Source organism: Ahaetulla prasina, chromosome 2 (assembly GCF_028640845.1).
Source record: "Ahaetulla prasina isolate Xishuangbanna chromosome 2, ASM2864084v1, whole genome shotgun sequence".
In the NCBI taxonomy this organism is placed as follows: Eukaryota; Metazoa; Chordata; class Lepidosauria; order Squamata; family Colubridae; genus Ahaetulla; species Ahaetulla prasina.
In genome coordinates, this window is record NC_080540.1 from 161,049,366 (window position 1) to 161,156,437 (window position 107,072).

At 41.7% G+C, this 107,072-nt stretch overlaps 1 protein-coding gene across 1 annotated transcript; it reads right to left on the minus strand.

Annotated features, from left to right (window-relative positions):
• Window positions 1-9,231: 9,231 nt before the first annotated feature.
• Window positions 9,232-66,202, minus strand: SP7 (Sp7 transcription factor). The gene is made up of 2 exons (XM_058169874.1): window positions 66,091-66,202; window positions 9,232-12,857 (listed from the first exon to the last, which is right to left on the minus strand). Exon 2 carries the CDS (start codon window positions 12,822-12,824, stop codon window positions 11,577-11,579), a length of 1,248 nt encoding a protein of 415 aa, XP_058025857.1. The 5' UTR covers window positions 12,825-12,857; window positions 66,091-66,202; the 3' UTR covers window positions 9,232-11,576.
• Window positions 66,203-107,072: the final 40,870 nt, after the last annotated feature.

Genomic DNA, 107,072 nt, shown 5'->3' on the forward strand with positions numbered 1-107,072 from the left:
AGGATTTGGGCAATATACAGGAGTTTCCGTTCTTGCACAACACCCCTGTGATTCTCAGCTGATAGGTATATGTGTGGAGGGTGTGTTTTTTGCGGGGGGAAGGTTGCATGCTATGATGAGAAGACTTGTTCTTCAACACATTGTAGAGCAGGGGTCTCCAACCTTGGTCCCTTTAAGACTTGTGGACTTCAACTCCCAGAGAAGTTTTGAACTTTGCTGGCTGAGGGACTCTGGGAGTTGAAGTCCACAAGTCTTAAAGGGACCAAGGTTGGAGACCCCTGCTGTAGAGGATGGAGTTCTATGGTTCAGTCTGGATCAACAGGCTACAAACCAGAATTTCTTGGACAGACCTGGAAAGACAGTAACCTTGATCACAGCAGAAAAACACAAAGAGACTTAAACAGCTCCCTCCCACAATGTGTGTGATATCTGTGCTCTGTTAATGTTAAAGCCAGCAGATCTGACCTTTTGTCTACTAAAAGTTGCCCTCTTCTAAATTAAACATTGTTAACTTCAAGTAGACAAGGGACAAGTAATTTTTGAATAGGTGATGCATGACAAATCTCTAGATCAGTGATGAGAAATCTAAGACACGCGTTTCGGGTGACACACCAGCATTCACCAACGTCTGACCATAACTATTTTTGAAAGTACGACCTGTTCTTGCACGATTTTTTTTTAAGGCTGCGGAGGCTGCAGAAGACTATTCTCTGAAGCTGCTTCAAGAACAAAAGGTGTGGTTGAATCTGGCACTGAATTTACAAGAAGGACTGGATTAGATCTTAAATTTGTATTGGTTTTAAATGGGTTTTATTATTTATATTGTTTTTTAATAATTCGGCCTTCTAGAATAAGTTTTTTAATTGTTATTTTAGTCTGTATTTATATGTGCTTTTTACTTGCCTGTGAACCGCCCTGAGTCCCTTGGGAGATAGGGCGGTATATAAATGTGATTAATAAATAATAAATAAATAAGAAGAAGAAGGAGAAATAAAGACAAACATCAGACTTGAATTCTTGCTATACAAGAAGCAGCCCAGAAAGGAACTTCTCTAATTTCTGAAAAATTCTTGCATTTTTCAGATACTTATACAGAGCGTGCTTTAATCTGGCAAGATTTTGTCCAGTGGTGGGATTCAGCCAGTTCGCACCCCTTCTAGAGAACCGGTTGTTAACTTTCTGAAGAGTTTGGTGAACTAGTTGTTGGAAGAAATCATTAGAGCAGAGAACCAGTTGCTAAATTATTTGAATCCCACCACTGATTTTGTCTATGGATGAACATACAATAAGAAACTTCTTTTTGCTCTTACTCGGGTCATTCTTGGCTTCCTGTGCCTGACAGAAGGCCTCCTGCGACCTGGAGCAGCCTGGTAAGCCTCAGGGGACTGTCAGCAGAAAGATAACACTGCCTGACAGTAAGCGGTGTGTGGCAGATCCTGAAAAGCGCTGGGCCGAAGGGACAATCATGCTGTTCCTCAGGCTTGCACGCATTGGGAGATGGCGTGAGGCGGACTTTTTGATAGCAGTGATGGGAGCACGATGAAGTCAAGGCCTGGTTCTCTATTTCAGGCTCAGGCTCAGTGCTGTTGCCAAGTGCCACCGTTAAGGGCGGCCTAGAAGGGGAGGTAGAGATTTGTTTCTCTTTTGTTTTGTTAGGGTGTAAGTGACACACCTGGAGAATCAAGTTACGCAGCTTCCAAATTTGACATGTTTAACTTGGAAAGGTTCACCATCCTGGAATGAGCTTCCTCTGGGGTTACGATTACTCCCCGACCTCCGGACCTTCCGACACGAGCTCAAGATTTTTTTATTCCACCAAGCAGGGTTGGCCTAAGATACTATTGTTTTAAGTGGGGTTTTATCATTGTTCTTTGAATAATTTTTAATAGGTACTAGCCAAATTGAATTAGATTTTTATATTGTCTTTTAATTCTGTTTATAAATATTGTTTTTTATGTTGGCTGTAAACCGCCCTGAGTCCTTCGGGAGAAGGGCGGTATAGAAATTTAATAAATACTAAATACTAATACTAAATCCGTGCTCTGGATTCTTTGGCAGCAAATCAAAAGTGGCTGAGTATCACCGAATAATGGTTTGAAAGTAGGGGGTGCAACATGTGTTAAGTTAACTAGTACATATATAACATCTTTTATTAATTAGCAGAGTAACATTTCAGCTTGTATTCCCTTGAGTCACAGGTCTTTTTGAAGAAATTTCAAAAATCCTCTCAAAATAATAAGACTATCCATATTTATTAACACATAAACTGATACAGCCGAGGAAACTGCTGTAAGAAAATAGGAGGAGGAAGTAGTATTATGTATGTTCCTTACTTAGAGTTATTTATAAAAAAATAATACAGTGAAGGTATATGATTCCTGTTACTAGCTGTTACATATCTTATTTGCAAACAATGGAAAATTAAAAGTACATGTAATGTTGGTTGAGTGGTATTTTAAAGTGTGGGAAGCTGCTTTGGCTAAAAAAAAATAAAAAATGGGAAAACCACACAAATTAGGGATACGATGATTTAGATATGAATATCATTAAGATACATTAACAATGGTTCTATAATATTGTTCTGGATAGAAATCAAACAATGATTGTTTTTTTTAAAAAAATCTGTGTTTATTTCCTTACCTGTTGCATGAATCTTTGTAGTATATGTATGCGCCAAAGGTTTTTTTTTCTTTTTGCATTTTTCTTGATTTTTTAACCCAACCAACTCTGTATTCTATTTTTTTTTTATCTTGATGCACAATTAAAAAGAAAAAAGAAGAAGGAAAAGCAGAAAAAATGATATCTGGAAGGAGGATATCCTTTTCCTATGTTTTGATTATACTTAGCTGGGGTGGTTAATCATTAGACCCAAAATATACCTCTACCTTTTCTTTTCTTTTTTGAGGCTCTTGAAGTCCTCTGGCCCCAATTGTGGAAAACGAGGCACATCTTCTGCCCTTCTAAGGTGGAAAGATCATAAAAACCATAGTGTAACTTCTAATATAGACATGTCACAGTTAAAAAGCAGAAAACCTCTAAATTTCTCCCCCTTAAATCTTGTCCCACCCACGTGTATGATGTGGCCTTGTCACTTTGTGGTAATTGCCTCCCTGAATATTAAAATAGCCCTTGGTCACTGAAAGATTGCCCACATAGCTATGTCTAGTATTGCCAGCTTTTTAATCAATCCCTGCTCTTCCTGTATTCAAGAAACAAAGTGAGGTCAGTGTGCTTTCAATGGGGAAAAAAAAAGACATATTTGATCTAGAGCTGATGCAACATAATATTTAAGATTGGGTGCCTCCATATATGGCATTGCAATGACAAAGGCTGAGTTCATATATCATACTAAGCCAATAATGTGGTTTGGGCTTGGCTTAACAAACTTGAGTATACATTGATGTGGCCATTATGGCATATTCAACAAAGAATAAAACAAATCAATTGTTGTTAGTTGTGAAGTCATGTCCGACCCATTGTGACCCCATGGACAACTTTCCTCCAGGCCTTCCTGTCCTCTACCATCCTCTGGAGTCCATTTAGGCTCACGCCTACTGCTTCAGTGACTCCATCCAGCCACCTCGTTCTCTGTCATCCCTTTCTTCTTTTGCCCTCAATCTTTCCCAGCATTAGGCTCTTCTCCAGTGAGTCCTTCTTTCTCATTAGGTGGCCAAAGTATTTCAGTTTCATCTTCAGGATCTGGTCTTCCAAAGAGCAGTCAGGGTTGATCTCCTCTAGGACTGACCGGTTTGATCGCCTTGCAGTCCAAGGGACTCGCAGGAGTCTTCTCCAGCACCAGAGTTCAAAGGCCTCAATTCTTTGGCGCTCAGCCTTTCTTATGGTCCAGCTTTCACAGCCATACATTGCAACTGGGAAAACCATAGCCTTGACTATACGCACTTTTGTTGGCAGGGTGATGTCTCTGCTTTTTAGTAAGCTATCTAGATTTGCCATAGCTTTCCTTCCCAGGAGCAAGCAAATAAATCAATATAGATATAATATATAATATAATATAAATCAATATAAGGAACAAATCAATATAGGAATGTAATTGTGCTTTACTCATCCCCCCCTTTTAGAGGAGTTCTCAAGAGTTGTCATTGCTCTATCATTGCTTTCCTTTTTCTACCATTTTTCAGAGAAATAGAGCACTCCTGGTGTACTCAATCGCAAGATACTGTGCTGTTACCAACAGGATTCACGCTAAGCTATTATGTATGAATAAACCACCGTTGGCTGGATTTGTACAATATAGTGAGCTCAACCCAAACAAGCCATATTAAGATTTAGTGCAATGTGTGAAGTTAGCCACCTTGTATTTTCCTGTTTACCTGAGTTTCTGCAGAAAGGAGAAAAAAAAATCCCTGACATAAAGTCTGGGAAAACATGGGATAACTCAAGAGATCCTTAAGCTGAACATCTGTCTGCATAACATTTTAGCGAATGAGGTTGGGCACTTGTACAATAAAAGCCTCGCCTGGAAGCACTAGGCACTGCCAATACAACAGAAGCAAAAGAAAACAAACAACACCTCGGCTTTTTTCAACCTAATCCGCAAACCTAATTGCCTTTGCAATATAAAAAGACTTTTAACTTTTGAGTTGGGCAGTGATGCATCCGGAGGAACTTACTGTTTTGGTAGATGCCTTTTCATCTGCAGCATTTAATCTTTACAAACAATCTGGGACAGAGCACTAAACTTGTTTTTCCTCTCTGTATTTTTCAGCACATATGCTTCTGGAACGACCATATCTGTTTCCAAGTATTAAAACTATTTTGGAGTTATTACACAATGCTAAGAAACACACACGTTTCAGGGCTAATTTTAAAATGCTTTTAAAAACTTGTTTACTTTTTACTGGGCATCCAGTAAACTATCTGCAAAATAGCTTTTAAATTCTTCAATCTGTCATAAACATTTCTTCTGAGTACAATAATAGTCAACTGTAATTTGACTATAACTGTAAGCCGCCCTGAGTCTTCGGAAAAGGGCGGGATATAAATGTAAATAAATAAATAAATAAAAAAACTTCGCATATGCAATAGATAAAAAAAGTGTTGTTTTAAAAGAAAAAAGTGGCAATATAGACTGTCCTCTTGAATTAGATCATTGCCATCTATACGGCTGTATCTTGCTTGGTAGAGTGGATGCGGTATATTAGGATCATATCCGTGCAAGAGCATTTTGCTCTCAAACTACGGAAAGTTAATTTTAGTTCAGTTGGTTTCTTTTAATAAACATGTGTTATGTAGCTTTAGAAGTTGCAAATTTAGAAGCTACTTTTGCAAGTGATTATTTATTTAGAGGCCTTCTTCTGGTCACCAATCTCATTATAAAGGACTCTAGGAGGTTCACAACAACCCCTTAAAAACATGGCTAAAAACAAAAGTATCCCTTTTATAATTTCAGTTGGTCATTCATCTACTATTGCCAGCTTGGTCAAACAGAGGAATATTGATGTAATGAAGTCTTGTCAGCATTCTCTTGCCACAGGGGGTCATGGAATATTATGCAGGATTGAAAAAACTAAGCAGGGATGCTTAGATGCTTTCTAAAATGGTGGCCCATGACCATTCGGCTCTGCAGTGCTTCTGTTAAAGAGAGACTGTCCCATTTGGGAGGGGTGGTCAAGCAGGGGATCAGTCTAGAATCCTTACGTAGACACACACACACACACACACACACACACACACACACACACACACACCTCTTGAATGCCATTTGAACCTTATCTAGTCTTCCCAGGGGCAAGTTGCCAGTCTGAGAAGACTGATGTAAAATAGGCTTGAGCGATAAAGTAGCTAGTTTATGGTTTACATGTGTGAATTTGATTTTTGTGCCTGACAATTTCAGACTCAAACAGAAGAAAGTGCTTTGGAATACATCAGGGTCTTTTATATTACCAGTTGACAATTCCTGAAATCAAACATAGCTTTCCCCAAGATTGTGCTTCAGATGTGATTAACCGTGTAATTTTGAGAAAAGATGTAGCTGGTTTAAGGAGTAGCTGAGAGTTGTTAAATTAGCTCGCTCAGTGCTTTTCCTCCGAGTCCAGTGCCGAGGAGCCTTATTATGTGCTGCAAGAACCAACAAGTCAGAATTATGCCTAGTTAGTGGCCGACTAAATTAAGCAACTTTTAGACTGCAGCTCTGTATAAGTAGGTGGTCATGGGTCCCCATTAGCTGGGGTACTAGTCTGGAGATTCTCAGATTTATTCCTAGGAAATCTTGGAACAATGTCACTCTGGAGAAAGGAAGCAGGAATTACTACAGAATTCTTTGTATAAAGTCCAAACTAGTTTCCCAGATGTAATTCATGAAACCATGATGATGCTCACACTGGTGTTATACTCTTATTAAATTTTCATCCTGCATTTCCTCTCCAAGAGACTTTTACATGCCTGTATAGCAGATGCATTCTACTTGATTACAGCTTCACAGTGTGTATATATATATATATATATATATATATATATATATATATATATATATATATATATATATATATATATATATATATATATATATATATATATGAAACATTCCTAGTCTCATATACAGGGTAGTCCTTGACTTACAACCACAGTTGAGCCCAAAATTTCTGTTGTTAAGTGAGACATTTGTTAAGTGAATTTTGCCCCATCCTGTGACCTGTCTTGTTAAAGGAATCCCTGCAATTGTGATGTTAGTGACACAGTTGTTAAGTGAAACTGACTTTCCCATCGATTTTGCTCATCGGAAGGTGGCAAAAATGATCACATGACCCCAGGACACTGCAACCATCATAAAGATGAACCAATTATCAAGTGTCTGGATTTTTATCACATGACCTCAGGGACACAATGGTCGTGTGAAAAAGAGACGTCATTTTTTCAATGTTGTTGTAAGTTTGAACAGTCACTAAACAAACTGTTGTAAGTCGAGGGCTAGCTGTAAATGGTATTTTATTATTTTGTAAGTCATGAAAACATACCAAATAGTTGAAACAGCTTTAAATGATGTGGGTCGGTTACTCAGTATCCTGCCGGTCAAGGCCAACAATCGGTTTAGCTATGTATTCACTTTGCTAACTGTGACGTGTCAGGTTTTGAAAATCTGACAGGCAGGAAGTGAAGGCTACCTTACTGTTTGTTCCCAGAATTTTATATTTCAAAAAAATGTCCTGTTTGAAAACAGATTTTTCCATTGCACTTACTTACCCAGAGACATTCAGCTGCCCTCCTATGCGAGATTCCACTCCCCACTTCCAATATTCCAATACTCCTTTTTGTACTGCTAGAACAGGGGTCGGCAACCTTAAACACTCAAAGAGCCACAAAGGTCCTAACCAGAAGCCTCCGTTCAATTCTGGAGCCGACCGGAAGTCCAGTTCCCCCATCATCGTCTCCTCCTAGCGCGGTGTCCTTTTTTCTCTGCTGACCAGAAGTTTGGTTCCCCCACCAAAGAGTGTCCTCCTAGCGCAGCATCCTTTTTCCTCTACCTTTTTCCTCTAACCGAAAGCCCTATCAATTGTGGAGCTGACCAGCAACAAGGAGCCGCAGCAGAAGGATGAAAGAGCCACATGCGGCTCCAGAGCCGCAGGTTGCTGACCCTTGTGCTAGAAAAACAACCTTCCACCAACATGTTGGGTGTTTATTAGCCAGAGAGGCTTAATACTTAATAGAAAGTAACCAAGGGTTGTGACAAGATGAAGTAGCCTACCTCAGACAGTGGAACAGGTGTATGTGCACAGTGACTGGGATTTCTTAAAAGTGGGTGGAGGGGCCATTTTGTGACCTGCCTTAGACTGGTATTGAGCTTATGAGCAAGCCTAGGCAGGAAGAAAGCCTCCAAGGGTCATCTCATTCTCAAATATGAACTATGGCAATATAGTGAACCTCAAGGAATTAAAGTCCAGCCTGGCTGGTGTTGCCTGTAATTGCCCTTCCTTCTGATGAGAGTTTGTCTCCTCACAAAAGTCTATTGTGCTGTTGTGAAAGCCCGGCTGACAGAAGGTCTTTGTTCCAAAGGGGTGATCTTGGGAGGGAGGCTGGGAGCTGCAGTAGTCACCATTTCCCGAAGGACAGCTTTTGTGGCAATTGTCCTGGGGAGTGCAATTCCTCCTTGGCCATGGGAACTAAAAGCAGGGGACTCCCTGTCAGCCTCTCGGTGACCCCTAGAGGCAATGCCTGCCTCCTTAGCCACTTCTAAGATGCTACCACTACAAGGACAAGACAAAACTGCCTCATCCCACAGTTCAGTCAGCTCATTCTTTAAAAGGGTCATCCAGGTTTGCCTTTCTCAAGTAGGTAAGGACACTCTAAGAGATCAGCATATCTCAATCTTGGAGAACTTTTAAGTCCGGGCTGGAGAATTCTGGGAGTCGAAGTCCACACAGACTTAAAAGTTGTGGAGTTTGAGAAACCCTGCTCCAGATGGATGGACTGGGCATTGCAGAAGGAGGAGGATATGCAGAAGAAGGAGGGTAGAGGGGGGTTGATATAGATCCAGGGGTGAAATGCTCACGGTTCGGACCAGATTGGGCGATCCGGTAGCAATGGGGGCAGGTAGTTCAGAGAACCGGTAGCAAAAATCCCTGCCCCCCCTCACTGCCCACGCCTCGCTGTTCCTCTTCTCTGTCTCTGAAGCTCTCGGTGGTGATATAGCTGCAAACGGCCTTAAATGACTGCCGTGGCGCTTCAAAGGGCCGCACTACAGCTGATCAGCGCTGTAGGAGGCTAGTAGACAGATGCCTCTATTTTTAAAGAAGGTAGACCGGTGCCTCCCAAAAAAGGGCACTTACTAGACCAGTGCCTCTTTTTTTAAAGAAGGTAGACTGGTGCGCTCCCAAGTTTTGTATACTTTATTATTTTTATTATTTATTATTATTGGCCATGCCCATTCAGTCACCTGACCACCAAGCCACGCCCACCAATTAAGCCACGCCCACAGAACCAGTAGGGAAAATTTTTAGGTTTCACCTCTGTATAGACCCCAGGTTGCCCCCAGCTTCCATGCTTGTGAGCAGCTACAAAGGCTCCAGAAAAGCAGTAACTTTGCAGGCAGTAAAAGTGCCACTTTATTAGAAATGTGGTACAGTAGCACCAGATTGGATTGTACTTCCATACATAAGGATCCAGTTTCTTTCAGCATTCTTTCCGCCCCCCCCTCCAACATAGCTTATATTTTTATTTTTATTTTTAAATTAAAAATAAGCAAAATCCAAAGCAAAAATGAGCTTTCGTGTGAGCTGCTTGAGCAGGCAAACAACAGAGAGTGATGATTTGCACTTCTGAAGCAATATACCGGACTACATTTTGTATTAACTAGCTAATAATAACTCCCCTCTCTCAAAAACTTTAGAGTTTCTCCACGTTGTGAGTTAAATCACATTTGAGGTTCCCTTTGAGAAGCCAATTAATGATGTTGGAAGCAGGGGCAGCGCACAGAAACTCAGTGGAAATAGTGTGCCTAAATACTGCAAAATGGACGGGGAGAACTTGACACAAGAATATTGTTTTTCTAGCAATGACCTCTTGTTGGTAATTAACTATGTGAGCTTCTTCTATCCAGTGGCCTTGACCTGAGCTCCAAACCAAGCAGATCAAAGCAACCTGGGAAGCATTTAACCACATAGGTCCACAGACATTAGACTTTTGAAAAGGAATAATTCCCCAAAACAATAGAGGATGTTGTGCCAGGGATTTCCTTCTCTAAGGCTTAAGCTGTTGATAGTTGGTTTGCTAAACCGAGTAGATCCCTACCAAAAAATGAGAACACTCAAATATTGAGAATTTGCTTCTCAAAATATCCAGTATTAACAAGCTTCCAGATCCACCTGAATCTTTTTTTTTTAATCAAAAATGAATAGAAGTTAAAACAAAAAGCATTTTAGATTATAAATATTTCATTTCTCCCCCAAAATATGAAGCTACAACTAAAAAGAACAAAGCAAGTTGCAGGTGGCACTGTTTTGCACAAGGAAAGCTCTTTCCCAATGAACAGAGAGACCGTTCTGATCTCTCAGAAAATAAATGCCTTTGGTTAGAGGCTTTTTGGAGAATCCAGCCACCTCCTCACCTCTATTTATTTTTCATCATAATTTAAGGATAAATATATTTCTAGATTAAATATATGGGAAGAGAAAGGTTCAAAACAGCCTTGTAGCACCTATATGGGACATCTTGTGAGCTATTCTTCTTATTTCTCTTATGAAATTACTGGTTTTCCTCTTCAACTTCCTTTACCTTGGTAAAATAAAGAACATTAGAATTTCTCTATTTCTGCACTTCAGTGGAACAGTCCATTTGTACTTTATAAGGTCATGTCCCTAATATTCAAAATAAGGCCCAAATTAGCTCTTGGCATAATAAGTGACATTCATAGAAAACCAGGGGAAACCAGGCAGAAATTCTACCTGCGAAATGCCAAAATCTTCTTCGGAGTGATCACTGCATGACCCAATCAACTACACAATACTTGCTGATCTGGCAGCAAAAAATATATGGACAGAAATCAAGGGAGAACAGAATCCCCATTTATACTGGTGGAAGAGTGATGGCTGTATAATTGGCTGCTAATTTGTCCTTCCGAATTATTACCTAAGGCCTCCAGAACCACGACTTTTGATTTTAAATAGGATGGGATTTTTAATAGCAAAAGTTCCTTTTATATTTACTGAAGCAACAATTTCGAACCAGTAGCTTCCAAGTTTATTTAAAGAAAGGGTGGAGGCTTAGTAATAAAATTCCATATCTGGATCCTGCCAGGGCTTATAAATCTTGAAGAGCTTGACAAATAGGCACAGTTTTACCAGCTGTGGCTTTTCCCATCAATGCTATCAGTCACCTGGAGAGCCATTCCTTGTAAAACTTTTTTTTTCTTGCAGCTCTTAAAACTCTAATAAGCACTCTTTCAGCATCTGAAGCTAACCAACTTATTAATTCATATACTTATCAAATTTGTTTGCTGCCCATTTCACTGCGAGATGACTATTTGACTATTATCTTCTGAGTATTGCACTAGAGTCTGGGAAGAAGGGCACGCTCAATGGTGCAGATACACTGTTCTAATCTCAAAGAAGGCCATTGTTTTTATCCGTCACCTACGGGTGCCAGAAGTTAGGAGAGGTGCTCAGAATCATATGCTCAGCGGGTTTACATGAGATGGAAAGTGATTCCTATACATACCCTGAGAAAAATTTATTTCAGTCCTGCCCAGCCTGCTACTTGGCTAGTCCTACACATGATATTACGAGTTCAATGTTTTGGCCATTATCCAAATGATCACATAAAGAGACCTCAGCGGGTAGCTATTTTGGTTTTAACAGCTTAAGAAACAATAGCGGATGTAGCTTCAGATTTTGCCTATGAGTCTTTAGCCACAAAGTCATAGACTTTCTGAGGTCCCAGCTGAATTTGGCTTCTGGATTGGGGTTAGGGAAGCTTTACATAAGGTACAATCTTAGCTAGAGGAATGGCTAACGGCAACAGCGGTTGTGTTTCATCCACAAATAAATTATTTAGCAGGAAGCACTCAAAGAAGAACGGTGGAGATGGTACGAAGTAAGCAAGCTGGAGCACGCGCACAGTACCCATTAGATTTCCAGGAGACTGCTTTGCTCGGGGCTGGTGGCATCTTTTTCCTCTCCAGCCAGGCCATCTTGAAGGGCGGCAGCGTTGGGAGAACCAGCCACTGTCGCAACCTCTTCTCGCTCCGCTTCACCGTCTGGGGGTTTGCCCACTCCCATTTCATTATGGGTCTTCTGATGCTTGCTGAGGTGGTCGCTACGAGTGAAGCGCTTGTTACAGAGTAAACAAGTAAATTTCTTCTCCCGGGTATGGGTGCGAACGTGGCGCTCCAGCTCGTCTGAGCGCGTAAAACGCTTGCCGCAGAAAAGCCAGTTGCAGACAAAAGGACGTTCCCCAGTATGCCATCGCAGGTGGGCTTTCAGGTGTGAGGCCTTCCCATAGACCTTCCCGCAGCCTGGGATATGGCAGCTGTGGATCGGCTTCTTCCGCAGGCTGGCTGCCGAGGCCCCAAGCCGCTCTAGTTCTTGGCAATTAGGGCAGTCACAAGTGGACCTGCCGGTTGTGCTGCCAAAGGAGCCCCCTCTTCCAGACTTCAAGGCAATCCCACCTTCCATCAGGGAGTTATTGGCCACTGGCTTGGGTTTATACATTTCTTGGGGCAGCACATGTTGTCCTGAAGGGAGAAGGTGTGATGAAGAAGTAATGCCTACTGCAGGGTAAGGAGCAGGATTCAAAGTTGTGAACTCAGAAGTGTAACTGGGTAGCTGGGGGCTGATGGGCGCCTGACTCGGCATGGACTGTAAGGAGCCCTGGAGTCCATCTGATTGTGGCTGAGAACTCAGCCAGTTGCTGTTGGAATGCATATCCCACCAAGAAGCCGTAGGGTTGCTAGAACTGGTAGAGATGCCAGGGTGGATGCCAGCTTTGTACCAGGAGCCATAAGGGTGTGCCATGTCCAAGGAGGTATAGACACTGGGGAGACAATCAGGGGATGGATGCCCCTTAGGCACCAGCAACGAAGAAGGATCTTGAGTTGTGGGTGAGGCTGAGAAGGAATGGGGAAAAGGACTGTAATCATTGCTGTAAGTGGTAGAAGCTTGTGGGCTTGCTGAAGGAGACATCAATCCATTCCCATTGGGGAAAGTGGCTGCATAGGAATCTCCCATGCCTTCAGTGCTCCAGAGTTTTGGAGCAAAAGACTCCACTCCCAAAAGGTAAGGTTTTCTTCCCAAATTGTTCTCAGTGTTTCTGGGAGAGGTTGGTTCTTGAACTGGGTTAGAATTTCCAAATTTATCCCAAGTGTCCGTCAACATAGCCAGGGAACTGGAGCCATACTGCACTTCTTCCTAGGGGTGGGAAAAGAGAGAAAAAGCAAAAAAGGCAAAAGGAAATTTAGGAATGCTGTAAATTGGGGCAGAGGAAATACAGGCAGGATCATAAACAGCATCCTACTTAGGGAAGCAATGGACTATTTTTCCAAGAATAATAAGTATTTGCCCATTAGAAGTACAAAAGAAACAAACCACCCTTCCTTTCTACAATTATGAGATACTTTTATAAGAGATCATGGAACCTCCTAATCATTGGACTACTGTGAACATTTGCCTAGTTGTCCTCAGAACAGAATTTAAACATTTTCTATAGAAATGGGTTTTAGTGCAACACAAATGTGAAGGTAAGACAGTTATATTTGCCATTGAGACAATTCTTTAGTTATTGGCATGGATGGGTTTCATGGTATATTATAATATGAATTATAAATTGTATGTACGGAAAAAGTCACACCATTCTTCTTAAATGATATAAATTATTGCTGCAAAACAGATTTACAACAAAATTACATGTACAACACTGATTTATATAATACAACACTGTTGTACAACACAGAAGTTGTGGATGCTCCATCACTGGAGGCTTTTAAGAAAAGACTGGACAGCCAGTTGTCTGGAATGAGCAGGGGGTTGGACTAGAAGACCTCTGAGGTCCCTTCTGACTCTGTTATTCTGATATAGCTTCATATGACAAATCTGTTTTAATGAGATATACTAGCTCACTGCTCAAGGAAATGGCCAGTTCCGAAAAGAATTAGACCTTCCTTTCTATTTGCATGATCCTGACGTGTACTGTATATTTTTTCTGCTTCTTCAGATGGTGACTTTTTCAAATAGCTGAGTCAAAGATGTCCGAAGAAGCCAGTCTGAAAAGTTGAGTTGCAGTGACACTTTAGCTTCTTATTACAATCACATATGGTGATTGTGCCACGAGAGTCCATTTTGAATTTGGGGACATTGTCATAATCTAGTCTCTGTGGGGCACCAAAGAGTCTTTTGGCACCAGGTTCTGGGCAACCATAAGGCACACTGAATGGGAGCTGCACAAGAATACAATGTACAACTTGGCATCTATTTCTATAGAAGTTCCCCAACTGTGTTCAGTACATGACACATTTATTTCATTTCTTTGTTGCTTCTCTTATCTATACCTTACATTCTTAAGTATACATTTCAACCAATAGGGTGACAAAAGTGGTTGGGCCAAAATATAGATTACATCCAATGAAATTCATTCTATTAAAAATAATTATGGACAGTTCAATTAATAATTAATCTTTCCAGCTAGCAGTAGCACTTAGACTTACATACTGTTTCACTGTACAGTGGTGAAATCCAATTTTTTTTACTACCGGTTCTGTGGGCATGGCTTGGTGGGCATGGCAGGGGAAGGATACTGCAAAAATCTCCATTCTCACCCCACTCCAGGGAAGGATGCTGCAAAATCCTCATTCCCTCCTCACTCCTGGGAGAAGGCTATTGCAAAATCTCCATTCCCACCCCACTCTGGGGCCAGCTAGAGGTGGTATTTGTTGGTTCTATTCAAAATTTCCACTGCCAGTTCTCCAAACTGCTCAAAATTTCTGCTACCGGTTCTCCAGAACCTGTCAGAACCTGCTGGATTTCACCCCTGGTTTCACAGTGCTTGACAGCCCCTCTCTTAAGCGGTTTACAGAGTCAGCCTATTGCCCCCAGCAATCTGGGTCCTCATTTTACCCACCTCGGAAGGATGGAAGGATGAGTCAACCTTGAGTCAGTGAGACTTGAACTGCCGAACTGCTGGCAGTTGACAATCAGCAGAATTAGCCTGCAGTACTGCATTATAACCTCTGCACCACCACAGAAAACATGTTGTTACAAGAAGTATTTGTTTTTGCACTGAATTAACCATAAAGTAGGTTAATGAATTGAAATTAAACACTGAAGACTATAATTTGCAGGTCAATGCCTTTTTCAACAAAGGGGCAGACTACTTGTAAAAAAGTTGTCTATATCTATAACCATTACCACTTGTCATATTACATTCTCAGCACTGTTATGGCACATTCTCAACTTACAACCATTTGTTTAGTGACTGTTCAAAGCAGTGGTGGGTTTCAAATTTTTTTACTACCAATTCTATGGGTGTGGCTTGGTGGGCGTGGCATGGCTTGGTGGGTGTGGCTTGGTGGGCGTGGCAGGGGAAGGATACTGTAAAATCTCCATTCCTTCCCCACTCCAGGGGAAGGATATGGCAAAATCCCCATTTCTTCCCAATCAGCTGGGACTTGGGAGGCAGAGAATAGATGGGGGAGGGGCCAGTCAGAATTTTTACTACCGTTTCTCCACAAAATTTCCGCTACCGGTTCTCCAGAACTGGTCAGAACCTGCTGAAATCCACCTCTGGTTCAAAATTACAGCAATACTGAAAAAGTGATTTATGACTGGTCTTCACACAATCACCGCAACATTCCCATAGTCACGTAATCAAAATTTGAGTACTTGGCAACAAGCATGTATTTATGGTTGAAGTATCCCGGGGTCATGTGACTAGTTGCCACCTTCCCAGCCAGTACCCAACAAGCAAAGTCAATGGGAGAAGGTGTATTTGCTCAATAACAACACAATTCACTCAACAGCAGTGATGGACCATGGGAAAAAAAGGTCATAAAATTGGATGTGATTCACTTAACAATTGCCTGGCTTAGCAATAGAAGTTCAGGTTCCAAGTATGGTCATAAGTTAAGGACTACCTGTAATAGTTAAACAGATAGGGAAAACATTGACAGATTGGACCAGAACTTCATCTACTCTAGTTCTCACTGCTAAGAAATTCACAGGTAGGGTGTGTGAATGAATCTTGGAATCATCAAGGTTTCATGAAAAAGTCCTGTCATTGTAAAACGGAAAAACACATTTTTAACAATTTTAAGGGAGAAGATGGAGATATCTTTGTTGTTGTTGTTGTTAGTTGCAAAGTCGTGTCCGACCCATCGCGACCCAATGGACAACGTTCCTCCAGGCCTTCCTATCCTCTACCATCCTTTGGAGTCCATTTAAGCTCACGCCTACTGCTTCTGTGACTCCATCCAGCCACTTTATTCTCTGTCGTCCCATTCTTCTTTTGCCCTCAATTTTTCCCAGCATTAGGCTCTTCTCAAGTGAATCCTTCCTTCTCATTAGGTGGCCAAAGTATTTCAGTTTCATCTTCAGGATCTGGCCTTCTAAAGAGCAGTCAGGGTTGATCTCCTCTAGGACTGACTGGTTTGTTCGCCTTGCAGTCCAAGGGACTGTAGCACCATAGTTCAAAGGCCTCAATTCTTTGGCGCTCAGCTTTTCTTATGGTCCAACTTTCACAGCCATACATTGCAACTGGGAAAACCATAGCCTTGACTATACGCACTTTTGTTGGCAGGGTGATTGATGTCTCTGCAGATATCTTTAAGCAGGGGCTATACAGCCGTTAAAGTAAAAACCATAGGATTAGATCCCAAAGAATAGATGACTCTATTCTTTTGCCTGTCCAGACATTCTGTTAAAGGGTTTTTTTTGGGGGGGGGGTTAAATTCAGTGGTGGAATTCAATTTTTTTACTACCAGTTCTGTGGGAGTGGCTTGGTGGGCGTGGTGTGGTGTGGTTTGGTGGGCATGGCAGGGGAAGGATCCTGCAAAATCACCATTCCCACCCCACTCCTAGGGGAAGGATACTGCAAAATCCCCATTTCCACCCCACTCTGGGGGCAGCCAAAGGTGATACACAAAATGTCCATTACTGGTTCTCCAGAACTTGTCAGAACCTGCTGAATAGCACCCCTGGTTAAATTAGCTGCAGAATTTGGGCACTTGTGATAGTTGTCCTTTATCAGTCTATCTCAGGTGAGCTGCCAGCCTTATTTGCCTAGGGACCTTTTTTTCCTATGGCATAAGGATGACAAAGTAATATAACTATCCCAAAGTGAATGTTATGTGTTCTTATTAAATAATTCCCATTCATATAATTAATGATTGCACACCACATAAAACCTGTTCTCAATTTTACATCTGTTCTTATCAGTTTCAGATCAGTGGAACCAGTGGAACAGCTTGCTTTCAGAAGTTATGAGTGCTCTATTACTGGAGGGCTTTTAAGAAGAGATTAGACAGCTATTGATCCAGAATGGTATAGGGTCTCCTGCTTATGCAGGGGGTTGGACTAGAAGACCTCCAAGGTCCCTTCCAACTCTGTTATTCTGTTAAGTAGTTAGTTTAGAATCTATATTCTTTGGTGAACTGCATCATGGCTATATAACGGAGATACAAAAAGCTGGCTCTTTAACTGTAAAAATGCATGTCTTAAACCATGGAAAAGGTCCCCGTTTCAAAGCCAGGAACAAAAATGTGAAAAAACTTGAAATTCAAGTAGCTTTGCATTTCACTCTAGCTGTTTCACAAATCTCACCTTGTGGTATCACAGCCAGAGGTGAAATTCAAAAATTTCTTCTACAAGCAAGGAAAATTACCATCACGGTGATTTATAGCAATATATAGGAACAAGTTCTGAAAAGAAGGGTAAGAGTTACACCCAGTACATGATCTAGTTTTTCAGAAAGGTTTAATTGCAGATTGGCAATTTATCTAAAATGATATTTTTATTCATGCAACTCTAGTAAGACAATCTATCACACACAGATTACACGGGCCTAAACTATATACAGGTAGTCCTTGACTTATGACCATAATTGGGGCCAGAATTTCTGTTAACAAGATAGTTGTAAAGTGAGTCACATCCAATTTTGCAGTCTTTTCGTCATGGTTGTTAAGCAAATCACTGCATTTGTTAAGTGAATCACACAGTTGTTAAGTGAATTTGGCTTCTCCATTGACTTTGCTTGTCAGAAGCCAGCTGGGAAGCTTGCAAATGATGATCATGTGACCATGGGAATGGTACAACAGTCATAAGCACAAAGACCGGTTTTAAATCACTTTTTTCAGTGCCACTGTAACTTCAACAATCACTAAACGAATGGATGTAAGTTGAGGACTACCTTTAATAAGTGTTCCTGTTACAGAGCATGGGAAAATGAATGAAGATGGTGCTGAGGTGGTTGCAAATGGAACAGAGGATAGAGAAAATAGAGAGTAACATTCAGTCCTTTGGAAATCAAGGAGGTATCAAAGGCCTGTTTGATGGAGGAAGGAAAATGTTGCTTCAAACAATACATTACTTTCACTACCACTGCATCCTATGTTTGTCTTTAGCATTAATAGCTGCAATAAAGAATAAGACATTCATATCCCTATTACAGGTTAATTGAACGCATCAATTTTCTAGTATACATTTCAAAATCCTATTTTTGTCCTATAATGCTCTTGGAAACAATGGAGCACACATTCACATACACATCAGAGGTGGGTTTCAGCAGGTTCTGACCAGTTCTGGAGAACCGGTAGTGGAAATTTTGAGTATTTCAGAGAACCGGTAGTAAAAATTCTGACTGGCCCCGCCCCCATCTATTCTCTGCCTCCCAAGTCCCAGCTGATCGGGAGGAAATGGGGATTTTGCAGTAACCTTCCCCTGGAGTGGGGTGGGAATGGAGATTTTGCAGTATCCAGAACCAATAATAAAACAGTTTGAAACCCACCACTGATACACATGTATGTATCTTCTAATTAGGCCTCTGCAACATTTCATATATGAGTCCGAGATGGGCTTTAGTATGCATAAGACCATGAATGTAGCACTTGCTTGCAACTCTTTATAGCTGCTATTGTCCATCTTTTTTGGAATCATATCTGAAGAATTGCTCTTCTTCTTCACATTTTAAGTTCAACCTGGGGCTTTTACTAGCTCTGAAGAATAGACTAACTACTAGAGATGGGACCCTCTCTTATGATAACAGATTTTTATGAAATATTTTCTCGTGGTAAATAACCTATTCTATTTCACTCTTTTTTGGTACCTAATAAAAATGTATTTACTCTCCTAATGTCTTAATCATGTTTTATGTAATCCTTAGAATATTCTGATGATTTTTAAAATTCATGCATTCATTTGTCCTGTGCTATAAACCTTACAGTTGACCTTATAGCTGCCACTGTAATGAGTTAATGATGTTCCAGAATATAGCTGAGGCTAATTGAAATATCCTACTTCAAAACACTGAGATTTCAAAAGGACATAAAATGTTGAAACAGTAACTTAGTAACATTCTGTACAAACATGTTTAGTGCCCTGATAGTTTCTTTTGGTTGATTTATGTGGGAGTTGATCTGTATTTCTAACTCCAATTTCATCAGTATCAAATGAAAACTACTGAGACCCTGTTTATCAGATTGAAAACATTTAAACCCATTATTTCTAAAAAGAAGCTATTTTGCATATAGCAATATAGAAAGACATATAAAACTACAATGGGGAATTATCTTCCAGGATCACATCCAACATTTCAGGTTCCGAGTTTGGCATATAATTCTGAATTCAGCATCTCAAGAACTTAATTTTATATTTAAACAGCAAACAGAAATGTGTTTGTGATCTAGGAACTCTCTGGCAGATGTTACGCAAAATAGAGGCAGCTTTACAGATATTCTACTCACTTTTAATGTCATCATATATTTTCAATTCCAACCACATAGTAGAAAGAGCCACACCGCAAAAGTGCAATTTATTCATTATAATTTTATAACACTTCCAGTGCTTTACATCACAAAAGCATGAGCAGCAAAAAGACACAGCACCAAAATAATTAATTGGCTAAAAGTATAATAATAGAGTTAGCACAATGGTTCACCAAATGCCTTCCAGAAAAGGCTCAGTCTTTTAGTTTGGAAAGCCAATGCTGAGGGTGCCAGAAGGAGGATATTCTTTAGTTCAAGCCAGTGGTGAAATCCAATTTTTTTTACTACCGGTTCTGTGGGCGTGGCTTGGTGGGCGTGGTGTGGCTTGGTGGGCGTGGCAGGGGAAGGATATTGCAAAATCTCCATTCCCACCCCACTCTGGGGCCAGCCAGAAGTGGTATTTGCCAGTTGTCTGAAATACTCAAAATTTCCGCTACCAGTTCTCCTGTCAGAACCTGCTGGGTTTCACCTCTGGTTCAAGCACCATAGCTGAAAAACATAGCCCATGAGCCAGGGGTGAAATTCAGCAGGTTCTGGAGAACAGGTAGCAGAAATTTTGAGTAGTTCGGAGAACCGGCAAATACCACCTCTGGCTGGCCCCAGAGTGGGGTGGGAATGGAGATTTTGCAGTATCCTTCCCCCAGGAGTGGGATGGGAATGGAGATTTTGGAGTATCCTTCCCCTGCACTGACCACCAAGCCACGCCCACAGAACCAGTAGTAAAAAAATTTGAATTCCACCACTGCCATGTGCCCACTCCCCTTTGACCTAAAAGGCCTGGAGGACCATTAAAAAATGTTGGTGAGATGACTGGGAGCAATAGGCAGGCCATTTCTGTATAGAGTAAGCAGTCCAGCTACTTCCTAGAGCAGGGGTCTCCATGGACCAACACTGGGCCATGGCATGCCAGAAACAAGTCTGTGCAAATAAGCGAAGGCGCATCCGCAGGATTCAGGCAGCACACGAAACGACACCTCCTCCGGTCTGCGGAAAAACCTCTCTTCATGGAACCAGTCCCTGGTGCCCGAAAAATTGGGGGCCACTGGCTTAGAGAACAAGCGATATAGGACTTTGTAGCCTAAAAATAGCACTGTGAATTGCATCTGTAAAGTTATGGAAAGTTGCCACAAAATGCAATTGAAAGTGCACAATGGGAACGAAGAGAAAACGTATAAGAGCTCAGTGCAGGCAGGAGACCACGAGGAGAAGTTATGCTCATTTTGATGAGCCACTGGGAGAAAAGAAGATGCCAACAGGAAGCGCCCATTTGCATATATAGGTGGTCCTTGACTTACGACTAGTTACAAAAAAATCCCCCAAAAGGTACTTATGACCTGGATTTGAAGTTCTGCTGCTTCTCTGGTCACATGATTGCATTTAGGGTGCTTGGCAACCTGTTCATCTTTACAACCATTTGCAGTGTATGTGCCCGTGATTTACGCCATTTTTTGCTGAAAACCAGTTTTTTGTTTCCGGCAAAAAACTCCCATTGCAGATAATGGATTTTGCTTAACAACCATACTCGTTCGCTTCATGACCACTAGAAAAAAAAACATTTCAAAATTGGGTCAACCATATGATGACCTGCTTAATGACTGGCATGATTTATAACCATAATTCCTGTGTCAATTATGGTCTTAAATCAAGGACTATCTATAAAAAGAAACTGAGTTCAGTACTGCTTGTAGCTGCTGGAACTACCTCCTCTCCATATGCTTACTGAAGTTGCACATTCCTCTTACATGTAATATGTAAACGCATAAGTTCTTTTTCCTATTCTTGTATTTAGGGGACAAAGAGAACTGGCTGTCTCAACTGTCATCTAGTTTGTAGGGCTCATATGATGAAAGAAACTGAAGGTTGCAAAATTCTATTTATTCATATTTTGAAATAAACTTACCGGTACTTTATTTCAAACTTTGTATGAATGCTTATTTCTGAGATAGCATGCTTAAAATTAACTTTTTACCCCCTATCTTTTAACTCTCTAATTTATAAATTATGGATTTATAAAAGTGAAATAAATGTAGATAAACCCCAAATGTTCTTTTTAAAAGAACAAAATATTATGCTAAGTTAACATTAAAAAAACACTACTGCTTTGTTGTTGAAATTATGGCCATTTTTATTTATTTTAGTGTGCATTTTCTTCATTGCAATCAAAATAGTCTCCAAGTAAAAATTAATGTACCCTTAAATTGTAGTTTCAGCTAAACTTTACCACTGCTAATTTAAAATGTTCCTTTCTAAGCTTTAGCAAATTAGCCTAACAATTGAACTGTTATATAAAAGGGAAATTAGGTGCAAATCTAAATACATTAATCTGGGAGAAAGTAAATGGATTTACTTTCAAATTAACCATATGCTGGATTATGTTGTAATAATTGAGTGTTGGATTTGGACCAACAAATTTGGTCCAATGTTGGATTTGGCTCTAACCCACATCTGTTATGATATTCACATGATGACTCAGAATAATGTGCTTAATTTGGTTAATAAATTTATCCATTTTTATGGATTGACATAACACATAAAAATCGAATAGTTCACAAAATATACTAAGCCACAAAAGAAGTAGCCAGGTTACAACGGGCAATGCTTACTAGTTCCTAATGTCAAGCTTGTTTATCAGTGTATAAAATGTAGTTGGGAGTTACCTTTTTATATTAAAAGGTTTACACTGGGAAACCTGCCCATCCCCTTTTATTCATCCCAAACTAAGGCTTTAAATTGCTTTGTTCTTTCTTCAAAAATTGGAAGTGTGCTGATGAGTAACACCTTAAATCAGCAGTGTAATGCTCACAATATAAAACAAATTAATCTTTTCATTTAATACCTTTTTTATTTATGTTTAAATGCCATCCTGTGTGGTGTAGTAGTTAAAATGCTAGGCTGGGAGCCAGGAACTTATCTTCTAATCCCCCTGGCAACCATGGAAGATCATGAGGGATGGTGGGCCAGTCGGTTTCTCTTAGAGCAAGAGCAAATTTGTAGAGTTTCACCTGTTGGGCCAGGTTCAAGTTCAAGTTCACTCTTAGCCATGAAAGTTTACTGTGTGGTTTTTTGGTCAAGCATATTCTTACAGCCAATCGTGGAAAGAAACTGGACCTAAGAATACTGTCTTGAATTTGCAAAAGAAAGGCTGTATAGCAATGTAATAAATCCTTCAAAATAGACTTTGTCAGGATCCTAAACTTACAGCATGAGAGCTAGTTTGGTATAGTGGTGAAAGGTATCAGGCTAAATCAGGGAGACTGTAAATTCTAGTCTCATTTTAGGCATAAAGCCAGTTGGGTGACCTTGGGCCAGTCACTTGTTTTCGGCCCTAGGACGGAGGCAAGAACAAACCACTTCAGAAAAATCTTGTCAGGAAAACTGTGGGGTCTGGTCAAGGCAGTCATGAGCAGACAATAATGACTTGGGGGCACAAAAACAAAACAAAATTACCTCATGGTATAATAAAAAATAATTAGTACACATACATAAAACATAAACTGAACGTCGCGAACTGAAGACACATCTCTTTATCCGCGCGGGGCTGGCTTAAATTGGAATTTTAATGTTAAATTTATTAATTTATTAATTTTTAAACGGGGTTTTTAGTGTATGGTAAATTTTAATCTCCAGGCTAATTTAAATAAGTTTTTTAAATTGTATTTTAACCTGTATATTGTATTGCTGGTTTTATCTTGCCTGTACACCGCCCTGAGTCCTTCGGGAGAAGGGCGGTATAAAAATCAAATAAATAAATAATAAATAATAATAATAATAAATAATAAACAGCAAATGGATCAGTTTAAAAGAGTCATTGAAATTTACCGATTTAAAATATTAAAAGTCCCAGGGAAAGTTTCTCTCTATTTTGTCTGTCCTACCACACACAATGGGGAGGGGGTGAAGATGTACCTTTGCAGCTTAATCTTTAGCCCTAGTCAAAGCTTGCTTTTCAATTTATTATAATTGCATATCTAACAAAGGCCGGTAAACCATAAGTAGAAACCAATTTTTTTTTAAACGGGTCTTTGAATTACATTGTGGCATTTTATAGCAGCGGTTACCAACTGGTGGTCTATGGACCACTGGTGGTCCGCGAGAAAATTCTGGTGGTCCCCAGAAAAATTATTTGCATTTTTTATATTGCACTAAATCTGGGATCCTCAAACTATGGCCCCTGGACCACATGCAATGAACGCTTGTGTTTCTGCAGAGAGTTTCCCCTTTTAGGGTCTTTTTGTGTGGGTTGGGGTCTCCTTCAGCCTCCTGGTCCAGTTCTTTGGGCGAAGGCTGGAGGAAAGTGCTGCTGGTGGCAAAGAACCAGAGGACCTTATTCCAGTGGGACTGCATCATGGCCTGGAACTGGCTGACCATCTCAGCCCGCTGAGCCTCCAGGCGCCAGTACCTGGCCTTGCACTCTTTCAGGTCTTCCCTCTGCTTGGGAAGCCTATGCTCATAGTCCTTAGTGAGGTGCTTCTGCTGAGTCTCCTTCTCAGTCAGATCCAATTTGAACTGAGCCAGCTGTTTTGCCAACTCTTTCTCATAGTGGCTGCTTAGCTCCAACAACTGCTTCCTGTTGGGGCCCAAAGGAGCCCAGGCAGGCAGGGGAGGAGTGGGTAGGAGGGGAGGGGCGAGTAGAGGCCAGCGACGTGCTCCTCGACATGAGACACATCAAGTTGGTCATGCCCACCCAGTCACATGACCACTTAGCCACACCCACCCAGCCGGTCATTAAGCAGATCATATTAATGGTCCACGGGATTTAAAATTATGAATTTAGTGGTCCCTGAGATCTGAAAGGTTGGGGACCCTGTTTTATTACATCTCTTTTCCCTTCCCTGAATGATTTCCTTTTCATTTGCTCCTTTTATGTTTTTAATTTGGTCCTTTAACAGCACTGGGTTCGCCAATCCTGACATGAAATGCTATGTTAAAAGCATGCAGACATACATAGACATAAGCACACAGACATATCCACCATCAAATGAATCCCGTTCCAGCTAATCACTCAGACTCGTAACTCAGATTTATATCTTCCAAGACCTGTAATAAAACCCAATCTGTATTGAATAGAGGAGATGCCTCCTAAGAATCACAACATTTAAATGATGGAATTATCCTTAAACAGCCTTTTAATTCAACCCACATTTTTCTCAAGACTATCTTGTGATACTTCCATACCTCCCCTCCCTCTTGTATTTTTATTATTACCTGGAAGGTAATGATAAATGGCAAGGGAAAAAAGGAAACATATTTATTTCAAACGAGAACGGATTGGTAGCTAGGTCAAAATCTAAAGAAATGGACTTAACTCTAAGGTTAACTAGATAAGCCTGAGACTTACTGGGTCATCCTTTGCTGCATAAAGCTGGTGTAATCTGATGTGACATTAAATTTGAGTATGACAAATTTTTTTACCTCTATGCTGGAGGGTCCCATGATCGTCTAAGAGGAGAATGTATCATAAATAGAAAAACAATTGAAGTGGCAACTGTACTTCAATCAAAAATCCATATTTACTTATCTAAACAGATAAACAGAATGATCATGCGGGAAAAACAAAAAAACAAAAACAACCCAGTGGGAGTGGGAGCAACCTCTGACTTCCTACTGGCTTCCCCACTGACTTTGCTTGTAAGAAGCTGGCAGGGAGCATTGGAAATCATGATCACATGACCATGTGGATGCTACAACGGCCATAAACTGTGAATAAAACTGGTCTGAATGTTGTGAAAATTTCATTTCCAGAGGAATAATGGGTCCTGGACTTTTTAAACATTCTTTATGTTAGCAAATTTTTGGTATTCAAAATTGTTGTGGTGCAATGCACTTTTGGGGTTAACTTGAGGGTACAAGCAGACAAATGCAATGAGAATTTTTGTAATACACACATACAGCATTAATGCTGCATCCCTACCTGCTATTCTCCTAGTCCAGGGGTCTGCAAAACTGGCTGAGGAACTCTGGGAGTTGAAGTCCACAAGTCTTAAAAGAGCCAAGTTTTGCAGACCCCTGTCCTAGTCTTTCTATTTTCATCTGTATGCAGTAAAAAGGGGTATAATATTGGTTCAGAGTGAGAGGTACAGAATACAATATCCCATTCTATTGTTACTGTTACATCTACTTAGGTTTCAGTTACCCTGTCTATCATTCAATAGTTTGGAAAGTGTTTATTTTCCCAGGACAGAAATTTCCAACCATTTTCAGCCATGAACATATCTAGAATTCAAAGCATGTTTTAAACGCTCTCACAAAATGGCTGCTAAAGGGAATCCCCAAAGTCACAACACAACAATATACCCAAAAACAAACACATGAGTACAATTCCTCTCTCTCCCTAATTTGCATTTATCTATCTCACCACCACCACTAGGCAAATAGGAAAATTTCCAAACAAAGCTCCGGACTGCAGCTAATCTCCATTTTTATTTTTCAAGAAGATATTATTTATTATTATTTATTATTTATTATTTATTAAATTTTTATACCGCCCTTCTCCCGAAGGACTCAGGGCGGTGTACAGCCAAAAGATAAAAAACACAGAAATGTACAATTAAAACAACAATTTAAAACCGAGCATATTTAGAAAAAAATGGCCACATTTAAAAGTTTAAAATTTAAAATTATAAACCATATAATAATAAAACCTGAGTTAAAATTTTAAAATTTTAAAAATATTAAAAATATTAAAAATATTAAAAATATTAATATTATGCTGTACATAATATGAGATGTACATAAGATGTACATTTCCACCCCTGACCACCCCAATGTAGCTGTTGAAGTGTTGTCTCGGTGTGTGGAGGCCGTACGGGTCTGGATGGGGAGAAACAGGCTCAAGCTCAACCCCTCCAAGACTGAGTGGCTGTGGGTGCCGGCATCCCGGTACAGTCAGCTGCAACCGCGGCTGACTGTTGGGGGCGAATCATTGGCCCCAATGGAGAGGGTGCGCAATTTGGGGGTTCTCCTGGATGGACGGTTGTCTTTTGAAGATCATTTGGTGACCGTCTCCAGGAGAGCTTTTTACCAGGTTCGCCTGGTCCGCCAGTTGCGCCCCTTTCTAGACCGGGATGCCTTATGCACGGTCACTCATGCCCTCGTCACTTCTCGCCTGGACTACTGGGGCTCCCCTTGAGGTGCACCCCGAGACTTCAGTTAGTTCAGAATGCAGCCGCATGGGTGATAGAGGGAGCCACTCGTAGCTCCCATATAACACCGATCCTGCGCAGGCTGCACTGGCTACCTGTGGTTTTCCGAGTGCACTTCAAGGTGTTGGTTACCACCTTTAAAGCGCTCCATGGCATAGGACTGGGATACCTTCGGGACCGCCTTCTGTTACCACATGCCTCCCACCGACCGGTACGCTCTCATAGAGAGGGCCTCCTCAGGGTGCCGTCAGCCAGACAGTGCAGGCTGGCGACCCCCAGGGGGAGAGCCTTCTCTGTGGGGGCACCTACCCTCTGGAATGAGCTTCCCCCAGGACTTCGACAACTTCCAGACCTCCGGACCTTTCGCCGCGAGCTTAAAACATATCTATTCTTTCGAGCAGGACTGGCTTAATAGGGTTTTAAATATGGATTTTATGGGGTTTATTTTATATTTTGTATTGTATTTTAAATTTAGGCTATTGGAATAAGTTTTTTAAATATTCTTTTTATTGAAATGTATCGTTTTTATTTTATCTGCCTGTTCACCGCCCTGAGTCCTTCGGGAGAAGGGCGGTATACAAATTAAATTATTATTATTATTATTATTATTATTATTATTATTATTATTATTATTATTATTATTATTATTATTATTATTATTATTATTATTATTATGCCAGTCCCGCTTGAATAAATAAATGCGTTTTCAGCTCACGGCGAAAGGTCCGAAGATCAGGCACTGATCTGATCAGGCATATAATTATGATCCAAAAATATTCTTAGAAAAAACAGTAAAGCTTGAGCTACGGTGTGTGTCAGAATCCAAATGATTGTTTTTATTATGAAAATATTTATTTTAAAGAAAATCAGGTAAAACAGGAAGCCTGGTCCCAAAGAAGATAGCTGGAGGCACACGGGCATCAATCACACTGAAGATTCAAGGCCTAGAATTTGAGTAAAAGGTAAAGGTTCCCCTCGCACATATGTGCTAGTCGTTGCCAACTCTAGGGGGCGGTGCTCATCTCCGTTTCAAAGCCGAAGAGCCAGCGCTGTCCGAAGACGTCTCCATGGTCATGTGGCCGGCATGACTCAACGCCAAAGGCGCACGGAACGCTGTTACCTTCCCACCAAAGGTGGTCCCTATTTTTTCTACTTGCATTTTTTACGTGCTTTCGAAACTGCTAGGTTGGCAGAAGCTGGGACAAGTAACGGGAGCTCACCCCGTTACGCGGCAGCACTAGGGATTCGAACTGCTGAGCTGCCGACCTTTTGATCGACAAGCTTGACATCCTAACCCCTGAGCCACCGCGTCTCCTGTAGAATTTGAGTATCATCTGGTAAATAGGAAACATACCTGGATGCATTAATTCTATTTTACTTGTAAGGTTATTAATAGAAATCTTGCAAGTTTGCAAGTACAAACTTCCCACCGGCACTTTTAATCAGAAAGCGACAACTCATCGGGGCCACTTGGCCAACGCCACCTGGCTGTGGGATACCTCACCCTGGGCAATTCACTGAGGGGACAACTCGGCCCACTCAATTTGCTGCAAACCTGGCCTTTCCAGTCTGGTTTCCAAAGGCAGCCTGGTTTAAGGGAGGCAAAAATCCCCACCAGCCTGCACTCTTTCTCTGAAGGCTTCTCAGCCTTGCTATCCAGCAGACACAACCCCCAAACAGGAGTCATTGTTACACACACACACACACCATTCCAAGTTTGGGGACTTTTGTCCACATCCAAGCTGGCAAGCTGTGGATTGCGCACGGGCTTGGGGAGAAGAACCTCTCCTTCACTCACATCAGAGATGGGTTTCAGCAAGTTCTGACCAATTCAAATGGACAGCTAACATCAAAAACATCATCAAAAAAGGACAACAAAGAATGTTCTTTCTGCGCCAACTGAGAAAACTCAAACTGCCCAAGGAGCAGCTGATTCAGTTCTACAGAGGAATTATTGAGTCTGTCATTTGCACCTCTATAACTGACTGGTTCGGTTCTGCAACCCAACAAGAAAGACACAGACTTCAGAGGATAATTAGAACTGCAGAAAAAACAATTGCTACCAACCTGCCTTCCATTGAGGACCTGTATACTGCACGAATCAAGAAGAGGGCCGTGAAAATATTTACAGATCCCTCACATCCAGGACATAAACTGTTTCAACTCCTACCCTCAAAACAACGCTATAGAGCACTGCACACCAGAACAACTAGACACAAGAACAGTTTTCCCCCGAAGGTCATCACTCTGCTAAACAAATAATTCCCTCAACACTGTCAAACTATTTACTAAATCTGCACTACTATTAATCTTCTCATCGTTCCCATCACCCATCTCCTTCCACTTATGACTGTATGACTGTAACTTTGTTGCTGATAATCCTTATGATTTATATTGATATTGATTGTTCCTGATTGCTTATTTGTACCCTATGATTATCATTAAGTGTTAAATTGTACCCTATGACCATCATTTGTGTTGTAAATGTTGTACCTTGATGAAGGTATCTTTTCTTTTATGTACACTGAGAGCACATGCACCAAGACAATTTCCTTGTGTGTCCAATCACACTTGGCCAATAAAAATTCTATTCTTCTATTCTATTCTGAAGAACCGGTAGAAGAAATTTTGAGTACTTCAGAGAACCGGTAAATGTCACCTCTGACTAGCCCTGCTCCCCATCTATTCTCTACCTCCTGAGTCCCAGCTGTTCAGGAGGAAATGGGGATTTTGCAGCAACCTTCCCCTGGATTGGGGAGGGAATTGATATTTTATAGTATCCTTTCCCTGGAGTGGGGTGGGAATGAAAATTGTACAGTATCCTTCCCCTGCCATGCCCACCAAGCCACAACCACAGAACCGGTAGGAAAAAATTTGAAACCCACCACTGGCTCACAAGCACACATCCCTACCCATAGATCCCTTTTAACTGCTTGATCCACTAGGAAGGGTCCTTCCTAAGGTCCTTTTTCTGACCATTCATCCGCTGGAGGTGCCTGACTCTCTTGTGTGATTGTTTCTAGGCAGTATCTCTTCCCCTCATTTCCCAAGGTCATCCACACATTCCATTCCATTGGGATATTTCTGTGGCTGAAAGCAGACTTCCAAATGGTTACCACAAGAATAAGAGGAGATATACTTTGATGTGGTATGTCGACGGTATTTTTAGTCTATAGAGTTACCATTATGGAACTAATCCAACAAGTGCTTTTTTTAAGCAGTTCCTTTCAAGAAAACATCTACTGTTGAATTCATATTGCTCTCCCCTGTGATTGAGGGTTCTTCCAAGTATAGCTTTCATTGTGGCATCATTCTGACTCATTTGTAGGGGTTTGCATTGTGACATAAACATTTACAAGGCATATGCTTTCATTTAGAACCTTTATGTGTTCACACACTGCTTCTTCTATATTTTAATCAATATACTGTAGCTTTTGACTCATAGCACTATAGGTCTTCTCTCCAGAAGCTCTTTCTGTGCCTTTGAGCTTATAACACACATAAAGCAGGTTGCATATGGGGTGCATAAGACTAATAGAACTTAGAATTATATACTGCTTTACAGTGCTTTATAGCCCTTCTAAGCAATTTACAGCAGCAGTCACCAACTGGTGGTCCGCGCGAAAATTTTGGTGGCCAGCAGAAAAATTGTTTGCGTTTTTTATATTGCACTAAATCAGGGGTCCTCAAGTTATGGCCCCTGGGCTGGATATGTGCAATGAACATTAGTGTTGCTGCAGAGTTTCCCCCATCAGGGTTTTTTTGTGTGGGTCAGAGGGGGGAAGAAATTCAGACTTGGGGTCTGCTTAAACTTCCTGGTGTGGGGCTTTGGGAGAAGGCTGGAGGGAAGCGCCACTGGTGGCAAGGAGCTGGAGGACCTTGTTCCAGTGGGACTGCATCATGACCTGGAACTGGCTGACCATCTCAGCCCACTGAGCCTCCAGGCGCCAGTACCTGGCCTTGCACTCCCACAGGTCTTCCCTCTGCTTGGAAAGCCTATGCTCATAGTCCTCAGTGAGGTGCTTCTGCTGAGCCTCCTTCTCGGTCAGATCCAATTTGAACTGAGCCAGCTGTTTTGCCAACTCTTTCTCGTGGTGGCTGCTTAGCTCCAACAACTGCTTCCTGTTGGGGCCCTAAGGAGCCTGAGCGGGCAGGCGAGGAGGGGCTGGGAAGGGGGGGTGAGTAGAAGCCAGCAAGGTGCCCCTTGATGTGAGTGACATCAAGTTGGCCATGCCCACCCAGTCACATGACCACCTAGTCATTAGGCAGATCATATTAGTGGCCCGCGAGATTTAAAATTATGAATTTAGTGGTCCCTGAGGTCCAAAAGGTTGGGGACCCCTGATTTATAATGTCAGTATATTGCCCCCAACAATTTGGTGGGGGCAATATCTTACAGCCTGAGCCGTGGTGGCTCAGGCTGTAAGATAGCCTGTTATTAAAAACACAGCAGCCTGCAATTACTGCAGGCTCGAATCCCACCAGGCCCAAGGTTGACTCAGCCTTCCATCCTTTATAAGGTAGGTAAAATGAGGACCCAGATTGTTGGGGGGGCAATAAGTTGACTTTGTAAATATACAAATAGAATGAGACTATTGCCTTACACACTGTAAGCCGCCCTGAGTCTTCGGAGAAGGGCGGGATATAAATGTAAATTAAAAAAAAATTGGGTCCTCACTTCATTTTACCCACCTCAGAAGGATGGAAGGCTGAGTCAACCTTGAGCCTGGTGACATTTGAACTGCCAAATTGCAGGCAGCCCACAGTCAGCAGAAGTAGCCTGTAGTACTGCACTCTAACCACTGCGCCCCCACAGTGATATAGACTACAAGTCTTAACCTTGGCTGAGAGCAAGACATTCTAAAATTTCCAAGTCAGGAATGTTACAGTTTAATTTTTGTACTAAATAATTTTTCAATTATTTTTGTAATCTTTGGATGTTCTTATTCTATGCATTTGCCCCATTTTCACCTGACTATGTTAACTTCCCTCCGCAAAGCTAGGGAAACAGCTGGGATTTGGTGCTGAGGTAGGTCAACTCACCGTGGCCAACCTGTCACAGACAATTCACCACAGGGCAACTTGCCATGGCCAACTTTCGGCAGGACAAATTGTCGCGGAACAAGAGTTACACTAATATTGAAGAAATGGTGGAATATAATCATTAAAGGATGCCAAAGGAGGGACACAATGAAGTGGGAGTGACAAAAATTAAAATAATTTTTAAAATAATTTAAAATTGTCAAGTTGAATTGTTGAATTGTTCCACGGCGAGTTATCCCATGGAGGGTTGGCCATGGTGAGTTGTCCTGTGGCGAATTGACCATGGCGAGTTGGCCGTGGCAACTTGGCTGTGGTGAATTGGCCACAGTGAGTTGACCACGGTGAGTTGTCCCATTCCAAGGTCAACTAATGGCAGGTGAGAAGGAATTATGACTATCTGAGTCTGGAAAGGAAACAGAGTAGGGGCAACGTAGTGGCAACTTCTTTCTCTGCTTCAATATTCCGAAGTGAAAAAAAAAGACCTACGACTTGGCAGCTCTAGCAGGAGTCATAAGCTTTATATTGTAATGCAAAATCCAGCTAGTAACTTTTCTTGAGGTAAAGAATAGATCCCTATCCAGCTGGAGCAGCAGTGTGTAATTTTTCTGATCCTGTTTGTTGTGTAACTGGCTCTAAATCTGTTTGCTACCGGAGAAAGATTGTTGTCTTAGAACAGGGGTCTCCAAACTTGGGAACTGTAAGACTTGTGGACTTCGTGGCTGGCTGGGAAATTTTGGGAGTTGAAGTCTCCAAGCTTGGAGACCCCTGTCTTAGAAGCTTCATTTTTATATGTTTCATATTGTGTTATTTGTGGTTGTTACCATTTCTTTCTCTCTCTGTTTTTACTTCTGTGTACTGGAAGTGTTTTTATGAGAATTCCAGTCATTCCAACAGCATGTGATCTGCTTTCCAAATATAACAAGTTGGTGGGACCCACAGTGAACCAAAGAAATATGTTGTCTATGTTTGCTGCTGAAGAGATTTTCCTAACGTTTTTATTTAAAGGTAGTGGTTTGGGGACGGACAACCCCTAACACCAAGGAGACTCATTCTCCCCCCTCAACAAAGTGCATCAAATTAAAAATAATGGGTGATGTTTTTGAGCAAATCTGATTTCAAATGAAGTTACATCAACTGTAAATTTTAGAAATATTCAAATCAAAATTATTACACTGTTCAAAGTCATACTGATTTTAGTGGCTCTATGTGATTATGCATGTCCCTTGGTTTAGTTCAATAAGCAATATTAATTATTAGACATCAAACATAGGCTTGAGATACTTAAGATGAAATCACAAATCTATGTCATAAAAGGAGAACGGACGAGATAGACAGTTCAGCATTTGCAGGAGGAGACAACTCCATTGGAAAAGTTTGGAGACAGGTAAATATAATTTTATATATATATATATATATATATATATATATATATATATATATATATATATATATATATATATATTCTGAAGTTTTCGCGGGTGTTTGTATGTAGGTCTTTGGTTATTCGGGTTTTCTCCGTGTAAAATTGGAAGTGTCTTGGTGACGTTTGACGAAGCCTCATTCGTCATCTCCAGGCTCCAGCTTCGTGCTTCTGGGAGCCATGTGTGACAGCAGCTGTTTCTTCCTTTTTAACTGCTAGTGGGGGTTTGAACTGATTGGATGGGAGCTTGGCTGTGCTCTGATTGGATGGGGGGGTTTTTTGTGCTCTGATTGGCTGGGGGTGTGTCCTGTTTGGGTGTGGGCTTGGTTGTGCTCAGATTAGTCTCAAATCCCTGCTGCCAAACCAGCTCAAATCCCCCTGCAATTCAGACTAATCTGAGCACAACCAAGCCCCCACCCAAACAGGACACACACCCAGCCAATCAGAGCACAAAAAAAACCCCCATCCAATCAGAGCACAGCCAAACTCCCATCCAATCAGTTCAAACCCCCACTAGCAGTTAAAAAGGAAGAAACAGCTGCAGTCACACATGGCTCCCAGAAGCACGAAGCTGAAGCCTGAAGATGACGAATGAGACTTCGTCGAAACGTCGCCAAGACACTTCCAATTTTATGCGGGAGAAAACCCGAATAACCAAAGACCTATATATATATATATATATGTTTGTGTGTGTAAGATATATTATATATAAGATACGTATGTAATTTTTATTATCAACTCTGAGCCGTTGGGGTGGGGGGACAGAGAGAGAGAGAGAGAGAGAGAGACCAACTGGCCAACTATGCCAGGGAGCAAAGAGATGGGGGTGTTCCATTATACATTACAAAGATATGTTTTGGCATATCTTTATTTGCTCACTCTTGAAGAGGAGAGTTTTTCTCCTTTTCTCTTCCTTCTTGCTCGGCTTTGCAAATACCGCATATCATAACATAACATAACATAACATCAGAGTTGGAAGGGACCTTGGAGGCCTTCTAGTCCAACCCCCTGCCCAGGCAGGAAACCCTACACCATCTCAGTCAGATGGTTATCCAACATTTTCTTAAAAATTTCCAGTGTTGGAGCATTCACAACTTCTGAAGGCAAGTCGTTCCACTTATTAATTGTTCTAACTGTCAGGAAATTTCTCCTTAGTTCTAAGTTGCTTCTTTCTTTGATCAGTTTCCACCCATTGCTTCTTGTTCTACCCTCAGGTGCTTTGGAGAACAGCCCGACTCCCTCTTCTTTGTGGCAGCCCTGAGATATTGGAACACAGCTATCATGTCTCCCTAGTCCTTCTTTTTGTTAAACTAGACATGCCCAGTTCCTGCAACCGTTCTTCATATGTTTTATCCTCCAGTCCCCTAATCATCTTTGTTGCTCTTCTCTGCACTCTTTCTAGAGTCTCAACATCTTTTTTACATCGTGGGGACCAAAACTGGATGCAATATTCCAAGTGTGGCCTTACCAAGGCATTATAAAGTGGTACTAGCACTTCATGTGATCTTGATTCTATCCCTCTGTTTATGCAGCCCAGAACTGTGTTGGCTTTTTTAACAGCTGCTGCACACTGCTGGCTCATATCTAGATGGTTATCCACTAGGACTCCAAGATCCCTCTCACAGGTACTACTATTGAGTAGTATATCATACAGCTGCAGGCTTCCCAAAGTACTAAAAACTCTGATCTCACTTCATCTTGGGCAGAAACAGAATCTGTCCCCAGCTGCTGCCATCACCACTGTGCACTCTGCCCACCTGCTCACTCGCCCACCCACCCATGTGCCTGCCTCTCCTCGCTCACCCACTCGTCCTCTGGCTCTCTATCTGGGTGCCCGAAGCAGGTTGTCCCCGCAGTGAATTGCCCATGTTGAATTGTCCTGCAATGGTTTGGCAGCAGAGAGTTGACAGAGGGGACTGAGCAGTGGCGGGGGGCCTGCCCCTAGCTGTCCATTCACAGCTGGCCAAGCAGAGTTGTCCCATTCCGATATTACATTGCAACCTAAATTCATATAGAAATAAATTATGTTACTCCCTTTTATTAACTACTGAATTATTGCCTCCTGGCTTAGTATATCTTTTGACCTACTTGATCAAAATCTTCCTATATTTAAAGAGACATTTTTGCATTGAAGTTAAGTCCAAAGATGGCAAACATGTTGGCCAGTGCCAATTCCTTCAATGCCCATATAATCATATATTTGATGATTCAGTGGTGCTGAAATTTGGAGGGCAAATTAATTTTAGATCTAACTTTTAGCCCAAAGACTTTTCTAAGTCCATGCTGAGCAATAACATCACTGTTGACATTTGGGACCAATGCAAAACACTACACTGTTGCTTCTATTTTGAGAAGCAATGCAAAATGCAAACAAAATCAATTACAAATTCAACCATGTAAATGTGGTATATGGCTTAGTACACTGACCATTTTTAAAGGTCTGGGATGCTGATATAATGGAAATTTAAAAATGAGAATTAGTTCCAAAATCAGTACATGCAAATTAAAATGAATGATTACCTTGGGGAGAGGAGATTAAGGTTTTCAAATAGCAAGACGGTTGTCATCTAGAAGAGTTGTTCCCTGTTGTTTCAGGTAACACAGCTAAAACTAATGGGTGAAAAATATCTGGGAGGCAAATTTTGGCTAAACATTAGAAGAAACTTCCTAACAGCAACAACTGTTTTGACAGTGGAGCAGCTGCAAGTATCTCTTTTAAGGCAGGAGAATTTGTGTCCCTTTAGATATTGCAAACATTACTTATGTCGGAGTTACTGGGAAGAACACACTGATCAAAGATCAGAGCTAAGGAATCTCTAGTCCTCCAAATGTTGCTGAAAATCATCTCCCAGAATCCCCATCTTTCCTGACCCAGAGTGAAAGTTCTAGCAGCTACACAGTTCAACAAGATTTGAAGAGTGAAAAGTTCCTCATCTCAGTTCCGGATGACTTCCAGGGTCCCTTCTAAATTCTATCGTGCATTAGTTTGGGCATCCCAAAGATGCTTTTTTCAAAAGGCAACTGGACTTTTTGTGTTTCTTCTCTTGAAGATGTTCCACATCTCATCCAAGATGATTGAATGGTGGGGAATGGAAAGATTTATATTCCTTGCAGTCATCTGGTTGTTAGCTCTCTGAAAGTCGTTGAGTCCTTCCCCCTCTATCTTCAAAGTCCACATTCTGGACGGAGAGGACCACCAGTTTGAAAGAGGAATAAAAGAGGCCACCTAAGTTAAAATTGAGCAGCCCTCTCTCAACGGGGGGGGGGGGGGGAATACCACACCACCTATCTTCTTTTTTACAGCACACTCCTTTCAGCAGTTCCAAGAAGGTTCCACACCCAGTTGCATTCTGATTCAGATGACCCTGAGGGCACACAAGGGGCCTCAAGGACTCTCAGACAGCTAATGACCGACCTTCAAAGTGCTAACAACCAGATGACTCCAAGGAATATAAATCTTCCATTCCCCATCATTCAGTCAGAGCTGAGGATGAGAAGAGAAATGTCAAGAGGAAAAAACAAAGTCCACTTGCCTTTTGAAAAAGCACCTTTGGGACAATCATGACCTGGATGACTGAGAATCTCCACAGATACTAGTTTGGACTCTTCTACACCAGCATTGTTTCTCTTCCCTCCCTTAATCCACAGAAGCAGTCTGAAGAATACCCATACTTTCTTTCACATCTGCTAACTTGTAATATTGAAAAGCAAGAACAAAAATAATTGCCTTATCCTCAGGTCCAGTGGTGAAATCCAAATTTTTTTACTACCGGTTCTGTGGACATGGCTTGGTGGGCATGGTGTGGCTTGGTGGACGTGGCAGGGCAAGGATACTGCAAGATCTCCATTGTCACCCCACTCCAGGGGAAGGATACTGCAAAATCTCCATTCCCACCACACTCCAGGCGAAGGATACTGCAAAATCTCCATTCCCGCCCCACTCCAGGGGAAGGATATTGCAAAATCTCCAATCCCTCCCCACTCTGGGGCCAGCCAGAGATGGCATTTGCTGGTTTTCCTAATTGCTCAAAATTTCTGCTACCGGTTCTCCAGAACCTGTCAGAACCTGCTGGATTTCACCCCTGCTCTGGTCTCATTTTACACATTTTTGACATGAGTATCTCAAACAAATAAGCAAACAAACCTAGCTTTGCTGTAGTTTTCATTATGTACCCAGTACTGGAAATAAACCAACGCAGCTATTCAATACCATTGATGTCATAGGAACACAGCAGTCTAAAACGTTGTTTTTTGAAGTGACGCAGAATCCTTGTGTGGGAGTGCCCTTTATTGCTGACCATTTAGTGGTCAGATATAGAGAGAACATGCTTAGTGTTCTTTATACTTCATATTTATATGAAGTATATATATTTATACTTCATATATATTTATACTTCATATTTTTTAACCTTATGTATACTTTCTGGTGTATGGGGATCTACCCGGCAACGTTTGCTCCTTTTTTTGGGAGCCCCATTCCACTTTTTATCATCAAGGTGCCCTCCCGGCATGTTGGACTGCAACTCCCATCTTCTCCATCCAGGAAGCCAGTAGACTAACAGAAGATGGCAGTAAGTATGGACTATTACATTAGAAGGCTCCACGTTTGGGAAAGCCACCTTATGCTGCTCTTTGAAAGCCCTACAGTGTTACAGCCAGCTCAATTTCTAACAAGGTCACTTTCACTTTTGTTATTTGGTTTCAGCTTGTGGGTTCTGCCGTGTCCTAAAGACATTCCTGGACTCTGAGACAACCAAAAGAAGAGACAGCGAATCTATCCCAGACTCAAGACCACCAGCAAGAGGAGACAGGACTCTGCAGGAGAGGGGAGTGGAACAAAGTCCATTTGCTTTTACCACAGACAAGATCAATAAAGCTGGCCTGGCTACAGACTCTCCTGGAACATGACCTCTTTTTTTTTTTTTTTTGTCAGTTTAGTGTTAGGCTTACTCATACAAGCTCTGTGCCACAATTCTGGCAGAGCTGCTTCATTTGCAGAGTTAGTGGGCTGTTGTCAGCTCAGGATTCTATAGAAACATTATTCTCCTAAACTCCCCAAATCTCAGAGGTTTAGGGTTGTTGGTTTTTTTTTTAGTCAAACAAGACCTGTTGAAGCAGACCGGTGATTCTTATTGGTTTTGCAACATAAGAACAAGGCACTCAGATCATAGGCAAGATCATAGGCACTGGAGAAGAAGTGAAACTGGCTTTGGAGAAGTCGGATTAGCTTATGGTGACTTCCTGGCAAAGTATCAAGTAAGGGAAAGCTGCCTTTGTTTCTGAAAGGATAAGCAAAAATTAAGAAAGGCACTACCAGAGCCTCGAGTATTTGAAGGGGTGGAAAAAAGGTTCACCTATGCCCAAAGGGCATGAATTTCACCTCTGTTGCTTCCTGGAGCTCAAAGAACCAAGAATATATTTGCCTGAATCTTTACAGATAAAATGGCTGAACCCTAAACTCTCTTAGGAAAGGAAGTCTATGGGGATGAGAGTTGGAGTGGGCACAAGCAATTCAACAGCCCGCTTACCAACCAATATTCAGGTTCTTGGTTCAGCAAGCATCCTTCAGAGAAGAAACGTACCGACCCAGAAAATGAGCTTGCAACTTTTGTCGAAATTGGGCTTCCCAACTTGCACGTTACATATGGCGATATTAACTGATATAATCTAGGATATTACCACACGCAGGGAAGCACGATAAATGGCTAAAATGCATTACGATTTCCTGTGGTAAGTATGAATTGTATATCGGGTTTGTACCATCCTAAACTACCTCTCTTGCTGTTGTGCAATAGTGAAGAACAAACTGGAAGCTGTGGCTTTTGGTTTTAGGTGCCCAGATTTTTTTCCATAAGATATGAACTTTAAACAAGATAGTGAAAACTAACAACCACTAAATTCCAGATGTGGTTTCAAATTCAGATTTGTTTTGAAACTGTGTTTTAAATAAACCATAACATTTTAAATTTAGCTCTCTGACTCTTTTTGACCAAAACGGTTTCCTGGTATCTCTGGACCAAACCAGTAAAATAGGATGCCTGTTTTGGAGAAAATATCACACAAGAATTTCAGAGAGGAACACTGGGATTTTGTTCACAGCGATAGGTATCAAAAACATACTAGAGTTGGAGAATTTGTTCTTACAGTGCTATGAAAATATTATCTGGAAAGGACCTGAGTACTTTAAAACAAAACCTAAAAGATTATCTAATGGGAGATGCTAATGATCACAAGCTAGTCATATAGAATGGTTTGGTTCTGCAACCCAACAAGAAAGACACAGACTTCAGAAGATAATTAGAACTGCAGAAAAAACAATGGCTACCAACCTGCCTTCCATTGAGGACCTGTATACTGCACGAGTCAAAAAGAGGGCTGTGAAAATATTTACAGATCCCTCACATCCTGGACATAAATTGTTTCAACTCCTACCCTCAAAACGACGCTATAGAGCACTGCACACCAGAACAACTAGACACAAGAACAGTTTCTTCCCAAATGCCATCACTCTGCTAAACAAATAATTCCCTCAACACTGTCAAACTATTTACTAAATCTGCACTACTATTAATCTTCTCATCGTTCCCATCACCCATCTCCTTCCACTTATGACTGTATGACTGTAACTTTTTTGCTTGTATCCTTACGATTTATACTGATATTGTTTCCTGATTGCTTATTTGTAGCCTATCACTATCATTAAATGTATCATTAAGTGTTAAATTTGTACCCTATGACTATCATTAAGTGTTGTAAGTGTTGTACCTTGACGAAGGTATCTTTTCTTTTATGTACACTGAGAGCATATGCACCAAGACAAATTCCTTGTGTGTCCAACTATACTTGGCCAATAAAAAATTCTATTCTATTCTATTCTATTCTATTCTATTCTATTCTATTCTATTCTATTCTATTCTATTCTATTCTATTCTAGAATGGAAAATGGTAAGTAGGAATATGCTCTCCAACAGAGAAAGAAGGGATCCTTTCTAAACTCCCCCCCCCTTTTTTTGCAATCTTTGGGGGCCCCTTTGTCTATGTCACCAAATCTCATTGTTGTAATTGCCAGAAATCAGAAAGACAATTCCCCATTATTTTAGATTTCACACACTGTGAAATACAAAGAAAGCACCAAACCGCAGCATTTATGTGAAACTGCCCTGTTCAATGTGTGCATACCCCATTCTGCCTCATCGTCTCCCCACTGCATGGGACCCACAGACAGACAATTGATCCCAGGTCTTGATCAGAGAAACTAAAACAGGACCTATCTATCAACAAAGCTAGTACAGGTAGTCCTTGACTTAAAACAGTTTGTTTAGTGACCGTTCAAAGTTACAACAGCACTGAAAAGGATGACTTACAGAGATGGGATTCAGCAGGTTCTGACCAGTTCTGGAGAACCGGTAGCGGAAATTTTGAGTAGTTCGGAGAACCGGTAATAAAAATTCTGACTGGCCCCACCCCCATCTATTCTCTGCCTCCCAAGTCCCAGCTGATTGGGAGGAAATGGGGATTTTGCAGTATCCTTCTCCTGGAGTGGGAGATTTTACAGTATCCTTCTTCTGCCACGCCCACCAAGCCACGCCCACCAAGCCATGTCACGCCCACCAAGCCACACCCACCGAACCGGTAGTAAAAATAATTGAAACCCACCACTGTTTATGACTGTTTTTCACACAATCATTGCAGCATCCCCATGGACACAAGATCAAAATTCAAACACTTGGCAGCTGGCTCATAGTTATGGCGGTTGCAAAGTCCCAGGGTCATGTGATCACCTTTTGTGACCTTCTGACAACGAAGTCAATGGGGAACTGGATTAATTCAACAACGGTGTTACTAACTTAACAACTGCAGTGATTCACTTAACAACTATGGCAAAAAAGGTCGTAACATGGGGGAAAACTCACTTCACAACTGCCTCTTACAGCTCCTGCTTTAATATTTTTATCATATATTAATCAGTATTCAACTGGGGGGGGATAATATCAGTAGTGGGTTGCTACTGGTTCGCACCAGATCCGACAAACCAGTAGCAGTGGCGACGGAGGCTCCACCCACCTACCTGAATGCTGCTGCGCATGCATAGAAACGCCACACGGGCGCATGAGCGCGCATGCACACACAAGCAAACCAGTAGTGATTGGATTTGGAACCCACACCTGGATAACATGTGTATATGTCATAAGAGTTTTTTCAATGCACTTTTTTCAATGTACATCGTTTGTTTTGTATTTTTTAATCTGGTTTTTTGAAGTTAAAAAAAAAGAAGTTTTGTATTTGTACTTTGTATCTTAACTTTTTTCCCCCAATAAAATAAAAAATAGAATTAAGAAAACAAAAACGTTGGAGGGACAATGTTTGAGAAACAGGTAATTGTGCATACTGTATATCAGTAGGTGTCCTTCCCCATTCTAAATACAGCTGTGGCTCCAGAGCCAGCGTTCTGATCTCTCTTGCAGGCAAAACAACAGTACATAATGGGACAGCATTCAGCAAATGGACAAGAGGGGTTGGTCCCATAGAACAGGGGTCTCCAACCTTGGTCCCTTTAAGACTTGTGGACTTCAACTCCCAGAGTTGAACTCTGGGAGTTGAAGTCCACAAGTCTTAAAGGGACCAAGGTTGGAGACTCTGCCATAGAAGATCTGCTAGGCCAGTTGAAGCCACGAATAAAATCCATGTCACCCTAAGGCTCCTCTCCATGTGTTCCAGATAGTTCAAATAGGGTATTTAGAATAGAATAGAATAGAATTTTTTATTGGCCAAGTGTGATTGGACACACAAGGAATTTGTCTTGGTGCATATGCTCTCGGTGTACATAAAAGAAAAGATATGTTCATCAAGGTACAACATTTACAACGCAATTGATGGTCAATATATCAATATAAATCATAAGGATTGCCAGCAACAAAGTTACAGTCATACAGTCATAAGTGGAAAGAGATTGGTGATGGGAACGATGAGAAGATTAATAGTAGAATAGAATAGAATAAAATAGAATAGAATTTTTATTGGCCAAGTGTGATTGGACACACAAGGAATTTGTCTTGGTGCATATGCTCTCAGTGTACATAAAAAAAAATATATACGTTCATCAAGGTACAACATTTACAACACAATTGATGGTCAATATATCAATATAAATCATAAGGATTGCCAGCAACAAGTTATAGTCATACAGTCATAAATGGAAAGAAATTGGTGATGGGAACGATGAGAAGATTAATAATAGTGCAGATTTAGTAAATAGTTTGACAGTGTTGAGGGAATTATTTGTTTAGCAGAGTGATGGCCTTCGGGAAAAAACTGTTCTTGTGTCTAGTTGTTCTGGTGTGCAGTGCTCTATAGCATCGTTTTGAGGGTAGGAGTTGAAACAGTTTATGTCCTGGATGTGAGGGATCTGTAATATTTTCATGGCCCTCTTCTTGATTCATGCAGTATACAGGTCCTCAATGGAAGGCAGGTTGGTAGCAATTATTTTTTCTGCAGTTCTAATTATCCTCTGAAGTCTGTGTTTTTCTTTACACATAGCCAGAGACAACACTACTTTTTCAATGAAAAATATAAACCCAACTTTTGGCTGCCTCAGCAGTGCGCTGGCATTCCATAAGGCTCCCATCCCCAAATGTTCATTTATTTAATGCAACAGATCCTGTTACTAGTATATCCTTGTTGTTACCGGCCCACCACATGTCCCTCTTCACAAATACCGGTATATTATGGCTCTCAATCAAGGATTCTGCAGGTCCTAGTTACGAAACCAGATATTCAATCATTTGTATCTGCATGTGATTAAAAATTAATGTATGATGCTCTTGATGTTCTTCTTGACTAGCATGTAGCCAGTTTATGTGATGCCAGATTTCCCAGATCCACTCAGATTAAGACGTATTTTGCTTTGGAATGTGTATCAACTGTTTCACTAATTCTTTAATTAACTGATTTAGCTTAATTTTACTTGGCAGACTGGCCACGGTACATACAGGTGATCTTCAACTTACGACCCCAATTGAGCCCAAACATTGCTAAACATTGCTAAACAAGACAGTTGTTACGTGAGTTTTGACCCACTTTACAACCTTTCTTGCCACAGTTGTTAAGTGAACTACTGAAGCTGTTAAGTTAGTAATGCAGCTGTTAAGTAAATCTGGCTTCCCCACTGACTCTGTTTGTCAGAAAGTGATCACATGACCCTGGGGCTTTGCAACCATCATAAATATGAGCCAGGTGCCATGGATCCAAGTTTTGATCACATGAACCTGGGGATGCTGCAACGCTTGGGTGGAAAACAGCCTTAAGTCACTTTTTCCAGTGCTGTTATAACTTTGAATGGTCACTAAATGAACTGTTGTTAAGTCAAGGACCACCTGCACTTGAGGGAGGCAGCCGACAAAACCTTAATGCCCGAGGTAGAAACCATATGGTGCCTTCACAATAATTGTAATAATCAAGCAATCATGGACAAAAGAATTTTGCTGAATATAATGGAATTTAGTGACGAGAATCCATGTACAAGCTAAATGTTTATAAAATAAATCCAGATCTGCTAATTATAGTCCTTGCAAACTGCAATCCAAGATAGGACATGTCATCCTGCTTAATGATATAGGCACACTCTGATAATAATGTCTTACCATCAGTAGAACATAAATTTTCGTTGCGGCAATGTGCTACTTTTAAGCACCTTAACCTGATATTGCTATTGAATTCTATTAATAAAACCAAAGGTACGGTTTCTGGTTTGAGTGCGTGCTTATGACTTGCATATCTTAATTTGTATCCTACACAAATGTCATAATGACATTCAGATCTGCAACTGAGTAATAAAGTATTACACTTCAAGGAAATGATGTAAAAGCTTTTGCAATGATTTCAGGTAAATTTGTTTTGATTCTGGAACCAAAGGGGTGGCATATCCTGGATGAAAAACTCAAAACAGGAAAATAGGCCTGATTTAAATTTTTCTCAAATCTAGATTAAGAGGACATTTTGACTCAGCCATTTCGTTGTATGGATCTCTGGGATCAGCCAATAAATTATATATATATATAATGTCTCAAACCAAGGCTGGAACATTTGATCTGTTGTGTTCTATCTCCAGAATTGTAGCATATCAGTCAGGCTAAATTTTGCAACTCAAGGATATCCTTTAAATTTGTCTGAACATTGCTGTTAAACCTAGACACAGTGCCCAGCTACAGATTCCCACAAATTAATCATATTCTGTAAAAACTTTACATCTGATTCAGCCGTTCAGTTTATTCAAATTATTTGGAAAAGCTGTTGCAACATTTTGCCCTATTTTGAAATCTGCTTCCAAAAATCAAATCGCCAGCCCCCTTTTTTTGGGCCATACTCGCTGGGTTAAATCAATACTCTGAATCACAAAGTAGCCAGCCCCATTTTAATTTAATGCTGGGCTTCTCAAAGTTTGTGATCCTTCAACTTCCTAAAGTGGTAAATACATTTGTGCGACACTCCCTTCCTTTAAAAATAATTAAATAATTACTAAAATTTTGAATAAAAGTAATGATTAAAAGTGGGATGGGGTGCAGATTTTGGATGAGGGCTAGAACCAGGGGTTTAGCCTTTTCTCAAATTTCAGTTTAGACCCGTGATGGCGAACCTATGGCACATATGCCGGAAGTGGCACACAGAATCATTTTTCCGGGCACATGAACTATCACCAAACTCACCTGAAGCTGCGCATGTGCCCCAGCTGGTATTCAGGCCTCTGGTCTGCATGCGCACAATTCAGGGGATCCAGCTGGCCTTCGGAGCTCTGCTGTGCATGTACGCATGTTTGCACATGCTCACGAGATGACTGGTGCACAGCACACGCATGTGCAGACAGCATTCGTGCACATGCAAAAGCCATGCGCATGTGCAGATGTTGAGATTGCCTGTGCAGCGCGCACTGGGGTGCATGCACGAAAGCTGTGCATATGCGCAGATGGTGTGGTTGCGCACACAGAGCGCAGTGGGGGCGCGTGCAAAAGCTGCGTGCATGCAATGGTGCAGTTGCATGCGCAGCACATGGGGAGGAGCCACATTTTAGTGCGATGGCACACGAGAGCACGCAGCGCACAAAGCATGTTCCTGTTTGGCACTCGGTAAATAAAAGATTCGACACCACTGGTTTAGACTTTGTTCCCTACTTTACCTATGAGCTCACTTTGCACAAATAATGGAAGCATATTTTGCTAGTGCTCTGCTTTGCCTGTATAATTTGATCAACTTAAAAAATTGTAAGCACCAAAAGTTGTACAAAGCCCCTTTCCCCGGAGTTTAAATAGCTTGAGAATCCATCATGTAATGTCTTATATGAATTCAGAAAAGTGGGTTGGGTAAACTGCAAATTAACCATGCACAGACATTTACCACATAACCATTCTCTGCCTATACCTAATTCAGATTGCCAGGTGCTCCCAGTTTCTGACTATACCAAAACCCACACAGGCACAAAAAGAAAAATGGAAAGTATGGGTCAAATCCAGGCTTACTGAAAAAAAGGATCATACATTTGTTAGAATTAATTAGGTTTCCTTCATTTCTGCTGGTCAACTCAAACTACGATTCTGTTGGTTTTCACCTAAAACTTTCTTTCTTTCATTCATTTTCAGTCTGGCCTTAATTCCCAGTGACTATAAGACACCACTTCTCAGATGATTATCACACATTTCTGGCTGAGAATAGCATTTTGCAGTATGGGATGTTGGGAAACAGAAAACATGGCGGAAAAGTCAGACCACAAATTTCTCATATCTGTCTTGCTAAAAGAATAATAGCCTTCAAAAACAGTAGAGGCTTTTTCTGTTTAATCTGCACACATTGACAGTAATTCAAACTTGTATTATTGCGTCAGTTCTAATTCTACAGCCATTAACTTGCTCTACAATCTACATCAATTATTGTTGATTTTTTTAAAAAAAAAATTAAGAACTATACGGAATATTGTGTTGAATTCTCACAATCCAAAGAGCTGAAAACAAAATACAATAGTTGTCATCTGGTTTCACATCCTGTTGACTCATGTTTGGTCTGAGCTAAGAAAGCCACATATTCAGCTTGGAACAGTCAGTATCTTTGCTCTTTGGGAAATTCCTTGGAATCTTTGAGCTGGGATATTCACCAGACAGATCAAAGGAAGGCATAGAGAGAAGAGGGTGTGGGATGAAGACAATAGAATCACACCTGCATTTTGACTTTTGACCTTCTAAATAGCCTTGAGCTTTCTACCTTGATAAATCAAAAGAAAGGCAAATATGAAAATGCACCAAAGAAAGGAGAGGGGGAACTCTTAGTTGCTACTCATTAGAAGTTGGGAATACTATTACCCCTGATGTGGCCCAGAATTAAGGTAGTTTGCACCTTTCCAATCATTATATGACTATGAGGATCTTGTGCTCTATCTTCCTTACTGGAAGTTTTATGTTATTAGTATTTTTGAATACCTGTGTCATATCACAACTGATAATTCTCCTCTGTCAAAAATTTGCTGTGGAATATGTGTTCTGAGGGCAGTGAGGGGTTATTTATTTTTTTTTAAAGCTGTTTCTAGGACCCATGTTGAGGCAATTACAGGGGCATGCTGAGGATTTTGTACAGTATCTGTCCGATAAAATTGCTCGGATCCGGGACGGACTGGACACTGATTGGATAGATTCGGGTGGGATGGCGGGGACGGGTCTTGAGGATATTATCTGGGCTGAGTTCGATCCTGTGACTCCCGATGACATGGACAGGTTGTTGGGTAGGTTGAATCCCACCACATGTTTATTGGACCCGTGTTCCTCCTGGTTGGTACTGGCCACACGGGAGGTTACACAAGGCTGGCTCCTGGCAGTTACCAACGCTTCCTTGTTGGGGGGCATTTTCCCCACCGCCTTGAAAGAGGTGGTGGTGAGGCCCTTCTTCAAGAAGCCTTCCCTGGACCCAGCTGTATTAGCGAACTATCGTCCAGTCTCCAACCTTCGCTTTTTGGCGAAGGTTGTTGAGAGTGTGGTGGCATATCAGCTTCCTCAATACCTGGAGGAAACTGTCTATCTGGACCCGTTCCAGTCTGGTTTCAGACCTGGATACAGCACGGAGACGGCTTTGGTTGCGTTGGTGGATGACCTCTGGAGGGCTCGGGACAGGGGATGTTCCTCTGTCCTGGTCCTGTTAGATCTCTCGGCGGCTTTTGATACCATCGACCATGGTATCCTGCTGCGGCGGTTGGAGGGATTGGGGGTGGGAGGCACCGTTTATCGGTGATTCTCCTCCTATCTCTCTGACTGTTCGCAGACAGTGTTGGCAGGGGGGCAGAGATTGACCTCAAAGTGCCTCACTTGTGGGGTGCCTCAGGGGTTGGTTCTCTCGCCTCTCCTGTTCAACATCTATATGAAGCCGCTGGGTGAGGTTATCCGTGGTTTCGGGGTGTACGCTGATGATACTCAGCTGTACATTTCCACCCCGAACCACCCCAACAAAGCCGTCGAGGTGATGGGCCGGTGTCTTGAAGCCATGTGGGTCTGGATGGGGAGGAACAGGCTCCAGCTCAACCCCTCCAAGACAGAGTGGCTGTGGGTTCCGGTGTCCCGGTACAGTCAGCTTACACTATCGCTGACTGTTGGGGGGGAAGTATTGACCCCCAGGGGAAGGGTGCACAACTTGCGTGTTCTCCTGGACGATCGGCTGTCCTTAGAAGAACACTTGACGGCTGTCGCCACGAGAGCATTTTATCAGGTCCGCCTGATTCGCCAGTTGCACCCCTTCCTTGACCGGGACTCCTTATGCACGGTCACTCACGCCCTCGTTACTTCCCGCCTGGACTATTGCAATGCTCTCTACATGGGGCTCCCCTTGAAGAGCACCCAGGAGGCTCCAGCTAGTCCAGAATGCGGCTGCGCGGGTGATAGAGGGAGCACCGCGTTGCTCCCATATAACACCTATCCTGCGCGGCCTGCACTGGCTGCCGGTAGCCTTCTGGGTACAATTCAAGGTGTTGGTTACCACCTTTAAAGTGCTCCATGGCTTAGGACCGGGTTATCTACGAGACCGCCTTCTGCCACCGATAGCCTCCCAACGACCTGTGTGCTCCCACAGAGCTCGCTTCCTCAGGGTGCCATCGACCAAACAATGTCAGTTGGCGGCCCCCAAGGGGAGAGCCTTCTCTGTGGCAGCACCGGCCCTATAGAATGAGCTGCCTCCGGGGTTACGCCAACTCCCCGAGCTCCGGGCCTTCAAACGTGAACTGAAGACTCTACTATTTCATTGTGCGGGACTAGCCTAAGAAATATTTTATTGTAATTTTAAACAGGTTTTAAATCGGTCTTTGACCATTTTAGTTGATTTGGCCATTAAATATTTGGTTTTAATTTGTTTTTAAATATTGCTATTTATATTTGTATTTTAATATGGCTGTAAACCGCCCTGAGTCCTTCGGGAGAAGGGCGGTATAGAAATTAAATTATAAATAAAAAATAAATAAAAAATTACGCTGTATTATCCCATTCTAATTTTCTAGGGTGAGCAGATCCACCAAACTAGAAAGACAAGATCTATCCAGCTGTTTGCTTATTACAATTTCTAGTAAGCAGACCTGATAAAAAGCAATCCAAAGAGTCTTATATTTGATTTTTGGTATCTCACCCAAGACCTGGAAAAATCTAAGCCTGAAATTTAAAAGACATGCTGCTACTTGGGAACAAGACCCTCGGGTAGACCGCTAACTAATGAGCCAAAGATAGGAGTATCTAGGAGTGGGGGGGGGAAATGTTAAAAAAAGAAATCAAGATGGTATCTATGCTATCAAAAACCAGTCCCTCTTTTAGGTATATTGAGTGTCTGGCACACATAAAAAGAGGTGAGGTTTTGATTACATGGCCACCATACTACCTTGACTTTTTTTTTCCACCTCTCATCTCATCTTGTGGACATGTTGCTTCAGCTCTAAAGCCAAGACCAGCTACTGAATTCTCTTGACCAAAAACACAAGTCCATAAATCCCATTTAGATAGGCATACAATTTTTTTTTTAAAAAAAAAGTCAGAATGCTGCTGTATAATGAAAGATGGAAGGAGCTGGTCGTGGTTTGTGCAGAAAAGCAAAAACATAAAGAGTGTGCCTAAAAAGATGATTCTCAAATGGGGGGGGGGCACAGTTTATGTAGCAAACAATTATTTAACGTGTAGCCCTTCAGATTTTATTGACTTCCACCTCCTATCAATCCTAGTTGGCATTGGCAATAGCTAGGCCTATACAGTGACCTCATGAACAGCCAATAAGGCTTAACTGACTGAGGTAGAACAAATTATCCATAGCAAAAGTCCTGGAAAACTGCTCTCTTGGGACCCATATAATGAAAATCTCTCTCTCTCTCTCTCTCTCTCTCTCTCCCCCTCCCCCCCTCTCTCTCACACACACACACACATAGAAGGAGGGAGAGAGAGAAAGAAAGAGAAAGAGCAAATTTCTCAATAGGTAGAAAGTTAGAAATTCTGCCCAAGTACTTCTCAGCCGCTTTAATTTTCTTTTTGTAGACAAACTTCTCCATGAAATATCTCTTCATGTCAGACACTAGGACAGAGTCCTCCATAGCAGTCAATATTGATCCCTAAAGGTCAGTGGGATTATCCAAGGAGCTGATAAATGACTGGGGTAAAACCAATGTCAACTAAATATCTGTGGGTCAATAGGTGGTCCCTAAATGATGGAAGGTCAGTTGGGGTCAGTTAATCTTTTGGGATCTCTGTAGAGCAGGGGTCTCCAACCGTGATCCCTTTAAGACTTGTGGACTTCAACTCCCAGAGTCCCTCAGCCAGCAAAGCTGGCTGAGGAACTCTGGGAGTTGAAGTCCACAAGTCTTAAAGGGACCAAAGTTGGAGACCCCTGCTGTAGAGCTCCATGTTAGACCCTAGTCCTGAAGGTGAAGTGATAGTGGCAAGATGACCATCTAACCTCGGACAATGTTACCCAAGGCTGAATGGTCAGCCACCAACAAGCGTGGCCTTGTATTAGTCACAACGTATAACGTCTTGTGACGGTATTGCTTTGTGATGGCAATTCAAGCACTCCCCACTGCTGAATGAATTCCACTGATTATTAGGTGAGGACCAACCCCAATCCAAGTGATTGCTCATAGCCATGTTAGAATTGGTCGCTCTGGAAAGAGAAGCACTCTAAAGCAGTGGCCTCCACTCCCAGGTCTTGTAGCCAGTGGATATCAGGATTAATGACAGCAAAAGCCACCAGGATGCCTAGCAAGACAGTCCTCTATGCATCCCTATACAGTGGTACCTTGGTTCTCAAGTGCTTTGAAATTCATCGTATTTGGTACTCAATGTGTTTTGATGTGAAAAATTTGTCTTAGTACTCATTGTTTGTTTAGTACTCAATGCACAAGCTAGAACTTCTTGGTGTTGGCTGCCTTGTGACTCACTACATTATTCCTTATGGGAAAAATTTGTTTGGTACTCGTTGTTTTTGGTTCTCATCAGGCCTAACAATGAGGAACGAGATACCACTGTACTGTCAAAAGTCAACAACAACAGTGACTAGTATTGTTTCAGATATAAACCCAGGTCTGAATCTTGACTTTTTTGAAGTCATTTTGAGTCTAGTTAATCCGTTTCCTTTACCAATAGGTCTCTTTGTAACCATCTTCCATAAAAGGGAAGATTTATACTAGTCAACAATTATCTAAAATAGCTGGATTGATTGAAGGAATCTTGAGAAGGGGACATAGTTACTAACACCTCTTTTCAAGTAAGAGGCACTGCTTTTATTACTGAAGGATGCATTTTCCACTACTCACACTTTAGTTTCTTTTCACTTCCCTGGTCACTTTCACCAACCAGGTAGGGCAGATATCCTATCTATAGATTGCAGAGCTAATAGCACAGAGGAACCTGCATGCTTCCTCAGTTTCAGATAATTCCAAAAGACAAAGCTTCTGGCATTTCAGGTGCATTTACCCAGTCAGGGTCCAATTCCAGTAACATTCTAGAATTTTAATTCTCTTAAAAAATCCTGGAAACCCAGATCAAGAGGCAAAGCTCTAGCGACCGAAAATTGGCTGCATTCAAGTGATTTTTTTTGTTTGGCCTTTACTCTCTCAAGGAACTCTATCAAGTTTTTGTGGGACCATATCACTTCTACAGCTTAATCTGCTGGAGCTTTTCAATAAGCTAAGGAGTTCCCAGGGATCAACAATTAGAGTAAGGCTGCTCGGGAACAATCCCATCAAGAGACACCACTGATATCTTATTGTAGAAGATGACCAGATTCTTGATGTAATTGTCAGCCGGGACTTCCAGAAGTTCTCCGAGTGTTCCTTAGAAGTCAACAGGTCCTCTCACTGTGTACAAAACCAGATCCATTAGGTCCTTCCTCTGTGTAGAGGTTCATTAGTGTCAGTTAACTCCTTAGAAAAAAAGAGAGATTATGAGGGATATCAGGAGTATTTTTTCTTGTCCCAGGATAATTTTTTCCTATCTTAGTTTCTTAGCCCCAACCCCAGTGCCTGCCATTTATTAGTTGGGCAACTTAAAGGGTAGCAAACTCTGCCACTCTAAGCTTCAATCTAAACTTGGCCCACTGTTCCCAATTCCATCTTAAGGAGAATAGGGTGTCTTTGGTTTTTTGGATGGCTTCAAGTCAATCTTGACTCCTGTGAGATCACTGGACAAGACCCTGCAGTCTTCTTGGAAACCTTTTCAAAAGTGGTTTGGCATTACCTCAGGTCTGAAATCTACTTATTTTCCTTAACGGTTCGGAAGTGCACATGCCCCACATGTGTGCTCGCTTCTCTTGCGCATCACATGTGCATGCAGACCTTTTATGCATGTGCAAAACCAGGAAGTCATGACACCCAAGCAGGTAGGCAGAGCTTTGCTCCACCATCGCTACCGGATCGCCGAACCACTGGCCAGGATCATTACCGGATCACTAGATCCAGTCAGAACTGGGAGCATTTCACCCCTGCATTACCTGCTTCCCAAAGCTGAGAGATAGTGACTGGGCCCAAGTCACCCAAACTGGTTTAGTACCTAAGGTGGGACTAGAACTCAAAATCTCCTGGTTTCTAGCCTGGATATCTTAATCACTACACCAAAGTGACTACTTAGTTTTCTTGCCATTAGGTGGTATCTCATGGGAAGTGAAATAAAGCCAAGAGACTCCACTAATCTCTTTCCTCAGCCCACAATAAGTAAGTGTTGGAAGAAATATCCATCTTGGTTCAGTTCCAAGTGGGGAAAAAGACACTGGAAACATGGAGACTGCTTGGAAAGATGGTTTAATGGTGGTCACATGTTCAAGGCATTGGATGAAGAACCAGAGAGGAAAGGAGAAGAAGAGAAGAAGAGGGTAGAAGGGCAGATGGGATGCTGAGTGTCTGAGTTTATACTCTCTGTGGGGCCCCACCTTGGTGTTTCCTGTTCCTGTATAAGAAATGTACCCTGATTGGTTGTCAAACTCCCAGGTGGTCTAAGGGTCTTAGCTAACGTTGTAGGTTGTCTCTCAAGCTTGCCTGAGCCTTGCCATGTGGTGTGTTTCTGTTGCTAGATGAGTCCTATTGTGTTGCAAATGTTAGTCCATTGACAAAGGTGGGGGAATTGAGTGAGCTTGGCTGAAGCCTTAATTGCCCATTGACAAAGGTAGGGGGAGTGAGTTTCTGTCTCTGACCCATTGACAAAATGGGGGGGAGGCAGGAAGCTGCTTTCTTTAAAACAGGTTTCTCCATTTCTTATCCAGGGAAATATAATCTTCTGCCCTTTTTAATATTTTCTAAAATATTTCATTCTTCTAGGAGAGGGGTGAGTGCTAACTTCCTACATAAGTAAAGACAAAACTATTTGTCAGCTTTGACAGTATGACAGAAAAGGGATTGGTGATGGAACAGCACAGTTTATGCTGGCATGCTTTCCTGCTGTTCCAAGGCTTGGTGGAAACACTTTAATTTGGCCATTGGGAAGAGCACAAAAGAGATGATCTAGGAGCTTTTCACTTGTGTTGTGAGTTGTAAGGAGTTTGGGCATAGAGGGGAGAAACCCAAAATAAATTAACCTACTTTCCTTAAGTTTGTATCAGTGGTGGGTTTCAAAAATTTTTATTACCGGTTCTGTGGGTGTGGCTTGATGGGCGTGGCACGGCTTGGTAGGCGTAGCTTGGTGGCCGTGGCAGGGGAAGGATACTGCAAAATCTCCATTTCTTCTCAATCAGCTGGGACTCGGGAGGCAGAGAATAGATGGGGGTGGGGCCAGTCAGAATTTTTACTACCGGTTCTCCGAACTACTCAAAATTTCCGCTACCGGTTTTCCAGAACTGGTCAAAACCTGCTGAAACCCGCCTCTGGTTTATATGCTACTGATATGTTCTACACTGTATCCAGAATTCATCAGTTTGTGTAAGGCAAAGTTAACTCAAAGAGGAGATAACCTTTAAACATAACCTCTAGAAAAGGGTTTCTTTCATGGTGCTGCTCTTCCATTACTTTTTCCAAAGCATAACTCTTTTACAACGATCACTTTCCCCTTTCCTCTTTATCTCTTTGCCTTCCCTTTTGCTTGGAAGACTGGCTAAAGATGAGTACAGATAAATATTCATTCTAGATGAGTAATTATTACTCACCTATATGCACTTTCTCCTCCCAATTTTTTCCTCTGTCCCACCCTCACTTTGCAACAAAGCAGCACCAGAGGCCAGGTTCCCAAGATCGTATTTTCTGCCAATACCCAATTTGTTTCCTTTTCCATGCCAAATGTATTCCCTTGGGAAGTAATCTTAGGAAATTCAGTGGTCTTTGCTTCTTGGTAAACACGTTAAGGATTTCAACTTTCACTGATCAACATCCCATGAGGGATGAGAGATTAAAAATAATGGCTAAGTAAGCCTTCTCAACAAATTAGAGAACATTTCTCTCCCTCTCCCTCCCTCCCTCTCCCCACCCCTCTCTGAAAGAAATTCAGTTACTGTAATCTTTGAATCCAGACCACAGTATATAAAAGATGAGAGCAAATTTATTACAGAAAGTTACTGGCAAGAAATCATAGACTCTTTCGAAGAGACTCAAACAGAGGAACAGAAGCTATCAATCAGAAATGCTTCTCCAGCAGCGAAAGTTATATTAATTATAAATTGACAGCCTGTTTTATAAACCAAAAAAATGGTTTCCATTATGCAAGTATAGAAGTAAATCAGACACCGGTTGCAATCTCGTACATTTGAGCTGGGAATCTCTGCTCATTTTTTTGTTGTAGCTCCAGCTTTCATCTGCTGTGGCTTCTATTGACATTTCCATGTGATATGGGCCCTTAGTAGGAAAAACCCGATATTCAATGCAGCTTCTTAGGAAATGTACATTACCAGGTTCTTTCATAACACACCCAGCTAAGTGAAGACAAGTAGTAGGTAATTCTACCCGATCTCAGAATGCTAACCAGGAGTATTGCTTTCAAAAGATTTGATTACAACACCTATCAAACCTTTTCAAAGGCTAAGAATGGTAGTCTAAAATTTTTGAAGGGTGCCATGTTGGGAAGGTTGATTATATTATGAAAGAAAATGCCAACTTTTTGTTCCATTTAATGTAACTTCAAGTCCACCTTAGCCCTGAAAGCCAGCTGGGTGACTTTGGGCCAGTCACTCTCACCTCACAGGGTTGTTGTTGTGCGGAAAATAGGAGAAGGAAGGTGTGCTGGATATGTTCACCGCCTTGAGTTATTTGTAAAAATAATAAAGGCAGCATTAAAAACTTAAAACAAATAAATATTACATCAATTATTTCATGGAAATGTTTGAGATATTTCTTGAGGGGTCCATGAAATCCAATAAATATTTCAACATTTCTCAGTTTTAACTCCTAATACAGTTCATATCAGTAGATGCTATATAATCCACTTGAACCAAAGCTCCTTGGGATCCTCCATCTTTTTTAAGAATGTAAAAGGGTCCTAAGATCAAAATATTTCGAGAACTGCTGATTTTAGGCATCTTTCTGCTCTTCATTGATTGGTTTCTGATTGCTTATTTGTACCCTATGACTATCATTAAGTGTTGTAACTTAGAATTCTTGATGATCTTTTCTTTTATGTACACTGAGAGCATATGCACCAAGACAAATTCCTTGTGTGTCCAATCACACTTGGCCAATGAAAAATTCTATTCTATTCTATTCTATTCTATTCTATTCTATTCTATTCTATTCTATTCTATTCATACTTCAGATCTTATAATTTTCTAAAACACAATCATTGGGATGGGATACAACCATTTTTTCGCCATTCTGCAGAGCTACAATTACTTTAAAAATGGATACCTGGAGGAGTTTGGAATGTCACATTTCTTTAGATTTTATCACACACACACACACACACACACACACACACACACACACACACACACACACTATAACAGTTGACAAGGAGAGGGGGGAAAACAGCAAAAATATATATATCATAAAATGATATCCATGTTGGGTAATATAACTGAAGCACCCAAATTAAAATGCAACTTATCTATGATGGATTATGCACCTGGAGAATCAGTGGATAGGAGTTTTGGCAACTCAGAGCTTTCCCAGAAAGAGGCTCAGATTAAGAGACTGCACAGTCCAGATTGGGGGTGGGTGGGGGGAAGAGGCTTGGGGTAGTCCCATCCTAGAATCTCTCAGGATACATCAAGCAGATATGGTGGAAATGAGGGCTCGTATCAATCTTTGGGGGCGCGTGCTCGATGTTTGAAGGCGATCACGCACCCTGACCCTTCAGACTTTTCCCGTTCCCTGGGTGGTCAAGACCCTCAGAGCTTGGGCCTCCAGTTGATGTTGTGCAACGCACAGTCCGTGGTTAATAAGCCCCCCCTAATTTGTGATCTTATTCAGGGGGGATCCGCGGACCTTATGGGCATTATGGAAACCTGGTTGGGCACAGAGGGGGGAGTGCCCCTTGTAGAAATGTGCCCACCGGGTTTCCGAGCATTCCATCAACCGAGGGCCCAAGGTAGGGGTGGGGGGTGGCGGTTGTTATTAAGGAGAGTCTAGAGCCGAGGGAGACTACTGTACCTCAGATTGCCGGCTGTGAATCCCTCTTTGTGAGGTGGGGTCATAGGGGTCAGATGGGCTTGTTGGTCACGTACCTGGCTCCTTGCTGCGTGACAACAGCCCTGCCCGAGCTGCTGGAGGTGCTTGCTGGAGTGGCGGTTGAGACCCCCAGACTTATGGTCATGGGGGACTTTAACTTGCCATCGGCCGGCATGTCATCGACAGCAGTTCGGGAGTTCATGGCCTCCATGACGGCCTTGGACCTGACTCAAGTAGTTGATGGCCCTACTCACATTGGGGGAGGCACGCTGGACCTAATTTTTATCTCTGGACAGTGGTTGAAGGATCTGGACTTGAGAGATTTAGTCATTGAAACTTTGTCATGGTCAGATCACTCTCTCCTTCGCCTGGACTTTCGGACCGCCACTCAACACTGCAGGGAGACGGGACAATACGTTGGTTCTGTCCCAGGCGCCTGATGGACCCGGAGAGGTTCCTGACGGAGCTTGGGCCGTTTCCTGAGGGTCTGGCTCATGGCACGGCTGAAGAACTAGTCGCGGCTTGGGAACTGGCCACGGCTGGGGCTCTAGACCGTGTCGTGCCTTTGCGGCCTCTGACCCGGCGTAGGTCTCAACCAGCTCCTCGGAGAACCAAGGAGCTGAGGGAGATGAAACGCTGGAGAAGACACCTAGAGAGTTCCTGGAGGTCCAGTCGTTCGGAGGCTGATCGGACACTAGTTAGGTCATATAATAGGACCTACCTAGTGGCATTGAGGGAAGCGAGACGTTGTTACGTCTCCTCCCTCATTGCGTCGGCAGATAACCGCCCAGCCGCCCTGTTTCGGGTGACCCGCTCTCTTCTTCAACAGGGGGAGCGGGATGATCCATTACAGGGATGTGCCGAGGAATTTAGTGGTTATCTATACGATAAAATCGTTCAGCTTCGGGATGGCTTGGATCAAAATTGGGTGGATCCAGGTGAGAGGCCGGAGAGCCGTCTTGTTGAGACTGTTTGGGATGAGTTTGACCCTGTGGCTCCGGAGGACATGGACAGGTTATTGAGGAGGTTGAATGCCACCACATGTTTACTGGACCCGTGCCCCTCCTGGCTGGTACTGGCCACGCAGAAGGTGACACGAGGCTGGCTCCGGGAGATTACTAACACTCCGGTTGATGGAAGAAATCTTATTTTGGTTTTTTCCACTTTACGGGGCTAATCCTGTAAGGAAGGCAGGAAGGAAACATTCTGGTGTTGTTTCTAGCCTCATCTTTATTGCCCTGCTTACAGAAACTGCCTCTTGATGATGAAAAGCTTCCCTGCTGTTGTTAAATTATTTGAATCCCACCACTGTTAAAAGATTATAGCTTTAGTTTGGCCAACTTCTGTCCATGAGTTGTAAAAAATAAACAATTAGACTCATCTTTGGACTTGGGCCTGACAGCATCTTTTCTTGATAAAATTCTTTAGTTCTGGTATTTTGCAGAGAAATACCTTTCTATATGTGAACATAATGTACTATTAAGTCCTGGGGGCAGGGCAGTGGTGAAATTCTAATTTTTTTTACTATCAGTTCTGTGGGCGTGGCTTGGTGCACATGGCAGGGGAAGGATACTCCAAAATCCCCATTCCCTCCCCACTCTTGGGGGAACGATATTGCAAAATCTGCATTCCCACCCCACTCTGGGGCCAGCCAGAGGTGGTATTTGCTGGTTCTCTGAACTACTCAAAATTTCCGGTACCGGTTCTCCAAACTGCTCAAAATTTCCGCTACCGGTTCTTCAGAACCTGTCAGAACCTGCTGGATTTCATTCCTGGGGCAGGGGTTCATCTTATCTTATATATTCAGTGCTCAGCTTATTGGAAGAAGTGAACAGGGGGACCTTAATATGGGAAAAAGACTATATTTTGGAGTTGGGGGCATAAATGGGATTCTGAGACACACTTGCAAAATCTTTCGCGCAAGAGAATGGCCTTTTCACAAAATGGCCGCTACAACTGGCACAGCCAGGCACAAGCAAATTAGATGCCCAAGATTCTCTTCTGCTACCTCAATGGGACTAAAAAGCATGACCTCAAATAAAAATAATTCTAAAGGCTAATGGTTTGTTTTGCAGTGTGCTAGCTTTATGCATTTAACTCTTTAAAATTAAGTTTTGAAGATTTTTTTTTAAAAAAACCTTGTAACTTAATTTTAAAGGTGGAGCAATGGAGATATGTAGATGCACACGAATTTCCATAGGTACCAAGTTCCCTGCCCCTGCCTTAATATAGTATGTGAGGTCCATGTCTTAACTCCTGCTAATTCTAGAATATTTGTGACCCCTTTGGTTTTGCAAAAGCAGTGTTAAACCATGGGGACCCAATATTTTAGCTTGCCTGGGCTACCCTGAGTGAAGAAGAATGCTCTTGGGCCGCATATTAAAAGTATAATATAATTAACATGCATAAATCACATAATAATCTTAACCTTTTTTTATGTTGTGGGGCACCTAACTAGCTGTCCAGAGCCACATGTGGCCTGTACCCTGTGGGTTGGACACACCTGAGCTAAACATTCAAGGGACACGATAATGAAGATGGGTGAATTTCTTTGACCTGTAATTTATTTATTATTTAACCCCCTGAAATGTTGGGAACGTCTAGTTACTTTGAGCTACAATATTAAATTTCTGTCTTTTGACTGAAGAATTTCTGGCTGGGTAATCACGTAATGTAGAGCCTAATTATACCTCCTTTATCTAGACAAAACCTCCAAAGAGACCTATCTACTACCCTTTCTTGAAAAGTTTCAAAGTGAAGGAGGCAAAAAGTATTAGGCATGTTTTCCACCTTGAGTTGTACATAATAAGGTGAAATAAAATGCGAAGAACAATAATAATACAGGCCCAGTCTATTCCTGCAGCAAAATGAGGTGGGTGGAATTCTGAGGTGATGAGGCAGACTGTACCACTTCAGAAATGGTCACCAAATTTTGCAGCACACAATTAAATACTTAGAAGTAGAAAATGCACAAAAGTAGGCTGGACTTTACCTGCTTTTTCTGAAGCACCTTCTTTCAACCTGAAAGAACTGCTTATTTTTAAATGCAGAAGGATATTTTTAAACTATACTTTGCCTGCTATCTGAAGTAATAATACCACCATGTCAGGATTTTACCAACAATTGTTTTGCTGAATGACCAATCCTAACATATACAGAAACACAGGCAGCTGATTACATTGCAGATATGTTCAAACCAGACTCCAATATTTGGAATTAATCTTATGTAACAAGGAATGGCACCTAACATTAATAAGCTTCATGATTAGATCTCAGTACAATGGACTTTTCATGCAAAGGGCCCAATTTCTATTGAGGTTTATATCATTTATGCACAGACAACAATAGAATAGGATAGGATAGGATAGGATAGGATAGGATAGGATAGGATAGGATAGGATAGGATAGGATAGGATAGGATAGGATAGGATAGGATAGGATAGAATAGAATAGAATAGAATAAACAAGAGTTGGAAGGGACCTTGGAGGTCTTCTAGTCCAACCCCCTGTTTAGGCAAGAAACCCTATACCACTTCAGACAAATGGTTATCCAACATCTTCTTAAAAACTTCCAGTGTTGGAGCATTCACAATTTCTAGAGACAAGTTGTTCCACTGATTAATTGTTCTAACTTTCAGGAAATTTCTCCTTAGTTCTAAGTTGCTTCTCTCCTTAATTAGTTTCCACCCATTGCTTCTTGTTCTTCCCTCAGGTGCTTTGGAGAATAGTTTGACTCCCTCTTCTTTGTGGCAGCCCCTGAGATATTGGAACACTGCTATCATGTCTCCCTTAGTCCTTCTTTTCATTAAACTAGACATACCGAGTTCCTGCAACCGTTCTTCATATGTTTTAGCCTCCAGTCTCCTAATCATCTTTGTTGCTGTTGTCTGCACTCTTTCTAGAGTCTTGACATCTTTTTTACATCGTGGTGACCAAAACTGGATGCAGTATTCCAAGTGTAACCTTACCAAGGCATTATAAAGGGGTATTAACATTTCACGTGATCTTGCTTCTATCCCTCTGTTTATGCAGCCCAGAACTGTGTTGGCTTTTTTGGCAGCTGCTGCACACTGCTGGCTCATATTTAAATGGTTGCCCACTAGGAATCCAAGATCCCTCTCACAGTTACTACTATTGAGCAAGGTACCACATATACCGTACATCTGTACACTTTGGATTGTTCCTCATAACTGAGTTAAAGTACTATTCATGGGCCCTTGAGCTTGACAAAAAAAACTCTTAATAGCAAAACATTTGCGGTCCCTACTTCTGATCCCTATCTTGCCACATTTTTAACTTCTTAATTAGCTTTGAATTTACTTTATCATGGCACCCTTAAGGGATGAAGAGGCAGCCTAGGTGCCATTCTGCAGGCTGAATAAGAACAATCAGCCAAGACCAGTAGAAAAAATGTGTACTTATGTGATCTGTAAGCAAAGCTAACAAACAAAGCTAGATGGAAGTCTCACTTGTTAAAGTAAGATAAAGAACGCCCGCTGATCAACTAAGAGGGGATGGCAGTGGTACACCTATAAACACAAAAAAAGTTAAATATGACCTATCTGTGCCACTGCGACTGTCAATCACTATGATAGGGTGAAACAGAGTTCAGAGAAGGAGAGATTTCTCCCTTTCCACTTATAGCATACTATTTATTTTGCATACAAAAGAGCAGTGGTGGCGCAGTGGTTAGAATGCAATACTGCAGGCTAAGTCACTGCTCACTCCAGGAGTTCAATTCTCACCAGCTCAAGGTTGGCTCAGCCTTCCAACCTTCCGAGGTCGGTAAAATGAGGACCCGGATTGTTGGGGGCAATATGCTGATTTTGTAAACTGCTTAGAGAGGACTGTAAAGCAGTGTGAAGCGGTATATAAGTGTAAGTGCTATTGCTCTTTATATTCCTCTCTCTCCAAACTTAAAATGCTCTACAGTCTTGATTTTTCAGTCAATGTGCTGATAGATACCATAGTTTCACTATACCTGCTTTCCATTAATCCTAAAATTCACCCATTCAAAAAAAAAGACCCTCTTTTCATTAGATAATGCTGGTAATATTAGTGTGTTAATACAGGTTCTAATCAGCAGTTTGTTCCTTTATTTTAAAAAGGAGAGAATTAGCTTGGCTACAGGTTTTTAAAAAGTATTGTTTCTAGAAGATCCATATTTTAACTGCTGGGTAGTACAAGGAGTCAAACGCAAAATGTCAAACAAGGGAGAGAGGGAGGAAAAATAAATGAGATTTGTAGTGGATTTAAAATAGCATATGAAATGGGGAGATTGGTGATCTGATCACCATTATAAACTAGTCCATTAGAGCATTGTTGAGGAGTGCAGGAATCACAGTATAACAAACCACATTGATTAATAGATTCAGCGTTGATAAACAGTCACACTTTAGGATCATAAGCAGGGGCGACATCTTCTGGGAAATTCAATAAATGCTTTAAAGCCTCAAGCTTGGCTCCAAGTACCCACATAAATTGAGATTTTGTTGGACAGGTTCCAGTCACGCTTAGCATTCGCACTATATTAAACTGTGTTGGAATAACAAATAGATAAATAATGGATAATATTTACTTGTAAGTAAGTTCCACTGTGTTTAATGAAGACTTTGTTAAATTCAATCATCAGAGTGCAGAAATAGAAACTACCGTATTTCTGTTTCTCCTTTCGCTTCTTGACAAACTGGGCAGCAACTTAGTAAAATGGAATCTATACGATCAACATTGCAGTGTGCTGAAGAAGCAAATGACTCACTCACTGGCAAAGTATCAGAAAGAAAAATAGCACATTTCTTGGACATTTGGTAATAGAAGTGGATTACACTCCAAAAGGTATCTAATTAGAAGGAAGAATCCCAGGGCAGTGATTCATGCAGAGATGCCATAGACAGCCTAGGATACAGATACACACACACACACACACACACACACACACACACAGAGAGAGAGAGAGAGACTGCCCCATGTAGGCTGATTGGAAGCCATTAAGATAATAGATAATTCAGATACTAAAAAAAAAAAGCAGTTTCTAAAGAGAGATGCTTTAGATTTCATGGGAAGTTTTAATTATTAATGCTGTCCCCCTATACTACTGGCTGTTTTCTTACATCATTCATCTGTTTCTCAGCAAATAGTTTGGGAATGACTGGGCTAACCTAATACGTTCAGTCCAAAACTGGATGGAAAATGAATGACTCTTGGCTTTTCCCTCTAAATCCAACTCCTTTTTCCAAACTAAGGGCAAAGAACCCAAGAATCTTTCTTTTCTGTTCTGCAAGTGATAACAGGTTATATAATATAGTAATCTCTAATCCCACATCATCGTTGAACAATCAGAGTCTCTTACATCCACGTTCATTCTGATTGATATTGTATCCAAAATCTTAACTATTTCTGCATTCCAATAACTTCTGAAAAATAGCTGATTACAAAATTAACTCTTTTCGTATTGTACAAGGGCCAACAAATATATAACAACTTTCTCTTTCTCTTAAAAAGAAATTGAACACTGGCAGTAACCCAGCCCTTCTTTTGTGCATATTTGCCGATATTAATTTAAAACATTTGCTTCCATTTAAATATTTTCCAGGACAGGTAACAAAAGTCCAAAATGAAATATATAAAAACAACATTTTCCAAGAGGGAAGTGTTCTGAGAAGCGGGTGGTGATGGCAATGGTGGGTGGACTGATTTGTCAACTGTTCTGCTTATTTTAGTTTATTCAACACAGAATAGTTCCGTTCCTCAAACTTAAAAGATTAACAATAAAAAAATCTTGCAGTTCCTTAAAGACCAACAAATTTATTATTAGATATACAATAAATACACTTTGGCGCATTATGCATACACTTTTTCAAGTTGCAGGGCTGCTGCAAATCACTAACACAGCTATCTTTCTGAAAATTAAAAACGAATAAACGTATTACGGCATGAGCTTTCATGTCAACAGTTATATGCATTTTTAGTTTATCCGCTACATTTATTTGTTGTTCAAGAACAAACGCTCTCTGATTAGTTCTTTTTCTTATTTATCCTCTTGAGCTGACTCTTCCTTTTTAGGAGGAAAGAAATGGCCATAAAATGGTTGGGGTACATTTTGAATCCAATGTGCCCCTTCCCGATTGTTTCTTCTTCCTTCTAAAAAGGTGCAAAGTGTCCAGAACAAAACAGAGATCTGTTCAAAAATGTCAAGACATTGCTAAGCAAAGGAAAGTTAGTATCGCAAAGGAAATGCCAGTACAGGAACTCCCAGGCAGATGATCCCAGTGATCAAAGCAATGCCAGCTGCTGGCAATATCTCTTTAAATATCTGAAAAGCTTCTCTGTTTTTATGTGGATACGCCATAATTTCTGAAATCAGTTGCTCTTAGTTACTGAAAGGCACAATTCACAGGAGCACTTTTGAGGAGCTTAAATGGGTCGGCCTCTTTCTTTCCTTCTAAGACACGTTGCATCCTCTTTCCTCCCATGTATACAGAGAGAAAAGTTGATAATGGTCCTACCAATCAATAGTTTCTTCATATTGCAAAATGTAGGTGTGCTTCCCTTTTAGATATTTGGGTGAAGGCCATCTTTGGAGCAAAAAAATTAAGGTAACCTTTAGTGAGATACATTTGATTGTGTGATCTGCTCCATTTCTATCCTTATTTTGCTACTTTTCTTGTTTTTAAAACCACAATCCAAAATGAAAGAGTAATGTCAATTGGTCCCCAATGTACAGACCAGTATCCCCAACTAGTGTTTCCCTACATGTTGGACTTAAAATCCCAGAATTCTTGGCCAACACTTCTGAGGGATGTATCAGAACTTGGAACATGCTTGATTGTTTCAGAACAACTGAAAATGTGACCTAGCACACTGCAAAGGAGAGAACAACTATTTCACACAGACTTTAACTGAAGGTTTTATTTTATAGTTGCCAATTTTAATGAACATTGCATTAGTCCGTGACAAACTTACTGCTATAAATGCCAGTACAGCAAAGCTTGCTTGGATCAAACTGAGCATTGTCCATAACAATAATTAATGTTATCTAAGAATTTAGCTACATCGCAATCTTCCATCTCATATTAAATGAAATGTTCTTTTGCAAGTGTAGCTGTTAAAGCTAAGTTAAGGAGCATTTGCTTTATAGAAGTTCTCAGGTGCAGTCTTCCAGCAACTCCGTTTTCAGATGCTCAAAGACAGTTGCATTTGAGAGCCATCAACGCTAGGGAGATCAATGGCTTGACTTTACAAGACAATTCCATGACAACCCCATAGATTAAAGATGACTTAATGATTAGTTAAGATCAGTGGAGCAACTGCAATTTCCCAATAATCTGGTGTTGCAATTGTAATAAAGAGGTACTATGTACCACGGTCCCTGGATCACAGTCAGCCAATTACGTTTTAAGAATATTACCAATCTATACATATTTTAGACCATTCAGTCAACCAAATATTAAGCCCAATGTCATTTTTCAGTCAAGATATAATTTGTTTGAGAGCTAGCTGAATCGTGAACCAAAATAATCAGTTGAAATCTTTTGGTTTCAACAAGTCATTGGCTTTCAGGTTTATTTCCATTTCTGCAATGTGGGATGAAATAAAATGGATCTATATAGCCACTGTATTAAGAGAGATAATACTCTTAATATAACCGGTATTATTTAATACTACCTTAGATGGACAAAAATAGTTTCTGCTAGGAAAGAAGGTGTTTTAGCCAAATGAATCAACTATGCAGTACTCTTGTAATTAAAATAATCCTATTTAATAACTAAAAAAACCTTCCTGAACACTTTATGTGACAGCTAGCAAGAATCACATTATTTTAAAATGTGTGTGTTTCCCTATGGTATGTATTTAGCTGATTTTTAATTTTTTCAGTGGTTGACTAAGCGCCAGTACTTCTAATAATTTTTTGTTCAACAAAGCAAATAAACTTTTTCTCTCCCTTGGAACACCTAAGTCTAATGCCAAGAATGGAATCCTGACTAATGAAATGTCACTATTTAGCCTCTATGTTTCATTTTTCCAAGATTGCACATTTAAGCCTTGAAGGAAGGGAAGTCTGTATCTAGATTTTTTAAAAATGTGAAACATAACCTTACTAGTTCACCTATTTTCAGCCTATATTACTCAACTCTTTTTTAAAAAACCAAACTTCAAAGAACTTGCCATAATAATAAAAAAACCCTCTATGCTTGATACTGGGTTTATTTTAGAATCAATTCTTAATCACATATTTAATTTTAAAAAGGTTACTATCAACCTGATATTTCAAATCTTCAAACTTTACACTTTTACATTAACCAGCTCCTAGCTTTTAGTATATTTTTAAGTTAAAAACAAGGCTGTAAACAGAACAGCTAAATGAGAGGAAGAAAATATCTGTAGCCAAAATCTGAAAATAGCCCTGAACTAAGATTTTTGTCCTCAGATGAAACCTAAATATTTGTGAATACGGTGGTTGAGAAGTTGGTTTTCTCCAGGAGGTTTTTTTACTACTCTCTCCAGAAGCAGGGGTGTGGTGATATATTTCAAAATGAAATATATTTTTTTTCTGGATACAACATTTCTCTTTCAAAATCAGATTGGAGAAACATTTGCAGTTTCTCTAATCAATGAGAGTTCGGATGGGAGGGGAAGAGTTATACACATCCATTACATTAGGAAATTGAATAATCGTTTTAAAAAGAATAATAAAGTCCGCCTTCGTGACAAACTAAATACAGATGACACTCAAGGCAATTCAGAAAGGAAACCTTCCAACATCAAACGGACTTTTTTCTTTCTTTCAAAAGTTGGGATGAAATAACCTTGATCAGTCTGCTGCTAACCTTTGATACAGCCTCTTCAAGTTGTCCACGGTCCCCCCCCAAGCCTTAAATTGCAGCTTTCCAACTTCTGAAATTTAAAAGCCTGCTTGCCTGCCTGCCGTGGTTCTTTTATTTTTAAAAAAAAAAAACAAGGAGGAAAAGAGAAGAAGGTAAATAAAGTAATAGCTGCTTACTTTTTACCAGATCCTTTAGGTTTGGACTTTACTTCCCACCTGGTCTGAGGAAAGCTCCAGATTGCTTCAAGTCAGGACTCTCTAGGGCCCCTGATCGCACCCAGGAGGAAGGTTACCTCGAGCAGTGGCGTTGCCATCTCTGTCCCAGCCTGAGGGGTTTGCTGCAGGTTTTTTTTTTAGGAGGAAGGAGAGAGACAAGCAAAAAAAAGAGAGAACGGGTTGGTCTGTAGTTAGAAGAGACTGGGGAGAGAGAGAGAGCTCCTCTGCTTTACAGGATCCACCCTCTAATTACAGCCTGGGAGCCTTTGAGGACCCGCTAGTATCCAATAAAGGAGGAGGGACTGTGGTAGTGGTGGTGGTGGTATGGGGGGGGGGGGAGAGAACAGTCAACATCTTCAAGAATGAGTGGCTTCTCCTATTCTTAACCCCCCCCCCCTTCTCAGACTTTGGAGGGTGAAAAAGAGGAGGGGAACAGGGATAGAAAGAGATTAAAAAGAAGAAAGGAAAAAACAAAGCACAGGAAGGAATAAAAAGGAAGCCAAGGGGTGGGGGGGGGGAATAGAAATTTAAGAAGGAATTCCCTGGAAGGAAAGGAAAGAAAACAAGATCTCTGTGACACATACATACACACACAGAGAGAAATACCTAGCTCTTCACAGGCTGGTCCAGTGGCCAGCTGGGTACACTCTGGAAGTTTCAAGATCTAATGCAGTGGTTCCCAACCAGTGTGCCGCAGCACTAAGGGGTGCCGTGAGATCTTTTGAGGGTGCCGGGAACTTTTGAGCTACGGAGATTTTAAATATCTATTTCCTTATAAGGGTGCCGGGAACTTTTGAAAGGCTTTCCAAGGGTGCCTCAAACAAGAAAAGGTTGTGCCTCAAACAAGAAAAGGTTGGGAACCACTGATCTAATGTGTAGTAGGTTAAGGCAACTTTAGCAACGGGTAACGTTAAAATCCACGGGGCACCAAGCAAAATGCCCTTCTTGGAATAAGTGGGTGTTCTAATCTGAAGCTGTCCGTGGGTTCGGACCAGTGGTGGGATTCAAGTAATTTAACAACCAGTTCTCTGCCCTAATGATTTCTTCCTACAACCAGTTTACCAAACTGTTCAGAAAGTTAACAACCGGTTCTCCTGAAGTGGTGCGACTGGCTGAATCCCACCACTGGTTTGGACTATAGCTCCCCCTCCAAATATGATCAATGATCAGAAAGTATAAAAGACAGACATACTGCAACTTATGTCCTGCCATTCTCTGAAAGCTCAAGGTGGCTTATATGTGAGGGAAGTCGTAATTTTATCTCCAGCAAAACAAACAAACAAACAACCCTGTGAAGTAGGCTGAGCTGGCCCAAGTGAGCAATATAGATGAGTGGACAGGACACGGTTTGATTTTCTTGTACAGCACCAAAGTAGGCTTGCTTGGAACTCCTTGACTGGCTTACTGGAAGGAAATTTTTAAAAATATGGCAACAAAGAATAACGTGTCTTAGCAGATATTCTTGAACTCCAAGCCCTATCAGCAGTAGCCAGAATGGGGAGGGATGATGAGAATTGCAGTCCAACATCATCTGAAAGGTTACATGTTGCTCACCCTGTAAGGAATTTGAAAGCGGTCTTCTGAGAGTTACTCTAGGATAAGCTACATCTTTCGTGGTGTCTAATTCAGTGGTGAAATCCAATTTTTTTTACTACCAATTCTGTGGGTGTGGCTTGGTGGGCGTGGCAGGGGAAGACTATTGCAAAATCTGCATTCCCACCTCACTCCAGGGGAAGGATACTGCAAAATCTCCATTCCTACCACACTCTGGGGCCAGCCAGAGATGGTATTTGCAGGTTCTCCAAACTACTCAAAATTTCCACTACCGTTTTTCCAGAACCTGTCAGAACCTGCTGGATTTCACCCCTGGTCTATATGTGTGTAGGTTCTGGGAATTGCTTTTTTTTAAAATGACAGTTCAAAGAAACCAGTGACATAATCCTGTGTAGATATATAGAAAATTAAACCCCATGTGTTCAGTAGGTTTACTGCCAGGAAAGTATTTGTTTATTCTGCATAAGCTTAAACAAAACAATGAATGGACTCTTTTTATTTCTATTAATATAAACCTCTTGTAGTAAATAGACCATATGGGTGTTATCTGTCAGTGACAATATTGAGAAACTGTTCTAGCTCTTTCACTTAGATTTTACCAAAGTTTTATAAAATATAGAATCCATCCGCATCTCTTCCAAGTTTTCACAGTGCTGCTTCTGTTCCCTCATCCATCTTAAGGATCTAAATCCCCAACTTCCTCTCTCTTGTAGAATTTCTAAGCATCTCCTAGCGTTGATCCCTTTGTTCGTGGCCAATGGCAATTCTCCAAGGGAAAAATTAAGGATGGAAAATCCCTCACATAACCTGCTTATAGCTGATAGTCCAAGGAACATTCTAGCAACATCCATTGTCCAGAAAACATGGATGGAGATATCACTATTAGTTGGGCTACCCCTTAATTGCAGTGAGGATATTTACTTATTTGAAAAAGAGGTTAAGAAACATACACAGCTATATATACATATGCACACTTGAGACTGTAATTTGTTTGGCTTTCCAGCAATCTCTGCCTCTATTTTCCAATTTAATTTTCCAATTTAATCCTTACAATTTATATTGACTGTTTCCTAATATGATTTTATTGCTTATCTGCACCCTATGACTATCATTAAGCATTGTACCTTATGATTCTTGATGAACTTATCTTTTCTTTTATGTTCACTGAGAGCATACGTACCAAGACAAATTCCTTGTGTGTCCAATCACACTTAGCCAATAAAATTCTATTCTATTCTATTCTATTCAGAAAAGAAAGAAACCTTGAGATTTCAAACATCTGAGAAATACAAGTACTGCTTAGTCAGAAATCCTTCCATTTCTCCTCAAGTACATCTTCTCTATTTCTTAACCATCCAAATAATCTTTGAGCAAAAACAAAATGATGGCCTACCATGAAGCCTGTTTACAGACAATGGATGGCAGCAGTTCTTCAAAGTTTGTCTAAGGCTGAATTTTCTCAATCCTTTTATTCTAAACTAAAACCAAATCTTTCAAACGAGATAGTTACAGAACTAGGAATTTGCAAAGCTGAAAAAATGCTTGTACACGTCAGATAGTTGAAATAGTGAGCTCTATCCCAGCAATTATCCAGTTTAATCATTCCTGTTCACTAGAGTACATACAAACAAAATAAAATTCAACAAGGACAAAACATATTGTAAAGAATAATTGATTGCACTTCATACCACAGGACTTAAAAATAGTTCATTTAGTGAATGTCCAAAGTTAGAATGCCACTGAAAAAAAGTGACTTATGACTGTTTTTCACAAATAACGACCGCTGCAGCATCTCCATGGTCATGTGATTAAAATTCAGACACTTTCCAAATAATCCATATTTATGAAGGTTATAGTGTCCCAGGGTCATGTGATCACCTTTTGCGACCTTCTGACAAGCAAAGTCAATGGGGAAGCCAGATTCACTTAACAACCACGTTACTAACTTAACAATTGAAATGATTCTCTTAACAGCTGTGGCAAGGAAGGCTATAAAACGGGGCAAAATTCACTTAATAAATATCTCATTTTGCAACATAAATTTTGGGATCAGTTGTGATCGTAACTTGAGGACCTATAAAGAATATTTGATAAGTGTTCATAGCATCAAACACACCTATGCAGATACTATAGCCAATAACAAACACGTAGGCCTGTGAACTGGCACCCCTTCAGATACTTTGGATTACACAATTCACATTATCTCCAGGCAGTATGACGAAAAGTTGTTATTCAACATCTTTCACTTGCAGTAAGACACAGAATGCTGACCTCAGAGATCGTGGATAAAATTCTGCCAACTATTTTCAATGAGGACGCTTGCATCCCCCAATATAGCTTAGACGAGGAATTAAGGAACATCTCTAGAAAAGAGCAAATTGGGAAAGCCAGTTTGGAAATTCTGAGGAGGGATGGTATTGTCCTCCTATGCATTTGAAAATTTTCCATCTATGCGGTTGCCATTTTACTCACCTATTGTAGTTATTTTGCTAGTAAAACGATGTAGATAGATTTTTCTAGTGAAGTTTCTTCAGTTATTTCTGAGGAATCTCACAATACCAATAGAAGAGGTTATTTTATAGCTCAGGGTTGAACTGTGGAGTCCTTGGTGCTCTTTGAGCTTGGTTGTTTTCTTGCAGATGTTTCATTACCCAAACTAGGTAACAACTTCAGAGCTAGAAGAGAGTGATGTGTATTCTCTGATTATACTGCTTGCCCTGTCAGTATTTGTGGGAGTGTTGTGTTCTTCTTCGTTGTTCTTTGATTAGGCTATTGTTTCCTATTTGTTTGTTTGATTGTTTGTCTGAGTTGGTAGTTCTTTCATTAGGGTATTATTATTATTACTTTATTCTTGGTCTGGTGTTATTCTCTGCTTATTTGGGTGTTCATTGCTGGTACAAGCCCCACTCCCTTCTAGCACTGAAGATCTTACCTTGTTAGGTAATGAAACATCTGCAAGAAAACAGTCAAGGTCAGAGAGGACCAAGGACTCCGCAGAATGTCACAATTTCTTATGAGTCATAGTGCAACATCTGAGTTCATTCGAAAGACTCCAGGTATCTCTCATTAAAAAAATCTTGTAGTGGAATTCCCCAGAGATCTCAGACGATTTCTGCTAAGTTGCTTTTCAACTAAGCTGACCCAAAGTATAAAATAGATTCATAAAGTGCAAATTTTTAGTCCGACAACTTTCTAAGATGGTGGAAAGCCAAGTCAATTCAAAGATGGCATTAGTAGTGCTCTAGAGCTTTGGCATTTATACTGCTTCAATATAACAAGTTATGAGAAAAGATTCAGAAAGCAGCTTCCAGACCTAGTATCTATAAGCCAGTGTGTGGTATGGATAATGTAGTATTGAATATATCTATCTTGGGAAAAATATATTTTAGAGGAATAAATTCAAATTAGAAGAAGGTAGATTTTAGACTGGAAACCATTTTCGTCTATATAGGTTGTGGGATAGTAGATCTACTGCTGGATCTATCAGTCATTTATAGTGGATGATTTGTAGCTAGATCAGTTTCTTTCCTACTGCCAAATGATTAACAATGAAAAGTGTATTTCTCCTTTATTAGAAAATAACTCATTTTCTAATAAATGTTCGCTTGTACGTGTGAATGTAGCAGAAAGCTGGGCTCAGACACCAGGTTTCACCTGCTAAGGTGATATTAAGAGATTTGTGTTTGTGTCTCTCTGTGTGTGTGTGTGCCTTCAAGTCAGTGTTAACTTCTGGATGACGGTCTGGACAAATCCCTGCAGTCTTGGCAAGTGGTTTGTCATTGCTCCCTTCCTAGGGCCGAGGGAGTGGGACTGACCCAAAGTCACTTAGCTGATTTCATACCTATAGCAAGACTAAAACACACAATTTCCCAGTTTCTGGCTTGATGCCTTAACCACTGCACCAGACTGGCTACATCAAACAAAAATATCACAAAGCAAGCCTGAAATCCAGCTTCATTTGATGTAGTGGAATTGGGCTTAGTGTGTAATGGGTAGGAATTGGGGGATTAACTTTATCCCAGGATATGCAGTTATCCCTTTAGCCTTTGCAACAGCCCTTGAGGTAGATTAGGCTGAAGAAAAATGACTGAATCCACATGACCCCAATGAGGATAAATGGTAAACAAGGATTAGAACCGGAATCTTGTCCAATAGTAAGGTACCGATCATTGCACATGTTGTTACTCAGATTTGGATATAATTACTATAAACTGTAATGCAATTATTTGGGGGGGACAGCCTTATTTATTTATTCAAATCATCTTCTTTATGCTCAGATGAGCATTCAAATCAATTAGCAAAATTAAAAGCTAATAATCTAAATCAGGGGTCTGCAAACTTGGCTCTTTTAAGACTTGTGGACTTCAACTCCCAGAGTTCCTCAGCCCGCAAAGCAGAGTTCCCAGAGGAACTCTGGGAATTGAAGTCCACAAGTCTTAAAAGAGCCAAGTCTGCAGACCCCCGATCTAAATGATATTATTTTCACATCAATTCATAGATTAAAGCCTGAAAAAATTTTTTGGGTCTTCACAGATTTCTAAATGTTGAGAGAATGAAGGCCAAATGCAGCTATGAATTCCTTAATCAGAAAAGAATCCAAGGGATTGTCTCCTATAGTATGAGTGATACAAACTCGGACAGGAGGAGTATCTTTCAGGAGGGCTACTCTTTCAGGCTCAAATTGGGAAGTAATGCACTCAGACAGTTATTTAGTTGGTTAGTTATATTATTATTTTTATAAATAACTCAAGGCAGCAAACTTAGTGAACCTGATAGTTCTTCTTTTCCTGTTTTCCTCACAACATCAACCTTGTGAGGTAAATTGGGCTGAGGGAAAGTGACTGGCCAAAGGTTACCCAGCTTGTTTTCATACCTAAGGTGGGACTAGAATTCACAGCCTCCTAGTTTCTGGGCCAGCACCTTCATCTACATCAAATTGGCTCTATGCCTAGAATGTTCAAGGGTCAATATGAACCCTAATAATTATTCCTGACAACCAATTAGCAACCAGGACAGATCTAACAGTATTTCTAAATTATTCAGATCTAATTTCTGCATTATACACCAACTGCAAATTTTTGGTGCTTTTAAAGGGTAGTAAGTAAAGGAGTCCCTATGGATTTTACTCCGCTTGTCATTGCTGACTGTAGGGGGACAATGCTCATCTCTGTTTCAAGGCCATTGAGCCAATACTATCCAAAGATATGATCAGCATGACATCAGGGAGCACTGTTACCTTCCCACTGAAATGGTACCTATTTATCTACTCACATTTGCATGCTTTTAAACTGCTAGATTTGCAGGAGCTGGGGCAAAGACAGGAGCTCACCCCATCATTTGGTGCTCAGGTCTCGAACCTTTCCAGCCAACAAGCCCATTATCATCACCACTGAGCTACTGTGCCGCCCTGTAGATGTATTCTTCAAGGGTAGACCTCCCTATATATTTCAGTAATCAAGACAGGATGCAATTACTGCCACAAAATTTAGTCTAAGGAGTTCACAGCTGTCACATTAGCCTTAATTGTGCAAAGGCACTATTTGCCAAAGTCCTCATCTGCACATTCCTTGACAGCAGAGGAGCACTTCAACCTCTTTCAAGAGAACTGCCGCAGAATAAATATGTGGAACACAATACATGAGTCTGGTTTCCTATTCACCAATAACTCCTTCACCTAGTCCAATACTAATTTCAGCTTGTTCTTCTTCATCCAGGAGTTGGATGGACACAAGCAGGGCTATTAACAAACAATGGTACCCTTATAGCCCCAGATGGATATCCCCACATAGAAGACAAGATGAGACCCACCCCTGTGGGCTGCCATAAGTCAATGGCCTACATATCAACCAATCATTTCTCAACACAACCTTCTGGACATGACCCAACAGGATGGATTGAAATTACTGCAAAATAGTTTTCCTCAGGATCACTTCCATCAGAAAGTCTAGAAGGACACCATGGTTAATGGTATCATGGAGAGGTCTAGAACTAGTAGGACTGCATTTTACTTAACCAGTTTCCAGTGTAGATCATCCACTTGAGGCAAATTAAAACAAGCTCAGTATTGTATCTTGGATGCAAACCTAATTAAAATAGGTCCAAATAATTACATCTTCCAGATGTGTCTAGGGCTGATTATTTTTATTAAAAAAATCATAGAATACGTAATTGGAGTAAGTTCTGCCATTTCAGTATGAACCAAAAGCCATATTAATCTGCCTATGAGAGTTGCTGTGTATCGGCATCACCAAGCGATATAGAGTTTCTTCCCTCTCATTTTTATGATCACCCTCATCCTCTATGCCTGACATAGGAGACCTTGCTGTGGAGCCAATGAGCCTTCCCTTTGCTTGGATTTTCTCCTTAGTTAGGAAAAGAAAAAGCCACTAATTAAAGATACGGCAGTTCTTGTGGTCATTTGGAGTCTGCGCTTTACGAACATTTGGAAGTGTTTAGTTTTTTGTGCATCTGAAGTTGAAGGGGGAGGGCGGGAGAGAGAACAGTGATTGGTGGAAGAAAAAAAAATCAAAGATCATAGTGGCATGTGCTCCTGACCTCAAATTGATTTTCCAGCATGACATTAAAGACCTTAAAACACACACACACACACACACACACACACCAGAAAGGCAAAAATCAGCCCAGGAACACATTTACAAAATGAGCTAATGCACAAGGGATATATTCTCTTTATGTTCTAATCTTTACTGCCACTACTGATTCCATCTTTGCTACTAGAGTTCAGGAACTGAAGGTACAAAGCCCACGCAGCATTTTCTAGATATAAGGATTATCTACTATATGGATCATAAAGGATTGGGGGGCGGGGGAACAGAGGTGGGTTTCAGCAGGTTCTAACCACTTCTGGAGAACCGGGAGCGGAAATTTTGAGTAGTTCGGAGAACCGGTAGTAAAAATTCTGACTGGTCCTGCCCCCATCTATTCTCTGCCTCCTGAGTCCCAGCTGATTGGGAGGAAATGGGGATTTTGCAGTAACCTTCTCCTGGATTGGAGAGGGAACGGAGATTTTACAGTATCCTTCTCCTGGATTGGGGAGGGAATGGAGGTTTTACAGTATTCTTTCCCTGCCACACTCACCAAGCCATGCCTACCAAGCCACACCCACAGAACCAGTAGTAAAAAAATTTGAAACCCACCACTGGAGGCGGGAAGGACAGTTCGAGCTCTTCAGCCATTGACAGCAACACATATTTTGGTTGCTTTATGTACTGTAAATTAATCCTGATATTCCTCCACAATCTCTTCTGGTTTTATCTTCACAACAACCCTCTTTGGTAGGTTCAGCTGAACAATGCTGCCTGGTCTCAAGTCCCTGTTGAGTTTCCTGGCTCAGCAGAGATTCAAATCCAGACCAACATTGAATAAATCCAATTTCTTCGTTTCTGAACCATACTAAATATAAAAAGAACCTTCTCTGTGCAAAGGACTTATGTATTTTCCAGAATGGAATGAGGATATAAAATTGAAATTGGAAAGATCGGAGAAATAATGTTTTGATTTTATGCCTCCTTGATCTTGGAAGAGAAGAGAATTAGCAAGTCTGTTCCTCAACGGAACAAAACCAGCCTCTCGTTCAGCTTTAAAAATCACTATGCACATAAAACATAGAGTCTATCATAATAGAAGTGCTTTTATAAACACGCGGCTTGTTCCAAGATTAGCATCAAGGTTATTACTAGACGGCTTAAAATAGGGCAAATATAACTTTTTAAAAAAACATCTAAGGATGTTCCTGAGCATCTCACTATTGTTGATGTTTGTTTCAGCATAAATCCAGTGGGCAGGGCATGTGGTAGAACTGAACTTGAGGCAGGGGCTTCAATTTGGAGTGGCGACAAGGGAAATTCTGGAATGAAGCACAAGCACTAAAATCAACTGCTAGGAAGGACAAATTCAGAAGAGCCCAGAAAAGTTGCTATGTAGCCCGACCTAAAAGAATGCCTTTCCCTTCTCTCTCTCCTCCTTCCATCGAAGGAAGAACCAGTAAACTGGTTCCTCTTCAGATCTATCTGCTCATCAGTCTAATACATATCTATCCTGAAAGTGGTATGGAGAAGGAAGAGTAATGAACAGAGGATATTCCTAGTTTAAATCGCTCCTTTTAAAACTAGGCTGATAACATTGATTATGTTAAAGCACCATGATTTTAATTCTAGATTCTAATTACTTTGTTGTGTAATGCAGATCTACTTATGGGCTGCAAGGTACTTTTGAGTAATTGATGCTTCAGGGGGCACAGTTCCTGTTTGCTTGAGAGGTGAAATGGTGCCTTTGCAAGACTTAAGGCATGCTTATTGTCCCTTAGAATCCTGCCAAACCTTCAGTAAAATGGGGAAAATAGGTGGAATATTAACTCCTGCCACTGCAGAGTGCTTTGACTAGCAGAAAAAGCCACGCTGCATGTATGTCACAGTTCTGCTCTCTTTATCAAGAGTTTAAGAACATGCAGCAGCAGAGTATTGGTGTTCCAGACATGAATGTGTGGTTGATTTTTATTTAGGAATCTATATGCATAGGTCCTCAAAATAAATGGTCTCTGCTGTTACATATACTGATTTGTTTTCCAAACATTGTCATGCTCTCCACCTAGTGCGGAAAGGCCAGAGTCACAAGTCATTCGTGGAACACATTTTCATGCTCATGTGCGCAGTTTCTAAGTCTAGGGCTGGGAAACACCTCTGAAATCCTAATTTGGGGGATTCTGCCATAGATTCTGTCCAGTGGAACCATCACACCTTATATTACATTATGGGGGTGGGGGGGGGGAATGACCCTGGAAGACAAAACAAAGAGATGCAGCCAAGAGAATAATCGGATAAAAGGCAACCTAGCCTGCAGCAGGAATTTGAACAGGGCAAGAAACTTAGAAGGGACTCTCCCTAGTTTCTTGAACTGTAGAAGGGCATGGGGCAGAAGCATACTTTCAGATCTGTTTATGTAACCTTGCAATAAAGTAGAATTAGCCATCTAGCTGTGTTTCTTATTTGGTTGACCTTGCAAGGCATAGATACCTTATCATTGGGAATGGCTGCTCCCATTCTGGAGAACTTCATATTGAAGAAGACCAACTTAAATCTTTCTCTGATAATTTTCTGTCAGTAAATAAATCCGCATTACTCATGTAGGTCTGACTGTATGTGTTACAGTGACTAAGGATATGATACAATTTCTTCCACTCGCTTGTTTTAGTATGTTTAATTGATGTGCTAATATATTAATTTTTTAAAGTCTGAAATGAATGATAAAAAATGACCTAATATGACAAAGCTCCATTAACCATTAGCCTAGAAATTATGCAGTTCTAATTTCTGTATGCCAAAAATTGCATTTCTCATTAATGCAATCGTATCTATTTATCTAACAGAACCTTTTTTTCCAAAACAATTAATAATCTAAAATTTATAATGCTCTCTTTCCCCTCCTGTTTCCTTTTAATTGTTTTTGTTAGTAAGAGAATGTATTTTAACTAATATTTGAGGCATTACCAAACAAGGAAAATGTATCATCAAATAGAAGGCACTGATTTTCATAAAATATGCAATAACTATACTGGTCTTGAACTACATTAATAAAGATCTATTGACTGATTAGTGCAATAATTGATATACTTTATGAGGAAGAATAGTGATGAGACAGCCTGTGAACCTGGTCAGTCTGCTATCCTTCCCCATCCTTCTTTCATAATTATTTATATTATTCTTTAAAAGAGATTCAGGCAGAGCTTTAAGACATCCTATATATAAAATGCAAAAAAAGAAAAAAGGCCAAAGGCATGTTAGAGAAGGGGAAAAATAGATCCTATTCTAGAACGTAGTCTCGAGGCTACAGTTTGTAGATTTTTGCTCTAGGGCTTTGCAATGAAATAGTAAAAACTAAGAAGAGTTACTACAGCAGATTTAGAAGTTATTAATAGCATCTCAAACAATTTGTGCCCTCAAAAACTCCTGGTATTAAACAGCAGATATAAAAGGTTTTAGAAGTTGCTGAAATAGCAAAACTCACAGGATGCTTGCACATTTTTTTTAAACAGGGAGAAAATTTGCTCTGTGCTTAATAAAATCATGATCTTGTATTATTATATTCTGTAAAAACTGGAATTTGGAAAATATAAACGATAAAAATTTTCCGCAGTGCAATATATGCAGCTATTTTGTATCATTTAAGTGGAATAATATACTTTATTTTTATTACTTTTCCCTAGGTAATTGCGTTGGGTGAATTTTATTTAATATACATTTTTCTCATATATAAGAAGAAACAAGCTGAGATTCTATTTTTTTATCTACCAATCTGATCCTAGAGCAACTGCCGCGGTACTGGGAGAGATTCAAACTGTTTAATTCCCCCTCAATAATTTTCCCCATCTCAGCAAGCATCCATGTAGTGTAATCAGCCAAGCAATGGTTTGCAGAAATAAGGAGGTAGGGATAAAATCTATTGAGAAAGAACTTGCACCAGTGGTGAAATCCAATTTTTTTAACTACAGGTTCTGTGGGCATGGCTTGAGCCTGGTGTGGCTTGGTGGGCGTGGCTTGGTGGGCGTGGCAGGGGAAGGATACTGCAAAATCTCCATTCCCTCCCCACTCCAGGGGAAGGATACTGCAAAATCCCCATTCCCTCCCCACTCCTGGGGGAAGGATACTGCAAAATCCCCATTGCCACCGCACTCTGGGGCCAGCCAGAGGTGGCATTTGCTGGTTCTCCAAACTACTCAAAATTTCCGCTACTGGTTCTCCGAACTGCTCAAAATTTCCACTACCGGTTCTCTAGAACCTGTCAGCAGAACCTGCTAGATTTCACCGCTGAGTTGCACCTTGTGGGTCCTAGAAGCATAGTGGGTGCAACAGTAGGGGGCCAGGAACCATCATTTTCATTTCCTACAATGTCCTTTCCCCACAATGCCCTCACATATGAGGCATTGTGGGAAGTCAAAATGGTAACCCCCAAAATTAGACCTCTTTTTTATAAAGAGTGCCAAGAAAACTGTGAATGGTAGACTTTCATAAAGTCCCAGGAGTGAAATCCAGCAGGTTCTGACAGGTTCTGGAGAACCGGTAGCGGAAATTTTGAGTAGTTCAGAGAACCGGCAAATACCACCTCTGGCTGGCTCCAGAGTGGGGTGGGAATGGAGATTTTGCAATATTCTTCCCCCAGGAGTGGGGTGGGAATGGAGATTTTGGAGCATCCTTCCCCTGCCATGTCCACCAAGCCACGCCCACCAAGCCACACCACGCCCACCAAGCCATGCCCACAGAACCGGTAATAAAAAAAAATTGAATTTCACCATTGCTCTGTCCTCAGCCCCATAGCATTTTATAGGCTTAATAAAGCCAAAGAAGAAGCATTATTTTATAAATCTGATGATTCTTTCTTCACTCTGACTGATCCATTTGCTAAGCGCAATTAGCTTCCTGCACTTCAATATAAAAACTATAAACTGATTTATCTTGAAAGGATATGATTTCTTTTCCCTGCTGAGAGCATAAAGACAGATAATGAATATAAGATTCTGCTATGAATTAGAGACATTTGTAGGAATGGACTACATGAAATGCTAGTTAGAGGCAACTACTGTATGGAGCAAATGTATATATGAAAACAATAGATGTATAGCACTAATAATAACATTACAAAATGGTACTTATCATTTGGGACAGAAATAGCTTCTCATTAATGATTGAACAGATTCATTATGATCCAGTTTCTAAGGGCTCTTATGGGTGGATTTTTATAGCAGTCCCAGCTTCAGTCACAGAAATTTATGAAGGGCCACATGGTTTTTATCATCTATTTACAGGTTTCATGTTCTTCTTCTGTTGCTTCCAAATGATATCTACCATAGAATATCCCTAAGAGTGAAAGAACCAGTATTGTTTGGCGTTATAGGTACATTTTTTTGGAGGCATCTTAAATATTCTCTGAAGTGGGATTAGATTTTTCACAAGTATCCTTTTACCATTTTCATATTTTATGTATAGTTTGAAGGAAGTGAAAGATTATCTCATCTCTGGTTTAGACGTAATAAATATAATAATTTAGTTAAATCATAATGTTAGACTAACATTAGTATTTTAAAAATCTCACCTAAAATGATAGGAAGTTATGCTGAATGGCTGTGGTTAAATGAAGATAACTTTTTAAACCTACTTGATCATTAAAACCTCCATGGTAACTTTAATTTTGTTGTTGTTGTTGTTCAGAAAAATCAACCTTTCACCCTGATGAATCTAGGGGCAAATGAAGTCATAACTGTATAAGGTACACTTGGCTTGAGATTGTAACCCTTCAGGTGTCCTACCAGAGGCAGAAGCCAGGTATCCCTTGCTATAATCCTCATTTGCATTAGAGAGGCACCTTGTAGGATTGCTTGTTATGGAGTCATTCTGCTTGAATGCTTTCTCTCCTCAGGTCCTGTTTCATTATGCCAACACCATGGCAACAAGGTCCTGAATGAGGAAAATTTTGGGCCAGATTGCTATTTTTGAAGGCAGGAGACAAAGACTCCAGAGGTGAAAGAGGCCATGGGGAAAGATGCATGAACCTCCCCCCCACCACATTCCTGCTTAATAAAAGGAAGGATCAGAAGCTATAGGACATAAACCACAATAAAGGATGTTCCCTGAGTGGCCCAAGGGCACTCAGGCACATTTCCAGAGGATGCTGATGATCCATATATTGACTTCCCTATATCTTATCTATTCCCAAAATATGATAGTCTCTCTCAGGAAAATACATTTCAATTAGTTTTAAGGCTCAGGACAATTTAATTTGGGTTAGGTGCTCTTTATTTAATTCTTTTGTTTATTTTTTTGATTTCCATAGCCACCCATCTCAATAAGCGACTCTGGGCAGGGTACATTATCAGTGGCTATCTTGTCTTACATTTACTCTCTCTTTTTCTCTCTTGCATTTTTGGGAGGGGAGATTGAGGGTCAAAATTAATGCATGAAACCTTTCACCTGTACAGCCCCCCCCCATAGGTTCTCTTAATTTCTTTTTTGAATGTGCCTTTGACATCTTCTGCAAAATGTAATGCAGATACAAGTGATGCATTCCTACAATGGGGGAAAGAGAGGGGGAACAAAGATCCCAACACAAATATTCTCCTGGCTTCAGTGGATGTACTGGAGGTGGTTGATTGCTCATCTCCTAATTATACAAACATACAATATACAGAAAATTTTCAACAGGTGAGATGTAACCAAAGAACTGTTATCTGTGTTGTCTTATCTAATGGGTGATTATGAGTAGCAATTGGATTTTTTATTTTCAAAAATGGGTGAAATCTGTTTCGTCCCCATAGTATTTCTTGATATTTCTAGATGCAGCTTGAAGCTTCTCAGTACCAGATAGTGCCTAATTTAAAACTTCAGCCTGAAACTTCAGGGGAAGGGCCTTCTCTGTGGGGGCTCCCACCCTCTGGAACGAACTTCCCCCAGGACTCCGTCAACTTCCTGACCTTCGAACCTTTCGCCGCGAGCTTAAGACACATCTATTTATCTGCGCAGGACTGGACTAGAATTTTAAATTTTAAATTTGGTTTTTAACGGGGTTTTATTATTTTAATCATAATTTTAATATTCGGCCTTATTTAATAAGTTTTTTAATTGGTGTTTTGTCTTGTATTTATATTTGTGTTTTTTATCAGGCTGTAAACCGCCCTGAGTCCCTCGGGAGATAGGGCGGTATAAAAATGTGATTAAATAAATAAATAAATACATACATACATTTAGCTTTAAGACTAAATGTAAATTCCAGGATTTAAAAATCAGAACATACTTCCCTCTTTTCTTTTTCTTTGTTTTATTTCATTAACTGATGAAGACTTCCAGAAAACCCAAAGTGTCCATGCTAGAATTAGTCTAACAAGGGGGATCTGGGGATAACTAGGTTCTTCTTTATGCTGGTGTGCACAATAATATTGTGATAAAAATGGCAGGAATTTTAGTGTTCTTATGTATTAATTGCAAGTATAAGAGGAAGGGCATAACAAGGACATTGCTGTTTTTGTCTTAATCATTATTACTGAAGTTATCTTAGTTTATCTGCTGATAGATCTGTCAAGGTTGCTTCAGCAATTGAGGGAGCCAACCAATTGATTAAATAAATAAACAAACAACATTCACTTGCATACAAATGTAGCAGGCTGAGAAAGTTCCACTGGGAATCCAAAATATCAAGAGACAACTTCATATTGGATAGGGAATTTGGGGAGAAAGTGAAACCTATATGTGATGACTGACATTCCTGCGGATTCACAAGAAGTCCCTAACCAATCCTCCATTATTAATGTTTAGCCAAAAGAAAACAAACAAACAAAAACCCTGCACACATGCTTTCAAGCTTTCTCTCTACCACCCCTGCAGCAATCAAGGCCTGAAATTTTACTCTGTCAAAAAATATTAAATCTCAAAGCTTAAATTCTCAGGATTCCACAGCAGCTACCAAAATCTCTTTTGAAAGTTCATATTAAGTATTTGCAGCATGATTGAAACCATACATTGCCCTAAACTTTATCCCTAACTCTGAAAGAAGAGCAAATTTGTCTGCTGGTTACAAGAGTTGTCCCCTTTCATCAGGGGATGAAAATCTAGTGCTCTAGTTGAAAACATTACTGTTACTATAACCATTATACCTGCGACATAGGCTATGGCTTCTCTTACTCCGTTTTCAATATGCCAAGGCACAAATAAAATTATTTCCTTCTCTTCTTTCCAGTGAGAATATGATGGAAATTTGGCACAACTTTTCCCAATTGCATTTCAGCTGGGGATTCTGCTTACACATGACAATGAGCAGTAGATCTCCATAAGTATATTGTACTTAGTAGTTCATATTAAAAGGGTTAGAGGCTTTTTTTGCCTGTCAAATTGTATGGGAGAATGTAGTTGTGAAGTATAAGAATTATGGCTTACATTGTGGTTCACATGGAGCCATTAGGCAGGCAGCTGCCCATTTCAATTCTAGGGTGCCTCAACCTCTCTTTGCAACTCATTTTACTTCATATTGCTGTGATGGTAAAAAAAAAAAAAAGAAGCATGAATGTACTTGTTCAACAGCAAAGATGGATTCCCAATGCTCTTAACTCCAAGTGGTTGGAGGACAGAGTATTTGCTAGAGGGAATTAGTGGCTGAGAAAGGATGCTTAATACACACTTCCCTCACAAGTACTTCAACTTCTCAAGGCTTTTTCTCCACTGTCTGGAGGAATATCATCTCAGCAAAAATTAGCAGCAGACCGAGAACAAGTTAAGAATCCCCCCTACTTCGCTCTTCCTTTTCTCCAGATGCTTCACACTGCTCTGCAAGTCAGTATCAAGCATGGAGTTTAGTATTCCATATTGGTTGCCAAGCATTTAATTCCAGTTTTATTCCGTATGATCCAATGGGCCAACAACCCCTTGGAGCAATCAACATGGAAATCCATCAGCATCTTATTTCTTCTTATATCTTCATCTTTAACCAAGATGGAAGCAGTGATTGCAAGAGCTACGCTGGCCCATGGGATCCTTTGGTCCATTCAAAGTTTTGTGGTTGCCCAACCAAAGGGAGTGAGCTTGGATGAAATGAAAGGGTTATAAATAAACACAACATTTAGGTCCTTTTGCTGATTACAGGGCAGAGCCGCAGTCTGGCTGTGCAGGAAACTTGCTCTCTTATTTTAGCAGCTTGTGTTTTGGGTGACCTTGGCTCTCAGGGCCGCAAGTGAAGCCAATCTCTGTTATCAAGATTTTCTTATTCGTTGTCAGTGAGTGGGACCTATATGCTTATGGGGGGGGGGAAGGATGGACTTGAAACTGGTAGAAGTACAAAGTTTGATATAACTCAGCAACAACACCATGCTGGCCTAGCAGCTTTTTCCGATCCATTCTGCTCAGTCTATGATATGTCCAGGCAAATTTCTCATTCATTTCTCCAATATGATTTATTAATTTACAGGTGGTAACTCAAGGTTAGAAACAGAACATTTTTTTTCTCTCCAAATAACTGAAAGTATTGCTGTATATTGCATGAGCCAGAAAGAGGGCTGAGAAAATATCTACAGACTCCTCACGTCCTGGGCATAAACTGTTTCAAATTATAGGGCATTGCATGCCAAAACAACCAGACACCAAGACAGTTTATCCCCTTGTGCCATCACTCTGCTGAACACCTAACTCTCACAGCACTGTCTTATCCCTAAGGATATCTACCCATTTAGTAGGGCTGTATTACTATTATCCTTCTCATCTTTCCTGTTACCTGGTCTTATGGGTATCTTATGACTATCACATTGTTGGTTGTATCTTATGATTTATGATTATATCTTATGATTTATCACTTTGTTGCTTGTATTTACACTGAAAGTTTATTCACTGGAGAAAATTCCTTGTGTGTCCAATCATACTTGGCTAATAAAGAATATTTTATTCTATTCTATTCTGTTCTGTTCTGTTCTAATTTCCACTTTGATAAAGGAATTGGGATGGAAGGGAGATCTGTTTCCTGAGCAGTGCACCCAAAGAATTACAAAAGAATTTTGGGGAAGGAAGTCTTCTTTCATATATAAGGCAGTACCAGTCTGCACCCCTGGTGCAGATTTTATAACTTTGTGGGGGTTCCAAAGTGGAACTCTACGTAATCGGCATGCTGAGATTATTAATTTCCAGATCAACTGCTGCCCAAACAAGAAGGGGAGGGGGGACAATACACAGGATGATATAATTGCACAAAAGCTGCTACTCACATACTTGCATCAGTTAAGTAAATGGGACAGTTACATGATTACCACAACATATGCATGTCCTAGTTTTAGCATCATGCTGGTATGATACAAATCAGTGGTGAAATCGAATTTATTTTACTACCGGTTCTGTGGGTGTGGTGTGGTGGGCATGCCAAGAGAAGAATACTGCAAAATCTCCATCCCACCCCTCTCCAGGGGAAGGATATTGCAAAATTTCCATTCCCACCCCACTCTGGGGCCAGCCAGAGGTTGTATTTGGCAGTTCTTCGAACTACTCAAAATTTCCTCTACCGGTTCTCTGAACTGTTCGAAATTTCCACCACCAGTGCTCCAGAACCTGTCAGAACCTGCTGGATTTCACCCCTGATACAAATGCTACTGGGTCTAGAGGAAACTCGACTAAAGAACAAGTGACAATTGCCGGGCAGGCAGTTCATTCTCAGGAATTCCCACCTTGAACCACCTCTCAGCTTCTTTGAAAACAAGTTGACCATTCTCCTCCCACTGTTTAGGAGCTTTATTTAAGAACAGCCTTGCCCTCTCCTTCACAATCACTATTTTTAATTTTCCACACTGTAAATATATTGAGGGAACACAGCCAGGCGCAGGGCAGTGGCCGGAGCTCCATTTTTCTACTTCCTGTTGGCCCAGGAGAGTTTGTCTCTGTTCTCTCATTTCATCCTTTATAACACAAGAAAACAGGATTAAGGCCCCGGGCTAAAGAGCACAAAGCTGCTGCAGGGAATAAGAGGGATAAATCCAATGGCTGATTGGACTTATCCCTGATTAGTAACTCAAATGTTATATAGTGACAGTCTACCACATTATGGAATAGGGCCTGGTTATTTGAGGGACTGTCTATGTAGGGGACATGGTGGCTCAGTGGCTAAGACACTGAGCTTGTCAATCAGAAAGTTCAGCAGTTCAGTGGTTCGAATCCCTAGTGCCGCATAACGGAGTGAGCTCCCGTTACTTGTCCCAGCTTCTGCCAAACTAGCAGTTCGAAAGCATGTAAAAATGCAAGTAGAAAAATAGGGGCCATCTTTGGTGGGAAGGTAACAGTGTTCCGTGTGCCTTCAGTGTTTAGTCATGCCGGCCTCATGACCATGGAATTCTCATCAGACAGCGCTGGCTCTTCAGCTTAGGAATGGAGATGAGCACCACCCCTTAGAGTCGGGAACGACTAGCACGTAAGTGCAAGGGGAACCTTTACCTTTACCTTTACTATCTCCCAGGGGTGAAATGCTCCCAGTTTGGACCGGATCAGCTGATCCGGTAGCGATGGCAGCAGGTGGTTCAAAGAACTGGTAGCAAAAATCCCTGCCCACCCCCACCCCCCGGCTATGCCCAGCTGAGCCACGCGATCGCCAGAGCCTTTTTTTTTTTTACTTTTAAAAGCATTTTTTTATAACCTATCCAGCTGAAGAGGCTGTAAAAATGACCGCGTGCTGTTCTACTTGTATGTGCAGCTAGTGAACCAGTAGTAAACCGGTTCAGATTTCACCACTGCTATCTCCCCTAGTATCTCTCCAGCTGATCAGAATTGGCAGAAGTTATGTGTAATCTGGGTTCCTTTAATTAAACAATCCCATTTATAGGGACCTTGGAAGTGGGACTTCTCTGCCAGCCCTCAAATTCAAATGGCCCCCAAATGGCTCCTAAAGACCTGGTCTTTGGCAAAGGTGATTGAAGCCCCCTTTTCTTCTTTTTCTTTGTTTCCCATCTGGATTTGTTATCTCTGCCATCTTCATTCTCTTTTGTTTTCTCTTTTTTAGTTCTAATGCTTTTTTTAAGAAAAACAGTTTTGTAAGCTACTTAGAATCACTGGGAATCAGGTGGCATATAAATTGAATAAATGATGATGATGATTAGGGAAAAGGTATCACAATTCTGTTTCAGCTACTGCATGTATTGCCCATCTTCTCTTTTTTTTTTTTTTGTGGTGATTAATAAATGACCCGTTTGTTCTCAAGATCAGAACAAAACTTTAAATGCTTCAAGAAATCTCACAACTGCTAGGGCAAGTGGGATTTTGTTCCAATAATGCATGTGACCAAGAGAAAATGATAGCTTGTATATACATCTGCAGTACGACCGTCTCCTTTCATGAATAGAAAAGTGGTATTTCCAGGTTCAGACTGAAGCATGCCAAAAATCTAGGAAACCAGTTTGATCAGAGCCCATAATAGCCAGAAAAAAGTATACATATACAGCAGTGAATTACTGTCTCAGGGCTTTAATGAAAACCTTACATTTGTACAGAAAAGGACTGAGGGATACATTATGACAGGCCAAATCAGGACTTGTTTTACTAAGACCATATCAAAGTGATCTAAAAATGCTATTTCTCTTCCACTTAAGTTTCAGAAAAAATTCCCAAAGCTTCTGCAGTTAGTCAGCTATTGTAAGAGAAATCCCGGGTTGGTTGATTGTATCATATATGCATTATTGCATAAAATGTCTCTCTTATTTCAGATGTCTGCATCCCCTGGAGTATATTCCATATTTTCCAACTTTTGATCTCTCCAATAAAGGATGTATGCGTATCTGAGATCTCTTCAGCGTGTTCATTTTTAGAACGCTACTTTCCAGTTTCAAGCATGAATGGACATTACCCCCTCCTCCTTTGGCCACTTCCGGTCTCTCCAGGGGAGGTAGGAGCTGTGGAGGGTACATCTTTGGGTGGCAGAAGGCCCAGTGTGGGGGGAAAGAGAATATAATTGAAGGGAGTATGCTGCTTGGGATAGACTTTGTAAATTAGATTTCTACTGGAATCCAATTTGGGGCAGACAGCGCCGGGTTGACAGCTACTAACTTGATTATCTTCACCTTCTAATGTTCATTCTGTGGGAAATGCCAGCCAGCTCAGTTTGCAGGGAGGACGGGTTTGATTTAGCAATGGCCTTGGTACTGGTAGGTCATTTGTTGGTCTGGGGAAGGGACTGAGTCTTGTTTAGATGTGAAGCCATTTCAGTTCCCTCTGCTGTAAATGTAATCTTCCATTGCTCAAGGCGAGGAGACTGGACTGCACAGCTCTGGAAGCTATTTTTGTTTGTGTGTGTGTGTGTGTGTGTGTGTGTGTGTGTGTGTGTGTGTGTGTGTGATCTTTATTTTTATTTTATTTTTATTTATTTTGTCACACGGTATATATAAGCATAAGCATGAAATAACTAAACAATATATAAGCATATATATAAGCATGAGTATGTAATAACTATATTAATTGGATATAACAAAAGGAAACAATAGGACAGGAACGGTAGGCATGCTTGTGCTCTTATGCACGCCCCTTACAGACCTCTTAGGAATGGGGTGAGGTCAATAGTAGACAGAAGAGACCACAGAGTCAGGTAGTGTATTCCAAGTATTAACAACTCTGTTACTGAAGTCATATTTTCTGCAATCAAGATTGGAGTGGTTAACATTAAGCTTAAATCTATTGTGTGCTCGTGTATTGTTGCAATTGTATTGTATTGTTGCAGCAATTCATGCTGCAGCTTCGTTATTAGTTATTGGTAAGAGTTAAGGCAAATCTCTTTAAACTCTGGACAGCTATCAATTCCTAAGGAGTTCTTCACTTATCCAGTTACAGTTGAATTAGCTGTAAAATCTTAGGTGAGGGATTTCATACAGAGCTTCTTAAGGCCCAGAAACTGTGGCTCCTGGATCCCTCATATCTATATATTTAGAGTTCACCCACATGTGTAGCCTGCCCGGAGCTAGTACAGGTCACTATTTCTAAAGAGCAGGAATGTATGATGTCATCCTTTATCTACTTCTAGGCTTCAGGGAAGGTGTTAAGTTCGGGAAGTAACGAGGCTGGAGACCAGGGTAGTGACAACAGCTCTTTAATATATGGTGAACCCAGCAACAGGCTGGGGGAAAAACCTCTCCTTTTATACAGTTCTGCTGGAGGCTTCGTCCAATCAGCAACGTGCTGATTTCCCGCTCAAATATTTAAAGGCACAACTGTTAATACATAACACTCCTCCCCTCCCAGAGAACACTTGGTCTTATTTACATATTTATTTACATGTTATTTTTCGACGTAGTCACGCAAATAACCTGGGCGTCTCCTAGTTCTTTCTGACCTGCGCGGTTCAGTTCTGGGTGGTGTTTCGAGCTGGTCGGAGGGGCTGTTTTCTCCTCCCAGCTCTTTCTCTGGGCCATCGGGCTCTGGATTATTGGCCGACTCTTTTTCTTGGCCATCCGGCTTTGGATTAATTTTGGGATTTTCCTTGCTGTTTCGGCTGGGCTTTTCCACATTGACTTTGCTGGCCCCTTTCACGGCCAAACATTCCTAGTGGTGGTGGACGCATTTTCCAAATGGTTAGAGATCATACTTATGAAGTCCACCACAGCCGAAACAGTAATCGCAACCCTGCGCCACCTATTCGCAACTCACGGGTTGCCGGACACTCTGGTGTCCGACAATGGGCCCCAATTCACGGCAGCCCAGTTTGAAGAGTACCTGGCAGAGGAAGGCATCCGACATGCCCTCTCTGCACCTTTCCACCCTGCGTCGAATGGCCTTGCAGGCGTTCCGTCCGGGCGCTAAGGAGGCGTGTCAGGCTCAAGCCAGGTGACTGGCAAACAAAAATAGACTTTCCTAGCCGTCCAGCACAGAACCCCAAGCACAGCCACTGGGAAAAGCCCAGCGAATTGCTAATGGGACGAAAACTCCGGTGCCCACTTGACCGTTTGAACCCCATTACACACCCGAGGGTTACAAGGGGAGCTAGAAAAACAAGGGAAATGAGCATAGGCGACGGGTGTGGGCCGAAACTATGGGGACGGCCCTAGTTGGCTCGCAGGACAAGTAACAAAAGTAACAGGGCCAAAAGCGTATGTGGTAGAGCTCCCACACACCCGAATGTGGCGGCGCCACATAGATCAGTTAAGGAAACGAATAACTGACCAAACCGAACCAACAGAGACAGGTAATGACCAATACCACTTTGAATCCACAGCTGACAATGACCGGGGGCGCAAGACTTAGCTGAGGTCCCAGAGTTCCAGCGACGCCATCAGGTCCCGAGGAAACAGCAAGGAAAATCCCAAAATTAATCCAAGGCGGATGGCCAAGAAAAAGTCGGCCAATAATCCAGAGCCCGATGGCCCAGAGAAAGAGCTGGGAGGAAAACAGCCCCTCCGACCAGCTCAAACACCACCAGAACTGAACCGCGCAGGTCAGAAAGAACTAGGAGACGCCCAGGTTATTTGCGTGACTACGACGAAAAATAACATGTAAATAAATATGTAAATAAGACCAAGTGTTCTCTGGGAGGGGAGGAGTGTTATGTATTAACAGTTGTGCCCTCCCAGAGAACACTTGGTCTTATTTACATATTTATTTACATGTTATTTTTCGACGTAGTCACGCAAATAACCTGGGCGTCTCCTAGTTCTTTCTGACCTGTACTGGCGTTGGCTTTGCGCTTCGCCTTGGATTGAAGAGGCTTTTGCAGAGTCTCTGCTGCTTTAGTAGACATTTCGTGTGCTCTGGCCTCGTCCAGAGCGGTGGCTAGTGTCAGGTTGCTCCTGGCTAGCAGTCGTCGCCGTAGGCGGATGTCCTTGACCCCTCGGATGAGTTGCTCGAGTAGCACTTCGTCTAAGTCTCGGTATCCACAGTCCTTGGACGCTCTTCTTAGCGGCCATGTAGTCACCGATGGACTCGCCCTCCATCTGTCTCGTTCTCCAATTCAAACCGCTGCACGTATTTGGGCGGCGTCGGTGCGAAATGGTTCTTCAGCAAAGTCTGCAGAGTCGGCCACGATACCGATTGTATCGGCGTTGGCTCTGCCAGAACTCGCAATCTCGATTACCTCCGGCCCGCAATGGCTTAGGAAGTAAGCCCGTTTGCGGTTATCAGATCCTGTAGTTCGTTGGCTTCTAGAAAGCTTTGAAGCGGGTCATATATGTTCCCCATTTCTCCTTGCCGGGTTATGCGGTGCGGGTGGCGTGTTTGCCATTTCGCGTTTCTGCCCTGAGTTTGCTGGGTTCGGAACTAGCGTGCTTCAGCTCGGTTCTGGTTCTCCTTAGCCTCGAGATCCCACCTTCGTCGCCAATGTTAAGTTCGGGAAGTAACGAGGCTGGAGACCAGGGTAGTGACAACAGCTCTTTAATATATGGTGAACCCAGCAACAGGCTGGGGGAAAAACCTCTCCTTTTATACAGTTCTGCTGGAGGCTTCGTCCAATCAGCAACGTGCTGATTTCCCGCTCAAATATTTAAAGGCACAACTGTTAATACATAACAGAAGGCAACCTCTATAAATCTTTTTTTCTGTTCCACATCAACAAACTGTGTTTTATGTCTTGTGCCAGTTCAAACAGCACTGTCCAATTCATCTGCTTCAAGTCACTGCTTTGTATGGGTTACTACCAGTATATGATGTCACAGCAATGACCCCTTCCCCTCTAGTCAATGCTCTCTCCCTCCATTGTTTTTACAATTTCACTAGTAGAATGGTGAAAAGCTGATCTTTTAATATTTTATTTGTTCATTGATGAAACAGTGGGCCTATTTTATTTTGATTCACAAGTTAAGTGATGAAATAAAGAGATGCCCTCTAACTCAAGTGTTTTGTTTTCAATTTATCAGTAAGCTCCAGAATTTCATTTCTTCTTGCTACTATTTTCGCCAACTCCCTGCATAAGAATATCAGTTGGGATAACGTATTAGTTCAGACATTGATATCTGCTTCATCACTTCTACATAATTTCAGTCGGCTTTTCAATGATCTTTTTATTTCACTCAAGGACTTCCTTTATCATCCACAAGTATCACTTTCTCCATATCTGTTTTTCTTCGTATATTTTAATATATTAAAATTTGATTTTAATATAATTAGCAATGTGCTTCTCAAAATCTCCCCACCACCACCAACCCCATGGCATCCCTAATTGTTTATTTTAATTTTTGTACCTTTTCACTCTCCTCACTTATTCAAAGCTTCTTTTTCTGAAGGAAGATTTTTTTTTCTTTAACGCATCCCTTAATATTGCTGATTAATCATGCAGGTATCCTACTGGATATGATAGTATTGTTTCCAATCTGCTGAAGTCTACTTATTGTGACGTTCCATTCTAGCTGAGCTTCTATCATTGCGGTTTAATCCCCAGGCTTTCTTGAGAGAGAGATTTTATCTTCTTTGACCTCCTTTTTTTGGCAGTCATTTTTGCAGTTTGTCCTTGTAAAGTCAATTTTCCACTTATAGATAAATTAAATTTGATGGCATGGTAAACCCAGTTTGCAGACAGTTTAAAAGTACTCACATTTTATACAAGGCCTTGGGAGCCATATGTCCAGATTTTGCAACTTTTGATCTCTCCAATAAAGGATGTATGCGTATCTGAGATCTCTTCAGCGTGTTCATTTTTAGAACGCTACTTTCCAGTTTCAAGCATGAATGGACATTACCCCCTCCTCCTTTGGCCACTTCCGGTCTCTCCAGGGGAGGTAGGAGCTGTGGAGGGTACATCTTTGGGTGGCAGAAGGCCCAGTGTGGGGGGAAAGAGAATATAATTGAAGGGAGTATGCTGCTTGGGATAGACTTTGTAAATTAGATTTCTACTGGAATCCAATTTGGGGCAGACAGCGCCGGGTTGACAGCTACTAACTTGATTATCTTCACCTTCTAATGTTCATTCTGTGGGAAATGCCAGCCAGCTCAGTTTGCAGGGAGGACGGGTTTGATTTAGCAATGGCCTTGGTACTGGTAGGTCATTTGTTGGTCTGGGGAAGGGACTGAGTCTTGTTTAGATGTGAAGCCATTTCAGTTCCCTCTGCTGTAAATGTAATCTTCCATTGCTCAAGGCGAGGAGACTGGACTGCACAGCTCTGGAAGCTATTTTTGTTTGTGTGTGTGTGTGTGTGTGTGTGTGTGTGTGTGTGTGTGTGTGTGTGATCTTTATTTTTATTTTATTTTTATTTATTTTGTCACACGGTATATATAAGCATAAGCATGAAATAACTAAACAATATATAAGCATATATATAAGCATGAGTATGTAATAACTATATTAATTGGATATAACAAAAGGAAACAATAGGACAGGAACGGTAGGCATGCTTGTGCTCTTATGCACGCCCCTTACAGACCTCTTAGGAATGGGGTGAGGTCAATAGTAGACAGAAGAGACCACAGAGTCAGGTAGTGTATTCCAAGTATTAACAACTCTGTTACTGAAGTCATATTTTCTGCAATCAAGATTGGAGTGGTTAACATTAAGCTTAAATCTATTGTGTGCTCGTGTATTGTTGCAATTGTATTGTATTGTTGCAGCAATTCATGCTGCAGCTTCGTTATTAGTTATTGGTAAGAGTTAAGGCAAATCTCTTTAAACTCTGGACAGCTATCAATTCCTAAGGAGTTCTTCACTTATCCAGTTACAGTTGAATTAGCTGTAAAATCTTAGGTGAGGGATTTCATACAGAGCTTCTTAAGGCCCAGAAACTGTGGCTCCTGGATCCCTCATATCTATATATTTAGAGTTCACCCACATGTGTAGCCTGCCCGGAGCTAGTACAGGTCACTATTTCTAAAGAGCAGGAATGTATGATGTCATCCTTTATCTACTTCTAGGCTTCAGGGAAGGCAACCTCTATAAATCTTTTTTTCTGTTCCACATCAACAAACTGTGTTTTATGTCTTGTGCCAGTTCAAACAGCACTGTCCAATTCATCTGCTTCAAGTCACTGCTTTGTATGGGTTACTACCAGTATATGATGTCACAGCAATGACCCCTTCCCCTCTAGTCAATGCTCTCTCCCTCCATTGTTTTTACAATTTCACTAGTAGAATGGTGAAAAGCTGATCTTTTAATATTTTATTTGTTCATTGATGAAACAGTGGGCCTATTTTATTTTGATTCACAAGTTAAGTGATGAAATAAAGAGATGCCCTCTAACTCAAGTGTTTTGTTTTCAATTTATCAGTAAGCTCCAGAATTTCATTTCTTCTTGCTACTATTTTCGCCAACTCCCTGCATAAGAATATCAGTTGGGATAACGTATTAGTTCAGACATTGATATCTGCTTCATCACTTCTACATAATTTCAGTCGGCTTTTCAATGATCTTTTTATTTCACTCAAGGACTTCCTTTATCATCCACAAGTATCACTTTCTCCATATCTGTTTTTCTCTTCGTGCTATTTTAATATATTAAAATTTGATTTTAATATAATTAGCAATGTGCTTCTCAAAATCTCCCCACCACCACCAACCCCATGGCATCCCTAATTGTTTATTTTAATTTTTGTACCTTTTCACTCTCCTCACTTATTCAAAGCTTCTTTTTCTGAAGGAAGATTTTTTTTTCTTTAACGCATCCCTTAATATTGCTGATTAATCATGCAGGTATCCTACTGGATATGATAGTATTGTTTCCAATCTGCTGAAGTCTACTTATTGTGACGTTCCATTCTAGCTGAGCTTCTATCATTGCGGTTTAATCCCCAGGCTTTCTTGAGAGAGAGATTTTATCTTCTTTGACCTCCTTTTTTTGGCAGTCATTTTTGCAGTTTGTCCTTGTAAAGTCAATTTTCCACTTATAGATAAATTAAATTTGATGGCATGGTAAACCCAGTTTGCAGACAGTTTAAAAGTACTCACATTTTATACAAGGCCTTGGGAGCCATATGTCCAGATTTTGCTGATATTTGGTCAATTCTGTCAGAAAGTTTGTGGATGATGTGACCATGCCGTTCATGGGTTGGGTCAGGAAGCTTAAACGTTATGCCAGCTATTTAGCCAGGTTATATGTAGGGGTGTGTTGTAGCATTATGATAGGTCTGAGTGGGACTCCTATTTTGTGTATCTTTGGGAGTTCATAGAATCTCATTGGGGAGGCATCTATTTCTCTCATTTTCCATCATTCCTTCTCTGTTATACTGTTGTTTTGTTTGGGTTGACTGAGGTAAATATTAATGGATAGACTCCAGCACAAGTCTGAAAGCTTGGAAGACTAAACCTTGGTCCTGGTGACCAACCCAGATTAGATCCTTTGTTCAATTCTATTCTTAACTGTACAAGAATACAGTAACTGAAAATATCTTAACATATTATCTCTTTGACTTAATAAGAACCAGTCAGTAAGAAGGGATAGATAAATTCACACATGATACTGATAGCAATACATTCTCATTTGGAAATTTCTGTGATTTAATAACTCATTTCAATTTCATCCTCCACACTAAAATTCCCCAGTATTTTTTATTGGCAATTGTGATTGGTCACACAAGGAATTTGTCTTGGTGTATATGCTCTCAGTGTACATAAAAGATAAATTCATCAAGAATCATAAAGTACAACACTTAATGATAGTCATAGGGTACAAAGAAGCAATCAAATCATATTAGAAAATAGTCACTATAAATAGTGAGGATACCAGCAACAAGGTTACAGTCATATAGACATAAGTAGGAGGAGATGGGTGATAGGAACGATGAGAAGATTAATAGTAGTGCAGACTTAGTAAATAGTTTGACTGGTGAGGGAATTATTTGTTTAGCAGAGTGATGGTGTTCGGAAAAAAAACTGTACTTGTGTCTAGTTGTTCTGATGTGCAGTGCTTTATAGCATCGTTTTGAGGGTAGGAGTTGAAACAGTTTATGTCCAGGATGTGAGGGGTCTGTAAATATTTTCACGGCCCTCTTCTTGATTCATGCAGCAGGTCCTCCATGGAAGGCAGGTTGGTAGCCATTGTTTTTTCTGCAGTTCTAATTATCCTCTGAAGTCTGTGTCTTTCTTGTTGGGTTGCAGAACCAAACCAGACAGTTACAGAGGTGCAGATGACAGATTCAATAATTCCTCTGTAGAACTGGATCAGCAGTTCCTATTTTTTCCAATCTCAGACTTGGCAAACTTATTATTCTTCAGACCAGTTTATCCATTAAAAATGATCAGATGACTCATTTAATTGATTTAAATCTTAAATGTGGTAAGAATTTCACATCACTCCCATCTGAAAAAAATCATAATTTCATCTGCAAAAATAAGTAACCAAATTACAAAGATTTAAAGCCCTTTTCTTATTGTTTCTCAAAAGTGTAACACAATGTACAAAGGAATGAGTAGGAAGCTGTATGTATTCTACTTTGTTTACTTTGACCTCCACACTCCAAGAAGACCTCAAGTAAAGTGTATTCTCTGGGTTTTTAAAAATCCCTTTTAAGTGTACCTTTGGTATATAAAAATGTCCTCTGTCCCTAAATTATAGAGATCCGACCAAATGTAGAAGCTTGTGGATGTTCTACAAATTTAGTTACCGTTCTCCACAGCTACTGATTGAGTTGTCACAGAATTTTGCAAACCTTCCCATTTTCAAGAGCATATGGTTTAGAATGGAATATTGAAAATTAATGTAGCAGGACTGACTAGGGCAGTGATGGCTAACCTTTTTGCCATCGCATGCCAGGAGCGGGGGGAGGGGGGAAATGGGCCGTTTTTGGTCTCCAGAGGGCCTTGGGGGGAGGGGGAGGCGGGTTTTGCCCTCCCCAAACTCCTAGAAGGCTCTGGAGGCTGGAGAGAGCAAAAAACACCACCAACCGAGGCCCTCTGGAGGCAGTAAACAGCCTGCTTCCCTACTTCTAGTGGGCCCAGAAGGCCCGAAAATCAGCTAGCCAATGGGTGCATGTGCGCTGGAGCTGAGCTCGTGTGCCCACCGATATGGCTACGCGTGCCACCTGTGCCATAGGTTCGGGACTAGGGGAATATATCAAATGAAAACCATTTATGCAAAATCCCAAGTGTAAATATTTCTTTAAAAAAAAAACACCTCATTACTGGAAATGGTTTTACCATCTGAAGAGCATTTACTTGGAAGAAAGTAGTATGAAATCAGTGAAACTTCCATCTAATATTTTCAAAACTGGAATACCATTGCAGTGGAAGTTGGTGGTTGGAGATTTCTGGGTTATATTTCCAGCTCTGAGCTAATGCATTAGAGTAGAATGATGTTAAAGCCCTGAAAAGGAAGTGAGGTTTAGACGCTTAGAGTAGGAGGGAGGAATTTGGAAGATTTCTGGGTTTTATCCCCAGCCTTGCCATTGGGTTCTTGGCAATGTTATTACTGGATGTGTTCCTGGAGGTTTCATATCATGAAGAAATGTCTTTAAGGACTGAGCTATTCTGAAACTAATTTGCTGTGGAGCAATCAAGATTTTTTGCCCACAGTGGAAAAGGGTGGACCAGTTCATGTATCAGATTATATAGTATAATCAGTACTCTGGTTACACCTTCAGAAATGGATAAAAATTCAGCGAGAAGAGCTGATAACAAAAATCATTCCAATTCTCCATGCAGCACTCATTTTGATAATTCCCTCTGGTTTTAATTCTGGGTTTCTTGTTGAATTGGGCTTGGAAATAAATCGTTAATCCTTGGAGGCTCCTGGATAATCCCGGTGGATTGTTAGCAACTTGATCTGCCACTAACACAGTATTCTGTATGCCTAAAACATTCCTATGTAACTTTTGACCCTCCAAACCAAACACAGTTTACCAGCTATGTAAAGTATTATTAAACCCAGACACGAATAGAATTCTTGATATCCCATTTCTCTATCTTGCGCCTGTTTTCAATCTCACCTAGGATAGCCTCCTTGGAAAATGATGTAATTCCTCTGCATACCAGTATCATCCTCCACAGCCTCCTTTTCTCCTGTTTCAAACCTCCAGAAAGTTTCTTTTTTTTTAATGCCCAGATCCATACTTCATTTCAGCCCATTTTACATTTAACCTAATAACCTGCGTCCTAGTCTTTAGATAGCTGAAGCAGCATTATTATTCACACATATCAGGGAAGATTAGCAGCAGCCCTGGGGAATAAGCATGTTTCCCAGCTGAGAATTATTGTTAAACTTTGAAGTCTAGGTCAGTGGAATAAAGTTTCTGGAATCCTGAGCAGGAGCACTTCCATAATATTCTTTTCTCATATCCTTTTCTCATATCCTTCTGTCCAGAATCCATCAAAATTCATTGTTTCCTCTGAGTATTCAAACCACTTTGACATCTAAGGCAGAAAATCCTATTCTTAGATGTAAAACATAAAATATAGGTAGTCCTTGTTTAGCAACCACAATTGCTAAACAATTGTGGTTGGTACTGGCAATTCAGTCATTAAGCAAAATGGGCACTAAGTGAAACCACCACTGAGCTTAAGAACTTATTTCAGCTTGCTTTACAGACCTGCAAAAATCATAAATGTTAGGACTGGTCACGATGTTATTTTTTTTCCATCATAGAATAGAATTTTTATTGGCCAAGTGTGATTGGACACACAAGGAATTTGTCTTGGTGCATATGCTCTCAGTGTACATAAAAGAAAAGATACGTTCATCAAGGTACAACATTTACAACACAATTGATGATCAATATATCAATATAAATCATAAGGATTGCCAGCAACAAGTTATAGTCATACAGTCATAAGTGGAAAGAGATTGGTGATGGGAACTATGAAACGATTAATAGTAGTGCAGATTCAGTAAATAGTCTGACAGTGTTGAGGGAATTATTTGTTTAGCAGAGTGATGGCCTTCGGGAAAAAACTGTTCTTGTGTCTAGTTGTTCTGGTGTGCAGTGCTCTATAGCGTCGTTTTGAGGGTAGGAGTTGAAACAGTTTATGTCCAGGATGTTTATGTCCAGGATCAATGTAAAAGCAAGCAGTCACTGTATGAGGCAGTCACTAAATGAGGACTACCTGTAAAAAATAGAAAAACACCTCCATTCAACAATCTTAAACTGTTAAGATTTAATTTCAGTTTTCTGCAAAACCAGTCTAGAATAAACATTTGGTTCACTTAACGACCAGGGCATTGCAAAAAAAGGTTGTAAAATCACATTGGTAACGTGGATAACCCACCTTATGACCCTCATGGTTTATGACCATAATGGGTAGGCTCCAGTACAATCATAAGTGGAGGACTATCTGTACTTGACTGAGAGATCACCACGAAATCCCGGGCTAGTGAATAGGCTAGAAAGTTAAACAAAAAAAAAATCCCAGAAGGCGGCAATGTTAAATCACTACTGGATTGTTGCTAAAACAAAATTACATGAATGTGTCCATGAGGTCATTACCAATCAAGTTCAAACGGAGGCAGGTTTCTTTAAACTACTGCTAGATTTGAGTCCTTGAGTCCTCTTTTTGCACTGCCAAGGTTAGGGTTAGAGTAACTTCTCCTTAGTCAGATCAGTGGTGGGTTTCAATTTTTTTTACTACCGGTTCTGTGGGTGTGGCTTGGTGGGCGTGGCATGGCTTAGTGGGTGTGGCACGTGACGGATACTATAAAATCTCCATTCCCATCCCACTCCAGGGGAAGGATACTGTAAACTGCCTTTTTCCTCCCAATCAGCTGGGACTTGGAAGGCAGAGAATAGATGGGGGTGGGCCCAGTGAGAATTTTTACTACCGGTTCTCCGAATTATTCAAAATTTCCACTACTAGTTCTCCAGAACTGGTCAGAACCTGCCGAAACCCACCTCTGAGTCAGATGTAGCAGTATTCTGTGCAGTTGAAAGTTGCGTGCCTCATTGCAGGGGACCGAGGGGATTATTTAAAGCAGCAGCCCACAACTCTTTGGGCACCAGGGATCGGTTCTGAGGAGAGAGGTTTTCGGTGGACTGGAAGGTGCATAGTTTCACATGCTGCCTGCAACCCCTGGATGGAGCTTCGCTTGTTTGCACAGCCCGGTTTCTGGCATGCCGCAGCCCAGTGCCGGTCCACCAACTGGGGGCTGGGTATCGCTGATTTAAGGCACTGCTTTGCATGCTGTTATGTACAAGCAGAACAGAATAAGGTGTTAAGAGGCTTGCATACCCTCTTTGGGGGCTATGCTATAATGAGTAAAGACACGCACAGTAGTAGATCACTATGAACCTTTTTATGTGTGTACATGAAATTAAAAGCAGCTGAGGGGGAAATCCAAATGTTATCTCAACCACATAGCTACTGCCGATAATCACTTCCACCAAAAATCGTTTCCACCTGCTCAGGCTCCACAATGAGTATGCTAATGTTCACAGGATATCCTGTTTACAAGCCCGGAGAAAGTTAGCACACATAGATGGCAATTGCGATTCTTCTCAACGGGAGCAAAAGAGACCAGGTAACAGGTCATGGGAAAAAACTTTTGCCAAGTGGCATGGAGCAGAAGTCGCCAATCTAAATAAATACTGGACTACACTAGTGAATGTTAATGAACTGCCTCTCCTAGGTAATTATTTAATTAATTCATTCAACTTGGGGCCCCCATCTGACTCTGGGAGGTTCACAACAACAACAAACAGATGTACAAAAAGCATATAATAGTAGCAATAATCAGATGCCAAAAGCATTCAACAAGACAAACATGTTTTACACTCATGTCGGAAGAAATGTCCATCTGGGTTCAGTTCCAGGTGGGGAGAAAGATACTGGAAACATGGAGGCTGTTTGGAAAGATGGTTTAATGGTGGATGGGACCACATGGTTTGACGTCCTGGGCAATTGATCACATGGGGGGAGAGAGAGAGAAAGAGAGAGAGAGAGATTTATAAAAAGCCCTCTCCTGGGCTTTGAACTAGCTTCCTGTTCCTGTGGCAAGGGCATGTATTCTGACTGGTTGTCAGGCTCCCATGGGGCCATGCAGGGGTAACTTTGTAGGCTGTCTTGAGTCCCAGGCATGGTTGAACCTTGCTGGGTGATGCAATCTTCCCAGGTGCCATGTGGTGAGATGGTAGAGGGCTAATCCTATTATGTCCTGAGGGTGAAGGTCTTTTATTTTGTAGATAAGCTGGCCCAGCCTTTTGTCTTGCAGATAGGTTGGCATCAGTGTTTCTGAGGTTATTAACAAAGGTGGGGGCTGCATGCGCAAGATGGCGGCTTGCTAGGTGATCGGAGCCGCCGACGGGATGTTCGGCGTGGGATGGCAGTGTCCAGGCGGCTAGCCGAGCTGCTTGCACCCCCCGGCCCGCTTTATCATCCTCTCGGCAGCTGTGGGAGAGGTCTGCGGGCCTTCTCGGTGTCACGGTTGCCGAGAACGAGGCCGGGTGGGTGAGGGCGAGTGGCGGACGGCGGCCATTTCCCTGGGCGCGAGGGGAGGCCGCGGCTCGTCGGTTCGTCGCCGATAGACGAGACCGCGGCTTGTTCTTCGACTATTGAGCACTGGACTACCTTGGTATGTTCACCTCCCCCCAGCCTGGTTTTTTTGGTGCAAAGGGGGTTGAGGGTTGTTTCCGGCTTTTCCACTGCCTTCCCTGTATGGGAGGTTCCTTGAGGACATTTTACCCCGCTCCTGCCGCGTTTGGGACCTGCGGCCTATCACATCATGCCGGCCTTCCTCAGAGGTGCCTGGCCCGGTTTCCAGGAAAGGCCCTGGATCTGAGGAGTGGTCAGGCCTCTGGCCTATGGCCAGTCTCTGGACTAATTGGAGCGTGGGGTTTGCCTGGAGGGATCTTCAGCCTTGGACCATCTTGGCGGAGGGAACTGGCGCGGTGGATATTGGAGGTGTCCTGGCCTTTGTGGGCCCGCTTCTTCCATTATTATTAATGTGCACTGTCATCTGCACTTATATGGCCTTTTGGGATTCTTTGGCCAGGATTGTTCCTAGGAACTGTGGTGGAAGAGACTTGGAGACCGATTTGAGATCTGCCGGGGGACGTATCCAAAAACAGCTGTAGACATTGCTGGTGGTGGTAGAAGACCCACCTACCTCGCTTCCTTATGGATTTTAGGACTGAGCTATTTTTCCAGCTTCTCCATCTTTAGCTTATTTGTCATCATGTGTCAGCCACCATCGGACGATGGGTATCCATGTGAGGAACTATTGAATAATATCCTGCCATCCTGGACATTTATCATCTCCCGTCGACTTCTATCTCCTAACGAAGTGTTATTTTTACGATTTGTATACGCTATTCGGTACAGGAACTCTTGCGCCTGCGAGGTGCCCCCGCCTCGCAGGAATGGCCCGTTTTATTACCAAGGGCCGGCCTCAATGACAGGTTTTGGGACCCACAGAGGTGGCATGCGAAGAGGAAGAGCCTTTGGGGTTTTTTAGATAGGGCATTTTTAAGGGGTGGGAGGGAAAGGGCGGGTGTTGGGGGAAACCCATCGGGTGGGGGTCCAGTTCCTGCGCATGCTCGTGGCGGTAAGTCAATAGGTCCGGGGGTCACGGGGGGAGTTTGTGTTCCACTGGTTGAGGGTGGTTCTATTTGCACGGTATGGGGGAGGGGCAGATATGGCGGAAGTGGGGGCTCGGATCGTGTTAAGGGGGTGCGCGCTCGATGCTTGCAGGCGATCGCGCGCCCCGAGCCCTCAGACTTTTCCCGTTCCCCGGATGGTCAAGACCCTCAGAGCCCTGCCTTCGGCTGATGTTGTGCAATGCACGGTCCGTGGCCAATAAGGCCCCCCTAATCTATGATCTTATTCAGGGGGGTGCCACGGACTTTATAGGCATTACGGAGACCTGGTTGGGCGCAGAAGGGGGCGTGCCCCTGGTGCAAATGTGCCCGCCGGGTTTCCGAGCATTCCATCAACCGAGGGCCCAGGGTAGGGGTGGAGGGGTGGCGGTTGTGATTAGAGAGAGTCTAGAGCCGAGGGAGACCACTGTACCTCAGATTGCCGGGTGTGAATCCCTCTTTGTGAGATGGGGTCGTAGATGTCAGATGGGCTTGCTGGTCGCGTACCTGGCTCCTTGCTGTGTGACAGCTGCCCTGCCCGAGCTCCTGGAGGTGCTTGCTGGAGTGGCGGTTGAGACCCCCAGACTCTTAGTCATGGGGGACTTTAACTTGCCATCTTCCGGCTCGTCGTCGACAGCAGCTCGGGAGTTCACGGCTTCCATGACGGCCTTGGACCTGACTCAAGTAGTTGATGGCCCTACTCACACTGGGGGTGGTACACTGGACCTGATTTTTATCTCTGGTCAGTGGTCGAGAGATCTGGACTTGAAGGAAATAGTCATTGAACCTTTGTCATGGTCAGATCACTCTCTCCTTCCCCTGGACTTTCTGACCGCCATCCAACACCGCAGGGAGACGGAGCCGATTTGTTGGTTCCGTCCCAGGCGCCTGATGGACCCGGAGAGGTTCCGGACAGAGCTTGGGCCACTTCCTGAGGGTCTGGCACACGGCACGTCTGAGGAACTTGTTGCGGCCTGGGAACGGGCCGCGGCGGGGGCCTTAGACCGTGTCGTGCCTTTGCGGCCTCTGACCCGGCGCAGGTCCCAACCGGCTCCTTGGTTCTCCGAGGAGCTGAGGGGGATGAAGCACCGGAGAAGACGCCTAGAGAGTTCCTGGAGGTCTAGCCGTTCAGAGGCTGATCGGACACTAGTGAAGTCCTATAATAGGGCTTACCTAGTGGCATTGAGGGAAGCGAGGCGTTGCTACGCCTCCTCCCTCATTGCGTCGGCAGATAACCGCCCAGCTGCCCTGTTTCGGGTGACTCGTTCCCTCCTTCACCAGGGGGAGCGGGATGACCCGTTGCAGGGACGTGCTGAGGAGTTTAACGGTTATCTATACGATAAAATCGTTCAGCTTCGGGACGGTTTGGACCAAAGTTGCGGTGACTCAGGTGAGACGTCTGAGGGTAGTCTTGGTGACATTGTTTGGGATGAGTTTGACCCTGTGGCTCCCGAGGACATGGACAGGTTGTTGGGTAGGTTGAATGCCACCACGTGTTTACTGGACCCGTGGCCCTCCTGGCTGGTGCTGGCCACTCAGGAGGTGACACGAGGCTGGCTCCAGGCGATTACGAGTGCTTCTTTGGTGGAGGGTGTCTTTCCGGCCGCCTTGAAAGAGGCGGTGGTGAGGCCCCTCCTCAAGAAGCCTTCCCTGGACCCGGCTGTTTTAGGTAATTATCGTCCGGTCTCCAACCGCCGCGGCGAAGGTTGTAGAGAGTATGGTGGCATATCAGTTTCCCTTACACCTGGATGAAACTGTCTATCTAGACCCATTCCAGTCCGGTTTCCGGCCCGGTTACAGCACGGAGACGGCTTTGGTCGCGTTGATGGATGATCTCTGGAGGGCCAGGGATAGGGGTTGTTCCTCTGCCCTGGTCCTATTAGACCTCTCAGCGGCTTTTGATACCATCGACCATGGTATCCTGCTGCGCCGGTTGGAGGGATTGGGAGTGGGAGGCACCGTTTATCGGTGGTTCTCCTCCTATCTCTCCGATCAGTCGCAGACGGTGTTGACAGGGGGGCAGAGGTCGGCTCCGAGGCGCCTCACTTGTGGGGTGCCGCGGGGTCGATCTCTCGCCCTTCTGTTCAACATCTATATGAAGCCGCTGGGTGAGATCATCAGTGGCTTCGGTGTGAGGTACCAGCTGTACGCGGATGACACCCAGCTGTACTTTTCCACACCGGGCCACCCCAACGAAGCTATCGAAGTGCTGTCCAGGTGTCTGGAAGCCGTACGGGTCTGGATGGGGAGAAACAGGCTCAAGCTCAATCCCTCCAAGACAGAGTGGCTGTGGATGCCGGCATCCCGGTACTGTCAGCTGAGTCCACGGCTGACTGTTGGAGGCGAGTCATTGGCCTCGATGGAGAGGGTGCGCAACTTGGGCGTCCTCCTGGATGAACGGCTGTCTCTAGAAGATCATTTGACGGCCGTCTCCAGGAGAGCGTTCTACCAGGTTCGATTGAACAGCCCTCTAGTCCTGGAACAGAACCCTCCCCCCCTGCCTTCAGACCAGATGTAATAACGTCGCGAACAAGCACAGGGGCTGGATCCCTCCCCGACGGGTTCTCTCCCCTACCCGTCAAATCCCTCCCCCCTTCCCAACCCTTAAAATCCCCTCTAAAACTCCCCTTAAAAAGTCTATTAAAACAACTAATTAAAAAACCCCTAAGCCTCCTATTTTTTGCATGCCACCTCTCGGGGCTCCAAAGCCCGTCCTCAAGGTGGGCCCTCGATAATCTGGAGGGCCAAACCCGCGAGAGAGGGGCATCTCGCAGGGCAAGTAGGTCAGCCGCAGTAAATGTTCGCATCACAGAGTTGGCCATGCCCACCCAGTCACATGACCACCTAGCCACGCCCACCCAGCCAGTCATTAGGCAGATCATATTAGTGGTCCGCGGGATTTAAAATTATGAATTTAGTGGTCTCTGAGGTCCGAAAGGTTGGGGACCCCTGGTTTGAGTAATAGCTCCACGTCAATTTGGAAGTAAGTATTGAATGGCGGGCCAGAGCTCATTGGGCCCTTGTGCTGTTCAACAACTTTAATAATAATGTTGATGGGTCAACATCATTGGGTGCAATAATTGAGGGGACAATTATCAGAGTTTCACAAAAGAAAGTTTTGAGTTTAACACAAAATTAAATGGAATGATTAACCCTTTAGAAGAGAGAAAGAAGATTCACAAAAAATCTTGGCAACCCGAACAAAAGTGGGAGTGGATTTGGTTCGCTGTCACCCTGGAATCAGAGGATAGAAGTTATAGGGAAGAAGATTTAAGCTAGCTATTAAAAGAAGTTTCCTGACAGTGGAATAAGTATAATATAATATAATATAACAACAGAGTTGGAAGGCACCTTGGTGGCCATCTAGTCCAACCCCCTGCCCAGGCAGGAAACCCTACACCATCTCAGTCAGATGGTTATCCAACATTTTCTTAAAAATTTCCAGTGTTGGAGCATTCACAACTTCTGCAGACAAGTCGTTCCACTTATTAATAGTTCTAACTGTCAGGAAATTTCTCCTTAGTACTAAGTTGCTTCTTTCCTTGATCAGTTTCCACCCATTGCTTTTTGTTCTACCCTCAGGTGTTTTGGAGAACAGTCCGACTCCCTCTTCTTTGTGGCAACCCCTGAGATATTGGAACACTGCTATCATGTCTCCCCTAGTCCTTCTTTTCATTAAACTAGACATACCCAGTTCCTGTAACCGTTCTTCATATGTTTTAGCCTCCAGTCCCCTAATCATCTTTGTTGCTCTTCTCTGCACTCTTTCTAGAGTCTCAACATCTTTTTTACATCGTGGCGACCAAAACTGAATGCAATATTCCAAGTGTGGCCTTACCAAGGCATTATAAAATGGTATTAACACTTCACGTGATCTTGATTCTATCCCTCTGTTTATGCAGCCCAGAACTGTGTTGGCTTTTTTAGCAGCTGCTGCACACTGCTGGCTCATATCTAAATGGTTGTCCAGTAGTCACCTCATGAAGTTCTAGGGGGTCATCTGAGGTCTTCAGACAACAAATAGCCATTTGTCCAGCGCATTAATTAATATTTTTCTATCTTCCAACTCTATGAAAAGCCACTCCCCATTCATTTATATAAGTATGGGGTTTAAATCTTTTTTCTAGAGTTGGAATGCACAAAAGATTTAGCAAAAATAATATCTTTAGGAGAAACCTCCTTGTCCTAGAAAATTTATAATTACGAGTGAGATTCTAGTACAGGGATGCCAAACTCACATCCCCGCCGGCCGGATGCATCACGTGCTGGCCACGCCCACCCCAGTGTAGCAAAGTGGGGGGGAGTCCTGACACATCATGCGACGATGACATGACTATCTGAGTTTGACACCCCTTTTCTAATAGTTCCCCATTCTAAACCTTGTCAGCTTCTCAAATAATTAGAAATGTGATGCTTTTAAGACAGGGGTCTCCAACCTTGGTCCCTTTAAGACTTGTAGACTTCAACTCCCAGAGTTCCTCAGCCAGCTTTACTGGCTGAGGGACTCTGGGAGTTGAAGTCCACAAGTCTTAAAGGGACCAAGGTTGGAGACCCCTGTTTTAAGATATTACATATATTAAAGTGTTGAGAAGGGAGAGCACATAAACATTGCAAAAAATGGCAAACCGCGCTGCCAATTTTTGACAGACACCACAGAAGAACATAGAGAAAGCAGTATTTGGGGCTATATAAGATGGCTCTTAGGGGATGCGATGGCTCAGTGGCTAAGGCGCTGAGCTTGTCGATCGAAAGCTCAGCAGTTCAGCCGTTCAAATCCCTAATGCCACGTAATGGGATGAGCTCCCGTTACTTGTCCCAGCTTCTGCCAACTTAGCAGTTCGAAAGCGTGTAAAAATGCAAGTAGAAAAATAGGGACCACCTTTGGTGGGAAGGTAACAGCGTTCCATGTGCCTTTGGCCTTTAGTCATGCTGGCACATAACCACAGAGACATCTTCGGACAGCGCTGGCTCTTTGGCTTTGTAATGGAGATGAGCACTGCTCCCTAGAGTCAGGAACAACTAGCACATATGTGCAAGGGGAACCTTTACTTTACCTTTAAGATGGCTCTACTTTCTTTGTTCATCCTTAATGAACAATTATTTTTTTGTCCTAAGAATTTAGGTCCCACATATTTATCAATCCAGTTTTGATTAAATCTCAATACATTTTGAGTTTCTTCATATGACTTCTGATTAAGAAATGTGGAAGACTAATTTTGCTATCCATCTACCACCAGTTATTCGAGCTCCTATTCCCACTGCTGTTGCTCTTAAGCAGCAGAAAGTTTTTTCAGATAGTCAGGAGTATTAACTAAGCACATGCGTGCCTTTGCACATTTCTCCAGACAAAGACATGCAAGAGGAAAAATTCATTACTGATGATTGCAATGTAGCCAGATTTTTTTGTTTGTATGTTTCTTGTATTGCACCACTAGTCTCCAGGCAGCTATGTAGAAGTATCTGGAGACATCCTAC

Coding starts and splice junctions, on each gene's coding strand:
- SP7 (XM_058169874.1), bottom strand. CDS start 12,824: ATGTTGACGGACACTTGGGATAAATTTGGAAATTCTAACCCAGTTCAA.